The following is a 121,896-nucleotide window of genomic DNA, read 5'->3' on the forward strand; positions in this document are numbered from 1 at the left end:
AACTACACCACCCAACCTTCCTGCTGTATTCTTTCCATCTCTCTCCCCAGCAGATTAAACAATCGTAGGGACAATAAAAATGTATCAACTCCTGAATCTGGGAACCATTTGCTTTGTTTGATTAATCTATCCCAAATGGTAATGGTGCTTTTTGGGCCTGTATTTAATGTTTCAAAGTTCTTACATATTGATCTAGTATTTCTCATATTGCTGGCTAGAACACCAGAAATGATACGTCATATGCAGGTGATTATTATCTCATATCTTGCTCAAACCTTTAAGGCCATGATAGCTTTTCATGTAAAACATAGAAAATAGAAAACATAGAAAATAGGTGCAGGAGTAGGCCATTCGGCCCTTCAAGCCTGCACCACCATTCAGTATGATCATGGCTGATCATCCAACTAAGAACCCTGTACCAGCCTTCCCTCCATACCCCCTGATCCCTTTAGCCACAAGGGCCATTTCTAACTCCCTCTTAAATATAGCCAATGAACTGGTCTCAACTGTTTCCTGTGGCAGAGAATTCCACAGATTTATCACTCTCTGTGTGAAGAAGTTTTTCCTCATCTCGGTCCTAAAAAGCTTCCCCTTTATCTTCAAACTGTGACCCCTCGTTCTGGACTTCCCCAACATCGGGAACAATCTTCCTGCATCTAGCCTGTCCAATCCCTTTAGGATTTTATATGTTTCATTAAGATCCCCCCTCAATCTTCTAAATTCCAACGAGTATAAGCTCCAGTCTTTCATCATATGAAAGTCCTGCCATCCCAGGAATCAATCTGGTGAACCTTCTTTGTACTCCCTCTATGGCAAGGATGTCTTTCCTCAGATTAGGGGACCAAAACTGCACACAATACTCCAGGTGTGGTCTCACCAAGGCCTTGTACAACTGCAGTAGTACCTCCCTGCTCCTGTACTCGAATCCTCTTGCTATGAATGCCAGCATACCATTCGCCTTTTTCACCGCCTGCTGTACCTGCATGCCCACTTTCAATGACTGGCGTATAATGACACCCAGGTCTCGTTGCACCTCCCCTTTTCCTAATCGGCCACCATTCAGATAATAATCTGTTTTCCTGTTTTTGCCACTGAAGTGGATAACCTCACATTTATCCACATTAAATTGCATCTGCCATGAATTTGCCCACTCACCCAACCTATCCAAGTCACCCTGCATGCTCTTAGCATCCTCCTCACAGCTAACACTGCCGCCCAGCTTTGTGTCGTACTTCATTGAAACTTAGTGGTCTTTGCTTCTTCACTCTTTGAGCCTAGAAATTGCAGCACACACAAATAGATGGCAGATCTGACAGGCCTGCACATGCAGTCTCCTCCCAGTCTCCACCCAGCTAATAGGAGTCACCTGCCGCTTGTATCCAATTCATCACCTGCAGCCTATTTAAACCCAGCTGTCATCCGAAATCCTTGTTCGTAATCTGGGAAAAAGTCAACCGAATGTGGCAAGAAAGATGGGACAGGGAGGGGAAAGGGAGGCATTTATATCAAATACAAAAGAGTGTTGCAGTTACTAGGGTAGGTCATGGAAACAGAAGAAAGGAAATTGTGTGGACTAGGTTAAGGCTGGGGCATTGTGCATTAAACAAAACATTGAAAATGATAGGGAAACACCAGACAGGATTGTGTGAGGAATGTCAGGAAGAGGAGTCAGTAGAACATGTAGTTCTGAGTTGTAGGAAGTATGGGATACAGAGAGAGATGATGAGAAATAAATTAAGGGAGTTGGGGATGCAGGAATTCACATTAAAAGGGTTGCTGGGCATGGGTGAGACAGCACGTCCGGGTATTTTTAGCGTTTTTAAGGGGTACAGGGGTTTTTTATAGAATATGACGAATAAACAGGAATAGGATACTAGGATGGTCAAAGGTGGGAGGGTGAAGTGTAGGTTTGTATATATATATGTGTGTGTGTGTGTGTGTGTGTGTGTGTGCGCGCACGCGCGCACGCAATTAGGTGAAGGGATTTAGAATGTATGTTTAGTGCACATTCTGAAGCAGAGGGTGGCGGTAATGCACCATTAAGCTGGATGCCAACTGCCGTAAAACAAGATACAGACAGACAGACAGAAATCCTTGTTCACCCATCGAACCAGCCAGCCTCAGCCAACTGCTCCTAGTCTTCAGCTACCTCATTGCCTCTGAGTTTAGTAACTGTTCTCTCTTGTCTTGTGTCCCCTTGTGGCTTGTTATTTTGCAGTTCATTATTAAAGTTATCTGTCACTGCTAAATCATCTCTGTTGCTCCGCTTTTGGGTCGAATCTCCTCTGTATTTCCTGACAGGATAGGTGAACCCTCCATAGACCCAGTGATGTTTGCTTGTCTGTTGATATGAGTACACAATCCAGAAGCAGTAGGAAACCATTGACCACCTGCTCACCACTCTCAACCAACTCTCTGTCTCGATGCAGCAATCAGCCTCCTCCCTCTGAGTCCCAGATTCCGGTGCCGAACGCTCGGTGGACCCCCAGCCTGATGCTGCAATTTTCTGTTCCAGTGCATCTTACATTTCGAGTTCCAGTTACTGCTGCATTCCATGGACCGAGCCAAGTTTGCCTTCGCCATCACTCTCTTGACTGGGCGATCGTTGACCTGGGCTGCTGCTAACTGGGATAATAAAACAACCATTTGCAATAAAAAACTGAGGAATTCAGCGCTGAGATGCGCCAGGTTTTCGACCATCCGGGAAGTGGAAGGGGGAAGCAGATTGGATACTTTGCCCTCGTCAAGGCTTGCACACACTCGGTGCTGGACTACACCATGGAATTCAGGAGCCTAACAACAGAGTGCCGCAGTAATGCAGAAGTACTGCTGGCCTCTCAGAGTGCCTGAAAGACAAGCTGTCTAACTGGGAGATGCCCACCGACCTCAAAAGCCTCATGACTCTGGCCTCCAAACAGACAGGCGTCCCCATTTTTCCCTGTGGAGGTGCCAACAGTGAAGATCCTGACCGCCAGGGACCTGGTTCACTGCTGCTGGAGTGCTTGGACGAGGGCATGGAGGGACATCTTAGCTGGCAACAGGCCAACTGCGGGAGGTGCTCAGCCAGTCTACTCCAGCCTGTGGATCATGTCTGGCTGTCCACCTGAGTTCTGCCCCTCCACACCAACTCCCACAAGCTCTCACCCTACTTCATTAGCCCCTTCAAGATTACCTATCGGATCAATCCAGTCACTCCAGCTGCCACCATCCCTCAATATCACAGTTACCTTCCACATGTTCTGCCTGAAGCCTATTGTCCACAGACATTCAACCCACCTGAGCCTGCACCTCTGGAACTCTGGTACAAGGTGGTCCAGTGTACACAGTTCGCCAGTCAATGGATTCACATTGTTGTGGACAGGGTGTGCAGTACCTCATAGACAGGAGGAGAGATCTTGGGTGCCGTCCAGTTACATCTTAAATCCGTCACTCTTCGAGGAGTTCCATTGGATTTATCAGGATCTTCCTGTGCCATCAGGGCCAAGCCATGGAGTGGAGAGGTGTGTTGTCCTGTCAGGCCTGCACAGCTAACAGGAGTCATCTGTCATTTGTTTCCCACTCATCACCTGCAGCCTATTTAAACCTAGCTCTAGTCCAACAGTCCTGTGATCGTTCATTGAACCAGCCAGCCTCAACTAGTTGCTCCTATTCTTCAGTTACCTTATTGCCAGTGAGTTCAATATCTGGTCCTATCTGTTTTGTGCTAATTATTTTGTGGTTTATTATTAAAATTGGTGCTCACCACTAAATCGTCTCCGTTGTTCTGTTTTGGGGTCAAGAGTCTTCTACATTTCCTGACAGTCTCTATCGCACCCCCCCCCCCACCACCCACTATAAATCCCAGTTACACTGATGTTCATTTGCGTACAGGACTAAAGGAACAGTCATTTGGAGTGGGAGTAGAGATACCAGCATACAGTTTTATGTGGAGGGTGAGGGTGGGATTAGGATACCAATGCTGTGATGAATGGTTGATGGGGACGAAAGCAGGATGCCAGCAGAATGATACATGGTTTTGTTCGGGATTGGGAAGGGCAACAGATCAGAGTGAGAGGGTGCAGGTTTGTCAGAGCCTTGTGAAGGAGCTGTCAGAAACTGAGCAGTGCTGGACGTGGGGTGGTGGGACAGTAATATTGGTGTAGAGGGCAGCAGTCAGAATTCACATAATAAAATGATAAAATTGATCCACCTGACAGTGCACTAGGAGGACAAGATTGTCAATAGACCACAGTGACTCACGATAGTCACACCTGAGACAATGTGGTTTAAGTTCCCCTGCAATGCTATATGTTGTGGACAGCATATACACATTGTTGTATGTTGTATTGTTATGATATCGTCCCCTTCACCCTGACACTGAAACACTGAATGATATCCATCATGTTTTGCTCTGGGGGGTGGGGGTTAAGATAAACAGTTTTTGAATTTCTCTGTCTTCATTTGTTGTTCCAAACACCTAATTTTTTGCATCTTCTCTTGTGTTGAGATCAAAATGATTACAATGCATTGTATTCTAACTTATTCTTTCAATACAACCATGTAACTGCTTTCTATATTCATCCATCTCAGTCTTAAATGCTACTTGCAATCCACGGTTTTCAAAACTAGTTCTACCTCTGCTTAACTGTTTTTTTTTCCTGCTCGTCTCTTTTTCTCCCCCTCTAGTGCTGTTTTGTGCTAATGCTTCAGCTATTTATTTATTTATTTATTTATTTACATTTCATCAGTAGTATTTTTCAATATTAGAAGCCAAGGGGGAAATAATTTGACTTTTCTAATCCCTTACTGCAAAGCTGTGCCTGGTATCTATCTCAAAGAAAATCCAAAAACTGGTGAACAATATATGGCTATTTAATTTTAAAAGAGGTGACTGGATATTGAATAATTTTGGCCCTTCTGAAATATCTCATTTGCTAACTGACAACAGAAAGTAACAGGTGAAAAACAGTAAGGAAGATTACAGGAGATCAAGATTAAAGCCTCAGCAGACAACCACGTACCACAAAGAATTTGGTTTAATTAATAGCACATTTTACATAATGATTACACTGTAATTGCGCTGACTAGCCCGGTGTCATTAAATATATCCCTGCTCTTTTACAACACCCTCAGGCTAAAAATAATGAGTTACATTGAAAATCACCGGGCAACAGGTTTATAAATAACATTAAGCCTCTACAAGATTAGTACTTATAAATAATAAATATTTGCCTTTGTAATTGAACAAAAAATGATGGCATTCCTTCCACCTTCAATGGTAAATTGTCATTTTATACAGCTGAAAAGAAATTTTTCTCCTTCCTTGTAAGACGTGAATAATTTATTGCAGCTCCACACATCTCTATTTCAGACCCCATGCAGAGTCTAGATTGCATCTTTTACCTCTCAGCCTAACCATAACTAAACAGGGTTGATGAATGCCATGTAGCTTATCATAATGCATGCAGATTCTAAATATGATTCACTCCTGATCCTACAGAGTGTATGTGTGCAATGGTGAGTGAAGGAAAAATAACCTTTAGAAATTCTTCTTGCTGTCTGCACTGAGTGTGTTTAATGGCTGGGCTTGTCAATAGATTGAAATCGCTTGAAATGTATCAAAAACCAAGGGGGGAATATCAAGAGCGCCTGTCAGCAGCATTACGATAGCCATAGTTTGATGCAAATTATTTTTCGTGTTTCCGATCATCTTATGATCTAGAAATACATCAAGAGTTGACATGTAAATTTCGTGGTTTCTGCTTTCATTTCCAGCAGTAGTGATCAAATACAAGCTGGTCAACTGCAAAATATATGTATAAATAATTTTTGTTTCTAACATATTAACAGTCAAAATATCAGAATTTGTCATGACAGGTTAACATAATTTAAGTGCACCAGGTAGAAAAAACTACATTGTTCAATGCCAACAAGAAATTAATGACCATCCTGAAAGGAAAAAAATTTGCAAATAATTTCAGAAAAGATATTCACATAGTGATAGTGCTGATTTTCACAGTTTATTTAGTTTAATTCTTGCTGTTATCATTAACCTGTCTACAATTCAATAATACAGATTTTGCAATCAAAAATTACAGGAATATGGATGATCCCATTTAATGGATTTTTCTTGAAAAGGTAGAATTGAAGTCTAATATTCTTGCACTGATGTGTGTTACAGCCACTCTTTTATCAGCATAAGGGAGTCATAACTCATTGGCCGTGAATATACCAGCACAATCTTAAACATTCTTTCTGTCCCCTTTTTTTCTCATCTCCCTTCGGTGACTCAGCGGGTAAATGAACCCTTCTATTTTTTTAAATTTAATTTACAGGAGATGGGCATCATTTATAGGTGCACAATTTATTGACCATTCCCTAAATGCTGTTGAAAAGATAGTGCTTACAACCACAACAGTTCTTCTATTGAAATAGGGCATTTCAGCATTGTGGCTTAGTGACGATGAAGGAGTAGCAGGATGTTGCCCTGTCAAAGTAGCACGAGACTTGGAGGGCAACTTGGAGATGATAGTGTTTGATATGCCAGCTGTTCTCAACCCCTTTGGGCTGGAGATCACAAGTCTGGAGAGGACTGCTGAAGAATCAGTATGAGTTGCTGCGGTGTATGTTCTATATAGTACATACTGCGGTCAAGTTGAACCCATGCTGGCAAAAATGAATGTTTAAGATGGTGCAAGTGTGGCAGTCAATTAGGCCACTTTGTGCTGGATGATGTTGAGCTTCTTGGGGTCTGGAGTAACTACATGTATGTGGATAAGTTCCCATCATATTCCCGGCTTGTTCCCAGCACATTGGTCAAAAGGCTTTGGGCAATCAGAGCATAAGTGGCACCAGCAAAGGATAACCAGCCTCCAAAACAGAATATGTTTGGTCAATGGTGCCTCGCGAATGTTGATGTTGAGATCATAGTGATGCCAGGAGCATTGAATGTCATGGTCAACTGCTTGGACTCTATCCTATTGGAGACGATCATTGGCAGGCAATTATGTCACAAAAATCTTACCTGTCATTTATCAGCTCATGCCTGAATACTATCAAAGTCTTCCTGCATGTAGGCAAGGACAGTTACATTATCTGAGAAGTCACTAGTTCACCATAAAGTTCCAAAATTCAGTCTGATTTGTACTGGTAATTTGTAAGGCACCAACTTGACTGCTGCAGTTACTTTCATTATTCTTCATCCTAGCAGTCAAGAAAAAATTGGCACTCTCATGATACCCTCCTAAACTGAAAAGCCTGCCAGACCTTACTCTCCTGACTTCTATTTAAGTAACTATTTAGGTGAGATACCATAAGACACTATGTGCAAGAGGAACAATTAAGCAGCAAAGAGAGCCAATCCCTGTATTGTTTGAGGCGTTGCTTGGGAAAGAGATTAAGCTGAGTTTGAGATCAGCATGTTAGAGAGGAAAACACCAGGGCATTGGATCAGATGACAAGTAGGGGATAGAGCAGCAGCAGTTTTCCTTGTTATACAGTTAAGCAGCTTTGGCTGAATGAAGCCTCAACCACATCCTCAAATGCCTACTCTTCATCCCGACGAGCATTAAATGTATGATCTAGAACAGGAGATCACACCAAGAAGAAAATTTTCTGAAAAATAAAAGTACTCCTCTGATTGCCTGGCCGGTGGTCAATGTAGAACGTGCCTACATCAAATAGCACTCATATTCAGTTCCTGCATTATATTGATTTAGTTGGCATAAACTAAGATCTTTAATATTAGGATACTATAAAGCAATTTCTATTTTTATAATTGGCCTAAGCACTCCTGCAGTTCAGAGGAGAGAATATTTAGGCAGGACCCCCTTTTCTGGCCACTATCCAGTAATCCCTGCTGGAATTTGTGTTTCTTGATACGAAAACATAAAATTCAGCCTGTCATAGTCAAAAAGGCCACCCACATTCATTGTTCAGACTTGAACATGCCTATTTGGCTGAGGTTGCAGAGCTCTGACAAACATTGTGGAAATATACCTCAGTCACAAATTGAGGAGAGGACAGATAGAAAATCCAAAAACCTTTAAGATCTGAGAACATATTACTTACCACATTCAGGAAGTGAGTGAGCTGATATATTCCGAAAGTCAAAAAGGCTGGAAAGCAAATTTGTTTACTAACATATCATCTTCTATGCTTCATTTAATAGACTCAGTATAAAAAGGTTGGAAGTGTTATTGGAAAAGGTTTTACCTTGATGATATTTCCAGTGAAGCAATATAATGGACTCTAATTTCTGAACTGAAAGAATTATGTTGACATTTGATTTTCTTTATCCTTGCATTTTTTTCAAGAGCCATACATATGCTAATTCAAGCATTATATCTGAAAGTGTTTACATGAATGACACAAGTGCGGTGTAGGTAAAGGGCTGTGAGATGGTCTGTAAACAGAAAGGAATTGATTCTGGGCAAAAAGCAATGCTGTTAGTGACATAGACATTGAATGCTGAGAGCTGTGGTTTGCCTTCCCAATTGCAAGATTGTAATAGACAGGAGCACCACTACTGCAGAGTCAAAGAATGGTGGTCAGTATTCAATAAAATTGGATGTGGGGCTAGCGCTAAACATTATGAAAGCAATCATTGTAATTTTAATATTTCAAAATTTGTTTGAAAAGAACAAAGTACATATTGGTGTGCATTATAAAAGAAAAAGCTCCAGCTTCTTGCAGCTTTCAGTAGATAAGTGTGCATTGCCTAACCTAGTAACTACGTGTTCTGGGTGTACTGGGTTTGTTCTTGCATAAAGTGCTTGATTAGTCAGTCTCAGCAAAGCAGAATTAGGGTTAGTGGTTTTGCCTTAGTGTGCAGCACCTATGAGCTGGGAGGAGGAAAATTACCCAGTTTCCACTTCTAATTGTTATCCAGTGACACCTGCTGGAAAGTCTGTGTACATGTTCATCAGGTAAGGATCAATTTACCTAATAATCATTCCCAGAGTTAAATGGCCTGCCAGTGCACATTGTCAAGACAGGCAACAAGAATGGGTACTTTAGAATGTACCAAGTATGCATTTGGAGAAGGACATCCTGGTGTAAGTTACAATAGAAGGGGAGAAATATACAAAAAAGGTTAAACAAAACAAAAATCATACATCTATTCTGATTAAGGTTATGCCCTAAACACTTGCCAATTTTTCTCATTCAGCTACTGAGTGATCAGCTATGCATTCTGGCTATTTCAGTTTTAAATTTTCAGTTTTATCTTTATTTTATTTCAGGTTGTTATTCTAAATTGCTGGATGAGGTCAGTGCAAATTGTTTACCCAAAGGCTAAGATGTACCTACTGTTCTTGTGCAGGTTTGACCTCTGCTTCTTGACCTCATCTCTCTTTGTCCCTTTCTGACTCGTATAATTCACCGGATTATCTATAATCTTGTTATTGGACATAAATTTTACAAGCTGTTGAGAGTGCGGAAAATCAATACCCTTTAAATGCTGTTTGTGTGTGATTAACGGTTAATATCCTCACAAATTATTTAATATAATAAGGTCATTTGTCTTTTGCATGGGTTTGGTATCTAGCAAAGAATAATAGAATAATAAATGAGGACACTGGAAAAAGAGGAAATTTCAGATGCTTTCCTGGGTATGTTTTATTATCCTTATCAGTTTTACAGCCACAAAGCTACACTATGGTTATTTTATGCAAGTAATAAAATTAGGCTGAGATGGAATTAGCAGACTCAAAGCCCTTTATAGGTCAAGTCGGTGTTTTATGAGCCTGCGACTCCCCAGCACTATTGTCAGGAGGCTAGTTAGAGGGGTCTTTAAGCATGATTTAATATGTCCATGCTTCAGAAAATAGTTAAATAGCTAATTAAATGTAGGAGTTAATTTACATATTAATTGACCTTGCAGTAATATTTATATTGATACTTACACGAGAAGCCTTTTTGCCTTCATTGCCTTTCATCATAGTTAGTCTGAGCAAATATGGTGGAACTTTTTTTTGTTTAAACTAAAGTTTCTTTTTTTTATTGTCACCAGAGAGTTGTTGCAATCCCTGAGAATAGCATTGTACATCTGGCCCCAGGTTTTTCTATATTAACACCAGCTATTGTTTTAGAATAATAGGGAAACATTTAGTAGACCAGGAAGAGTTGCAGGAAGCTCTTGGATCTGCGCCTGTTTCAAAGCTGGTGTTAATTATGATAATCATCACGGCTCTTCTGTCAAGCAGTCCCCTGGGTATCTAGCTCCGTGACCACGTGGAGAAATTAGCATAACATTTTACCAACAGTTATGAGTCCAGACCATCAACCCACTCTGTTACAGCAGTCAGTGGCTGGCATATAAAAATAAAAGATTACAGTGATGTACGTAGTTGCTCAACAAATACAAGCTATTGGCAAAAGCAGCTGTGTCCAGGTAAATTCACAAGAGCCACATGATGTCGCTCTTCCATTTTAACACCTAATTTTTGTTTTGTAATTATTTAATTATTGGGCATCTGATTCAAAGCCTATTGTGAAAAATAATTTTCATGTCTACATTAGCTGTTATCAGCTTGTGAAAACTGGCATATTGCTGTTTGCACAATAGATACAAATGAGGGGTAAAGCTAGGTGATTGGGGGAGGGGGGAGGTGTGGGGGGCTGCGACATCTGTGCACTGACAATTATCCAGGGCTCCAAACCCCAGAACATGCTACAATTTCCAAATGAATGACTCTATAAATGGACACCTGTCATGCTTTGAATGTGAATCATCGTAGAGAAGATGAGAGCAAGTAGAGGAACAGTCACGGCTAGTTGGCTGCTGATGTGTCAAATACAATTGCTACTCAGGGTTCAGTGCTTCTGCCAAATATTAAAGTTATTTGTTCTTGTCAATAAACCCAAACTTTACGGTGACCCCATAGTTTTTATTATGCTACGTGTGCTTTAAGGTAGGTCTTTATTACTCAGAGTAGCTATGAATTTTTCCAGCTTTCTCTACAAAGTGTCATAATGTACTTTTTTTTAAAGACATAGTGTTTTACAGAACCAGTTAAATTAAGACAAAACTGAAAAACAGTTTGCTGAAATACTTTTATTGCAAACTTTAATGTATTAAAAAAATTAAGTTTATATTAACTTCTAAATCAAAAAAATACACCTTAAGGTGAAATGTTAAATCTAGGCCTGGCTGCCACTCTTCCACAGTTCTATTGAATGGAGGTCAGCTAATCTCTCAATATTCTTGTCAATATTCTTCCCTCAACTGACATGATCAAAAACTGATTAACTGGCCATTTATCTCATTATGGGATTATGCTGTGAGCAGAATGGCTGCCCGGTTGCCTCTACACCATCAGCGCTATATTCCAAAGTCGCTCATTGTAAGCGAAGTGGCTTAGAATGTATCCATCGCAGAGAGGAATCAATGACGATATGGTAGATTCTAGACACTGTTGGAACAAGTCTTAGTACCCTGCTCTTTCTGAACCAGAGGAAACAATATTCCCTGTCAAGTACGGATTGCTTCTTATTTTTATTTAGAGATACAGCCCGGTAACAGGACTTTCCAGCCCAACAAGCCACACCGCCCGATTACCCCCGTGTAACCAATTAACCTACTAACCCTTATGTCTTTGGAATGTGGGAGGAAACCAGAGCACCTGGAGGAATCCCACATGGTCACGGAGAATGTACAAACTCCTTACACGGAGTGGCGGAATTGAACCCGGGTCACTGGCTCTGCCCGAATGTCACGCCAACCACTATGGAACTGTGTCACCCGTGACTCTCATTTTCTTTAAGGTTGTGCAGCAAAGTGAATGCTGGTTACTCTACACCTTATAGTTCTTCTAAAGTTAATACTTCTTGAAACGTTAAGTGCAGTTCCCCAGTTTTCTGTGCACTTCTAGGCGCTGATTTATATTAGAGCACAATTCCAAAATTTTGGCCAACTTCTTGAACCTCGTCCATGTAATAATTCCAACTCTGGGCCGCATCACAGATAACCTTGTTTCCACACTCAACGACACACCATTCACCTTCTAATGTACATGACTGAATTGGCATTTACCAAACGTAACTTCTCTGTGTCGTGTACGTCACTTTCCATGACAAGAGTCTGAAGGCTACCCAACTATAAAGAAGTTCAAGCTGTGTCTTATCCTGCTATCAAATGACATTCATTTTCCAGCAGAATAGTATTTAGGAGCAAGAACCTCTTTAGATTTTTTTTACTCCTGTCTAGTCAGGGGCAATCACACCAGTTGTAGTGTTCCGACAGCTGCTGCAGAAGTTATGAACCAACGGAGCACAGTTGGAACTCATTCCTTCTGGTCCACATAGATTGATAGCATACAGTTCTACCTACTGTGTCAATAAGGAGTTTTAATAGTATAGTTCCGAAACAATGCTACCAGGCTTTTCTTACGCGAGAACTTATGACATATTTTATGTTGTTATCACTTGTGATTATGTGAGGATTACATGGATGACCAGTCAACCAAAACTCGTCACCCCCTTTGACTGAGTAATCTATTTATAATTTCTTTTGAAATGCTGTACCTTAATATTGTTTATTTAATTGCAAAAAAAATAATTTATTTTAAAGAAAATGTTACATGGCAGTAATGTTTTATTTGCCAGCTTTATGAGCTATGCAGTCTTATATTGAATATAAATACCTGATCCATCTTTGGAATATATCTTTTTTTCATTATTACTAAGTATTAGATGCATATTGTATAAATGAATAGTACATATGTTGATGTCTACATTATTGAAAATTCATCTGAGCGTTGTATCCTGTATGTACTAATGCTAACCTGCCTGAGTTTGTATTAATACCATGCTTTTCAATGTATTAGCAAGAGCCTCTGTTTCCAATCATTCAGATTAGAAACAGAGCAAAACTTTAACCTCTTAAATGCTCATCCTAAACTCAAAATAATACTCACATTTGCAACTGCTTTACATTTTAATGTTCCACAACAGCTAACCTATGCATTATGACAGAGATAACCAATTAATGACAATTTAGACTTCCATACCTGTTGAAATCATCAGTTTGCACAGAAAGGAGGGACTCATCTATTTAACAAGTGGAAGTTTCAAATACAATGGGAGTAGTTTTCAAAATCACTGCTGGAGTATTAACCGGACAGGTTGGAATACTCAACAGCAAAGGGAATTGGCCCCATTCCACATCAAGCTGGCAGCTTATTATGACTAACCCTATCCAACTGAGAAAACTGAAAATTACCCTCAAAGTGTACTGTGTAGTATAAAGATGTAGAAATTCGAATACACATCAAGCCAATGATGAAAATACCCTCATGTGTGAAGGTGTAGCTCACCCTCAGAATTTCCAGAGTTGCATAACAAAAGGTGTTGTTATCACTCCAAAAGAAAAAGCTTTTCCATTGCAGTCAAAGAATTGCATTTACAAATTGAAACTGTGCTAGTTAAAAATGTAATCGTAGCTAGATAAATCTATAATATTTCATTGTTTTGGCCGGTACTGTTATAGAGTAATATGTAAACTGATGTAAAATCAAGATTTTTCTGGCATAAGTTTCAGTGATTTTTTTGCCAAAGTTTAAAGTATTGCAAATGTGTGTTTTTGTGTTTTTAATATAGGTATATTTTACTTTCTGGCATTTCTCGAAGATAGCAACAAAGGTACAAAAGCAGGCAGACTTTAGATTGTCAGTCTATATTCAACCAAAATGCACTTATACCTTAATAAACATGTAATATTCTTATCAGTAAAACTTCAATTCCTGTAGTTCTCTTAACAGTTAGTCTGTTTATGTCTTCCTTATTGTTTTAGAAACATAATGGGTCAAAAGGAAAAGCTAATGAGTGTGATTGTTCAGCTCTTCTTTCCTCTCCAAATCACGGGATCTGGGCCGACACTTACGTGCCAGGCGGCACCGAATTAATTAGCTTGTTTATTTCGGCTTTTTTCTTTAAAGTGTGCTAGGTGCATTCCGGCTACCGCTGCAGCCCTGCATGCTTCGCGGATCGGTATGGGTCCGCAGCCTGGAGGTTGAGGACCACTGCTGTACAATACCATGCACGTGGAACCATTTTGAATGGAACTGCTAATGTAGAAGCCCAGACTGACAATCCACAGACTGAATTCAAACTCCACCATGGCAGCTATAAAAATTTTCAGTTAATAATCTGTAATTTGGAAAAATCCACTCAGACAACTCTGGGTATTGAGTACAAAAGCTACTGGATTGTTGTAGGATAGTTTCAAGAGCAATAAGAGTAATTTTCAACATTATTAATATTCAGTACCTACTTTTATTAAAGTGGAAATTTAAAGTTATAATATTATGTAATCTTAATTGTGTGTTTATTTTAGAGTGAAGAACTTTAATATTTTCTATCTCATACTCATAAGGAATGATGTTTCTAAATTTACATCCAGTTCTGTAATTACAATACTGGCTTAGTACTAAATTTTTTTTTAAATGGATAAAAATGTATGTATTCTACACATGAAATAAAATCTAGAAAATTCTGTAGCATAACAAAAATCTTGCACAATAGAACCTATGGTGGTAAGGTAATAATATAATTTATTTATGCAACTCAAAGCTTATTTTTCAAAACAATTGGAAAGAGGTTGTACTTATCAAATGAAGTATTAAAATCATTAATTTTGACATGTGGTAGAAACATAAATTAATTATTTTATATGTATGTGTTTTTCTAATTTGCATCCACTTTCCAAGTATATCCATTTGGCGGTAACAACGATATTAAAAACAAATTTGCATTTATGTGAAAGCATATCATAACATAAGACGAAACAACTTTCAGACATCTCAGAATCATGTGGGAAGTTAACCTAAGGTGTTTCCAAAGACATAGGAGCCGAATTAGGACATTTGGCTCATCAAGTCTGCTCTGACATTCCATCAAGGCTGATTTATTATTCCTCTCAATCTTATTATCCTGCCTTCTCCCCATAACCCTGATTAATCAAGAACCTATCAACCTCCACTTTAAATATAGCCAATGACTTGGCCTGCACCGCTGTCTGTGGCATTGAATTCCATGGACTCACCACCCTCTGGTTAAAGACATTTTTCCTCATCTCTGTTCTAAATTCATGTCCCTCTATTTTGAGGCTGTGCCCTCTGGTCCTAGACTCCCCCACTATAGGAAACATCCATTCCACATCCCATTATAGCTAGGCCTTTCAATATTCAATAGGTTTCAATGAGATCCCCTGTCATTCTTCTAAATTCCAACAAGTACAGATCCAGAGCCATCAAACGCCCCTTTCATTCCTGGAATCATACTCGTAAATCTCCTCTGGACCCTCTCCAATGCCAGAACATCTTTTCTTTGATAAAGGGCCCAAAACTGCTCACAATATTCCAAGTGCAAGTTTGACAAATGCCTTGTAAAGCTTCAGCATTACATCCTTGACTTTGTATCCTAGAAATGAAAGCTAACATTGCATTTTCTTTCCTTACAACTGACTCAACCTGCAAGTTAGCCTTTAGGGAATCCTGCACGAGAACTCCCAAGTACCTTTGCACTTCTAATTTTTCAATTTTCTAATTTTCTCCCAATTTAGGAAATAGTCCCTGCCTTTACTCCTTCTACCAAAGTGCATGACTATGCACTTCCCTACGCCATATTCCATCTGCCACTTCTTTGCCCAGTCTCCCCAGATAAGTCTTTCTGCAGACACCCTGCTTCCTCAACACTACCTGCCCCACCACCTATTTTCATATCATCTGCAAACTTGGCCACAAAGTCATCAATTCCTTTATCCAAATCACTGACATATAACGTGAAAAGTAACAGTCCCAACACTGACCTCTGCAGCACAACACCAGTCACCAGCAGCCAACCAGAAAATGCCATGGAATGCCATGGGCTCTAATCTTGTTAAGCAGCATCATGTGAGGAACCTTGTCAAAGGCCTTCTGAAAATCCAAGTAAACAACATCCCCTGACTCTCCTTCGTCTATCCGGCCTCTTATTTCCTCAAAGAGTTCCAACAGATTAGTCAGGCAAGATTTCCCCTTAAGGAAACAATGTTGACTTTGACCTATTTTGTCATGTGGCTCCAAGTACCCCAAAACCTCACCCTTAATAATAGACTCTAATATCTTTCCAACTACTGAAGTCAGGCTAGCTAACTGGCCTATAATATCCGTTCTTCTGCCTCCTTCCTTTCTTTGAAATATCTTTACTAATACCTCTTCAATCTCGTCAGCTACAGTACCTCTTTCAGAATCATGGAATGTAATCTGTCTGGTCCAGCTGACTTATCTACCTTCAGACTTTTCACTTTCCTAAGTACCTTCTCCTTAGTAATAGCATCCACACTCACATTTCTGGCATTCTGTTAGTGTATTCCACAGTGGAGATGGACACAAAATACTTATTCAGTTTGTCCTCCATTACTACTTCTCCAGCAGTCTGATATCCACTCTTGTCTCTCTTTTATTTTTTATATATCCAAAGACACTTTTGTATCCTCTTTTATATTAATGAGAAGCTTACCTTCATATTTCATCTTTCCTCTCTTTATAGCTTTTTTAGTTGCCTTCTGTTGGTTTTAAAAGCTTTTCAATCCTCTATCTTCCTGCTAATTTTTGCTCTATTATGTACCCTCCCTTGATGCGGTCTTTGACGTTCCCTGTCAGCCTCTTCATCTTTGGGATGTATCTTTTGTGCACCTTCCAAATTTTCTCCAGAAACAGCAACCTTACTGTTCTGCCATTATCCCTGCTAGTGTCCTCTTTCATTCAACTTTGGCCTGCTCCTCTCTCATGCCTCCCAGGAGGGGGGAGCGCGCACGGCCACTTCGGTGATGTTATCTGTCAAGTAGGGGACCGTGCACAATTCTGATTTGATAGAGACGGACATGAGAGTACAGAGGAACATCTGGAAAACTTCTGAAATGCCCTCTTCGCTGCCGCTGCTACTGTGTGGTAACCGGAATCTCTAGAGCTGAAGGCCCCGAAATCCTCGGCTTTGCATGTTTCAGCGACCAGGGCAAGGTCGAAGGCGCTCGGCAGATGATGGCGCTCGGGAGGCTGTATCAGAGAAGCTGGTCGGAAGCTCGAAGTTTTCAGACAGATGGACTCAGTGTCAGCTGTGGTCGGCTGCTTCCAAGGTATCAGCAAGTTGACGGTGCCTGGAGGTTTATGGCAGGGAGTTTTTCCCTTTTGCCGCCTGCTATCGGGGACTCAGGAGTCGATCGACTCGGGGACTCTTGAGACTTTTTTTTACTGTGCCCATGGTTTGTTCTTCATCAAATTATGGTATTGCTTTGCACTGCTGTAACTATATGTTATAATTATGTGGTTCTGTCAGTGTTAGTCTTTGGTTTGTCCCGTTTCCCGTGATACCACTCCAGAGAAACATTGTATCATTTCTTAATGCATGTATCATTTCTAAATGACAATAAAAGAGGACTGAGTGTTCTCATAATCTAATTCCCTTTACTCCACTGTAACGCTGATACATCTGATTTCAGCTTCTCCTTCTCAAACTGCAGGGTGAACTCTATCATATTACGACCACAACCTCCTAAGCTTCCTAATCAAATCTGGGTTATTATGTAACACCCAATCTGGAATTGCTCTTCCCTGGCTGGGCTCAAACACAAACTGTTCTAAAAAGACATCTCATATGATTTCTACAAATTCCTTCTCTTGTGAATCAGCACCAACCTGATTTTCCCAACCTACCTGCATATTGAAATCCCCATGATTTTACATGCTTTTTCTATCATCCATTGTAATTTGTACCCCACGTTATGGCTACCGTTCAGAGGTCTGTATATAATTCCCATCAGGGTCTTTTCATCCAGTTTCTTAACTCTACCCACGAGGACTCTATCTTCTGATCCTATGTCACCTCTTTCTAGGGTTTTGATTTCATTTTTTTTTTTACCAACAGAGCTATCCCACTCCCTCTGCTTACCTGCATGTCCTTTCGATGCAGTGTGTACCCTGGCATGTTAAGCTCCCAACTATGATCTTTCAGCCATAACTCAGTGATGCCTACAACATCACACCTGCCAATCTCTAACTACAAGATCATCTACCTCATTCTGTCTACTGTGTGCATTCAAATATAACACTTCCAGTCCTGTATGCATCACCCTTTTTGATTTTGGCCCCCTGTTACACTTTATCTCATCCCATTGACAGCAATTTTGCCTTGTCATTTGCCTGACCTTCCTCACAATCTCACTCTACACTGCATCTAATTGCCCCACCCTCAGCCCCATCACTCTGGTTCCCACCCTCCTGCCAATAATATTTTTAATAATTTATAAAGACTTTGATGAATACTTTTGAAAAGTCAGTCCCTATTGCTTACATAGGCAAATGGTATACTGTATTTGACAAGTAATTTGCTCATTGCAATATCTTACCAAAAGTTAATGATACAAAACATCTCTCTATTTCTTCCTATTGTTTAGGGAATGAAGTAATGACAGAGACAAATAGATCTCTTTTTGCTTTCCTTTTGTCTATTTTGTCTTTCTGAACAGGTAGTCAGGTTCCTATCTCCATAGCAACCCTAATATCACCCTATCATTGATATTCTCCTGTCTAATCTATCCCTCCACAACCTTCTCTACACCTTAAACTAACTTGGCTTTTCCTCTTTACCCACTCAGTCAGAGCGGCTTTGACCTGAAATGCTACCTCTGTCTTCCTTTGCTGAGTGTTTCCAGCATTTTCTGTTTTTATTTCATAATATAATCATATACCTCAACAATAGCACCTTTAATAATACAGGAGCCATTCATATATCCCTAAAATGTTGATGTAAATTAGTACTCAAGAATTTGCAAAATACTCAGTCTATGCCAACAGTGTAACCGTTTGAGGGAAAACAATACTTGTCTAGTTAAAAGGTCCTTATACTCCTCCCCTCCTAAATTTAAGAATAAATTGAACTATAGTGTTGACACAATTAAAAGGGAAATAAATTTAGTTAAGTGATGTTAAGATGTTATTTTTAAACAAGAAAAATATCTAATATACTTTAATTACAGATTCTTCTCATAAAAACATTCTGAGTATCACCTGCTGGATAGAGAATATCTGGCAGCACTTATTTATGGAAATCTTTGTGTGTGAAATTGTCCAATTAATAAGACTGGTACTATTGGTGTATAGAGAAAAACATGAAATCCCTACAAGAGGTTTTCCACACAAATGACTTGGTAACATTAATCTTTAACTAACTATTCTTGTTAACAAAAGACAAATACTGGAGATAATTAGAAACATCCTTTTGAGAATGTTCAGGAGCTATTAGGCTTTTTAATAACCTTTGGTTCCACTTTTGATGTTAACATTTGGAGTTGAACTATTCTTACTTTTCAGATTAATTTAGATTAATATTTTCTTCATTAAAATAAATACAGCAAATTATCCTGTTCTAACACTTCAAGGGTTTTATACTTAGAGGTTGTCATCACCAGTGACATTTAAATACCTTAAAAAGTATGAGGAAATATGATGCCAAACCAAAATCCACACTGCAAGATATTGCTGCAGTTGAAAATGTATCATTTGAAATCAATTAATTCCAACCATTACAAATAACAGCTCTTCTGGTTCACATTTGGTTAAATACATGACTCTCCATAAACACTTGATGAAGTCATTACAGTTACGGCTTTTAATGAGCTGGTCAGTCCTGAGAATTTCTAAGGGTAGTTGATGTGTGGACAGCCATCATGCCAAATATACTTTTATTTATTTATTTATTTATTTATTTATTTATTTTAGGAACTCCCTAATCAAATTAGCTCAATATTATTATAGTCTTTTGTAATCTTTGGGGTTCCTCCAATCTGAATTGGACACATGCACCCCAGACTGTGAAACTTTGAAAAATTGCTAAACTTAGTAAAGTAATGCCAATGCATTTTTTGAAATAGAATTGTAGGTTAGGAAGAAGAGTAGAGTAAAGGGACAGAGTACAGAGTAAGGAGTTGCAAAATTTTGAAATCCCTAGAGTGTATAAAAGTCCAAATATATTTAATTTCAAAATGGGATGTATGGAGGTGGAAGAGAATATATTTGGTATATATAATGCAGCATGTGAGCATTAAGTAAGATATACTCTGAAAAACATTGACCAGAGAAGTTTTTAAATAAATAAAGTAAGTAAGTGTTTGCTAAAGTGAGTTATTTGTAGCCTTTCACTTCAAGAACCTAGATCTCAGTTGACCTTAGACTAATAATATCTTGTAACTGCAATGCTTCTGGGAAATGATGTGGTTAAAGTCTATCAGTATGAGCAAACTTAGTCCAGTTCATGGTGATGTAGCTCAAATCTAGAGCTAAGTGGCTGAACAGAATCATTTTTGTATTTTGACGTATTTCTGGGCAACTTTAGCCACTTAGCTATAGCTTTGATCTGTACAGTTCACAACGAACTGTAGGAGTTGCCCATATTTGTTTGAAATTGAGAACATATTAAGCTTTACTCTGTTTCTAACTTCATTTTATTGGATTTAACAGAGGTTTAATTGATATATCTCAATAGCTGCAAATATATCTATTTTGATAATATTTTTATGCTGCAAACATAATTCCACTTCAGAAATTCAGAATGGTTTGTCTCTTCTCTTTTCAGTTGATTCTGAGAGTACAAAACTGCATTTCACTTAGCTAATTCACAGTTGTAAAAGTAGATGGTATTACAAGCAATTTAATCAAGCAGTATAGTTTTCATCCTCAGAAAACAGAGCTATTATACAAAGAATTACTAAAATATCATTAAGTGTAGAATTTCTTCACACTGTTAATATAATGTACATGTGCCCAGCATAATAATGCTTTGTAATGTATTTTGATTTCAAATTTAATTTTTTTGTTCCTATTTCTGACCGTATTTATCAGAGCTCTTTTTTGGAACATAAATGATTTAAACTGTATTAAAAAGCAACATGGAGCTTGTCGCAGCAAAACTGATGTTTTATCCATACCAAACATTCTTTTCAGGAATGGCATGGAATTTTAAGGAGTAACTTCTACTCCGGAACCAGGTATTATAGCCAAAAGCTACAGGGTATATCACCTGGGGCTATGATGAAGAGGATTTTCTTCAACCAAGGAATCGTTAACCTATGAAATTCTCTATCATAGAAGGTAAATGAAGCTAAATCATAAAATATATTCAAGAAGGAGTTGAATATAATTCTAATGGCTAAAAGGTCAAAGGATGTGGGGAGAAAACAGCACAGGATACAGAATTTAGAAGGACAATCATGATCATAGTGAATTGCGGCGCACAGACCAGCATTCATTGTCTATCCCCAAGTGCTGTTGAGAAGATGATGGCTCATCACCACCATTGACTGCCGCTGTCCTTCAGGTGCTTCCACAACGTTGTTAGAGAGAGAGTCCCAGACTTAGTCCTAGTAATGATGAAGGCAAGGTAAAATATTTCCTTGTCAGGATGGTGCTTGACTTGAAGGATAAAGAGTTGGTGCTCCCAAAAACTTGGCCATCCTGATAGAGAAGGTTGTGGGCTTGGAAAGTACTATTGCAGTCACTAAGATGAGTGAGTGCAATACATTTTGAAGGTAGTGTACACTGCAGCCATTGTGCGCAGGTGGTGAAGTTTTAGGAGTAGGTGTTCCCAACTTCCTGACAGTTGCTGGAGCTGCACTAATCCAAGCAAGTGAAGAGTATTCCTTCACAATATGGAATTGAACCACATATGAGTCAACTGAGCCAATATTCCAGCTGAGTTTCTGGTCAGTGCTGACCCCTCAGAATATTGATCACCCCACCATCTTTTGTTGGAGATGGTTATTGCCTGGCACTCCTGTGGTACAAATGTATAAAGTTATATTGAAGTATACTCAGTGGCCACTTTATTAGAGCATTCAGAGATGCTCTTCTGTACACCACTGTTGTGATACATGGTAATTTGAGTTACTGTTGCCTTCCTGTCAGCTTGAGCCAATCTGGGCATTCTCCTCTGACCTCTCTCATTAATAAGGTCTTTTTTGTGCACAGAACTGCTGTTGTCTGGATTTTTTTTTTTGTTTTCCACACCATTCTCTGTCAACTTTAGAAACTGATATGCACAGAAAAATCCCAGGACATCAGCAATTTCTGAGATACTCAAACCACCCTGTCTGGCACCAACAAACATTCCAGGGTCAAAGTCACATAGATCAAATATCTTCCCCATTCTGATGTTTGGTCTAAACAACAACTGAACCTCTTGACCATGTCTGCATGCTTTTATTCATTGAGTTGCTGCCGCATGATTGGCTGATTTGCATTAACAAGCAGGTGTACTGGTTTACCAAATCAAGTAGCCAATGACTGTATATCATTGCATCACTCACAAGTGATATCTTGATTAAAATAATGTTGTGGACTCTGTGTCTCTCCTGCATCTAACTTGCGCCCTACCCATAATCACACCAAAAAAAAAGCAACATCTACCTCATATAGACACTGTCATTTTAAGATAGAGCAATGATCCTAAGAAAAAAGGTGCCAAGTTGTAAGCTTCTCATCGTGATGACCCACATGTAATTTTCAGTCATGTAGCCCAATTCCTGTAATAGAAAATAGCTTGAAATGCTCGACAGTAATAATGTTAGCTTACTCAATTTTGGTTGTGAACCTTCATCAATCATTCTGCCATGAATCAGAAATGTGGTCAAAAGATCACAAGTCTTACCAATCCCCATTTACCGCAGGGAGACTCCTCTCTCCACCCTCCTCTCCTACTGTGCGCAGACAACTAGACTGTAATCTCACTAAATGATTCAATTTTAGTATCGCATATACTTAGCACATCACCAAATGATAATTTGGAACATCAGGGAGCAGTGGCAGACCACATATTATTACATGAAGCAAAGGAGCGAAGTGGTGACACTGACAAAACACTGTCACTGGAACCATCATCTGCAATGAACATCTTATCCACAATGTTAAAAGCTTTCTGGAGGAAAGAGCTCTATCATTCCATGCACGAGTCTCTGTATCCCTTTAATCACCATGCAATTCCTCTCCCTCTTAGAATGGCATTTACAATCTTTCCTTGTCAAATTTTAAAACAATTACTTTTTAAGTCACATTCTTGCCTGAAATTAAATTAGATAATTTTTACGGAATGTTGTCTTATTATTTTTTTAGATTATTTTCACCACTAATTTTCAACCTTAGCCAGTTTTTACCTTCATAACATCAGAGATTTTAAGACAATTTGAAATCAACTTACTGGGTCTGAATAAAGCATTTTCCCAGTCAGTAGATCTTGACTAAAGATCCTCTTTATTCTTTTGTTGTTTTCCTTCCAAGTTGACCATTAGTCCTGAACACGAAGGATAATGATATAAATGTCCACAATTCTAATGGCAGCTTACTCCCTGGCAAACTAGTGGGACAAATTTATTGTGACTGAAAATTAGGGTGTAGAGCAGTTTCTTTTACTGTTTTTATTCATGCTTGATTTGCATCTTCCCACTGCCCCCCCGTTTCACCCAACGTTCGAAACCTTCCCGCGTACCACAGGAAGAGGCTTCTCTCCGACCTGCTCTCCTGTTGTCTACGGACAACTGCACAGTAACTTAACCACACCATTTATCTTTTTCTGGCCCAAATCCTCTTCCTACAGCTGTTTATCTGAGTAAACCAATAAATTTTGCTCTACTGGGTCAAATTTAGGAAGTAATGGGGTAATTGAGACCACAAGACATAGGAGTATAATTAGGCCACTCAGACTATCAAGTCTGCTCCACCATTCCATCATGGCTGATTTATTATCCTTCACAACCCCATTCTCCTGCCTTCTCCCTATAGCCTTTGACACCCTGACTAACCAACAATCTATCCACCTCCTCCTTAAATATACATAAAGAATTGACCTGCACAGCTGTCTGTAGCAATGACTTCCACAGATTCACCACCCTCTGGCTAAAGAAATTCCCTCTCATCTCAGTTCTAAATGGACATCCCTCTATTCTGGCTGTACCCATTGGTCCTAGATTCACCCACTATAGGAAACATCCACTCTATTAAGGCTTTTCAATATTTAATAGGTTTCAATGAGATCCTCCCTCATTCTTCTAAACTCCAGCAAGTACGAGCCCAGAGCTATCAAATGCTTCTCATACGTTAACCCTTTCATTTCTGGAATCACTCTTGTGAACCTCCTCTGGACCTTTTCCGATGCCAGCACACCTTTTCTTAGATGAGGAGCCCAAAACTGCTTACAATACTCCAAGTGCGGTCTGACCAATGCCTTAAAAAGCCTCAACATCACTCTTTTGCTTTTAGATTCTGGTCCTCTTGAAAAGAATGCTGACATTGCATTTGCTTTCCTCACCACCGCCTCAGTCTGTAAGTTAACCTTAGGGAATCCTGCAGAAAGACTCCCAATTCCCTTTACATCTCTGGTTTTTGAATTTTCTCCCTGTATAGGAAATAGTCTATGCCTTTATTCCTTCTACCAAAGTGCATGACCATACACTTCCCTACACTGTATTCCGTCTGCCACCTTGTTGTCCAGTCTCCCAATCTATCCGAGTACTTCTGCAGACTCCCTGCTTCCTTAATACTACCCGTCCCTCCACCTACCTTTGTATCATCTGCAAACTTGGCCAAAATGCCATCAATTCCATCATCCAAATCGTTGTCATATAATGTGAGAAGAAGTGGTCCTAATACTGACTGCTACAGAACACCACTAGTCACCAGCAGGTTAAGCAAATGTTCAGATCATAACCAGAACACCTCAACCATAAGACTGGCCAGCTTCTTGAATTCTGTTTTAGACATTTTATTCATATTTCCCTCAGCTGCACACCCTGCTGCCTCCACCACTTACAACTTTGTTACCTTTATCCTATGTTGACTCCTTGTTGAGCAATCATTTCCGATCCATCTGTTCTTCTCTAAGACCTCATGCAATATTCTTTTCATGTCTGAACATAAACAGTAAATGATTTATTTAAACTCCTTATTCAACCACAAATAATCAGTGCCCGGATTTGTCCTGTGCACCCCTAATGTTGACGTCCACACACTTCAACAGCAATAGTCACCAGATAATGAGCAGCTGAACTCAAGCTGATTGTTCCCCTCACTCAGCCAAGTTCACTAAGGCCCATTGTAATGCCTAGACCAGCTGAGAACAGCTTATGTTCATTCAGTCCTCTCCCTCCCATGTATCAGAAACTGAATACACTTTTTCCCCTTCAGTTAGTTTTCTTTGTGCAATGTAGATTCAACCAAATATCCTTTGTACTATCATTACTCTTTCTCTATTCTGTAATGAAAATAAGCTTCAATAATCACATTGTAATCTGAAAATGTCAGCTCAGATGGACGACAATTAAGGCTCAAAATGGAATAGACCATTCTGAACATTAGAATGATGGAACTCTTTGTATTAGGGTAGTAAATGCTATATATTGCTCTGTTTATGGGGATCTAAATGAGACCAGCTTATTTTTCAAAGATTCATGACTTCTGTCTATTTTAAGTATCTTTTCATTGATGCCTTTAGTTTAAAATGCTAAAAAGTAAAAGTTTGGGTACTGATCAACATTATTTTGAATAACAGATGTTTGTTCTCTTATATACAAAGATATCTCCAGAGAGGATTAGTGCCTAGGGTCATGAATTGCTCAGATTCTGTCTAAACCATGTGCATTTAGCTAGCTGCTGGTGGCAAAGTGCTCCAGAATTATGGAGTGGCCAGAGCAGCAAAGATTACTGATGTTGATCACAGTCTGGTCCTTCTGGTGTGAATATGAATATCAGTTGTGGACAACGTCAGGCTCAGATTTGATAAGCTACTGGTCATACATCTTGTTGACATGTAGTGAAGTCCCACTCAAGAGGTATGAACACAAAAAAAATCTAGTCTGACATTCCAGGGCAGTCTGTAGATGCTGTTGCACTGTTAAAGGAGATGACATTTGGATGAGATATTAAACTGAGGTCCAGTCTGCTCCTTCAAGATCCCATGGTATTATTCTGAAATGTAGGAAAGGAGTTGTTCTCAGCAACCTAACCAATATTTATCCCTCACTCTATGCAACTCAATATTCCATTGCTATGAAAGGAGTTTGCTGTCTGTGAATTGGTTGTTATGCTTCCTACATTATTAGCATTGTTGACATTTCAAAAGTACTTCAGATAAGACCATGGAATGCCATCAACAGAGTGTGAGAGATGCTATGTAACTACAAGTCTTTGTGTCTTATTGTTTTGTGTAAAGTTGAGGTGTTGGAACATGATGGGTGTTGGTGCTATAGGAGTGCATCTGTGTGCAAGTTACAAGGAAGAAAATGTTTATCAACACAAGTAATGAGATGCTTTTACGTATACTAGCTCTATATAATTAAATGGGGACACATACCTGTAATCAATTTGGTACACAGCCCTTTCCTAATCAAATTCCAATCTAAATCCAGCCGAGATTGATGGGATAAATATCTTTTCTTTCTTGGATTAAAGAACCCAGTTTCACTCCAGTTCATAGCAGCTATTGAGCCAAATCACAAACCAATTAGTACCAATGGCTACCAATTAGTAATTTCACTCATTAATGCCTAGCTTGGCAAACATTTTGTGGGAGGGGGGCTTTTCAAGTATTGAACTTAAATGTATTGAGCTACCCCTAACTAGGAAATAATTGTTCTATTTAACACCAGGGATCTTTAATAAGGAAAACAACCCGTTTCCTAGAACTAACCTATGGAGCACTGGTATAAAATGAACCAAAATAATTCTTTTCCTTTGAGTGGTCACGGACATCTCAGGCTATTTGAGCTCCTACTGAACTATAAATTTATTTAATTCCGATGTTTTAATTACTGATGAGCACAAGATTCAACTTCATCCATATAGATCTACTTTTAAAGGAATGTAAATATCTTATTTGTTTTCTATTTTCTGACTACTGTGGGTGTAATTGTTTGATGTCAAATGTTTGGAAAAATAAAAATTTCATCAGACTGACAAAGCTTCTCTTTACTGTGGCTTCACTGTTCACTGCAGGCTGTTCTCTATTGAAACTGGCAGTTCGCATTTTAGCTCTGGACTGACTCTGTCATCCTGCCCAGAATGTTTCTGCCACTTTACATGAGAGCTCTTCGCTGAAAGACACATGTAGTTTGAATCATACAATCAATAGAACACTTAATGAACAATTAGGGAACAGCTGTAGGCCTGTCAAAGACCCATCTGCACACAAGTTGAGCAGCTTCACCCAGGACAGGGCCTAGAAAACAAAGTAAATTGCTGCAGGGCATTGGTGCGTAATACAAAAATAAGCTCCATAAAATGTTACTGTGGGATTCATTCATCCGCTGTAATAAAAATTTAAACAGGTGCAAGAAATTAGACAAATTCAGTTAAAGACTTTTATCAGCTTGTTCCTGGAAATAAAGGGATGAATTGATCATTATGATTTTTGTTTGTAATTTGATATCAAATAAAATGTTCTAGTTAACAAAAAGATAGCTTTCTTTTGAGGTTACTGCTGTTTACAGCAACAACAGTGGATTCACTTTATTCAGTAAATTAGAAGAGGGGACAAGAAAACTTGTATTTCCTTGCCAGTTATAAAAGCTTCACCCCAACTTTTGCTGAGGTAAGTGGCTTCCCTCGTGATGCAGCTCAATGATGCCTCAACCACCCCCCTCCCCACCCCCCAACTCTCTCAGCCATGTGCACTGTTTTTCTTTAAATGATATAAACAGTGAGCACTGACAGTCTTTTTATTTATTCATTCCTCAAGGTACAAGTGCTGCCTGCAAGGCCAATGTGTATTGCCTATTCTTCATTGCCCGTGTGAAGATGGTTGTAAACCACAGCAGTTCCTCTGGTGTAGTTACTCCATGCTGAAAGGTGGGAGTAACTGGAATGTCGAAGGAATGATAATGTATTTCCAAGCAAGGATAATGTGCAGTTTTGAAGAGAAGGTTTAAGTTGTGATGTGGCCCTACACCTGCTGCCCTTGAACTTCTCGATGATAAAAGTCATAGATTTGGGTGTGCGGCCGGAGTAACCGAGATGAGTAAATACAGTGCATTTGTAAATGCTGCACAACGTAATCACTGTGCACCGATGATGGAAGGAATGAGTGTTTAGGCAGGCACTAATTTAGCATGCTGCTTTGATCTGAATGGTATCAAGTTTGAGTGTTGGAGTTTTACTTAGGAAGCATGTGGATAGTATTCCATCATGCTCCCGCCTTGTGCCTTGTAGATCATCGAAAAGCTTAGGGATGTCAAGGGGAGAGTCACTCACTGTAAGATGCACAGCCACTGACATGATCTAAAAGTTACTCTACTTGAAATTCTGGTTGATGGGTGGGAATACAGAATCAGAAACAGGTTTAATAATACTGGCACATATTGTAAAATATGTTGTTTTGTAGTAGCAGTACATTGTAATTCATAATAAAAAAACTATAAATTACAATAATATAAATTACATAAGTAGCGCAATAAGAAAAAAATACTGAGATAATGTACATGGGTTCATTGTCCATTTAGAAATCTAATGGCGATGGTGAAGATGTTCCTAAAATGTTGAATGTTTTTTCTTCAGGCTCCTGTACCTCCTCCTTGATGGTAGCAATAAGTAGAGAGCATGTCCTGGGTGAAGGGGGTCCTTAATAACAGATGCTGCCCTTTTAAGTCATCATCTTTTGAATCTGCCCTTGAAGCTGAGAAAGCTAGTGCCCATGATAGAGCTGGCCAAATTTGCAACTTTCTGCAGATTTTTCAGATCCTGGGCAGTGACCCTTCCATCCCAGATGGTAATGCAACCAGTTAGAAGGCTCTCCACGGTACATCTGTAGAAATTTGAGAGAGTCTTTGCCTTTTCTTGCCTTGCGCCCTTAACTCCTGGTGGAGTTGTCGGGGTGCCATCATGACAAGCTTTGCACCGGTCTGTTCCTTCTGTCGCAGTTGTGTGCCAGAGCCTGGGTCACCGCAAATGTTTTTCCTGTCCATTCTTTAATGTTGCCCATCCATCTTCTCTGTCTACCTCTCCTTATTTTCCCCTCCGCAGTTCCTTGTAGAACGGTCTTTGCAAGACAACTGGATCTTGTTACGTGGCCGTACCATCTCAGCTTTCTTTTCTTCACCGTTGTGAGAAGGTCTTCATGGGAGCTAGTGTGGTGCTGGATGGTCTTACAGAACTGCTGGTTTGTGATGTGGTCCAAGTATGAGATGCCCAAGTGGTTGCGATAGCATCTCATATCCAATGCCTGTATCTTCCTCTGTAGCTCTGCTGTGAGGGTCAATGTCTCACACGCGTACAGGAAGATGGAGAATGCCAATGCACACAGGAGTCTGATCTTGTACTTCATGGTGATGTTGCTGTCCCTCCATATTGTCTTGAGTTTGGATAGTGCAGTCATTGTCTGTCCGGTTCTTGCCAGCACTTCTGGTCTTGATCCTTCATCACTGATGATTGCCCCCAGGTATTTGAACTGCTGCACTGCCTCAAGTTTCTGACCATGGACTGAGATGTCTGTTGTGATGGCACCGTTAGCATTTGCCATGAGCTTGGTTTTCTCAGCACTTATTTCCATTCCAGACTTTGTGGAGGCTCTGTCAAGATGGCTGACCAGGTTGGCCAGTTCGTCCTCTTTTCCTGCAAGTCCATCAATGTTGTCAGCAAATCTTAGGTTTGTGATGTTCCTCCCTCCGATGCTGACTGTACCCATGTGATCTTCAAGGGCAACACTCATGATCTGTTCCAGGAAGACGTTGAAGAGAGTGGGGGAGAGGAGGCAGCCCTGACGGACTCCTACAGAGGTGTGGAACCACACCCCGATGGTGTCCTGAGCGAGTACTGTACTGGTTGCCTTGACGTAAAGCTGATGGATTGTATGAATCAGTTTCTGCCCCATGTTGAATTTCTTCATGGTGGCCCATAAGGCATCATGCCAGACTCTATCAAATGCCTTCTTGAAGTCTATGAAGACGTGGTAGAACTCTCTCTGGTGCTGAAGGTGTTTCTCACAGAGGATGCGAAGTTTGAAAATCTGCTCAGTGGTGCTTCTGCCCTTACGGAAGCCTGCTTGTTCCTCAGCAATGATGTCTTCTGCCTGAGGTCTCAGTCTGTTCAAGATGATTCTGAGCATTACCTTGCTTACATGGCTGATTAAATTGATGGTACGGTAATTCTGGCAAAGTTGGAGATTGCCTTTCTTGGGAAGCACAATGATCAGCGACTGAGTCCAAGGTGTCGGCCATTCACCCGCCTGCCAGATCCTATTGCAGATGGTGGTAAGCATGTCCTTCGTGGCCTCTCCTCCATGCTTCAGCAGTTCAGCAGGGATGTTGTCAACTCCTGCTGACTTCCTGCACTTGAGTGATTGTATTGCAGCTTCAACTTCTTCATGCATGATTGGATAGTCATCCTCATTGGAAGATTCCTGCACATTCAGCACACTTGGATCCCCTTTGCTCTGGTAGTTGTACAGTTCTGAACAGTACTCTGTCCACCTTTCCATTATTTCCTTTTCTTCTGTGAGACTTTTGCCATTTTTGTCTTGGATGGTGTTTACTTTGGCTTGTTCTTCTTTGGTAAGATCTTTCACCAGTTGGAATGCCTTCTTTGTGTTATTGTTGGAGAGGCTGCCTTCAATGTCGGCACATTGTTCGGCTATCCATCTTTGCTTTGCTTCCTTCATTTCCCTCCTGATTTCCTTGTTGATTTTCCTGTATTTTGTTCTTCCCTCTGCTGTGTTTTTATCTTTCTTTAATTTCCTTCTTCTGTCATGTATATCCAGTATCTTGTTAGTGACCCATGGTTTAGATTTACGGTGGCTTTCCCCCAGAATCTTGCTTGCTGTTTCTGTCATCACTGTGTTAAAGTTATCTGTGGTGGTCTCCAGGTTTTCATCAAGGAGGAGTATTGGTGCAAACTTTCCCCCAGTTGCTGCCTGAAATTCTTCAGAGATGGTGGGGTCTTTCAGTTTTTCAAGGTCAAATCTCCGCTGGCTGTTTTTTGACTTGTTGATTCTCCTCAAGCGCACTCTGATGTTCATCATGACAGGGTCATGGTCACTGCCCACGTCTGCTCCTGGGAATGTTCTGGTCTTCGATCTGTTCACACCAGATTTGTGCCATTTTTGCACTGGGATAGAAACATAGAAACATAGAAAATAGGTGCAGGAGTAGGCCATTCAGCCCTTCAAGCCTGCACCGCCATTCATTATGATCATGGCTGATCATCCAACTCAGAACCCCGCCCCAGCCTTCCCTCCATACCCCCTGACCCCCGTAGCCACAAGGGCCATATCTAACTCCCTCTTAAATATAGCCAATGAACTGGCCTCAACTGTTTCCTGTGACAGAGAATTCCACAGATTCACCACTCTCTGTGTGAAGAAGTTTTTCCTAATCTCGGTCCTAAAAGGCTTCCCCTCTATCCTCAAACTGTGGCCCCTCGTTCTGGACGTAGTCAATCTGGTGATGTTGACCACTGGGGGCATGCCAGGTCCATCTTCAGGATGCTTGGTGCTCTCCAAGTGTGTTCGAAAGCACCATATTGTTATAATTCTGGCAGGCGTAGTCCCCTCTCATTGGAGGTGTCATTGCATGAGGGGCCGATGAGATCTCCCCAATCATCTTGTGCGTCTTTGCCCACCTTGGCATTCCAGTCACCCTGAATGATCAAAATATCTTTTTTGTCCACCTTGTCGATGACATCTTGTAGTTTCTTATAGAATTCTTTAGTGTGTTCATCGTCATAGTCTGTTGTTGGGGCGTAGACTTGTGCCACTGTGATGTTGAATGGCTTTACTCGCAGGCGGATGGTCATGAGCCTGCTTGACACTAGTTGGCATCCTAGGGCAGCGTTCTTGATGGATTTGTTGACGAGGAACCCAATGCCATTTTCATGGGGTATAGGGGGCTCTGGATAGAGGTAGTACCTTTGATGTCTGGCATCCTGCTCCCTACCAAACAGGGTGGACGAGCATCATCGGTCCTCATCCATCTCCTAAATCTCTCGCGAGGTGGCTCCAAGCGCCATACCCAGGTAAACCACTTCAGCTGGTGGGCTAAAACACATGAGGGGGTGGTGTTAACACGGCACCACTGGGCGAATGACTTCCATGATGATGTCACTGGCCGGGACGGAAAGGTTCTCAGATGAACTATAACGTCCACGTGTTCACGACCAAGGCAAGCCACCTAGTTGGAGGAAATCGGCTGTGGTCAAACCTGGAGAGGGATGGGCTCCGCCAGGTTTCAGATGCCCCAGACACGCCGCACGATGAGCACACCAAAAAGCAACTTCATAGCGGATTGGTCACAGCCCGGGTTACCAATGACCGTGCTATCCGTCTCGCACCAGGGCAGACGCGATAAATGTGCTACTGGTGATTCAACACAGAAGATCCATGGCAGAGAGAACATCTGTGGCAGAGAGAACATCACAATCGCTACATGGAATGTAAGAACGCTGAACCAAGCAGGGAAACTCAAGGAACTCACGCATGAGATGGAAAGATACAACTGGCACCTCCTCGGGCTCTGTGAAGCCAGATAGAAGAATGCCAAAGAGAAAATGAGTGTCTTTGGTGACATACTGAATCTCCTCAAACTCCTGATGAAATATAGCCATTATCATGCTTTCTTTGTAATTTCATCAATATGTTGGGCACAGGGTAGATCTTCAGAGATGTTGACACCCAGGAACTTGAAACTGCTCACCCTTTCCATTGCTGATCCCTCGATGAGGACTGGTGTGTATATCCTCAACTTCCACTTCCTGAAATCTGCAATCAGTTCTTTGGTCTTACTGACATTGAGTGCAAGGTTGTTGTTGTGACACCACTCAACCAGCTGATCGATCTCACTCCTGTTTGCCTCCTCATCACCATCTGAAATTCTGCCAACAACAGTTGTGTCATTAGCTAATTAGATTAGATTAGATTATGAGAACACTCAATCCTCTTTTTATTATCATTTAGAAATGCATACGTGCATTAAGAAACGATACAATGTTTCTCCAGAGTGATATCACAGAAAACAGGACAAACCAAAGACTAACACTGACAGAACCACATAATTATTACATATAGTTACAGCAGTGCAAAGCAATACCATAATTTGATGAAGAACAGACCATGGGCACAGTAAAAAAAAGTCTCAAAGTACCCGAGTCGATTGACTCCTGAGTCCCCGATAGCAGGCGGCAAAAGGGAGAAACTCCCTGCCATAAACCTCCAGGCACTGTCAACTTGCCGATGCCTTGGAAGCAGCCAACCACAGCTGACACTGAGTCCATCCGTCTGAAAACTTCGAGCTTCCAACCAGCCTCTCCGATACAGCCTCCCGAGCGCCATCCACTGCTGACAGCCTTCGACCTCTCCCTGGCCGCTGAAACACGCAAAGCCGAGAATTTCAGGGCTTTCAGCTCTGAAGATTCCAGTTACCACACAGTAGCAGCGACAGCGAAGCAGGCATTTCAGAAGTTTTCCAGATGTTCCTCCGTGCTCTCATGTCTGTCTCCATCAAATCAGAATTGTGCATGGTCCCCTACTTGACAGATAACAGACATCATCACCAAAATGGCCGCGCACACTGCCATCTTCTCCTCCCTCCTAATTTATAGAAGGTGCTGGAGCTGTGCCTACAGGTGTAGAGAAAGTAGAGCAGTGAGCTAAGCACACACCCTTGAGGTGTGCCAGTGTTGACTTTCAGCGAGGTGCTGATGTTACTTCCGACCTGCACTGACTGTGGTTTCCCAATGAGCAAGTCAAGGAGCAAGTTACAGAGGGAGGTATAGGGATCCAGGATTTGAAACTTGTTCATTAGTACTGAGGGTATGATGGTGTTGAACACGGAGCTGTAAACAATAAACAGCAGCCTGATGTAGGAATTTCTATTGTTGAAATGATCCAAGGCCAAGTAGAGAGCCAGTAAGATTGCATCTGCTGTAGACTTGTTGTGACAGTAGGCAAATTGCAGTGGGTCCAGGTCCTTGCTTAGACAGGAGTTGATTCTGCCATGACCAACCTCTCAAAGTATCTCATCACAGTAGATGCAACTGGGCAATATTCACTGAGGCAGCTCACCCTGTTCTTCCTGGGCATTAGTATGATTGTTGCCCTTTTGAAGTAGGTAGGGAAAACTATGACTGCAGCAGTAAGAGATTGAAGATGTCCTTGAACATTCTTGCCAGTTGGTTGGCACAGGTTTTCAGATCCCTACCAGGTACATCACCAGGGCCTGGCTTTGCAAGGGTTTACCCTCATGAAAGATGTGCTGACATCAGTCTCTGAGACAGAGATTTCAGGGTCGCCAGATGCTGCAGGGATTCACACTGGTGTAGTTTTATTCTCCCTTTCAAAGCGTGCATAAAAGGCATTTAGCTCATCTGGGAATAGAGCCTCGTAGCCATTCATAATGTTAGGTTTCACCTTGTAGGAAGTAAAAACCCTGCCAGTGCATCCAATTCCGTCCCTAACCTCAAATGTTTTTTTTTCATTCTTAAAATAGCCTTGTGTAGGTCATACCTGGATTTCTTGTATATGGATCACTGGTCTTGAATGCCACAGATCTAGCCCTTAGCAGACTATGAATCTCCTGGTTCATCTGTGGCTTTTGGTTTGGGTGTGGCCATTATGCTGTCAAAGGCACACACTCATCTTCAGGTCTTGATGAAGCCGGTGACAACTGTGATGTGTTCATTCAGATTTGAAGATGACTCCCTGAATATTGTCAATCCACCAACTCACAGCAGTCCTGTAAGTTCTCCTCCACCTCCTCTGACCATACCTTCTTGGTCCTCACCACAGGTGCTGTGGGCTTTAGTCTCTGCCTATACGACAGGACTAGAAGTACAGTCAGGTAATTGGACTTTCCAAAGAGCCGGCATAAGATGGTGTTGTAAACGTATTTGGTGGTAGTATAACAGTGGTCAAGCGTGTTGGGTGTTCTGGTTCCATAGGTGATATGTAGGTCGTAGTTGTCAGAAACTTTTTAAAGGTGGTCTTGATGCAGTGGTGATAATGGATTTCAATGCCAAGGGAAGTTGGCATTGAAATTTTATCTTATTGGAGGTAGTTAGTGCCTGGTACTCTTGTGTAGAACAAATGGTCCTTACCACTTACCATTCCTTGCCTGAACGTTGTCTCAGTCTGGCTATGTGCAGGCATGGAGTGATTCATTTGCTGAGGAGTATTGAATGGACTTAAACACCATCAATCATCAGTAAGTGGCTCCTTATCCTTGAATAAAAGGAAGATCATTTATGAAGCAGTTGAAGATGGCTGGGTTTAGGCACTGAATGAAGAACAACTTCAGTGATGTTCTGGGATTAGATTGACTGCTTTCCATCAACAAGCAACCACTTGTCTTCCTTTTAATGCCAATTGCTGCACCATACCTTTATGTTACACTCTGTGAAATGCTGCCATGATGTCAAGGGCAGGCACTCTCACTTATATCTGAATTTAGCTATATGGTCTACCTTTGATCCAGGACTGTGACAAGATCCAGAACTGAATAGTCCAAGTAAAATCCATGTTGGATGTAGATAAAAAGGTTGTTGGAGAGTAAGTATTGGTTGATAGCATTGTCTGCCAAGGGAGTCTCATTACTTTGCTCTGGAGCTTCCTCAGTAAATCTGCTCATCTCTAAACCCCACTTTTCCACTTCTCTGTAAAAACTACCTTTTGAATTAAGCATTTATTCATTTGCCCCAATAAGAGGATCATACTCAAGTTTTCTTTCAGTGCTTGGAAGCATGTTTTGAATCTCAGTTGCCCAAATTAAGCACAATTAACTGGAACTGGATATAGAGTTCAAATGCTCAAGGTGTGGTCTGATCAGAAATGAACATGGTGTTCCAAGTGTGCTCTCTGCTGATTGATTGCAGTGTATTCTGATTTATATTATAAAATCATAGTTCACCATTCTGTTGGCTTTGGTGATTCTTGCACTACTTTGAATCCCATGTCTTCAACTTCACTCTATAATACTCAGTACAGCTTATAGATTATATTTACTCTCCATTGATCCTAATGCAGAAATCTGAATTTTTTACTGTATGAAATTCCAATTCCTAATATACACTCACATAATTCTGGGTTGACTGCTTCCAATTTGACTGTTCCTTTGAATTTTATATCCGCTCATTGGGGAAACATTGAGTTTCTGAAACCAAATTAATTGTGAATGAGCACTGCCCCTGCTTTGCTTCCAGGTATTTTCATCTCTTGTTTTCCACCCATCATCTAATTTCTTACCCAAATCTAAGTGCTTCCCCAAATACCCAGCTTTCAACTTAAATAATATTGGTATACAATTTTACCTAAAGTTTTTGCAAAACTAAGTATGCAATTTGTAATGGTTTCTGACAGCTGATTTGAGTTAAAAACTGAAAATGCTGGAAACATCCAACAGACCAGGCAGAAACTGTGACAAGAGAAATAGTTAATGTTTCAGGCCTGAGCTGCTTCATCATGAGTTCTGATGAAGGTTCTGGGCCTGAAATGTTTACTGGTTCCCATGACAGAAATGCTGTCTAATCTGTTGCCTGCTTCCAGCATTTTCTGTTTTTATTTCACCTGCACTTTATAGAAGGGGGGAGGGGAGGAATGTCAGAGGGGGGCTTTTAAGAAAATACACAGAGTAGTGGATGTGTAGAACGCACTGTCAGGGTGGTGGTAGAGGCAAGTAAATTAAGGAATTTAGATGGGCCAATGAATGAAAGAAAAAAGTGGTGGGCTATGGGGAAGAGAAGGGTTAGGATCATCTTGGAGTAGGTTAAATGATCGCCAAAGCATTGTGAGCTGAAGAGCCTGTATTGTTCTATGTTAAGTTGTTTGAATTTCATTTATAGTTGATTTGCCATTTCCTCAGTCAACTGGTCAGTGGAATCTTTCTCTTTGTCAACTACAATAACTGGTGCTTATAACAAAAATTGAGATCTTGGTTTACATTTGTAAAAATTTGTAGGAGGACTGGTTAGTTATCTTACTCTACTACTTCCATTTATCCATTAGTTGTGTTGGATCATTTTCTTGGAACATCAATTCTGTTTCTCTCTCTACTGCTGCTGCCTGATTTGATGAGTATTCCCAGCCCCTTGCTTTTATTAGCACACCTATCATGGATTGTGCTGAGATTTCAACTGCCTGTCAACAGTTGTCTTCAATATACTGGGAAATTAAAGTGAAAAGAATCAAACTAGGATTTCCTTTTGATTGCTATTATGAAAGCTTATGTACACGAGTGTATGCACATTTGGTGAGGGTAGGATTTTGCTTTACCCCGAGATTCAAAATCTAGACAACACTCACTGCCTTGGGTTACACACAATAAACAACTATTTGGATGAATCACTGGGGGCTATCAGCATCTGTGGAACAGTACATCAGCAAGAGTCATGGGGGAGATATTCTTTGATGATAGCACAAACAGACTATAATAAATCAGTAGCCCCTTCTACACACTGCCTTATTTTATTTTCCAGTGACTGCAACAGAAAACAGAACCAAGCAGGTGTATAATAGGCTGATAATTTACTATCATTAAAGAATATTTTCATCCTTAGTGCCTTCAGGTAAATTGATAGAACTGGTAAAAAAAAACTATATCGGAAGCTCACCTTGAAACAGTACCTAATATTTATTCTATGATTACAATAGGATTTTAGTAATCATATATTTAAAATTTCTATTCTGGACCGATGTTAATATTTAAATTTCTCAACATAGCTTGGCCTCTCCCATTCACATTTTGTCCCTCATAAATTGGGTGTATTTTATTGTTCTTACTTAAAGACTTGCATTTCCAGATTGTAAATTATAAATGATTACATCCATGCTGAAAATGGTTGCAAGTTGCCTTCAGCAAATTAATACAATGATTAGAACAAAATGTTTGAACATATCAAAAGATGAAATTGTATATGCGCAGCTGTCTACACACAAAACGTAATCCTTCTTGCTTTTAATATAAACCATTCATGCTCAACAAGATTGGATTAAAACATTAAGTTGATGGTGCTTTGCTCACTGTGATTATCAATTGAGCTGATTCATGATCACAATTACAACTGACTGCCAGTGAGTTACCACAATGTTTATTGCAACTCTAAAACAAACTATTAATTGCTTGTGTGCTAAATGTGGACAGAGGCAAGGAATTCTTCTGTTCGCTGTTACTCTGTGGTATAATTGAGGCTGAAATGAACCTTTACAGAGACATGAAGCCTGTCTTTATCAAGAAGTGTTATTAGCCAATTAAACAAGTTTTTCCATTCATTCACTTGTTGAGATCTGGGCATTGCTGCTATCGTCATCCCTAATTGCTCTTGGGAAGGTGGTGAGGCGCTGCCTTCCATGGGGATCTGCAGTACTTCTAGCAGAAGCTCGTGGAAGTACTTCTAGCCACTTGATTTAGTTGATAAAGAATGACAGATTTTTAGCTATTAAGGAAATCAAGGACCTAACAGGAGAATAACCTACACCTGACTTTTTTTTTTATTTTCTTATGTTGTCTTTTGTGTAAGTTGGAGGAACATGCAGGTAGTGGTGTTTCCATGTGGCCAAAACACTCACCCTTGTTGGTGACAGATATTTGATAGTTTGGATGACATATTTTACTGGATTTTGTAAATAGTATACTGCATCCATTGTGCATTATTGGCAGAGGCATAAAATATTCAGGTTGGTAGCTAAGATGCTATACAAGCAGTTATCAAATTTGAGCAACACACATAAAAGTTGCTGGTGAACGCAGAAGGCCAGGCAGCATCTCTAGGCAGAGGTGCAGTCGATGTTTTGGGCCGAGACCCTTCGTCAAGACTAACTGAAGGAAGAGTTAGTAAGAGATTTGAGAGGGGGAGGGGGAGGGGGAGATCCAAAATGATAGGAGAAGACAAGAGGGGGAGGAATGGAGCCAAGAGCTGGACAGGTGATTGGCAAAAGGGATATGAGAGGATCATGGGACAGGAGGCCCAGGGAGAAGGAAAAGGGGGAGGGGGGAGAAAAACCCAGAGGATGGGCAAGGGGTATAGTGAGAAAGACAGAGGGAGAAAAAGGAGAGAGAAAGAATATGTGTATATAAATAAATAACGGATGGGGTACGAGGGGGAGGTGGGGCATTAGCGGAAGTTTGAGAAGTCAATGTTCATGCCATCAGGTTGGAGGCTACACAGACGGAATATAAGGTGTTGTTCCTCCAACCTGAGTGTGGCTTCATCTTTACAGTAGAGGAGGCCGTGGATAGACATTATCAGAATGGGAATGGGATGTGGAAATAAAATGTGTGGCCACTGGGAGATCCTGCTTTCTCTGGTGGACAAAGCATACGTGTTCAGCAAAATGATCTCTCAGTCTGCGGCGGGTCTTGCTAATATATAGAAGGCCACATCAGGAGCACCGGACGCAGTATATCATCCCAGCCGACTCACAGGTGAAGTGTCACCTCACCTGGAAGGGCTGTCTGGGGCCCTGAATGGTGGTAAGGGAGGAAGCGTAAGGGTATGTGTAGCACTTGTTCTGCTTACAAGGATAAGTGCCAAGAGGGAGATCAGTGGGGAGGGATGGGGGGAACAAATGGACAAGGGAGTCGCGTAGGGAGCGATCCCTGCGGAAAGCGGGGGGGGGAGGGAAAGATGTGCTAAGTGGTGGGATCCCGTTGGAGGTGGCGGAAGTTATGGAGAATAATATGTTGGACCCAGAGGCTGGTGGGGTGGTAGGTGAGGACCAGGGGAACTCTATTTCTAGTGGGGTGGCGGGAGCATGGAGTGAGAGCAGATGTGCGTGAAATGCAGGAGATGCGTTTGAGGCAGAGTTGATGGTGGAAGAAGGGAAGCCCCTTTCTTTAAAAAAGGCAGATATCTCCCTCGTCCTGGAATGAAAAGCCTCATCCTGAGAGCAGATGCGACGGAGGAATTGCGAGAAGGGGATGGCATTTTTGCAAGAGATGGTGAGAAGAGGAATAGTCCAGATAGCTGTGAGAGTCAGTAGGCTTATAGTAGCCATCAGTAGATAAGCTGTCTCCAGAGATAGAGACAGAAAGATCTAAAGAGGAGGGAGGTGTCGGAAATGGACCAGTTAAACTTGAGGGCAGGGTGAAAGTTGGAGGCAAAGTTAATGAAATCAACAAGCTCAGCACGTGTGCAGGAAGCAGCGCCAATGCAGTCGTCGATGTAGTGAAGGAAAAGTGGGGGACAGATACCAGAATAGGTTTGGAACATAGATTGTTCCACAAAGCCAACAAAAAGGCAGGCATAACTAGGACCCATATGGGTGCCCATAGCTACACCTTTAGTTTGGAGGAAGTGGGAGGAGCTAAAGGAGGAATTATTAAGAGTAAGGACTAATTCCGCTAGACGGAGCAGAGCGGTGGTAGAGGGGAACTGATTAGGTCTGGAATCCAAAAAGAAGCGGAGAGCTTTGAGACCTTCCTGATGGGGGATGGAAGTATATAGGGACTGGACATCCATGGTGAAAATAAAGCGGTGGGGGCCAGGGAACTTAAACTCATCCAGGACGAGGGAGATGTCCTCCTTTTTTAAAGAAAGGGGCTTCCCTTCCTCTACCATCAACTCTGCTCTCAAATGCATCTCCCCCATTTCATGCACATCTGCTCTCACTCCATCCTCCCGCCACCCCACTAGGAATAGGGTTCCCCTGGTCCTCACCTACCACCCCACCGGCCTCCAGGCCCAACATATTATTCTCCGTAACTTCCGCCACCTCCAACGGGATCCCACCACTAAGCACATCTTTCCCTCCCCCCCCCCACTTTCCAAGGGGATCGCACCCTATGCGACTCCCTTATCCATTCATCCCCTCCCATCCCTCCCCACTGATCTCCCTCCTGGCACTTACCCTTGTAAGCGGAACAATTGCTACACATGCCCTTACACTTCCTCCCTTACCACCATTCAGGGTCCCAGACAGTCCTTCCAGGTGGGGCGACACTTCTCCTGTGAGTCGGCTGGGGAGATATACTGCGTCTAGTGCTCCCGATGTGGCCTTTTATATATTAGTGAGAACCGCCGCAGACTGGGAGACCGCTTTGCTGAACACCTACGCTCTGTCCGCCAGAGAAAGCAGGATCTCCCAGTGGCCACACATTTTATTTCCACATCCCATTCCCATTCTGACATGTCTATCCACGGCCTCCTCTACTGTAAAGATGAAGCCGCACACAGGTTGGAGGAACAACACCTTATATTCCGTCTGCGAAGCCTCCAACCTGATGGCATGAACACTGACTTCTCAAACTTCCGCTAATGCCCCACCTCCCCCTCGTACCCCATCTGTTACTTATTTTTATGCACACATTCTTTCTCTCTCTCCTTTTTCTCCCTCTGTCCTTCTCACTATACCCCTTGCCCATCCTCTGGGCTTTTCTCCCCCTCTTCCCCTTTTCCTTCTCCCTGGGCCTCCTGTCCCATGATCCTCTCATATCCTTTTTGCCTATCACCTGTCCAGCTCTTGGCTCCATCCCTCCCCCTCCTGTCTTCTCCTATCATTTTGGATCTCCCCCTCCCCCTCCAACTTTCAAATCTCTTACTCACTCTTCCTTCAGTTAGTCCTGATGAAGGGTCTCGGCCTGAAACGTCGACTGTACCTCTTCCTAGAGATGCTGCCTGGCCTGCTGCGTTCACCAGCAACTTTGATGTGTGTTGCTTGAATTTCCAGCATTTGCAGAATTCCTCATGTTTGAGTTATCAGATTTGAATATTTTTGTACATCATAGATAATATTTAATTCAGGTGTCTCACAGAGTCCTGATGAAGCATCTTGGTCCGAAACGGCAGCTGCTTATTCCCATCCATAGATACTGCCTGACCTGCTGAGCTCCTCCAGCACATTGTGTGTATTGCTCTGAATTTCCAGCATCTGCAGTATATCTTGTGTCACAAACTATTAATCCTTTCTCACAAATGCAGATTAAGAGACACTGCATTACCACCATGTTCTACTTCTCTTTCAGTTTTCCAGCATTGTGATTTTCCTGATTCTACATAAAATCATCTCACACGAAACATAGTTGAATAAATGAACTTGTAATGAAACAAATTAGCTTGAAGTTCAGAGGTGACTATGTAATGACCACAATTGAAACATGTCTCCTCATTTCTACCTATTTCACTGGTACCCAAGACCTGCTGAAGATGTGGCATGTAATCAAGTATAATCACAGTTTTGCATATTATTATGGGAAAACCAAGAGATTGGATTACTGATTTACTGAACATCTCTGTCCTGTCACTAAACATAATTGTATACTCCTACACAAATTGCACACTATGTTACTTCTTTCAATTAAGATTTCTTATTAGTATCATATTTTGGATAGTGTGGGAAGTTCGAGAGATGATTTTTGGTGATTGAGAACCATTTTAGACAGATAGAAATAAATATGAAGTTGCAACTTTGCAGCTCCTGTAAGTGCAAGCTTTGTGTTCTGAGGTAGCACTGGAAAATGCACTGGAGTGCCAGCCACAACCCTCATATAAAATCTACTTATTTTGGTAACATTTCCTTCTTGGCACCATAATCAATTGTCAAGTTTGAGTATTTGCAAAAGCAGTTTATAGGTACTGATAAACATAAAGCCATCCTGTGTTGTGTTTTATTTAGTTCAAAACACAAGAAATATATCTTTCTGGATCTGCAGTGAAAAACTGTATTTAGCAGATGATCTCATAAGCTCATGTGAATTTAAATCTCTGCATATGATTTCATTCAGCCCAGACAGGACCTTGTTCCTCTGCAACATGCTACGAGATATACCTAGAACATTATTGAACTTTGTAAATAAAGAAAGCTCCAAATTTGTACCCAATCATTGCTCCAGAATCCAGTCTTAGATGATACAGTGCTAAAATTAATTGTAACAACCCCCTTATCCCATGCAACAAAGATGGAAAAATTCTGCAGGGTTCCCTCTCCTGACTGTTTCTTGATTTGTTGCACTGGAATAAATCAATGGAGTTGCCAGTTCTTAAAGTCATCAGAGCTGCTGAATTCCTTGATCCCTACCACCCCCACCCTCCTGCTGTCATTACTTAAATCAATGTTACTGACTTGCCAATACCGCTCCCTCACCAAGTCCCTGATGATCTGTAGCTAGACCTCTACAAGTGAGTGCCCTAGGTACATTTGAAGTGTATTTCTTACCCTCAAAGTCTGATAACTGTCTCTTAATCCAATAAATGACTCAGGTGGTTTCAAAAACAATTATTGTTGACAGCACTAATATCACGGAGACATAATAATTGTGGCTTCCAAAAATTAGTCATCTTATGACTCTTCTAAATTACCCAGTAACTAATTTGATCAGTGATTCTTTAAAACAGACAAATCCAATTTACTTTTCATCTTCTCTCTGTTACTTGCTTTCTTTTAATTTTTATAACCAATTATTCAAAAACATATTGGAGACTGTTGAAGGAAAGAAAATTTTTAAGTTTAAAGTTTAAATCGACTGAAAAACTTTACATTCCAACTTAAATCATTGCCATTGAGTAATCTCTGTTGGGAAATGCATGTAGATGATTAGGTTTGATTCTTCTTCCCCAGGGAACAGCTGGCCAGCACTCTTTATGTAAACTCATGCATGACAACCTTGGGTAAAGCAGCTAAAGACTCAGATATCCTTGGAAGGGGAAAAATTATTCTTTTTTGTGAAAAAAACTTTGTTTTATTCAGTCAAACTTACACTAAAAACTATTTCCATTGTATTTTTGAGGTATCTATTATGAGCTTTTTAAGCCAAATGACTGAAGTTATGCAGCCTCCAGTACCACGTGCCCACAATGTAAGCCACCAATTCTTTCCCAAGGCTGCTCATTTCCGTAGGAAAAAAATCTTTACAAATTAGACACAGTAAATTGGTCTGATAATAGTTCAAAACTGATATCTGAATAGTGTCACTTTATAGATCTCTTTGTAACTAGGAATTTACTCCACAGAATATATTAGATTTGTAAGGTCTGAATGTCATTGACATTATTGGCAGCTGTGTTAACTGTGAAAGGAGTGTGCTGTGTATGCCATAGTTATTAAATTTCTCCAGAGACCATGACTCATTTAATCAAATATTCATACCTCTCTGTAAATACACACTGAACAGTATATCCCCTCAGAAAAAAGCACCCTTTCATGTTAAAAACTGAAACAAAAAATCCTCAGAAAATATGATCGTGTTTTTGCAATTACAATGCTAGTAAAACTCTCCGCTGCCATTTCCAAAAAGGACATAACTGAACCCCTCTGACCGATTACAAAATGTTCATGGTCATACAATTAAATTAAAAATTATTCTTTCATTGCTTCATACCAACCATTTCTAATCTGTTACCAAGAGGCCTGCAATGAATTGTCCTTCTGTTCCCTTGTTTATCATCAATTCAATAGGCTCTCAAATGCAGATGAAGAAAGTTAGGCCGTTGACCCATTACTACAAGAATTTGTATTTAGCATGACAACAAACTATTGCCTACACTGCCAACAGGACACAATCTTAAAAACATATTTTACTGTGGGGTGTTTCCCATAGTTGCTTAGCAAACAACTACAAGATGAAATACCAGAGAGCTTTCACACATATTTCTCCACATAATATTTCTGAGATAAAATGCATTCTCCTAATAATTATAAGATCTGTTCTTAGCAAATTGTTTTTGATTGCAAATAAACACACTTCTTTGGTGAGTTACTTAATAAAATGGATCTTCAGCCAGCATTGAATTAGTTGGTTGTACATGACAGTAGTTGGTCCTCTCAGAACTCCATTTGAAAGTAGAAGCTCAGCGAGCAGACCTGTTGTGGGTTGCTCTACATGGTGAATAGTGAAAATTTACATGCAATTGGCCAGATGATGAAGTGAGAAATGGACTGTAACACATTCTTCAATTCCCCACCTTCCACCCCTCAAGCTAGGTAAACAGTCCAGGTTGTTCAGAGTCTTGAATTGAATGGTGAGAATGAGAAATGATCTTGATCAGATACTCAAATATGGTCATCATTACATTTGGCACTATAATCCACAAGAACAGATCTAAGGGAAGAGACCATCTTTCTATGCCCACTGTGGGAGTGCTTAATGGAGCAGAAATTTATCCTGTATATAATTGATGGTACACTTAGCACTGCTTCAAAAAGCAAAGTAGAGGGAATTTCATATCTAAATCCTACTGTAAATTAACTAGGATCATTTGCTTATGACACTGAGCTTGTAAAATGGTAGGTGCCCCATTCCTTATAGTGACTTCCCGAGCCTAAAAATAAGAACTGATTATCCCCTCAAAACGTAATACAATGGATTCTGGTTAATTGGGTCACATCAGGACCAGTACAGTTTGGCCCAGTTAAATGGTTACCCCAATTAGCCAAAGTTTCATGGAAATAGTTAAAAAGGTATAAAAAACACAAATGGAGTAACGAGTTATGTATTTAAATGAAATACTGAACAAATTAGAGAACTATCGATACTAAAACAGTACAATAAAACTGCATGTTAGTTCATAATAGTTATCAATGGAGTAATTCATCCAGTGTGCACTGTTGTGTTCTTTTGGTTGACTGTAAATGAACAAAATCAGCGCAGGCACCTAGTGCAGATAATAGACTGCCTTCATACAGTTCTTTTGATTATTGCATCCTCCAAATCTTCATTTTCATTGTAACATTCAAGATGATTGTCAATATATTCAAATTTTTCATTGTTTCTACCTTCTTTAAGTTCATTTTCATTTTCACTCATGGCCATTTCTGGCATCCTCAAGCCTGAATACTTGAAACTGCAGAGAGCAAAACAATTTTTAATTGTCTTACCACTTATATCTCGCTAAATATCAGCAACAAAAAAAATTGCTGGTTTTTGAACACAAACACACAAAATAATGCTATTTTAAAAAATGCTCTCTAAAAGCACAGTGTAGTATCTAATAACCATGCAAGTGCATGCGATTGACACTAGGTGGAAACTGTTTAGCAACAGTCCCTAATTAAGCAGTATGGTGACCCAAATAAATGAAGGGAATCCTGGCTATTTTCCTGATTTGCTTCTGTTCTTCAAGAGTTGTTTCAAATAAATGGTTGTCCCGATTAGCTGATGTATAATAATGTGCATACTTATTTCATAAATCTATTGTAAATAGCATCACTATAATTTTGATAAATTTATAGCTTTTATATTTTTAAATAATTATCTTACAATTATTTCCCACCAGTCAAAAATTTCCATATTGGCTCCAATCCTTACTTTTGAAATATTATGTAATATCTTGTTTCATTGAATTCTTCACATTAACTTATAACCTCTGGAAACAATATTTTCAATGGGTGGAAGCGAAGTGGAGATTGAGCAAACTTCCTTCATAGTGTAGTGTCATAATAAGTTCTGATTCCTTGGTATGAAGTTATTTTGTTGATTTTGTTGAACAGACCAAGGAGAAAGCTAAGGGCAATATTGTAATTGCCAATAAAATCCTGCAAAGAAACTAGTGATATCCTACCTAGCCTTAGCACCCACCATTGGTTACTGCTGAAAAATTGAGAATGATGGACATTAAATGGCAAATTGACCTAGTGTGTGGAGAATATTTTATCCCACAGTTAAATCTAGACTTGCACTTCGGAAAGACCCTTTTAAAAACACAAATCCATAGAATGATACCAGCAGAATATACTGATAAAATTCACTCTTTTACATCTAATGACCATACCTCACAACAATGTTAAACTTGTTAATATGTTAATATGTTCTATTATCACTCAATTGAATAAACTCCAATCAAAAATATGAAAATAATCTGCAAAACAAGTTTAAGTCTACAGCTAATCAGGCATCTACATAATATAATTTCTTAAACTTGATTTAGGTTAGTTAGGGCATAGCTGCCACTGACATATTAACCAATTAACCTGATCATTAACCAATAATAATAATGCACAATTTGCATCTTCTACATACTGTACAAGTTCAAGTTTAATTGTCAATCAACCATACATGTCTACAGCTAAACAAAACAGTGTTACTTCAAGGCCAAGGTGCAAAACACATAACATAGAGTCACACACAGCATCACTACCTAGAAAGTATCAGTGTCATAAATCTAAATAATGATCAAATGTCATGCATACTTAGAAAAACGCACTTAATAACAAATCTTAAATTTAAAAAAAAACAAATTTGCAGCTCTTTACCAAATTGATGTATGAGAAATATACTTTCCACCTTCAACTTTGGAAATTACATTCTCCAAAGTGATCAGTGACATTCCACGTCAGAATGACAATCAACAACATGCATTTCTATTGAATTCTTAATGTACTAACCACTGCTTTATAGAGATACAGAAATAACAAGCACCAAAAAGTGGGAGCAATTTTAAGGGACGAAACAGCAATCAAGGAGGAGGTTCGGGAGTCTGAAAAGAAAGAAAGAAAGAAAGAGAGAGAGAGGGAGAGAGAGTGGGGAGGGAGAGGGGGAGGGGAGGGAGAGGGAGGGGGGAGGGGAGGGAGAGGGAGAGAGGGGGAGGGGAGGGGGAGAGAGAGGGGGAGGGGAGAGGGAGAGGGAGAGAGAGAGGGGGAAGGGAGAGGGAGAGAGGGGGGGAAGGGAGAGGGAGAGAGAGGGGGGAGGGGAGGGGAGGGAGAGGGAGAGAGAGGGGGGAGGGGAGGGGAGGGAGAGGGAGAGAGAGGGGGGAGGGGGAGGGACAAACAAAATGGTTTAGGACCAGCTTCTTCCCCACCACCATCAGATTTCTGAATGGGCAATGAACCCATGTATACTACCTCACTATTTTGTTTTACTTTTTTGCTCTCTATTTGCACTACAAATTTAATTTACGCACACATATATACTCACACTCACTCAAAGATCTACAGACAGACACACACACACACAGACTACACATATGTATATATACGGTACACACACATTTACACATACAGTACTATGCAAACGTCTTAGGCAAGGGGGGAGCACTGTGGGAGGGGTATGGGGCAGGTGGCAGAGAGTGCCAGGGGCAGGGAGTAGTGCAGGTGTAGACACACCCAGCCCTGAGACCACCAGGTACAATTGATTCCATACAGTTGGTTTATTGATAATTACAGAATCTGTGGTACGTATATATAAATATTATATATCATACAAATATTTCTTATTGTAGTTTTTAAAAATCTATTGCAATGTAAATAAAATAAAATAATTCAGAATAAGAAAAGCAGAAGCAGTTAGCTCCAATTGCGTCTAATAAGATGGTGCGACACTGTTTGCCTCAACTCTCAAATAAGAACACTTTCAGTGCTACATTAAACGTGCTCTCATAGGTTACCATCTACTTTAACAGACTAAGGCCTGATTCCTGTCCCAGTTTAGAACACAAATGTTACAACACTGGACAGTCCATTTGGCCCAAGATGTTGTGCCAATCTTGTTGCCAGGTTGTACCAAATGTCCTCCTCCTATTAACATCTAAATCCCTTCATCCATACTACTTCTTTCCCTTTATATTCAAGTGTGCATCCAAAAGCTTCTTAAACTCCACCAAACTACCCAATTCCACCACTGCTATGGGAACACATTCCAGTCACTTACCACTCTCTGCATTTATATATTAAAAAACTTGCCCATTATGATGCCTTTAAACTTACCCCTCCAATCTCAAAAGCATGTCCTCTGGTGTTTTCAACAAATGGCAGAAGTCACAGCACCAATCCTTGCAGAGCACCACTGATCGTGGACCCCCAACCAGAATAACAGACTTCTACCCCTACTTTGTCTTCCATAGGCAAGCCAGTTCTGAATCCATACTTGTGACTTACCCTAGATCTCATGCACCTTTATCTTCTGAATCAACCTACCGTGGAACTTTGTCAAATGCCTTACTAAAATCCATGTGAATAACTTAACTGCTTTTCCCTCATCAAGCACCTTTGAAACCTCCTCAAACAACTCAAATCAAGTTTGTAGGATATGATCTGCCCTGCACAAAGCCACGCTGACTGTCCCTGACCAGGCCATGTCTTTCCAAATGAGCCTAAATCCTATCTCTTAGTATCCTCCCCATAGTTTCCTCACCACTGGCATGAGGCTCACAGGCCTTTAATTACCTGAATTATCCCCATTTCTCTTCTTGAACAAAGACACAACATTGTTACTCTCCAGTCCTCTGGGATATTGCCTGTTGCTAATCAGGACACAAAGATTCACATGAAAGCCCAGCAATCTCCTCCCTTGATTCTTTTGATTTTCTAGGATATATACCATCAGGTCCTGGGGTCTTATCCACCTTAATGCTTTTCATAAGACCCAACACTACCTTCTTAATCTCAAGATGTCTCAGCACATTAGAATGCTCCATTCTGTTTTCACAGTCCTCCAATTTCTTCCCCTTGGTAAATATTGACACAAAGTACTCATTTACTACTTCAGCCACTTGCTCTAAGCACATATTCCTTACTTTCTCCTTGAGTAGACCTACCCTCTCCTTGCTATCCACTTTTACTTAATACATATGAAACACCTTGGGATTCTCTTTGGTCCTGTTTGTTACGGACTATTTGTGGCCTCTTTTGGCCTTCATAATGACCTGCTTGAGCACCTTTCCTGTCGTCCTTATATTCCACAAGGACCAGTCTGATTTTGGCTTCCTAAAATCTTATGCATACTTCCTTTTCATCCCTGCCTAAATTTAGGACCTCTTAAGTCATCAAAGGTTCCCTTATCCTACCACCCTTGTCCCTACTCCTTACTGGAACATTCAGATCCAGAACTCTGGTCAGCTGGTCTTTAAACAGCTCCCACATTTCAGACATCACTTCCCTGACAGCACCTAGTCACAATTAATCCTCCCTTAGCTTCTACCTTACCCTGTTGTAATTTACCCTCTCCCAATTTTGTACCTTCCTGCATAATCGTAAATTTACCATGTGCTCTTCAACTTGATTTAGAAAAATAGCACATTACTAAAATCAGTTTACTCTTAATTGATAGAAACAAGTTCCCTCAATAGCCAGAGTCCTCTCAATTTTCTTGCCTGTCATTACTCCTGTCACTCTACCAACTCCTGCTTTGTGGCAATTGTTACCACTGCCTCAATGGCAGATTCACCTGCTGTCCCATCAAACTGTAAAATCCTTCTCATACTCCATAGAAAACCAGTAGTCCTGAACTAACTGTGGTACATAAATTCCACCCTGTTCCCTGGTTCATGAACCATACATTGAATACCTGAAAAGGAGTCACATTTGGCCAAGATTAAGCAATTGCTGTGCATATAAAGAATATCTAAACAGTGCACGTGTCCTTGAGACTGAAGAGAACCATGTTATTAGTCTGTCAACACTAAAGTTATAAGTATCCTGCTCAGGTTGATATGGCATACAGTGCAAATTGTTAAATTAGGAGAAAGGGTAAACTGGGGAAATGCAATACTTACATGTTAAGGTATTGTCACCCCTGCCTGTCATTACTTAACAATCACTCCTTGGTCAGATAACTAAAACAGCAGTTTACATTTACATAGCAATATTAATATATCAAGGCAGTTAAATTTCAAATCTCTGAAATGAGATGTTGAAATATGCAACCTTTGTTTTTTGGGGAAGTGGTCAAATCTGTATGAAAAAAACTGAGCATGAATGCAAGTATACCTTGCATCTGCAGTGCACTGTGGCTGCAGTATATACAAACTATTGAATGCATTACAATAATTTAACTTGGATTACTTTGGCAACAACACTCTCTGCAACCTCAATCATGAAACAGGATAACCACAATAACTTTGCAGACTGTCCTGTTTTAGAAATATACATATTTCCCTCCTTTTAACTTAAATTCTGTCATGATTATGTACTAAGAAATAGGAAAGCCAAGAGATGCTATCCAATTGCAAAGACTATTGCTAGTTATTCTGTGTGTCCATCATTTTCTTTTTTTCATTATGATGATACTCCTTTCTTGGTAGTTTTTACACTTTATTCTGCATAGTTATTGTTTTACCTTATTCTAGCTCAATGCACTGTGTAATGATTTGATTTGTATAAACAGTAACCAAATCAAGCTATTTAGTGTACACATGACAATAAACTATGCAGAGGGTGACAGAAATTAGGAAATTTTACAAATGACAAGCGTCAATTATTTACTTTAAATCAGAAACTGGTTTTTGATACTAACTGTATCGAGAAATAAAAGGGAGATAAATAATTTAGGTTTCCAGTCATGATTTCATAGAAACGTAGAAATAAACTATGCAGAGGGTGACAGAAATTAGGAAATTTTACAAATGACAAGCGTCAATTATTTACTTTAAATCAGAAACTGGTTTTTGATACTAACTGTATCGAGAAATAAAAGGGAGATAAATAATTTAGGTTTCCAGTCATGATTTCATAGAAACGTAGAAAGATAGAAAACCTACAGCACAATACAGGCCCTTCAGCCCACAAAGTTGTGCCGAACATGTCCCTACTTTAGAAATTACTAGGCTTACCCATAGCCCTCTATTTTTCTAAGCTCCATGTACCTATCCAAAAGTCTCTCAAAAGACCCTATCATATCTGCCTCCACCACCGTTTCTGGCAGGCCATTCCACGCACTCACCACTCTCTGAGTAAAAAACTTACCCCTGACATCTCCTCTGTACCCTCTCCCGAGCACCTTAAACCTGTGTCCTCTTGTGGCAACCATTTCAGCCCTGGGAAAAAGCCTCTGACTATCCACACGATCAATGCCTCTCATCATTTTATACACCTCTATCAGGTCACCTCTCATCCTCCGTCACTCCAAGGAGAAAAGGCCGAGTTCACTCAACCTGTTTTCATAAGGCATGCTCCCCAATCCAGGCAACATCCTTGTAAATCTCCTCTGCACCCTTTCTATAGCTTCCACATCCTTCCTGTAGCGAAGCAACCAGAACTGAGTACAGTATTCCAAGTGGGGTCTGACCAGGGTCCTATATAGCTGCAACATTACCTCTCTAAATTCAATTCCACGATTAATGAAGGCCAATATACCGTATGCCTTCTTAACCACAGAGTCAATCTGCGCAGCTGCTTTGAGCGTCCTATGGACTCGGACCCCAAGATCCCTCTGATCCTCCACACTGCCAAGAGTCTTACCATTAATACTATATTCTGCTATCATTTTTGACCAACCAAAATGAACCACTTCACACTTATCTTTCACGTCCATACCAGCAAGGTCAAGGAGGAGACTATATAAATATAAAGGGAGCTTGTTCAGAGTGAGGCAGGATAACTGGAGAAATTTTTGCTAGTGTATGATCACTGATTTATATATTAAACCATCACAATATTTCCAAGATCATTCTTTTGTTAATCTCAAATGTCGATGATTTAACTTAGTGAGGCAAAGAAAATAAAGATGCATGAAGAAAACCATAGAAAAATGTTCAGCTGTAAAAAAAACTAGTATTTAAATTATTTTATTTATAGTAAATTACAAAAAAGACACAAGTTTACATTTTTATACAGTGAAATATATACTTTTGCAGATGTTTCACAGATTATCCATCAATGTTAGTAGGCACCCATAGTTTCTGCCAGCAATGGCAGGAAACCCCATTGTAGTTACTGTGAAATTCTGTTACAACAAAACAAATTCTTCATTACTCAACCTTTCTGCTTTCCTCCTCCGAGTCCCAGAGTCCTGTGTTATTGATTCAGTTTTCAGCGTACAGTGTTTATTAACTTCATAATCTTTAGCATGACCCTCTGAAAAAGTAAATAGTGGATATTTCTCCTTAGAAGGAGAGCTGAAAACCTAAAAATTAAATAGAAAGTAAATACCTTTCAGATTTTCATTTAAATTTTTAAACTGATTCATTCTTACAAAAAAATCTTATCACTTTTTATTTCAATATTCAGTTCTCACTCATTCCTCTATGTTTTGGCACCGACACCAAATCTGTCATTTTCTGTGTATGACGCTAGCCAGGGAGTATCATCAGATTTTTATACCTACCTATATCTAATCCTTTTCCAACACAAATTTTTGCACATGCACTTTCCAGTACATTTCAGAGATTAACCGCACGCATTAACAATTAATTAACAATACAGAACAGGAAATCTTGCTAAAGTTCCCTTTCATGCAACAAGCCAATTTTAAAAAACTTAGACAACAGGAATTCTGCAGATGCAGCCTCCGGGTCCAACATATTATTCTCCGTAACTTCCGCCACCTCCAACGGGATCCCACCACTAAGCACATCTTTCCCTCCCCCCCCTCTGCATTCCGCAGGGATCGCTCCCTATGCAACTCCTTTGTCCATTCGTTCCCCCCATCCCTCCCCACTGATCTCCGTCCTGGCACTTATCGGTGTAAGCAGAACAAGTGCTACACATGCCCTTACACTTCCTCCCTTACCACCATTCAGGGCCCCAAACAGTCCTTCCAGGTGAGGCAACACTTCACCTGTGAGTCGACTGGGGTGATATACTGCGTCCGGTGCTCCCGATGTGGCCTTTTATATATTGGCGAGACCCGACGCAGACTGGGAGACCGCTTTGCTGAACATCTACGCTCTGTCCGCCAGAGAAAGCAGGATCTCCCAGTGGCCACACATTTTAATTCCACATCCCATTCCCATTCTGACATGTCTATCCACGGCCTCCTCTACTGTAAAGATGAAGCCACACTCAGGTTGGAGGAACAACACCTTATATTCCGTCTGGGTAGCCTCCAACCTGATGGCATGAACATCGACTTCTCTAACTTCCGCTAAGGCCCCACCTCCCCCTCGTACCCCATCTGTTACTTATTTTTATGCACACATTCTTTCTCTCACTCTCCTTTTTCTCCCTCTGTCCCTCTGAATATACCTCTTGCCCATCCTCTGGGTCACCTCCCCCCCTTGTCTTTCTTCCCGGACCTCCTGTCCCATGATCCTCTCGTATCCCCTTTTGCCTATCACCTGTCCAGCTCTTGGCTCTATCCCTCCCCCTCCTGTCTTCTCCTATCATTTTGGATCTCCCCCTCCCCCTCCAACTTTCAAATCCCTTACTCACTCTTCCTTCAGTTAGTCCTGACGAAGGGTCTCGGCCTGAAACGTCGACTGCACCTCTTCCTACAGATGCTGCCTGGCCTGCTGCGTTCACCAGCAACTTTAAAAAACTTAGCACTGATCCAGCTAATATTAGTAAATTCAATATAGAACAATGACGAAATTGGGGACGTTCAAGGTTTGTGTAAGTCCATATTACATCAGAGAGCATTATTACCAACAGAACTATTGGGGAGACCAACGATTACATTTTAACAATCTACCAAACAGAAATTTCAAACAAGTCCCTGATGAATGTTGAAAGATAAAACTGCATAAATATGAAACTATACACATGTTCTACAACAGCACTGGCAAAACTATAAATGAAAAGATTCACAATTAGTTTCAGTTATTTATTTAATATGCCTAAGTTGTTTTAAAATTTCAATGGGCAGGATCATACTATTTGCTAGTCAGCAGTTTCGAAGAGAACTACAAGCAGTGCATGGGAAAGTGCTTTCCTGATGTCTGAGCTTGTGTACTGCAGTGCAGAAATCAGGAATGTGGTCACTCAATCTACATTTACTTTCTCCAATGCAGACACAACCTTGGCATAAACAGCCAACTCAACAAACTAAACTGGAAGACGTGCAAGGGCTTTGTTGCTTCATTTCTTTGGGTTCTCAGATGATAGGAAGGGACATAACAAAATAGCAGATGTTGCACTTCATGCACATGGGAATGTGCCAAGAAAATGAGAGTGGGTGGTAAAGATGTTAAAGTGGGACAGTGAAGCAAAGAAGGTATGGTCCCTTCAAGCTGGTCAAGAGAGGGGAGGAGAAGATATGTCAAGTAGTGAATACTCATTGATGGAGGCAGGAGATATAGAAGTTGAGGACATCAGAGATGTCACAATGGATATAGGAAAGATCTCATTGAGAGGGAAAAGAAAAGAGAAGACTGAAGGAAGATCTTTGTGGAGAAGGTAGAACTGGACTGCACAAGATTGTGCGTCTGAAGCTGCAGGTTGTGGAGGGTATGTCACCCAAGAAAATGAGATCAATGAAGATTGAGTAGTATGCATTACAAAGAGTATCTGAGCATCAGTTACTAATGTGATGACTATATTTAAACAAAGGACAGGTTTATATCTGTTAAATCAATAATTTTTAACATTTAAAATGGTTAATTCTATTTTTTATGCAGAAAAGAATTTAAGATAAATTAAATTTCCTTACAGTTAAGCACATTTTCATGCACTAATAGAATAATTTCCCCCCAATTCAAACCAACTTTAGTGTGCGCCATGAATGAAATAATCTATCAGAACTGCACACAATGTAAAGCTTCATTTAAGTCAGAGTATAATGAAAGTGATTTGCCAAGCTTAGATTTATTTTACTTTCAATATTGCCACCTGCTGGTCACAATATTTGACAGCTGTTTGAAAAATACAATGTCAAATGAATGAACAATGCTAATAGGAAAATTGAACCCCGGACTTCTCATTAGCAGGAATGTTTTGTAAAATTATAGATGCAGTCTTCACAAAACTGCTTTCAAAATATCACTGATGATTATGATACACAAAAATAACTGAATTTGGTGTGGTAATTATGTTTAAGGTGATAAAAGGAATTGACAAAGTTGACCTGGCAATTTGCTCATTGTGTTTCAGGATTCAAATTCCAGGGGTAACAAGAACAGGTAGGTTATGAAAAAGGGAAATGAGGCAGAAATTTTATTCCAAATAGGTAATAGAAGTGTATAATAAATCAGAGAAGTCTCTTGAAGCGAGTAATATAAACATTCCCCAGAACAGATTTTCTCGAGAAGGAAGGACTAAGGGCCATGTTGAGAAGATGGTTAGGTCAATTAAAAATATGACAGGCTTGGTAGCTTCCTGGCTTTTGTTGTTAAGAATTCATATGAAACTGAAAAAACAATGAGGTATTTCAACTCCTCCTCTTTTACTTCTAGCTTCTAACCAAAAGGATAGTTTGCCATCATCTTTTTCAAATCTACAAGTAAAATATGTGCACTTGACAAGTACATTTCTTATTCCTCCATCATTAACCAATAAAGTGTGAAAAGCTGCAGTTCAACTAACCCGAAAATTCCCGTGTACAATTACCACAATTTTCATTAAGCACAATATGAAAGAACAAATCTATAAAATAAAGTACTATTCTTACACATCAGTGTGGGAATCTTGGATTATTTTGCCACTCCCTGGAATCAATGCTGCAAATCTCAATTAATTCAGATCTTCCAAGAATGTATGGTTAATGCTATACCAAGTTATACCCTTATTAATCGGCTCTATCAGATGATTATTTACTTCTTCTAATAGATTTTAAGTAGTACAGAGAAATAGTGAAGAAAGAAATTACCCAGTGACTTATCCCAGCCTACTCCATCAATAATTCTACCACTCACCTTTGTTACTTCATCAATTATGTGTTCAAAATAATATTTGTTGGATGAATAAAGTCCTATTGTGCAGCTAGGATCCATTTTACCAAATGACATTTTTTTTGGAGATGGACAGTGATAGGACTGAAAATACAACAAAAATTGCAGAATTAGCCCCTCAGCAAAAAGCACGGACAACTCCACAGGTTTACTAATCCTGATAAATACAATTCAAATCAAATCGAGTTGAGTTTAGTGTCATATGCACAAGTACGGTGAGGTAGAGGTACAATGAAAAATTTGCTTGCAGCAGTATTACACTTAGCACACTTCAACTGGGGAAAACACAGTACTTATAATAATTCTAATTATACTATCAATTCTGAAATTGTCTCATATGATCAAATAAAATTGTAATGCATGATTATTAATGGAAGATAAAAGAATAGAGCAGAATTAGTTGGATGTATTTGCCTAGAAATTGGAACATGTGGCACAGATTTTTTTGTTATGTCATATAAAACTGATGAAACCCAGAGTAAGTCAACTAACTGATAATTTCCAGGTGAAACTGCACCCACAGTAAAACTATACTGACCTTTCTGGATAAAATTCATGCCATCAGATATAACATTTTCCTTACATTAAACACATTTTGAAAAGACATCAATTGCAAAGCAGTCAGAATGCAGGTGCTTTGAAAGGCAGCTGCCCAATCTGTGTTTCTCCAATGTAGAGGAGAGGACGTTATGAAATCCAATGCAGTATTCTAGCCTGGAGGAAGTGTAACTGCTTCAGCTGGAAAGACTTTTTAGATGCCTGGATGGTGAGTAAGAAAGAGGCAAAAGGGCATCCATTGCCTGTCTGCAGGGCAGCAAGCATCTGTGGTCTCCTGCCAATGCAAGCATGGGGAACAGCATCTCATCTTCTACCATTTCTGAGTTTCATGACAATTTTTGGTATTTTATCTGTGTTATCACTTTTTAAACTGTTACCATTAATCCATCAGCCACAAGAATCTAATAGAGTCCAGTTCATCATTAACAAGACTTTTTGTTTTAGATTATGTTACTAACTGAATTTAAACGTCATATTGGAATTTGAACTTGCATTTTAATGTTGTTAGTGCAAGTTTATGAATCACTAAATCAAATTACTAAACTACTGTCTTGCCACATAATTTTGTAATACTTTTGAGGACACAACTATGTACAACATAGTTGTAACACACCAAAAATGAGAAATTCTATTTCTATTAAAAATGATAATTGACTTTACGTGTAATTTAAGTGTTACATAGTCAAGTTGCTAAGAATGAAATTCCCATTTATTTTACCAATGGTATGGATGCTATAATTAGTTTATATGTACAGTTTTGAAGTATCTGTTAACTCTTGATGCACAAATATTTTTGTGAAATTTGAAATTCAATAATATAGTCTTAATTTAGTTGTAGTTCCATTGAATTTTAAAGTTGAAATATATTCCAGGTGTCTTCAAGTAACACAAATTTACTAAAAAAATAAAGGGATAAAGCAAAAGTTTAACAGCTCCTTCAGAATCTATTACTAATAAATCTTGATTAAGACAGAAATGTGTTCATCTTAGTGTAAAGTGTCCCGTAGTACAAGACTAAGTAATTCTAATTTACAGTCCGAATGAGAAAAACAAAGTAAGTATTTTACAGATGCAAACTTCACCTCAAGTGGAAAATCCTTCATGCTGACATCCACGAATGATTGGCAGTAATGAGGATCCATGTAAATTAAACTGTCATCTTGAAGGACAAAAAGAAAGAAAATAGATTCTCAATATCCTAATCAGACATCTTCTTACAGTCCCGTTTCTTCAACATGTAAAATAATGCTCAATATATCACGTTTATTGAGTGAAGTCTTCAGACAAGACTGCATTCTGAACACACACATTTTAAACAATTTTTCTTTAACATAGCATTTTGATGTTATTTAAGATGTTGGAAAACTTGATCAAAAATTAAAAAGCAGCCAGCAATGGACACCTATTTGTTCTATGCAATGTGAAAGAAAATATGTTCATATGGTGAAAAGATCACGTACAGGGATTTCAAGTAGCGAGAGCTATCTCAGATAGTAAATGTAAAAAGAAGAGTGACTCAATTAGTATTAAAGATAACAGACAGTAATTATGTTAGGACTGAAAGCAGCAATACTCCATTTCAAAAGCAGTAGGATGTGCAGCTACACTAGAGTGGAAGGGTGAATCTGGAATGATGTGGATCTATGCACCAGATTAAGTGCAAAGAATTTGGTACAAACTAAAATACACTGTGTGTGTGTGTGTGTGTGTGTGTGTGTATATATATATATATATCTATATATATATATATATATATATATATCTCCTCATTACTGCCAATCAGAAAGAAGGAAGTCTATGGATTACAGTTAGATTATAATTCCATTAAAAAACATACCAAGATGTCTGTAATGGAATGCTGTGGACTGGCACAGTCCAGGCTGCAGGAGCACAGGCTGAGGGATGCAGTCAATGCTAAGGCTCTATCAGCAACAGCCACAGTCTTGGCTCCTTTCACTACTGCTCAGAGGGGTTGATTTATACAGGGTAGCCCCCTTCCCCCACAAATAATGAAAGGGTTAGCACCTCGGGAAATCATGCGAGTGGCAATTGTATTACGTTTGTTTGTGTTTGCTTTCTTTAAATGTTTACGTTACTCAATGCAGCGACCATGAATGTTAAAAAAATACTGTTTCTTCCTTTGTATACACTTTTTAATTGTGAATATAATCTATTTTTGAAATAATGAAAAATCTCTGTCACACAAAGGTCTGTACTTGTAAGTACTCTTCTACAAAGGGAAGGTAATGCGACAACATCCAACTGACAGGGACACCGCAGTAGTGCAGACAGGCCTATCTTCTGCTACACCTGGGGCGTGTAGAAACTTAATACAGAGTGACATTTGCTGCCCTCATATTTTTGGTCCATACATTGCCTGATATAGCTACAGACGTGATGGTCACCAGGATGGGGCAATGTTGGGTACACATTTGGCCCCTTTCTTGGGGGAACTTGTGCACTGTGACCCACTTGGGCTCCCAGATAAACTGGTCCAGATCCTGGGTGATTCCAAGGCAAAGGAGCCGGGAACAAGCCAAACCTGCACCCTGAGAGTGTATCACACCCAACAAAACACTATATCCACCAACCCAATTTTTGTTTCACCATCCCACTCCACCCCAGCCAATTCTTGCTACATGCATCAGCTCTTCTAAACCAGATCACCAGCATTTTCAGGTAGTCAGGCCTGACACTGAAGGGGACATTAGATCAGTTGGGCCAGTTACCAAAGAGTATAACCTCGCTCCTCCGGCAGTTGATTCTGACCCGATGCCAACTCAAACTGTGAACTGACTCTGGTCCAAGCAGAAGATGGCGACATCATCCATGCACAGAGAGGTGTTGGCTTGTGTGTCTCCTCTGTCTGGCAATGCCATTCCTCTTATGCTCTTCCTGATGGATTTGGCAAAGGATTCTATGCAACACAAAAACAAGCCAGAGAAGGGTGGACAATCCTGCCTGACTCCAGACTTTATGGGGAAACTCTCTGTACCCTACCTATTAATTTGGACTGTACTACAGATATCTGTGCAGAACAGTTGGATCCAATTTCTGATTCTATTCCCAAAATTTATTTGGAGAGAGCGGACATCCATCATGTATGTGAATGATATTCTGTTGAAGACCTTCTCCTGACCAAACAGGCATTTACCTCTCTGTCCTGCATGTAGGTAAAGGTATCACTAATCAGCACAAGGCTGTCAACGATTTTCCTGCCTGACACAGCACAGGTTTTGTCTGGTGGATCTCCTGTCCAAGAGCAAATTTGACATAGTTAGCAAAGGCCCTCAAAAAAAATCTTAAAAGTACACACTCAACAGTGAAATGGGTCTCCAATTCCTGATGACATCATTCTCGCCCTTGTGTTTGTTGATGAGGAAGTGACGCCCTTCTTCTTGGAGTCTGACATGCTGCCATTCAGAAGCATAGCATCATTCCTTCCTAGCAGATCCAGTCCAAGAAGTCTCACGGAGCAAAGTACAACACTGCCAACAAGCCATTCCTTTTGGGAGCTTTACTCATGCCAAGAGAAAAGATGGAGCCCCTTTCCTCTCCAATCCTGATGGAGGGTCTCAGCCCAAAACACTGACTGCGTATTCCCCTCAATAGATGCTGCCTAACCTGCTGACTTCCTCCAGCATTTTGTGTGTGTTACTCAAGACTTACAACATCTGTAGAGTCTTGTGTCCATGAAAACAGAGGAAATGAAATTAATTTGTAAGGTACAATCAGGGAAAAAGAATATAAAGCAAAAGACAATATTGGAATAAGAATTGGTCTATGAAAGACAAAATTTCATATAGAGGAGGAAGACATGGGTCCAGTTCTTAATGAAAATTTTATACTGTGTTTACAAGAGCAGGATAATATCAATGTTGTAATTTAGGAGAAAGTAAGAGGACTATTGTATGGGATAAATATAATATATTTCAAAATTTAGCCTCTTTCAAAGAGAATAAATTACCAGCACCAGTTGAAATATAAACATTGTTGAAGGAAGCAAAGGAAGATTTTGCAGAAGCTCCGAACCATCATTTTTCAATCCTTCCTGCCAACAGAAGTGCCAGAGAAATGGAAGACCATTAACACTGTACCAATGTTTAGAAAGGAAGGATAAATTGAGAAGATGGTTAGTTTAACTTAAAATGTAAACAAATTATTGGAATCAATTTAGAAGGACTGTATTAAGACAGAATAAGGAATGATTACTCAAAACAAGGTCATGTCTGACTAACTTATTATATATTTTAAGGAAAAAACAAAGGGTTGATGAGAGCACAGAGTTTGTAGTGTACATGGATTTCAACAAGGCTACTGACAAGTGATCATGAAGTAGGCCAGTCAAAAGAGTAAAATTTCCTGGGATCAAAGGAACAGTGCCAATCTGGACTGAAATTTAGTTCAATGGTAGAAAGCAGAAGGTAATGATTGTTAGTTGTTTGTGAGACTAGAATGCTCTAAACCATGACGTTCCAAAATAGTCCCTTGGTTTATTTACTTATATAAAAGTGGCTTAGACATACTTGGCAGGAAAAAGAAGTTTGAAGATAAAAAAGATGGAGGAAAACTTTCAATCTGAGGATACAGATGATTTGGATAGTGAAGCAGATAAGTGGTAAGCAGAATTTAATCAGTCAAAGTCATTTAAGAAGTAAAGGAAAAGAGGAATAATTCCATAAATGGAAGAATAGAGAAATGCAGCAGAACAGATGTCCACAGATCCTTAAGTTGTCAACAGTTTAAAAAAGGTAAACAAAATATGCAGAAAGGTTATGAAGGAACTGTACATATGCACATTAAGTCACAGTTTGAGAATTGTGTACAGTTCCATAGGAAATGTACAATTGCCCTGGAAAAGATGCTGCCAGAACCAGAAAAACAGATATGAAACATTGGATGGGCTAGAGTTGTTTTCTTTGGAATAGAGCTGAGGGAGAGGCAAATGCATAAAATTATGGAAGCATCCATTTCCCATCATTCGGAGGAACCTTCATTAAATGATATGTCCTCACCTCACACATGACTTTCATAGATGGAAGGGGAAAAAGTGGTGGGAGGAAGAGAAAAGGTTCTTGACATAATTATCAGATATGTTTGTAGACTATATATTATTGTTTAAATAACAGTTGTGTACTACTGTACTCTGCTCCCCACCCCACCCCCCCCGGGTGTACATCTCTTATCTGATGAATCAGGATTTGCAAGAGATGGTGACGATAGAGATTGGAACACTGGCTGACAAAGACAATTCAGAATGACTCCCATCCAAAATTTCCAAATCAGCCAGCTCTCCCAACATTTGTACATTCAGTTAGTAAAGAATTCCTTACAAGAGTTGACCGCATTAATATTGGTGTCTTGCCTTAATTTGACCTACATTGCCACAAGGTATTTAAAAACACACATGTGGCTTTGATTTCAAAGCTGGAAATTACTAAATTTATTGAGTTCAATGTCACTATTGACCATAAGTTTGAACATTCCGCCCATGGGTTCCCATGCTTTCAAATTATGAGCAGAAGTTTTTATCTCTCTCTTTTAACTCGTGCCTTGTTCTGCTAATTCAACTGTTGGAATTGCTATTCACAAAAAAAAAGTCTGATTAGTATAATCTTTCTTATCCAGTTTTATATCATTCTATTAAAGTTTTCTTTGAGGAATTCCAGAGATCTTGATTCTCATTGGTGTCTCAACCAAAAATTGCTATTCATATGCAACTTCCAACAACGTATTGTGGACAGCCCTTTGACCACAAGGGAATACAGGCAAACTCATCCTCTTTTCAGGAAATATAGAGGTACCTGTAGTTCACTTTCAAGCTGAGTTTCCTGTTTTGCTGTCAATTGACAGCGTGGACTTTTCCCCCTTCAAACGAAGGGCCAAGTTTAGCGTCTGTACTGCAGGTAATTCATAAGTCCTCCTAACCTGTATAATTCAGTTATAATCTGAAGTTAATACCATGGGGAAAACACTGAAACAAGAAAACTAAGGAATACATCTTTGTGAGTTTCCTTAGCTACACATGAAGGGGCTGAGTCATTTAAAATCAATGTTCCCATTAACTAATGCAACTCAGTCTGCTGGTACTATCAAGATCATAATGAGGCAAAGGCATTGGGAACAATTCTTTCCAAATACAAAATGTTCAGACAGGACAGACCAGGAAATGCAAAATACAAGTGGAGATCTAAGCGCAAGAATTTTAGATTACTGTGATTTTAGTGTGTTAAACCATACAAAATTATGCAATAAATATTAATCCTTTATCCACAAGCATTTCAAATATTTTCCTATTCTCATTTTCCCAATTTTTAATAAAAATTATTTTCACTTTTGCCGACTGTAACTCATTTGGAACACAATTCAGAAAGTTCCAGGTTCAAGTCCCATTTTAGAGCTGTACAAAGGTTTACTTCATTGTATGCTGTATATCAATGATTTAGATGATGGAATAGATGGCTTTGTTGCCAAGTTTGCAGACAATACAAAGATTGGTGGAGGGGCAGGTAGTGCTAAGGAAACAGGTAGGCTGCAGAAGGATCTAGGAGAATAGTCAAGGAAGTGGCAAATGAAATACAATGTTGGGAAATGCATGGTCATACACTTTGGTAGTAGAAATAAACGTGCAGACCTTTTCTAAACGGGGAGAAAATCCAAGAATCTAAGTTGCGAAAGGACTTGGGAGTCCTCGTGCAGAACATTCTAAAGATTAACTTGCAGGTTGAGTCAGTGGTGAGGAAGGTAAATGCCATGTTAGCATTCATTTCAAGAGGTCTAGAGTACAAGAGCAAGGATGTGATGCTGAAGCTTTATAAGGCACTGGTGAGGCCTCAAGTACAGGTGTTCCCTGCTTTTCGAACGTTCGCTTTACGAAACCTCACTGTTACGAAAGACCTATATTAGTTACCTGTTATCGCTAACAGAAGGTGTTTTCACTGTTACGAAAAAAGGCAGTGCGCGTCCCGAGCAGCCGCTCCTCCCCCGGATTCGGAACTGCATTCTAGCCGGCATTGCTTAAACACGTGCCTGTGAGCAGCTGTTTGCAAGACGAGTTCTATGGTATCAGAAAAGCCTGAAAGAGCTCGTAAGGGTATTATATTTGGCGTAAAACTAGACATAATTAAGCGTTTCGATTGTGGTGAACGAAGTAAGGACAAGCAACACACATCAAAGTTGCTGGTGAACGCAGCAGGCCAGGCAGCATCTCTAGGAAGAGGTGCAGTCGACGTTTCAGGCCGAGACCCTTCGTCAGGACCCTTGACGAAGGACGTCCTGACGAAGGGTCTCGGCCTGAAACATCGACTGCACCTCTTCCTAGAGATGCTGCCTGGCCTGCTGCATTCACCAGCAACTTTGATGTGTGTTGCTTGAATTTCCAGCATCTGCAGAATTCCTGTTGTTTGAAGTAAGGACAAAGTGAGTTTGGCTTGTGGAAGTTCACGAAGATGATGTTGAAGAGGTTTTGGCATCCCATGACCAATAACTGATAGATGAAGAGCTGATGCAATTGGAAGAGAAAAGGATAACAATCGAAACCGAATGCAGTAGCTAACAGACTGAAAGTGAAGTCGTCCAGGAACTGAATGTGAAGCAACTGCGTGAGATTTTCGCTGCAATGATAAAGTACGACTTTAATTTTGAAAGGGTACATCGGTTTAGGGCATATTTGCAAGATGGTTTGAGTGCTTGCAAAGAACTGTATGATAGAAAAATGCACGAGGCTAAATAAGCAGTCAAGCAAGCCTTCCACATCAGCCACAGCAGACGACGAACCTCGACCTTCGACATCGAGACAGGCAGACATAGAAGATGACCTGCCTCCCTGATGGAAACAGACGATGATAAGATGACACCCCAGTGTTCCACCACCCCAACCCCCGGGCCACGAACCGATACATTGCCGCGGAGAATGCAGCGGTAGCCAGGTCGTGGAGAATGCAGCGGTAGCCAGGACACACCCGGCATATCTTTAAGAAAAAAGCCGAAATAAACAAGCTAATTAATTAGGTGCCGCCCGGCACGTAAATATCAGCCCAGATCAGAGGCAACGCAATCAGCAATCGGCTCTGATCTGGGCTGACATTTACATGCCGGGCGGCACCTAATTAATTAGCTTGTTTATTTTGGCTTTTTTCTTAAAGATGTGCCGGGTGCATCCTGGCTACCGCTGTATTCTTCGCAGATCGGTATCGGTTCGCTGCCCGGAGGGTGGGGGCCACTGCACCACCCCAACCTCCAACAACTCAGCCTAACACATCATCATCAGTGTGCTCGGCGCTGTCTTCCCAATTCCCGTAAGTGATACTACACTGTACATACATTATTTCCACTTTATATAGGCTATGTATTTTTATGCATTATTTGGTATGATTTGGCAGCTTCATAGCTTAAAGGTTACTGGAGAGAGTGTTTCTGCCGAGAGCACTTACGTGAGATTTTTGCCAAGAGCACTTGCGCTGTGTTTATACCGAGAGCACTTGCGTGGGATTTTCGCTACGGAGGACAGTGCAGCAATGATTGTAGAGAAGTATTTCTACTTTATATAGGCTGTGTATTTATCATATTATTCCTGCTTTTACTATATGTTATTCTTATTTTAGGTTTTATGTGTTATTTGGCATGATTTAGTAGGTTATTTTTGGGTCTGCGAACGCTCACAAATTTTTCCCACATAAATAAATGGTAATTGCTTCTTCACTTTATGACATTCCGGCTGATGAACCATTTCATAGGAACGCTCTACCTTCGGATGGCGGGAGAAATCTGTATTGTGAACAGTTTTGGGCCCCTGATCTTAGAAAAGATGTGCTGGCATTGGAGAGGGTCCAGAGGAAGTTCACAAGGATGATTCCAGGAATAAAAGGGTTATCATACAAGTTTCCATCAAACTCAATATATAAGTTTGCTGATGACACCATAATTGTAGGCCGTATCTCGGGTAGTGATGAGTTTGAGTACAGAGAGGAAATTAAGAACCTGGTGGCATGGTGCGAAGACAATAACCTATCCCTCAACATCAGCAAGACGAAGGAATTGGTTGTTGACTTCAGAAGGACTAGCAGACCGCACGACCCAATTTACATTGGTGGTGCGCAAGTGGAACAGGTCAAAGGCTTTAAGTTCCTCAGGGTCAATATCACAAATGACCTGACTTCGTCCAACCAAGCAGAGTTCACTGCCGAGAAGGCCCAACAGCACCTTTACTTCCTGAGAAAACTAAAGAAATTTGGCCTGTCCCATAAAACGCTCACTAATTTTTATAGATGCACCGTAGAAAGCATTCTTCTAGGGTGCATCACAACCTGGCATGGAAGTTATGATTATGAAGACACGTAGTCCTCTTTTATTGACATTTAGTATTGCATGCATTAAGAAATTATATATTATTTCCTCCGGTGTGATATCACAAAACACAGGACAGACCAAGACTGAAAAAACTGACAAAACCACATAATTATAACATATAGTTACAACAGTACAACAATACCATAACTTGATGAAGAAGTCCATGAGCACAGTAAAGTTCAAAGTTTCTCAAATGTCCCACATCTCACGCAGACGGGAGAAGGAAGAAAAATTCTCCCTGCCATGCTGACCACAATCCAACTCTGAGTCATCCGAAAACTTCGAGCTCTGATCAGCTCTCTGACACAGAGTACTGAGCGCCATCTCTGTCCGAACGATTCGACCTCCTTCTCAGTCGCCAAAAGCAGGCAAGGCCGGAGACTTTGAGGCCTACCCTCCGAAAGATCCCCGACCACACAGTAACGACAGCAGCGAACGGGCGTTTCAGAAATTTCTCCAGATGTTCCTCTGTGCTTTCACGTCCATTCTCCAATAAATCAGAATTGTCCACGGCCCCTATTTAACAGATACGATATCACTTTTCACCAGAGGGCTGCGCACACGCAGGCGTGCCGCCATCTTCTCCTCCCGCCAGTTGTCCTGTCCAAGACCAAAAGAAGCTGCAGAAGATCGTGAACACGGCGCAGCACATCACACAAACCAATCTTCCGTCCGTGGACTCACTTTACACCGCACGCTGTTGGAGCAGTGCTGCCAGGATAATCAAGGACACGACCCACCCAGCCAACACACTTTTCGTCCCTCTTCCCTCCGGGAGAAGGTTCAGGAGCTTGAAGACTCGTACGGCCAGATTTGGGAACAGCTTCTTTCCAACTGTGATAAGACTGCTGAACAGATCCTGACCCGGATCTGGGCCGTACCCTCCAAATATCCAGACCTGCCTCTCGTTTTTTTTGCACTACCTTACTTCTCATTTTTCTATTTTCTATTTATGATTTATAATTTAAATTTTTAATATTTACTAATTTTAACTATTTTTAATATTTTAATATTTAATATTTGTAATCCAGGGAGTGTGAAGCGCAGAATCAAATATCGCTATGATGATTGTACAATTGTTTGTTATCAATTGTTTGGCAACAATATGGCTCTGGGCCTGTACTTCCTGGAATTTAGGAGGGTGAAGGGGGATCTCACTAAAACCTTTCGAATGTTGAAAGGCTAGATGTGATGTTGGAAGGATGTTTCCCATGGTGGGCACGTCTAGGACAAGAGGGCACAGCCTCAGGATAGAGGGACATCCATTTAAAACAGAGATATGGAGACATTTCTTTAGTCAGAGGGTGGTGAATTTGTGAAATTTATTACCATAGGCAGCTGTGGAGGCCAGGTCGTTGAATGTACTTACAGCAGGGCTTGATAGGTTTTTGACTGGACACAGCATCAAGTTACAGGGAGAAGGCCAAGGAGTGGGGTTGAGGAGGGAAAAAAAAAGGATCAGCTATGATTGAATAGCGGAGCAGACTCGTTGGGCTAGATGGCCTAATTCTGCTCCTATGTCTTAAGGTCTTATACCAATCTTCCAGTTTAATACTGTACTGAAAGATACAAATGACTGAATACAGATACAGTCATACAGGTGTTTTTTTTAATAGATCTTGCACTGGAGGCCTTTTCCTCTTCTTAAATAAATATTAAATATTGCACAGATTATTTTTAAGAGAAGGTTATTTTTATGTTCTGGTCAAAATTTCCTTTTATTAGTAACTCCAAACTATAAAATATGTAGCTTGTAGGAGTTTGTGTAAAAAGGTTGTCAGGTTTCCTTATAAAACAGATACACTCCAATGGCTGTAAAGCACATTGGAAAACTCTGTAAAGGACTTAAAGCAAGCTAAATAAACACATTTATCCGCCAAAATTTCCTACTTTAGATCTTGATGTAATCAACTGATAAAAGAACACACACCTGTAAGTAGTAGCAGGAGTATGCATTACATTTTATCATTTCTTCCAACAAGAAAAAAACTATCACCACTTTAGTTCACTGTATTAAAATAAAGTTTTAAAAAAATTTTCCTGTGAATAGAATTAATTGCCGTCATATTTTGTGAAGTCAAATTTAAGGATAAGGAACTTTTACTGTGATCAAGCCACTCAATGCATTTGTTGTACTACTATTCAATTACATGAGAAAATGGCAGATATGCAAGATATAGTTAACATGATAGAGATTTTTTTGGCCAATGTCATTCTAATACTTCCACCACTGACAACATCTTAATATATTGCAGCTTGCAACCAAATAAGAGCAAAATGTGAAATGTATAATTACATTGCTGCTTAATTTCAGGGGGAAAAAAAAGTTCCACATCAATTACAAAATACACAAACCTTGAAATCCCACAAAGTAGAAAGACTGCTTTGGCTTCCCACCAATAATTCCGACACAGAACTCAAGACTTAAGATCCCCTATTTATAGAAAAGGAGAACTGTGTGAGAACTTGCATGGTTTTTATTCAATTCTACAAAACATACTTTTTCTAAATTGAGAAATAATTGAAAAACAGTGTGCGACCCTTCCCAGTGATTTTAACTTCTGTGTAAACAATATCTGAGGTTAAAAACTAGAAAAAACTGTTAAACTGGTAATGGGGACACAGATATCAGGTTGTGCAGGTTGTGTGTAACCAGTGATCTTTTCCTGTATATTTTAATTTTTATTTTCATTAACCACACTATTGATGGTGCATTGCCTGAGAAGACAATAAGTTGCAAAGAAATTAAGGTGTAATGAAACAAATTTCTCTTCTGAACATCATTATTCTATAGTATTGTAAATACTAAATGCCATCCATTATCAGTGATACCTGTTCTGTCTTATTCTAAATGAAAGGTAAATATACAAACATCACCATGGCCGAATCTGATCATACCCTCACCTGATGCTTTTATGCAACTGTGGCCAATACTCTCACTCTGAAAGATCTTACCAAAATTAGAAACATGGGACTTTGAATCTGCAAGGTTGATTAACACCCTGAGAAATTCTGCTTCCCATTGAACCAGAAAGATGGCTTGATTTTAAAATGAAAACAGGGATTTTATATTTACAAAAATTCAAACAAAAGCATTTAATTTATCACAAACAGGTATTTAATTGGCTATTAACATTGCCCTTCATTTAAGTCTCTACAAATAGGTAGAAACAGTTTGTTTAAATGACTTAACAGCCTTGACTCTGAAAACATATAAAGTATTTATTACCTGCCCTGCAAAGCATGCTTAGTTGGCAGTCTTTTCATATGTTAAGTGAAGTACAATAAAAACTTATCATGCGGATAAATTCAAGGCTATAGTTGTGGGTAATTTGTTGCATGGTTTAGGAGGCTTTGAACACAGCCCCAAAACAACATTCCATTATAACATCATTCAATGATGCTGCAATGATTTAGAAAATGCTATAACTAATTTCACTGAGCATGCAAATAAGCATAAATATTTAGTCTGTAGAGCAGAGTGGAATACTGGTAGACCTGCTGCTCACTGTACCAGAGACAGGGTTCAATCCTGACCTCCAGTTTGCATATCCTCCCTATTATCACATGTGTTTCCTCCGGGTGCTCTAGTTTAAAGCACAAGACATAGATTAGACATTCAGATCATTGAGTTTACTCCACCATTCCATCATGGCTGATTTATTATCCCACTCAACCCCATTCTCCTGCCTTCTCCCCATAACCTTTGATACCCGAACCAATCAAGAACCAATCAACCTCCAGCTTAAGTATATTCAGTGACTTGGCCTCCACAGCCGCCTGTGATAATAAGTTCCACATATTCACTACCCTCTGGCTAAAGAAATTCCTCCTCATCTCTGTTCTAAATGGATGTCCCTCAATTCTGAGACTCTAGTCCTAGATTCACCCACCATAGGAAACATCCTCTCCACAAGGCCTTAATTTGATATTTGATAGGTTTCAATGAGATCCCCTCTCATTCTTCTAAACCAGAGTTCAGGCTTACAGTCATCAAATGCTCCTCATACACTAACCCTTTCATTCCCAGAATCATTCTCATGTACCTCCTCTGGATCCTCTCCAATGCCAGTACATCTTTTTCTTAGATAATGGGCTCAAAACTGCTCACAATATTCCAAGTACAGTCTGACTAATGCTTTATAAGTCCTCTGCATTACATCCTTGCTCTCAAGTTCTAGTCCTCTCAAAATGAATGCTAACATTGCATTTGCTTTCCTTACCACTGATTCAACCTGCAAATTAACCTCTTTGCAGCTTTATTTTAATTTTTCTCCCCATTCAGAAAATAGTCTACAATTTTATTCCTTCTACCAAAGTTTATGACCATGCACATCCCTGCACTGTATTCCATCTACCACTTCTTTGCCCATTATCTCGATCTGTCCAAGTCCTTCTGCATACTCCCCACTTCCTCAGCACTACCTGGCTCCTCCACCAATCTTTGTATTGTCTGCTAATTTGGCCACAAAGCCATTAATTCCATGATCCAAATCACTGACATATAATATGAAAAGAAGCGGCCCTAACGCAGACCCATGCAAAACACCAGTAGTCACCAGCAGTCTCCAGAAAAGGCCACTTTTATTCCAACTCTTTGCCTGCTGCCAAACGTCCAATCTTTTATTCATGCTAGTATCTTTCCCATAATACCACGTGCTCTTATCCATTGTTTCACTTTCTACACATACGCATTCAAAAGCATTATTAGTCACCTTGAACTTTTGGACTCCTTAGCAACTCATCTCCACATTAAAAAAATGCTTCCTATGACACAATTGAAGTTAATGCATTTGCAGTTAAGTTTCAAGATCGCCACCCAAATGCACACAGTTTACTTGAATGGCAAAAATAGTCATCAACTTTTGCAACAATGGAGAACATCACAACCAGAGTAAATCTCGATTTCAATGGAGTTACAACTTGGCAGAATAATTAACAGCAGGAAGCTGCTTGATTTTACTGCCCCCTCTTTGGCTATGGATAAGCCTTATTGAAACCACAGCTCCAGTAAATACCAAATTAGTAAAAATTGTGTGTCTAACTAACTCCCTTAGTAATATAATATTACCCTGTACATTGTGAAAGGATTTGAAATTAGAATGAGAACAAAAAAAAAGTTATAACCTAGCACCAAAGAATTGTGTGGATACTATAGAATGACATTCTATTGACACTACCTTTAGAATCTCTTTGCATTCAGGGTTGACCTTCTCTCCTCCGAGTCTCACCGGTATTAGGATAAGAACAGCATTCCTGTCTGATGAACCTGGTATTCCACATTCAACAGTTTGTAAGTGTTTCTCCTTTACATCAGCAATATAAACTGAAAAAGAGTGTAACACTTTAATCACAGTTTGTTCTCCCAAAATTTCTAATCTGCTCTTTCATTTCCCTGCATCCCTAAACTAAGTTGAATTCAAAAATCAAGGCAACATATCCTATTACCTGTACTCTGTATTTTTTTGTTTTTCTGTCAAGCTGGAATCCAAAGCTTTGTGCCCACATTCTGTTTAATATGGTGTTCACTCAGATTCCTCATAAAATAGAATATAAAACATAGAGCAGCACAACACAGTCCCGGCCTTTCAGGCCACAATGTTGAGCCGACCTTTTAATCTTTTCTAAAGATCAATCTAATGCACATAGCGCTCCATTTTTCTTACATCTATTTTCCTAACTAAGAGACTCTTTAATGTCCCAAATGTATCTGCCTCTACCACCACCCCGGCAACATATTCCACACACCCATCGCTCTCTGTGTGAAAGTCCTATCTCTGATATTTCCCCCTAATCACCTTAAAATTATACTCTCTCACATTAGCCATTTCTGCTCTGGGAAAAAGATGCTGGCCGTCCATTTTACCTTTGCCCCTTATCTTCTACACCTCTATCAAGTCACCTCTCATCCTCCTTCACTACAAAAAGAAAAGCCCTAGCTCACTCAACCTTTAATCCTAAAATATGCTCTCTAATCCAGGAAGCATCCTGGTACATCTCCTCTCCACCCCTTCTGAAGCTTTCACATCCTTTCTATAATGAGGGGTCCATAACTTAACACAATATTCCAAGTGTGGTCCAACCAGTTTTATAGAGCTGCAATATTAGCTCGTAACTGTTGGACTCAATCCCCCAACTAATGAAGACCATATGCTTACTAATTTCAGATATGGTTTTAATCTTTGAATTCTCTTCATATTACTTATTCTTCTAAATATAGACTAATTAAAAATACAAACAGCATAATGTTCTTATCTATTAGCATAACTTGCTTATACAATGCAGTTCAATTTGTCTTAAGAAGATACCAGCTACTGAATATATATGATATTTCACCATTTCTCACACCAACCATCTTCTAGCTTCATGCAAGGTCTCCAATTTTAATGACAGCCAGGCCAAAAAATTTGACTGCACAACCCAATGCTGCACAGATGGCAATTGTATTACAAGGGAGTTTGAAGAAACATTGGCTGTATTTCTGAGTGATAAATTCCAATCATTAAAACTGCAGTATTCTTGGGGAAGAAAAACCTGTGTATCCTAGTGTGGTTTCTCTAGTGTCCAGCTCATCCAAATGATGTCAATAGTAGTGTAGTGCCCAAGATTATTATCTAGAGATACTTTTGACATGCACAGGAGAATCATCTCATATAAGTGCTGAAAATTCTAAAAGGAGAATGTAAATTCATATATAAATGAACCTCCCTGCAAACTAAACCTGAACTACAGCAATCCAACTGGGATAACTGTAATCATACCACCAGATGGCTTCAGATGGTTCCCCTTCGAGTGTTAGTACCCAGAATAATAACAATAAATTCTGCAAATAAAAATAAGCAAATCAATGCTCAACAGATAAGAAATAAAGAACACTACTTGGCAGAAAAGAAAGCACCCAACAACATGATCAACCTTGGCTTGGTCACAAGTAATTCTCTCACTCACATAGCACAAACTAGCACTCATGTCATGTGACATCAACGATCAGGCACATATTCATATGTTTCCTGCACACCTCTCACTCCTTTTACCAACAATAAAAGGGCTAATGGATTTCTAAGTTCCAATTTCAAACTAAAGTTAGATTTGTTCTCAAGTTCAGATTGAGATTTGACTCATTTCACGTGGGGCATTTATATGCAGCAGAATTAAATTTTCATCCCTTTTAGGATGAATTTAAACCAAGACTCAGAGGATAAGTCTTATCTCTTATATATTACATAAATGACATGAACATCATAGTAACCTCTGTACAGTGATGTTATTTTTGAGGCCCTGCATGGGTCGGGTCAACCATGAATGTTGCGTTCGAGCAGTCTACATGATACACAAGCCAGAACAGTACAATATGGAGGGCAAGGTATTGCCCATGTAGCAGGCTCCCCCTCTCCACACTACTGATGAATCCAAAGGAACAGCAGAGATCAAAACAGTTCGGCTCGCAGGAGTTGTCAGTCAGCTTTGAACTCAATGTTGGACTACCTTAGGGACTTCAGCTCCAGACTTTTCCTTGAGGTTTACTCCCAAAGCCTTGCCCATGAGTGGGAAGAGCTGCAGGAGAGCAGAGGTTTGAGAGCAGAGTTTTCCTTCTTGTAGATGAGCTGCTAACTACGGCTGATAAGCCCCATCTGCCTAAAGCAACTGGTTTTAAGGTGCCAGTAACCAATCTTTACCCCTTCTCCAGTCAGTAAAAACAGTTCCACCAGGCTTAGTAGCTAAGCCACACACGAAGGCCAGGAGCTGGACTTAGTTGGCAGAGGCTATTTGAGATGCATGCCATTGGGAGCATTTAATAGGTAGTGGGAGCTTATCCCCACTACCATTACCAGCTACAGGTCGACCTTCACTAATCCAACTATCTGTAATCTGGTTCCTTCGATAATCCGGCACTGATTATGCTTAATGTGATCCTTCTGTAATTCGGCATTTTCACTAATCCGGCACTCCTCAGGTCCCAATGGTGCTGGATTAGTGAAGGTCGACCTATAATAACAATCTTAACGAACCACTGCAATGTTATAGAATTAATTAAAATAGCTTCAGAAAATATGTAGACCATCTCAATTCATTCTTATCAAATAAGCAAAATAGGTAACTTTAAAGTGAATAAAAATATATTCCTTAATGTTTATGAAGAGACCAACACAAGTGCAATCAATCACCGAAAAAAATATATGTGGAGCATTAGGCAGTGTAATCTGTGAATTGGGCCTCTGATCCATTTACTTAACAGAAACAAATAAATAAATAAATGGTTTGGGCTGAATATAAATTGCAAATTTGACTCAAACACATCCTCCAGTCACCTGGTAGGACAGATTAAAATCAGGGCTGTCGCCTTTCTTATGACCTTTATATGTCTGAGATAACATTTTGAAGCACACACTCGTTGCCCATCATTTTGAGATGGAGATATTGTGTATAAATTTATTAACCTACAGGTAAATACATAAAACAGCTGTCCTTTTGTGAAATGTGTTATTACATCTGTACACTGGTGCTCACTGTCTCATTAGAAACACTTCAAAATCATTGTTCTATCTAAAATATTAGGTCATCTTTTTCTTCCTAATTCAGATGCTGCTTGATTTGTTGTATAATTCATGCAATTTCTGTATCTATATCAAATGAAGGTGGAAGTTGTGATTTACTAAAACAATGACACTGTTTATACAAGGATAAATATGTCATCGTAACCACCTTGATTTTTGTAATAAATTTAGAACATGGACAAAAGGGATTAAAATTATGCTCCTTTAGAACACAAAAGAATTGATTTTTAGGAAATCAAACAGGAGTTATGTTGAATAACGTTAAATGCTGCCTTGTATTATCTATTTCAGATGACTGGCAGAACTGGGCAAAGTTCCCAGTCAGCTTACCTCATTTCCATATTATGGCACTCACCCGTACAGTCCTGAGCAACATAAACTGTTATTCCTTGCAGCTCGGGCTCCACTGCATCTTCCACTGCTCTCCTAACAAAATGAATTTAAATAGGTTTAGACATTCACCATTGAATTGATGTTAATCAAATTGGTCTGAGTGTATTTTAAAAAAAAATCAAACAACCATTTCTTTATCGAGGAAAATCTTTGGGCCAACCTATCCGTATTCAGCACCTTTTTGAACAACTTTTTTTAAAATTTAAAACTTCCTGTTTTTTAGTTCTTAAAATTAACACCATTAGTAAGTAAAATGGCCATTCATGTTCTCTAAGTCAACACGTGCACTCCTGGTTACATCATGGCTACCAATGCCCAACCAGCTTCAGCTACTTCTTAACTGACTATCCGTAAGTCAGAATGGCAGATGACATCGTCTTTAGTTCCCTTTGCAATTTCTTAGATAAATAAACAATCCAAACTTGCATATAGCAAAGCCTGAATAACAGGCAGGCTTGTATTACAGAAATGATGCAAAGGTTATTCAACATTTAGAGCCAAACATTGCTCACTTTCAAAATAAAAGAAGCAAATCGTTTATTCCTGAAAGTTAACAATATTTTCATCACCAAATCCCAGTACTGACATCCTAAAGAACACCTTGATACTCACAAAAATGCCTGGATGTTCTGTATCATGTAACACATCTTGACTCCTCAAAGCTATTCCACTACTTATTAGACACAACAGAAGAATATGATAGAACACTCTCCATTGCATGCATGAAGACATACCTAACTATCAAGAAGCTTAGTACCATCCAGGACAAGGTAGCCTACTTGATTGGCATCAGTCCTCCAAGTATACAGTTGGTTCTGGATAACTGAGTGGTAACAAATGTCACATTAAGAACTATTAAATGGTAAGCTGCTTTTACGTTATTATTACAAAATAAAACAAGATGGCTAACAACTATCATCACTTCACCAGTGCCAATAAATGCTGGGCCTAATATAAATGACCACATTACAAGATGTCAGAGATTTATGCATTATTCCCAATATCAAACAGGGAACTAGTTTAGCAATGCCTTCTTTTTCTCAGAATGAGCTTCTCTGAGTGAGCTCATCAATTTAAAGGCAAATTAGGAAATGCAAAATAAAAACACCCAAAAAGATTCCCAGGATAGTAGACTATCTAGTCAACATGGCTTTAAGACCACAGTAATAAACTATATTGTGATGATCTAGAACCTCAATTCCCTAAGACACTAAGAAATTCACATTAAAGGATTTCTGTTAAACCTTGTTTCTATAAAATCATTAAAAAACTTAAGTGTAGCAAGTTCACTTTAAGATGTCCAGTGTCAATAAAACACATCAACTTTTTAATATTGATAAACCTTGCCCAAAGGGAGATACATCTTTCTTCAATTCATTGTCCGCAATATCATTAATGAAGAAGAATCTACCTCCCTGGGTGGCAGGGTGGAGAGACGTCTCTACCAAAGGCGGTGTAAGCTCTCCTTCCCTGCTAGCCTGCAGGTCACTGTTTGACAAGGTGTAGCACCTGCTTACCCCCCTGAACAGGGTCACATGAAGCCATGGGAGCAGGAGGTGGATGGACTTATGAGCAACTGGTACATTTCACAAGTCCTGGAATTGCAACCACTGACGCCAAGCAGACAATCTGTGAAGAGTATTGATAATGGCTGGGGTCACCTGTCTTGTAAAGACACTGCCCAGAAGAAGGCAATGGCAAACCACTTTTGTAGAAAAATTTGCCAAGAATAATCACAGTCTTGAAACCTTGATTGCCAACATCTACAAGTACTTCTTAAAATAATTTTCATTCAGATCAATAGGATCAGAATCTTAGAACAATTCAAACACATCTAAACCATGAAAAATATCAGGTTTCCTCAAGGGATACCCTCCTCAATAGAGGTCATGCTCCAACCCATTCAATTCATTTTACATGATATCTAGAAACCCTGAATATGGTAAAACTATGGAAACAGACTTGCTAGCTTTGGAAATGAAGATCAACACCAGAACTAGCTGCTTCTCATGCCAAGCTATCGCAGTACAGTTACAATGCTGGTATTTCTTGATAGTGTGGAAAATTGCCCAGGTATGTAGTATTCACAAAAAGCAGCTATCCAATATGACAAATTACAGTAAAAATCCAATAGTACAGCAGCCTTAAAACTTTCATAGTAAAAGTGGCAGATTTTCCAGACCACTAGATGCTGATGCTAGTAATAATCCAACTTGTACTTCACTCTCTCTTTTTAAGATGTTATAGATTTTCAGTAAACCAGCTGATTTTAAAAGCGGTATGGGAAATTGGGGGGGGGGGGGGCGGAAGGAGCATGATTGCTGTTTAAAAGGAGTGTCGGAAATTGGAGACTCTAATGAATTTAAAATAAATGTGAAAAGCAGGTGGAGTTCCTATGAGGTTAAAAGGAGCATAGGCAACAGGAGGAACCCACAAATTTAAAAGGAGAGTGGGAAACAGTGTCCAAAATATCAGGATTTCTGAACAAAGGATGGCATACAAAGTGAGGTGAGGAGATGCCACAGTAGCATAGTAGTTAGCATGATGCTATTACAGCTTGGGGCATCAGAGTTCAATTCCAGCATACTCTGTAAAATAGTTCTTCCCATGTGGACATAGGTTCCTCCATGTGCTCTAGTTACTTCCCACAGTCCAAAGATGTACCAGTCAGTAATTGGTCATTATAAACTGTCCTGTGATTAAGCTAAAGGTAAATAGGTGGGTTGCTGGATGGCACAGCTCGAAGGGCTGGAAGGGCCCGATTCGCACTGTATCTCTCAATAAATAAAATAAACAACAGGTAGTTTCTGACTGTGTTCAGAATCAAGAGGAGCAGGTAAAACTGTGTTAATAGCCATGAAATGGAAAACACTCGAGTGGCTTGAATCACACCCTTGATAAAGACAGGTGATTGCGGTTGTTGGAAGTCATTCATCCTAACCCCACAACGCCATTACAGTAGTTCCTCAGTACAGGAACTGAACAATGATCAGCAGCTTTATCAGTGACTGTCTTTTTATCATAAGATCCCAAGTGGAGATCTTCAATCTATTTGCAACGCCTCAGTAAATGAGGCAGTCCATGCCAATGTGCAGCAAGACCCAGACAACTTTCAGGTGAGTTAGTAAGTGACAGGTAATATTCATAATACAAAAGAGGCTAATCATTTAACCTTCGACATCCAATGGTATAAATATTGACAAACTCCTCACAATCCTAGGAGAAACTCAAGCAAACTGTAAAAATCGTTAATTTATGTTTTTTTTCTTGTGAATGCTACTAATATGATGCTATGTACCCGTGATACTGCTGCATGGAAGTTTTTCATTGTACCTTTAAATACATGTACTTGTGCTTATAACAATAAACTCCGCTTTGACTTTGATTAATATTGCAGCTGAAAGAGCAGGTCAAAGTCTGGGTATCCTGCAAAAAAAATGACTCATTGTCTGACATTCCCAAACCTTTCCACCATCCACAAGGCTCAAATCTATATCCGAATGACTATAGGTCCAACAGCTCTTAGGAAGCTTGGCATCATTCACAACCAAGTGGCTCACTTAATTGGTATTCCTTCTATTATAGTAAATATTCATTCCTATTATTGGTGAAGTTGGCAGCAACATGTACCATTACTTGCCCAGCTACTTCTGCAGCACCTCCCACATCCATGAGCTCTACTACCAAATGACAGGAGTAGTAGGTGTATGGAAATACCACCAGCTGCAGGACCCATCCGAGTCACACATTCAATTTTGGGAACGTATCACTGGTCTTTCATCATAACTGGGTCAAAATCCTGGCCTATAATGCAGGATTCCAGTGGTTCAAGAAGGTGCCTCACCATGACCTTCCAAAAAGGAATTAGGACGGGCAATGAATACTAGCTTTGTCAGTGACACCCAGGTACCAAAATATGAATAAAGAAATATGTTCTCAAAAAGACTATTAAAGAAAATATAACATCCATACTGTATCACAGGAGTCCTTGGCCCACAACCTCTCAGATCAATGGAAGAACATCCAAGAAGGCATAGAGTACTTCTACAATTGCATAGCATCTTAAACCACCCATTCACTGACCCTATAAGCATCATCTACAAGAGTCTGCAGATCATGCACAGGCCTCTTTAATTACCTTTAAATGGAGTGGAAGCAAGTCATACACAATTGATTGTCTATGAAGATGACAAATAACTTGTTCTTTTAAAATTAAGTTAGCTAAATTTACCAAAACTGGTCTTTCTCACTTCACATTATCAAGTTTGGACAGGGGAGGGTTGCAAAAGGAAAAACAAAGAGGTAAAAAGGGTGTAGGGATATGGGGTGGAACCAAGATGAGATGGAAGGAAGAGTAGCAAAGAAAAAAAAAAGTTTCATTTAATGAGGATTAAAAGTATGAAACAAGATATTTTTTGTTTCTGTAATTGGATTACCCATCACACCTCAATCAGGCGGGAAAGAAACTAAAGGCTCTAATAGAACAGGTAACAATTTTTAGTGGGAACAGAAATATTTAAAAACTGAAGCAGAAAACACATCCACTGTTAAGAATGGCCAATTATTCACAATTACTGTGGCCCATTTTTACAGCAAAGGTTGTGGGCTTGATAACATCTTTGCTCTACTGGCAAAGACCTGCACATCATAATTAAATGCCCCTTCATCCCAAGCAAGCTGTTCCAATACAGCTTTGATGCTGGTATCCAGCCAACAATTTGGCAAGTTGCCCTGGTACATCTTACCACACAAAAAAATCCCACGATAAATCTAGCTTGACCAATTATCACTCTCTCCTTAATCAAAATATTATACCATTAAGCAACACCTATTTACCAATAATCTGCTGAATCACTTGTTCTAGAAATCAATGATGTGGGCAAAAATATATGTTAAGAATGAAGGAAGTGAGAGTACAGTAGATGCCTTCATGATCAAACCTGCATTCAACTAAGCCTTAGTATAAATAATGTCACCAGGCTTTGAAAAAAAAACCCTATAGCAGATGGAGTCATACCACACACAAGTTCATTACAGTAATTAGAAGATAATCACTGCTGCCTGAGAATATCTGCACAGATATTCCTCAAGGCAGCATCCTTTGCGCTTCGACTGTTTCATTTACATTTTCCTAGCACTGTAAATTCAGGCTATATTTGATCACAAATAATTCTACAGTGCTGAGCTTCATTTACCCAATCCATTCATGACGAACCAGCACAGCCAGCGTACTTTTGTTATCATTTTTTCATATGACAAATAAGCCAATTGGCCCATCAAGTCAATATTAATTCTCAAAGCAATCTTATCAATTTCATTCTCCCGCATTTCCTTCTCTTCTATTGCCTCTCATCTGCCATTAATTCCTCCAAATTCTCCTACCATGAACCCACACAAGGGGTAATTTAAATAGCAAATTAACCCATCAGTCAATCCAATTTCTCCATGAAACCACAACCCCTAGGATGAAGTCTACGTGGTCCCAGGTAGAATATGTACACCCTGCACAGACACCGCCAGGTGGCAGGATAGAACCCAGGTCACTGGAGTAGAGATATCAGTACTACCTGTTGCACCATTAATACAAACAACCCCTCCAATTATAGTCTTATTTACGGAAGTACAGTGAAAAACTTGCATTGCATATCATTCATTTGGATCAATTAATTACAACATTGCATTGAGGTAGCGCAAGAGAATATAATGAGGAAGTTTTAGATACAGAGTAAGTGCCATGTAGGTAGACAATAGGGCACAAAGTCATAAGGATGTAGATTATGAGGTCAAGCGTCCATCTTATCATACTATGAGCTGATCAATCATCCTATAACAGCAGAATGGAAGCTGTGGTGGGTGCTTTTAAGCTTTTGTGTCATCTTCTGCCTGATGGGAAGGAGGAAAAGAGAGAATATCCAGGGTGAATAGGATTTTTGATTATGCAGGCTGCTTTATCAGGACAGTGAGAAATATAGACAGTCATGGAAGGGAGTCTGGTTTCAATGATGCGCTGAACTGTGTCCACAACTCTCTGTAGTTTCCTGCAGTCACAGACAGAATAGCTTCCATGTTAAGCAATAATGCATCTGATTGGTGCATCAATAAAAATTGGTGATGGTCAGACGGGACAAGCCAAATTTCCTAGGAGGTTCTCATGAACATTTTTGGCTGTGGTATCAATATCGTTGGATTCGCACAGGCCACTGGTGATGTTCACTCTTAAGAACTCAAAACTCCCAAGCTTCTTGGCTTCAGAACCATTGATCTAAGCAGGAGCATGTACACCATCCCACTTTCTGAAGTCAATGAACAGCCCTTTTCTTTTGCTGACATAGGAGGAAAGGTTGTTGTTATGACACCATGTAACGAGGCTCTTTATCTACTTCCTGTGTTCTCACTCATTATTTGAAACATAGCTTACTATCAGAATCAGAATCAGGTTTATTATCACCGGCGTGTGTCATGAAATTTGTTAACTTAGCAGCAGCAGTTCAATGCAATACATAACATAGCAGAAGAAAAAATAATAAATCAATTACAGTATATGAATATTGAATAGATTAAAAATAGTTCAAAAAACAGAAATTATATTAAAAAAGTGAGGTAGTGTTCAATGTCCATTTAGGAATCAGATGGCAGAGGGGAAGAAGCTGTTCCTGAATCGTTGAGTGTGTGTCTTCAGGCTTCTGTTCCTCCTGCCTGAAGGTAACAGTGAGAAAAGGGCATGCCCTGGATGCTGGAGGTCCTTAATAATGGACACTGCCTTTCTGAGACACTGCTCCCTAAAGATGTCCTGAGTGGCATCATCTGCAAACATACAGATGGAGCTAGAGCAGAATCTGGCCACGTAGATGTAAGAGTACAGGGATTAGAGCAGAGGGCTGAGAATGCAGCCTTGTGGGACACCAATGTTGAGGATGATTGTGGCGGAGGTATTGCAGACTGTCTTTACTGATCATCTGCGCTCTCATTGTTGGTCAGGAAGCCAAGGCAGAGGAAGGAGTTGGGTCCTAGGACAAGAGTGTCAGTTGGCTTGGAATTATAGTACTAAAGGCAGAGCTGAAGCCAATAAACAAAAATCTGTCCAGATGCTCCAGACGTGAATGTAGGGCAAGTGAAACGGTGTCCACCATAGGACTGTTTTGGCAGTAGGTGAATTGCAGTGGGTCAAGGTTGTCTGGGAGGCTGAAGTTGATGCATACCATGAAGCATTTCATGAATGGATGTCAGAGCAACTGGGCAGTAGTCATGAAGGCATATTACCTTGTTTTTCTGAGGTAATGGATGAAAGTGAGGCAAGGTGGCACTAGGAAACTATAGCGACGTGTTGCAGAAAACTTGTAAAACTTCTAAATATGCTTCTTTTGAACTACTCTCAATGCAATCTGCAGTCTGTAATTTTCTTCAAGTAACACACTTTTGAACTGTCTTAACAAACTTGCCATTTCACAATCTACTGAAGAACTCAACGGACTTGATTCTCAGGCATGCTTTAAGCGGACAAAGGTAAACTGACACAGGCAACAGAGAGGACGGAGTTGAGGACTCCAAGCCAGGCTAAATGAAGGGGCATAAAACTTTCTCTAACCAGCAACTTGTTAGAAAATGTACAGTCGCTGGAGAACAAGATTGAAGACCTAAGGGCAAGATTTCTGTATTGGAGGGAAATGAGGTATTGCTGCATTCTCTGTTTCACGGAGACATGGCTCACTCCAGAAATGCTGGATACATCGGTAAGGCCCAAGGGCTTCTTGATATTCTCCATGGACTAGACTGCTGATTCAGAGAAGGCAAAATGTGGCATCTGTGTTTCAAGATAAGCTCTTTGTGGTGCTCAGACACAGCGGTCTTGTCACACTCTTGTTCCTCTAATCTGGAACATCTAATGATTAAGCATTGACCATTCTATTTCCCAAGAGAGTTCTCCTCCGTGATCATGATTGCAGTTCACTTACTACCAAAAGCTGCTGTTATGCAGGCACTTGATTTACTGAGTGTTGCCATCAGCAAACAAGGAACAGCCTATCTCAACACCTTCCTAATCATTATCAGGAACTTAAATCATCATCAACATATCATTTGCAACATCGGGGGTCCAATATACACAAACACTGCTATATGATTAGAAATGCCTACTGTTTCATGCCTTGACCGCATTTCAGGAAATCTGATTACTTGGTTGTCCTCCTAACCGCATACAGCCAGAGGCTAAAGAGCAAGGCTCCAGAGGTAAGGATGACAAAGAGGTGGTCGCAGGAGTCAGAAAAGCATCTACAGGATTGCTTCGATTCGGTGGACAGGGCTGTGTTCAAGGACTCAGAGGATCTGAACCAATACACCATAGACTTTTTAATAAACTGTCATAGATGAGTGTGTCCCCACAATATCATTCAGATCATCCCCACAATCTCATTCATAGTCTTTCCCAACCATCTGTGTGCTTAGCCTCACAGTCACAAGTATAAAGCGAGTAGAGCAGGGGGCTAAGCACAGCTCCAATGCTCCATTTAAATTTGCTGACAACACCACTGTCATTGCTGACTCAAAGGTGGTAACAAATCAACATATAGAAGGGAAATTGAAAATCTGGCCAGAAGAACAAGACCAAGTCAGCAAGTTAACAATGAAGGACTATGAGCCAGATCTCATTGGGGGAAATCGGAGGTGCAGAGGATCAGCAACTTTAAATCCTTGGTGTTATTATTTCAAAGTGTCTGTCCTGGGTCCAGCACGTAAGTGACATTACAAAGAAAGCACAGCTTCCCCTCTATTTTCTTAGGAGTTTGAAAGATTCTGCATGTCAGCTAAAACTTTGACAAACTTCTATAGATGTGTATTGGGAGGATATTGAACGGTTGATCATGGCCTGGTATGGAAACACCAATGCCCTCCAATGAAAAAGACTACAAAAAGTAGCGGATACGGCCCAGTCCATCATGAGCAAAGCCCACCCCATCACTGAGCACATCTACATGGAGTACTGTTGCAGGAAAGCAGAATCCATCATCAAGGACCATCCCCCTCCCTACCACCCAGGCCATGCTCTTTCTCGTTGCTGCCATCAGGAAGACGATACAGGAACTTCAGGACCCACACCACCAGGTTCAGGAATAATTATTAGCACTCAACCATCAGCCTCTTGAACCAGAGGGGATAACTTCACTCAACTTCATTTGCCCCATCAATGAACTGTTCCCACAACTGAAGGACTCTTCTAATCTTTGAGATTTTCTTATTCCTTATTATTTCTCTTTCCTCTTGTGTATTTGCACACTTTTTGTCTTTTACACATTGATGGTTTGGCTGTCCTTTTGGGACTGGCCTTAAAAAATGTTAAAAAATGTCTGTCGTCACCCCACTAGCTGATCTGTAGAGGATCTAAGAAAACAGTCAGGGAAACCACCCTGGCCAGATGCTTTCTATGGGTTCACTCTCTGGAAGATTGATCATATGTGACTGTGGGTTCAGGTACATTAGAGGCTATCAGGGTAGGTGATGATATTCTAATCCTCTTCTGTTCAAAACATGTGTTAAGCTCATTGGGAACGGATGCATTGTCAGCGAGGCTGTCCAACTTTGTTTTGTAGCCCATTATGGCATGTGAGACTTGATACAAGTTACTGGGTCTCAACTTTGGACTGGTACTGTCTCATGGCATTCTAATACCAGATTATCTCAAGATGATCACACGTAAAGATGCAGTATCTCTCTGGACCATAAGGGCACATTCATTTCCAAATACTCCAACTTCAACCATTCATGTTGAGATATGCACATAATGCATATTCACAAGCTTTGCAGGCCAATTACAGCTGGGTTGATATGAGAATGAGCAGGATAGCTAGAAAAGCATGGTGATACACTTGTGCAGCAGTTAGCACACACTTCCAGGTCCCAGGAGTGGACTGCATGAAGCTTGCATGATGTCCTTATGTTTCCTGGCCCTTCCAAATATATGCTGAAAGATTAACTGATTATTGTAAAGTACCCCTTATTGTAGCTAACTGACAAAGGCAGCACATGGACATACCAGGGAGAATAAACTAGAGGGCTCTGACGAAACGACATAATATGGAACCGATAGGATAGTTCTGTTGACTCCCTTTGGAGCCGGTGAACTAAATAACCCTATTCCACATGGTACTAAGTAAGCGGCAACCCAGAAGATAGTTCAGCCAATTGGTAATCCTAACATTGGACACATATCCATCTGCTTGTAACACATATTCAGATTTATTGCGATAACTTTCCAAATTAGTTTAACAGTAGCTCCCAGTTCTGCAACTTCTTTCATAAGTAAAATAGCCACACCATGGCAGTTCTTGTGTTTCCCTTGTTAGTTCCTCTTGAAGCAATATCCAATACTATAGGAAGAATAGACCCACATTTAAACTAAAGTTAGAACTTATATAATTATTACAGTAAAGTTGTTTCATAAATAAAACAATGTTAAAAAGGGAATAAAATGCACGATAAAAAATGAATTCAAAGCAGTCTCTATTGTGCAAGAACAAATACACATTTGAACCCAATTACATTCAGCTGCTGCAGGAGAAAGATCACAAGCAGGAAATGAAACCTTCATCATCTGGCATGGCACATGCCAACTCTCTTAGTCACAATTTATCTGGCCAACTAGATGAGGTGAAAAAATTTACCCAAAATACCAAGAATACAAAAACATTTGGTTAATATTTGATTCTTTTGTTTTTAAGCCTCATCACAATAGTTCCTCTGAAATTTTGTCCTCGATTAAAACCAGATATTTCATTTACAAGTTCTTTGCCTCCTTTCCAAAGCCTTAATGTATAAAAACCAAGGCTGATTATGCAATTGGGTATCTGAACTTAGTATGTTAAAATTCTTTTGACCTTCTTGTTTCTCATCTTCATTTCTCTACCTAGTAGCTGTCCTGCATTGAGTTTCCATAAACAGCCTGCAATGTCCACTCACCTTAGGATATGTGCAACTAAAGCTGGGCCATACCAATCTCCAGCTCGCTTGTCAGAGTTTTCACCCAACTCTATCAGTTTATGTATTCCAAATATTGCCTCTGGACTGTCGCCTAACCAAGTGATTATAGTTCTGTGCAACTTTTCATCCTCATTTGTTGTGCTGACTGGATTTAGAGATCGCTTTTCATTACTTGGCAAGTCCAGTTGTTCACTCATGTCCTGTAGTGATTTTTCTAAAGGTGGCAGGAAGGTAAAACCTGATTCATCAGTCTCTGATGTGTTGGATTTGAATAACTCAGATTCTAACGGAACCATCTGTGGTACGTCTGCCCATACCCAATCTGGAAAGAAAAATAACCAACTGATTAGATTTATTTTTAAATGAAGATATTGAGGGTTGCTAGAGAGAAATATTCAGCCTCTCCCATTAGCATAGCAGGGCAAATATTTGATATAGAACAGTCATCATTTCCTGAGTTAGCTAATCCTTATCTAGTGACTGTTGATTCAGTGCATCTCAAAAAGAAGTTACCCTGTGTTTCCCAGTTCTCACTGCTGATTAATGATTTTCAAGCACAAGTATGCCAAGCATTGGAAATGCAACAAAACTAGGCCATTCTTGACCTTCCTGCCAGAAATCAGATTACAACTACAGAACAGCTGTAAAGGAGAAAATATGTTATCTGTATCACAAGATATACTTACAACAGCAATAATTTAAAGCTAGAATCAGAATTTATGGTTTGCAGTTCAATAGATTAGTGATACTTGACTTACCTTCTTTTCACATTGAATTGTCTCTGGTTATTTCTTAACCTGAAAGTTTTGGATTCTTTCTCGGGCATGATGCCTTGTTCCTTCTGGTACTTCAAACAACTGGCCAGTTTATGCAGCCATACCTCATCAAGTTGACATACTATTGTCCCATAGACATGCATTTTCAGTTGACTCATTAGATGGTGATTAGCAATTAATTCCCTTCCATGTTGTCATCCCATCACCACTGCAGTTCAATTCAACCAACATGGCACAAATAATGAACAAGCCAGAAATATTGTTGGTACATCTGCTCCCATGTAGACAGTGAGCATTTTAATACATTACTAAAACAACATTGCAAAATCTACTGCTGATGATCATCGAAACAAACTCACCTCGACCAAGAAAATGGAGCAGAAGACTTTGTGCTAACAACATTTGACCAGACCTCAGTGTGCAGCCCCAGCCACAATCTGTTGTGAGAGTGCATCCTTTTAACTGTGGGAACTCACGACGGTATGTTAGCCAAATCCTAGTGATGAAGTCCTTACGGAACTGATGCACATTATCTGAAATCAGTTCAGTGTTTGTTACTGTATCTGTGCAGCCTGATGCACTCTCATCCTTTCCTGGAAAATGGAAAGCAACAGAACATAAACAAACTCAATCCCTTTAAAATTTAGTGACAGTAACCTGACTAATAAAACCTGAAAAGATCATTTGTTCTGCTCTGTGGAGAACAGTCAAGAATCACTCATTACAACAATGACTATATTTCAAAAGTGCTTATTAATTATAAAGTGCTTTGGAATGTGACAGTCATGTTGGCCATTATTAAAGTGCAAGTATACTTTCTGAATGAGCATGGTTGAACACTAAGGACACTAGAAACCAAAAAGGAGAGAAACACTATTTATTCAACACTGCAAATACAGTAACATGTTTTGACAGTTGAAGAATCACTTTTGGAGTGTGGTCACATTGCTCAAAAAAATGGCACCTCCAATAATACAAAATTTCTTCAATACAGTACACAATGAAGAATTTTAAGAGAGAAAATCAATGCTAGTATAATAGTTTTATATAATATGAAATTTATAAAATGTTAATAATGCATGAGCTTAATTGGAAGGAGGGACCACTTTTGTCTGACAGAAAAAAGTAACACCAGTAATTTCAAATTTTATGGACATTGATCTCACACTAAACTTGCTGTTCACAACTCTGTCGTAATCTTAGTTGGAAATATGATGATGAATTATAAAGTTTCTTAGAGTCAATGCATGAAAAGGTTAACAATAGTTTTTTCCCCTCCAGCAAAGTTGACAGATCCATCAATCCTGTTCCAATTCCTACACTTCTATGTCCACTCCCCTTCTTCCAGGCAGAGCAAGAACAAGCTCCCAGCTTTCCTCCCCACTTTCTATGCCACTGGCCTTCACACTCAACCAATCCTCCTCTGTAATTTTCAACACCTTCAACAAGATTTCAGCATCAAACACAATTTTGCCCATCTTCCTCCCCTCCACCCCCCCCACCGCCAACCAAAGCAACTATTGCATTCCAGACTTCCTGATTTGCTCTTCTACCTCTACTAACTACTCTTCTCATGGCACTTTCCTGTGCAAATACAGAAGATATAACACTTCCTTTTCTACCTCCAAACTATCTTTCTTGGTGAAGCAGCAATTCACTTGAACTCCTTCCAATAAGGTGACTGCTTTGCGGAATAACTATTCAATCAGTAGGAGTAACTGAAATTTAATCACTCATTACTAATTCACTGTCCTGTTCTAGTATTCTTGCCTTTGGCAGCCTGGTGTTCCAAGAAGCCCAACATATACTTGAATTTTTCACCAATACACAATACAGCCTTCAGAACTCAATACTGAATTCAACAATTTTGGATAACTTATTTCCTGGTTGTATCAGAACTTATGGTTTCCTAATGGAATGCCTCTGCAAAACCAAATATATCTACTTGATCCTTTTATCAATATGTTTGTTATATTATTGCAATGTTTACTCACCTCTCATCCTTCAATTACAGGGTTTTCCTACCTCGTTTTCCTTTCTGCCAGTAGTGCTCAAACATCAAATATGCTTGAGTAGTAAGTTCCCAACTATATCCCTCAGAAGCCCCTTTCTCAAACAATCTGGATAATTATTTTTGTCATTACTCTGCCCTATTGACTTCCCTTTCTCTTTGCTTTCCTAAATGCCACTTCAGTTGAACACCTAACTTCCATCTCCACCTAAACTTCTCCTCCTAATTAAATCCTCATGTTTCCATTTCCCTGACAAATAGGTTTAAATCCTCCACAACAGCACTAGCAAATCAAGTGACCCAGTTCCACTAAAATGGAATCCATCTGATTTGCTGAGATTCAACCTCATTCAGGGAAAGCTCCTATTCCTCAGAAATCTAAATCCCTCCCTCCTACATTCATTCTTTTCAACCATTCACCTGTTCTATCTTCGCCTTTCTATACTCATGAATACATGGCACATGTTTTAAGTAAGGAGTAAGGAGATTTATTATCTTTACAGTCCTGCTTTCTAACCTCTGGTTGCAGAATATCAACACACTAATTACCTTTATAGTTCTGTTTCTTTATGCGGACCCTACCTGCCTACACTGGCTCCACAGAATCTCTTTTCTTATCCCATCTTTCTTTCTACATGGATCACAACTGTATCTACACTTCCCAATAAAATATTCTTACCTTGGTTAGTGATACTTCCTTCAGGCCTCATACTTGCAACTGCAGAGAATGCTATCTATACCTAGAGCTAAACTGTCTCCTACTACCACTAGACTATTTTTCACTCCTCCAATGCAAAGCCCCCTCCCATATAACATATCGACAATTTGCTCATCCTCCATTCAGTGTCTGATCTCATCCACACGGACTGTAATAATCCTCTACGTTATGGACAAGTGCAAGGACAGACGCCTGAAACCCTAACCTCTGGATTCTCATACCTACCTCCCACATCCTCCTTTACCTTTTGATCAAATGCACAGTACTTAATATAAGATGTGTGACTACCTCCTAGAACAAAATTTCCTCCTCCCTGATGCACCACAACGTCTATAACTTGGATTCTAGCTCAGACTAGGAACTTAAGTTTCTTGATCTGTGAAAACTTACTGGAAACATGGTACACAAGGATGCCAATAGTTTCCATTAACCCCCATTGTGGCACCATATTAGATTGAGGAGAATGATAAGGCAATAATTAACCAAATTGGAATATGGAAGGCATTTCCCACCTTCTCAAATTGAAGGCTGATGTGCAACTGAACAAGAACAGGGAAGGGTAAAGTCAGGCAGTCCGGTAGTTTAGGGGACTGGATAGTCAGGGGGACAGAAAGGAGATGCTGTGGCCGCAAAAGATTCACCAGGATAATGTGTTGCCTCCGGGGTACTAGAATAACTGCACTGTAATGCAGAATATTCTCAAGGGGGAGAATTTACCCGAGGTTATTGAAGGACTCAAGAGACAAGATTGCTGGAACCTTGATCAGTATCTTCATGTCCTCTCTAGCCACAGGCAATGTCCTGGAGGACTACTGAGTTGCTAATGTTGTATCTCTATTTAAAAGAGGAACAAGGGAAAATCCTGGGAACTATAGACTGGTGAGTCTCACGTCTGTTGTAGGGAAATCGCTGGAGAAAATTCTTAGGGTTAGGATATGAGCATTTGGAAACCCATGGGCTAATTAGGGAGAGCCAGCACAGCTCTGTGCAGGGCAGGTCATGTCTTTCCAACTTGATCGAGTTTTTTGACAAGCTGATGAGAGAGATTGATGAGGGTAGGGCAGTGGATGTTGTCTACATGCAGTTTAGTAAGATGTTTGACAAAGTCCCTCATGGGAGGCTGATTTGGAAGATTAAGGTGCACGGGATTCACAGCAAATTAGCAGTTTAGATCAGAATTGGCTTGCACATAGAACTCAGAGGGTAGTGGTTAAAGAGATTTATTCGAGCTGAGGGCTTTGTAACTAGTGGTGTTCTGCAGGGATCAGCGCTGGGACCCCTACTGTTTGTGATGTCTATAAATGACCTGAATGTAAATGTAAATGAATGGGGTAGTAAGTTTGTGGATGATACCAAGATTGGGGAAGTTGTGGATAGTGTAGAAGACTGCAAAGAATACAGTGCATTATAGAACAGTTGCAGATATGGCTGAGAAACGGCAGATGGAGTTTAACCCAGATAAATATAAGGTAGGGTAGGGCAAATGCAAGGAGACAGTACATTGTTTCAGTTTTGCTGGACAGAGAGATCTTGGGATCCAAGTTCATGGCTCCTTCAAAGTGGCTACACAGGTCGATAAGGTGGTTAAGAAGGCTTATGGAATGTTTCCTTTTATTAGTCGAGGCACTGAGTTCAAAAGTCAAGAGATTATGTCACAACTTTTAAAAACTCCAGTGAAGCCACATCTTGAGTATTGCATACAGTTCTGGTCTCCCGACTAAAGGAAGGATGTTGAGGCTTTGGAGAGGGTGCAGAAGAGGTTTACCAGGATACTCCCTGGTTTAGAGGGTATGTGCTATCATGAGAGGCTGGATAATCGTGGGTTGTTTTCTCTGGGACCCTGAAGGTTGAGGCTTCTAAGATTATGGAAGGCATAGGTAGAGTAGACAGGGAGCATCTGTTTCCAAGGGTTGAAATGTCTAATACCAGAGGGCATGTTTTGAAGGTGAGAAGAGGTAGGTTCATGAGGAATGTGAAGGGTAAGTTTTTTTTGACTCGGAGGGTCATGGATGCCTGGTATGGTGGTACAGGCAAATATATTAGAGGCTTTTAAGAGACGTTTGGATAGGTACATGAACATAAGGAAGGAGGAGGGATATGGACATTGTGCAAGTAGGAGGGATTAGTGCTTGGGTGTTTTTGAATTGCTTTTTAGCTGGTTCCGCACAATATTGTTGGCCAAATGGCTTGTTCCTTTGCTGTAATGTTCTGTGTTCTATTTTCTATATTAAGAACACTGTGGCTACCGTGCAACTAATTCTAGAGTACATCTTCACCACATCAGCTGGAAGCATCCAATCACTTCTTGATAATATATCCATCCTGCTATCTATTTCACATCAAACTCATGCTATTTCTTGCACAACCCTTGCATTAAAAGCTGGCTTGTTGAATGCCAGGCTCAAGGGAAAAAGGGGTTAAACGATATTTGGTTTCATTGCCCCACCTCAAAATTTTTCTTGCAGTCTTTGTCCTCAAATTCATCAGCTTTCCCTTGAACTCAATATTTCTCCTTATTCAAATGTTTTTTCCTTGTTGACACTAGTTGCAAGTCTAAAATTTTCTCTATTTGTCATGCTGTAATACCTAGCCTCAACCCATATTGCCTTAAAATTAACTTTTCCTTAAATCCTGTGTTGTCCATTTACTTTTTGTTTGGCTAAACTCCACAAACAACCAAACTGTCTTCCAACGCTCACCATCTAGGTTAATACATGAAGAATGTTAATTTGGGTGAATTATTTACAAGTGACATTGTAGCTTTATGAAAGTCAGTACTTTCAGGAAAGCAGACAGCAATTTGAAATGCTAGATCAAACTACAAAAATTCCTTAGATTTTCAGCATCAGTGACTTTTATCCCTGTCACTTAAATTACTGAGATTCCAACTTTCCTACTTGAACATTCAACAGTACAGCTGAGGAAAAGCCCAGCACTGTTTTTTTTTAAAGCTAAAGCACCCAATGAAAAGCAAGCAACACACATCAAAGTTACTGGTGAACGCAGCAGGCCAGGCAGCATCTCTAGGAAGAGGCACAGTCGACGTTTCAGGATGAGACCCTTCGTCAGAAGGTTAGTCCTGACGAAGGGTCTCGGCCTGAAACGTCGATTGTACCTCTTCCTAGAGATGCTGCCTGGCCTGCTGCATTCACCAGCAACTTTGATGTGTGTTGCTTGAATTTCCAGCATCTGCAGAATTCCTGTTGTTTGCAATGAAAAGCAATTTTGAATTTAGTTATACACCTTTACATATAAAATTCTCACCCAGCTCTCCCCATAAATTACTAATGGGTAAAACACCTTATCCTTGTTACCTGGATATCAGAAGAGATAATGTAATTATGAGTAGTAGCCACAGGGTAGTGCTGTGGATAATTGCTGCAATTTATTTCCTACAGTGTCACTCAGTGGCTAGAAATGGATACTACAACAATTTACTCTGAATGAAATGTTGGTGGAACACGCAAAAAAAGCTGGAGGAACTCAGTAGGTCATGCAACATCTATAGAGGGAAATGGACATTCAATATTCCAGACAGAAACCCTTCTTCAGAACTGGAAAGATAGAGGGCAGAAGCCCAAACAAAAGGATGGGGGTGGGGGAAGATAGAAAGGTGGGGAGGGGAAAAAAGGAATGATGTGAGAAGCTGGGAGGTGATAAATGAAGAGCCAAAGGACTGAAGGAAGAATTGAATACGAAAGGACAGGAGATCAGGGAATAAAAGGAAGGACATGGAAACAAAATGGAGGAAGGTGTAGGTGGTGGGCAGGTTGTGGGTAGGGGAGCAGGAGAGGAAAGAAAAGGGGTAAAGGGGCTAAAGGCATAAAGGAAAACAAAGGGAGGCAGGTGGGAAAATAGAGGGGAGTAGTTGGTTACCAGAAGATAGAGAAATTGATGTTGATGTCACCAGGTTGCAGACAACCAAGTTGGAATATGAGGTGTTGCTCCACCCATCCGAGTATGACCTCAAAATAGCAGTAGATGAAGTGCAGACAGACATGTCAGTATGGGAATGGGAAGTGAAATTAAAATAGCTGGCTACCAGAAGAGTCTGATTGTTATGGCGAAGGCTCAACAAAGCAATCCCCCAAACTGTGTTGGGTCTCAGTGATACACACAAAGCCGCAATCAATGACCCTGTGAAATGCTGCCTCACCTGGAATGACTGTTTGGGGCCCTGTATGATGAGGGAGGAGGTCTAGGGGCAGGAATAACAATTAACATGGTTGCAGGGATAAGTGCCTGGAAGGGAATCAGTGGGGAGGGATGAGTAGACAAGGGAATCATGAAGACTCTGTGGAAAGTGAAGAGGAGAGGGGAGGGGAAGTTGTGCTTAGTGGTGGGATCCTGTTGGAGATGATGGAAGTTGTGGAGAATGGAATGTCAAATGCAGAGCTGGGTGATGGGTTGAGGACAAGGTGAACCCTATCCTTGTTGTGTCAGGGGATAGGGAAATGGCGGCAATGCAGGTGAGAGCTTCACTGACAACAGTATAGAGGAAACCCCATTTTCTGAAAGAAGTCATCTCAGTTGTCTCAGAATGAAATGTCTCATTATGAGAACAGATGCAGTGGAGATAGGTGAACTGAGAGAAGGGAATAACATCTTTGCAAGTGACAGGGTTGGAAGAGGTTAGTCAGTGAGTTTGTAAAAGATGTCAGTGGCTACGTGGAACCGTCTGGAGATGGAGACAGACAAATCAAGCAAGGGGAGAGCAGTGTCAAAAAATGGACCAAGTGAATTTAAGGGCAAGGTGGAAGTTAGAAGTGAAGTTGATGAAATTAATGAGCTCTGCATGGGTTCAGGAAGTAGCAGCAATGTAGTGGTGAAAAAGTTGAATCAGAATCAGGTTTATTATCGCTTACAGATATTGTGAAATTTGTTGTTTTACAGGAGCGATACAGTGAAATATATAAAATAATATTACAGGTTATAATAAGAAATAAATAGTGCAAAAAATGAGCAAAATGGTGAGATAGTCTTCATGGGTTCATGGATCATTCCGAAATCTGATGGCGAATTGGTGAGCGTTACTGAAGTAGGATCTGGAACATGTATTGTTCCACATAGCCAGTGAAAAAGCAGGCATAGCCAAGGCCCATGGGAGTGTCCACAGCTACACCTTTGATCTGGAGAAAGAGGGAGGAGCCAAAAGTGAAATTGTTAAAAGGTGAGCACCAGCTCTGCCAGACAGAGAAGGGTGGTGGTGTAGGTGACCTTGTCAGGGCAGTTATTATGAAAGAAGTGGAGGGCCTTGAGGCTTTCCTAAAGGGTGCTGGAAGTGAACAGGAACTGGACATTCATGATGAAAATGAGGCAGTCAGGGCTAGGGAGCAGAAAGCTGTTGAATTGGTGGAAAGCATAGTAAGTGCACAGACATTGACATCAAGTGACAAATAAAGTATACTGCATTGCTTTAAAGTCACCTTGGGTATTAAAGACAAGTTTTTAAGCACTCAAATGCATCATTGCTCACTGTTTAATTCAGCCAGGTTGAAATGATTTTAAGAAGAAGCACTGATCTGTTATCAAGAAATAACAGATGCAGAATATAAATCTCAAAGGAAAAAAAACTGCATTTAAATGACACTTTGCTTTCAATTTTATTCCTAGGCTACTGTTAAACAATACTTTCAAAGTTTCAGGCTAAGATTTATCAGTATTTAATATGATGGTACCCTAGCATAAAAACTGGATTAAATAAGTTCTACTTATGGCGTGAAAGATTGCAATGGTGTTCCATACCAAACTTTCATCAAGTTCAAAAAGATTCAGAACAGTCAACCAAAATGAGAAGTTTGCTAAATCGCTCTGCCATAAGTCATTCAGTTAACTACGTAAATAGAAAGATTCAAGGACTTCAGGTTATAACGAAATATTGGTGATGAAATTCATACCATTTTCAGTACACCACCGCAGGCTTTGGGGGTCTGAGGGAAGGAATACTTGAAGACAAACACATTGGAAAAGCATATTTGAAGACCAACACATCAAACCTAGCACAAAGCTCATGTTCAAGTGAACAAGAGTGATCCCCACCTTCCTGTAAATTTCTCACACTTGGCTCCCACTACAGCAGCTGCCTTCCTGTAAACTTCTTAGAAAGCAAATCTATAATAACCACCTCAAAGCAATGGACAGGTACCACCAATACTCCCCAAAATCTTTCAATTGACAGACAGGTTAAACAAAATAACATCAGCAACCTCTTCCAGATCACCATCCCTAGAACTAAGGGCATAATTATACTCAGTTGGTTCTAATGGGCAAGCTGTGTAATTCACATGTTATACACTGGACTCTCAAATTAGGGATTAATTTTCAAGCTCTATTATGGAAGAAGCTGGATTGCTATATGGACAGAGGAAACAATTCAAATATATTCTCAAAACCTTGAAAAAGTATAATATCCCTGGCCTGTAACTACTCAAAATGCCGGAACAGCTTTCAGGACAACATTGAGAACCCCAAGTCCATTAATCAGGAGCACAAAGAGATCCAGTGTGCTATTTACATCTCTCCAGAATTGCCCAATCAGCCATCACTTCTTGCTGCATTTGTGGCAGAGACTGCAGATCCAACATTTGTCACATCAGCCAACTTGAAACTTAAGAGAAATGAAGTGGAAGCCAGACTTTCATTATCTCTCGTGACTGTCCAAGACAAAAATCCAGAATGCACTCAGGTATTAATTCTAGGAAGTTGATAAAGAAAATTATAAAATTGATTAAAAACAGAAGTGAAGGAACTCAGTGAACGACAATGGGGAAAAAAAATTATTGATCAAAACTTTAGGCAGAGCTTGGTTCTCAATATTAATGCTAGTAATGTCCCTTTTCACTTTCAAGGGGATGGTCATTGTGCTAAGCATTTCCAGAATTTTCTGTTTCATGTTATCCTGTTGTATTCAAATCCAGCCCCAGAATTAAAAGAATGTGTAACCCACATTATCTTTGTTACTCTCCCTATTAGACATTCTAAGTGGAAAAAAAAGTCAAGTATTTGAAGTAAATCAACAGCAAGCCTTTATACTTACCCTCTGACTTGAAATGATAGCATTTTCCCAGCAAAAAGACAGGCGAGTTTCTACTAAACTTTGTTTTGGTTCTCACAATCCACCCTTAAGGGATAAAAGACAGAAGGGTATTATTCACAAGCAATAGTACATAGCCCTAAATGGGACATTTCCAGAGATTTTTTTAAAAAGGCTGTACTGACAAAGTACAGAAGCCCATTGTTTCAGTTTAAAAAAAAACTGGCAAAAAACCCATGTAGTCAGCATCCAAGATTTCATTAATACTATTCAAGAGGAGGGAGTGGGGAAGAAGTTGGTGCATGGGTGCAGTGAACTGATTTTTCTACTGAGATATACAGATCATTTCTTGTGTTAGCACCATCAGCTTTTTAAGATGTCATTAACTTGAATTAGCTATCGCAAAGCAACTGACTTGAATCACTTGTGTTTACCAAGCAAATATCTGCCAGTTATTCCCAATGGCTGCTAGTAACTGTGCTACATAGCATGCAATTCAATCACACACCAATTACTACTTTGGTTTATGCAGTCAGTTGATTCTTGCAGAAAATGACAGTTAATTTCAGGTTTAGTTTGACGGAGGCTTGGGAAGAAAAGAACTTTCATCACAAGTCATTCTACACAGTTCCTCCTAAAAAGTATGCACATTTGGTAATCTGATGTGTTCCAGACTGTGCTTTGGGATGAATTGCTTTGCTTAAAATTTTGATTCTGAATGTTTACTGACACCTTACTTTAATTGAAAGCCACCAAAAACTTGTATGGATGCTTTAAGATTTAAAACTGAAATATGGTTCATATGGGAGTATATTTTTTAAATGTAAACATTCAAAATCATGCATTTCCTAACACATTGAAATATGACATCTTACAACCTCAGAATGATCACTGTTTTATGGCAAGTCCTCACTTGATACGTGGAGGACCATCACTAGATAGCCAAATGAAACATTCTCTATGCTTCAGGACTATTTTGAATGGACTAATTGGAAGATGTTTAAGGAGGCTGCCACAAAAGAAGACGACACAGACTTCAAGGAATATGCCTCATCTGTCATTGGTGTGTAAAGGACATTGATACTTCAAGGATGGTCATCTTATGGTCCAACCTGAAACCTGGGCTGAATGTTGAGATGCAACCTACTGAAAACCTGAGACACTGCCTTCAAGTGTGGAGACAGAACAGCTCTTAGAATAGCCATAAGAAATCTCATCTTAGGTATCAAAAGGGCAAAGAACTGCCTACGCTCAAAATATTCAGAAACACCTCTCCTATAATGACCCCCAGCGTACATGGCTGGCATCAAGGGTATTACTGACTACACAAGGCAAAATGGTGTCAACCGTACCGGTGACTCCTCCCTTCCTGATGCTCTAAGCAACTTTCAAGCATGCTTCGAGGCTTGCAACACAATGCCAGCCACAAAAGCTACCCCTCTTCCAGATGAGCAGCCACTATCTGTAACAGCAGAAAATGTGAAAAGAACCCTGCAGAGAGTCAACCCTCGTAAGGCCGCTGGCTCATGTTTTACCGTTTCCCATTCTCATCAGGGAGGAGGCTACATAGCATTCACGCCAGGACCACAAGATTCAAAAACAGTTACTTTCCCCAAGCAGCAAGGCTGATCAACATCTCCACCCTCTAACCCACCCCCTACACCCCCAACTGTCCCTACTTCATCATTTTCTGTAAGTTATCTTACGTACAGTCACTCCTGTGCCTAGCATCACTTTATGGACATACAATCAATGTGTATAAGCTATCTTACACACTTACAGTATATTTATTGTGTTGTTATTATTATTATTATGTTCTTTAACTTATTGTGTTTTCTTTGGTGTTGTACCTGATCCGGAATAACTATTATTTTGTTTTCCTTTACAATTATGTATAGGAAATGGCATTAAACAATCTTGAATCTTGAACAAACTGCAGAGATTAGGAGAGATATGTTCCAGAAAGAAGATAGGGCAAGGATGGCAAGGTAAGGGAATTTTGAATGACAAGAGAGCTGGTGGATTTATTCAAAAATAAAAAGGAAGAAATGTAAGGTTTAGAAAGCTAAAGGCAAACAGAGCCCTTGAAGATTACAAAGAAGTTACAAAAGAACTCAAGAAGGAAACTAGAAGAGCCAGAACGGGCCATGAAAATTCTTTTTGGTGACTAGGATTAAAGAAAATTCCAAGGCATTCTATGCATACATCAAGAGCAACAGGATAACTAGGGAGAGGGTAGGACCACACAGTGACAAAGAAGGGAACATGTGCTTGACGCCAGAGGATGTTGGCGAGTTTTAAATGAGTAATTTGCATTGGTACTTACCAAGAAGCACATGAATGATAGGGAGATCAGTATGCAGCGTGCTAATATGTTAGAGCATTCTGAGAAAAAGAAAGAGGTTGTATTGGGTTTCTTGAAGAACAGAGGATGAGTCCCAAGGGGGCCTGATGGGATACACCCCAGATTATTGAGAGAGGATTTCTGGGGCCTTGACCAAGACCTTCATGTCCTCTCTAGCCACAATTGAGGTCCTGGAGTACTGAGGAGCAGCTAATATAGCTCCATCATTCAAGAAGGGAAATGGCAACAATCCTGGAAACTATTGACTTGTGTGACAAAAGACCAAGTTATCAGAAGATTGATGCCGATAAGAGAGATAAGAGAGAGACAAATGGGGGAAACATTCAAAATGCTAATAAGAGAGAGACGAGAGAGATTAACGAAAAGAGACACAGTTCCGAGTATTGTCAGACCAGTTGCTTTGTACCTGAACTGTTTGAAGTTTGATGGACAGGCGATACCCCAGCAGGGGATAAAAGGAACAGGTTCGCTAAGGCAAGCGACGCACCACGACACCATGAGATAACGAGATCCTGGAAGTGCGGTGTGCCCCCCCCCTACAAGTTGGTGGGAGTTTTGGAGGTCTGGTCACAGGACCGACCATAGACGCACAGGGGGAAAAGGTACGATCGGCAGGAACCTGGTGTGTGTGTCCGCCCTTGCCTGGGTGCCCGGTTCATCACAGAAGAACGATCGTATCCAGAACGGAGGAGTCAGAGTCGGTGACCTCCGAAGACATTACAAAGGGCTCGCCCGAAAGCTAACTGCGAGGAATATCAAAGGTCTGTTTGAATCCGATTTGAATATCATCATTCGCTCTCTCTCTCTCTCCCCAACGGCACAACAGCAATTACTGCGAACTGAACTAAACTGAACTGAACTCTGCGTCACTTGAGATTGATCATTTTACCCCTAGACTATGATAGAGCTTGATTGATCCTATTATCCTAGTTCTGTGTACATGTGTGTTTTACCATTGCTAACCTGTTGCATTTATATCCTTACGATTAGAGTACTGTGTTACTTATTTCTTTAATAAAACTTTCTTAGTTCCAGTAATCCAGACTCCAACAAAGTGGTCCATTTCTGCTGGTTTGGCAACTCAGTTACGGGGTACGTAACACTTGTGAGTCTCACTTCAGTGGTAGGAAAGCTATTGAAGAGAATTCTTAAAGAAAGAATTCATAAGCACCTGCAAAAACATAGGGATACTCAGCATAGCTTTGAGCAGAGCAAGATGTGACTTACTGAAAACTGAGTTTTTCAAGATGATGAAAATAGATTTGGGAATGTTCTCTATAGATTTTAGTGAGGCATTTGACAAGGTCCTTTATGGTAGGTTCATCAAGATTAAGATGCATGGGATCCACAATCACTTGGTTGTTTAGATTCAGAATTGGCTTACCCATAGAAGACAAAGGGTAATGGTTGATCGTACGTATCCTGGCAGGAGTTCTATGAAGAGACGTATTCCATATTGGGACCCCTGATGTTTGAGATATATATAAATAACTTGGATAAAAATGTACATGGGTGAGTTAGTAAGTTCACAAATGATACAAAGATTGATGGCATTGTGGATAGTATAGAAGATCGCCAAAGGATAGAGCAGATTATAGATCAGTTGCAGATATCGGCAGACAAATGGCATACAGAGTTTAATCTGGCCAAGTGTGAGGTCTTGCACTATGTGAGTTCAAATATAAAGGTGCAATACAAGATCCTTAACAGTATTGATATACAGAGGCCCATGTCCAGGATCATTGAAAGTGACTGCACAGGTTAAAGAATGCATATGACATGCATGCTTTTATTAACTGAGGCACTGAGTCAGAAAGCTAGGAACCATCTCTGGAATATTGCATTGAATTTTAGTCAATACATTTTAAGACAGAAGAGCATACAGAGTTCAAGATGCTGCTTGCATTCGAGGCATATGCTTTAAGGAGAGTTTGGACAAACATAGGTTGCTTTCTGTAGAGCAACAGAGGCTGTGAAAAGGCCTGATAAATGTTTTAATATTATGAGAAGCATAGAGATTAAATAGCAATATCTTTTTCCCAAGGTCAAGATGTGTAATACTGGAGGGCTTGAATTTAAGATAATCGGGGTAAATGGTAGGGCATTAAAGAATGCTTTAGAACAGAGGGATCGAGGAATAATGGTGCATAGTTCCCTGAAGATGGAATCTCATGTGGATAGGGTGGTGAAGAAAGCTTTTGGTTTGCTGCCCTTTATTAATCAGAGCATTGAGAATAGGAGTTGGGATGTAATGCTGAATTTGTATAAGGCATTAGTAAGGCCAAATCTGGAGTATTGTGTACAGTTCTAGTCACCGAATTATAGGAAGGATGTCAATAAAATTGAGAGAGTACAGAGGAAGTTTACTAAAATGTTGCCTGGGTTTTATCTCCTAAGTTACAGAGAAAGGTTGAACAAGTTGGGTCTTTATTCTTTGGAGCGTAGAAGGTTGAGGGGAGACTTGATAGAATTGTTTAAAATTATGAGGGGGATTGATAGAGTTGACATGGTTAGACTTTTTCCATTGAGAGTGGAGAAGATTCAAACAAGAGGGCATGGGTTGAGAATTAGAGGACAAAAGTTTACGGGTAACACGAGGGGGAACTTCTTTACTCAGAGAGTGGTAGCTGTGTGGAATGAGCTTCCAGCAGAAGTGGTTGAGGCAGGTTCTATGTTGTCGTTTAAAGTTAAATTGGATACATATATGGACAGGAAAGGAATGGAGGGTTATGGGCTGAGTGCAGGTCGGTGGGAATAGGATAGGGTAAGAGTTCGGCAAGGACTAGAAGGGCCAAGATGGCCTGTTTCCGTGCTGTAATTGTTATATGGTTATATATGGGGTAGGTTCAAAGGAGATGGGTGAGGCAAGTTTTTTTTTAAAAAACAGGGAGTGGTGAGTGCCTGGAATGCTCTGCCAGGGTTGCTGGTGGAGGCAAATAAGATAGAGGTATTTAAGAGGTTGTTGGACAGGCACTTGAAGGTGCAGAGAATAAAGGAACATGAATATGGTGTACAGAAGGGACTAGTCAAGTTAGACATTCAGTTGCTAGTTTCATCTGTTTGGCACAATATTGTGGGTCAAGGGGCCTGTTCCTGTGCTATACTATTCGATGTTCTAAATCCAAACAGATGAAAAGAATGTATGCCCATCTTTTTAAATTTGGCCACTAATTTTATCTAGAACTAGCCATTAGGTTTTCCCACAACAGAAGTTAACTGGCTTGTATTTGTTGGGTTTATCCCATTTCTCCTTTAAAATTTAAAAAAAAGCAAAAAGTGATTTTTGAAGTAATTGAATAACGTTTGGAGAGTATTCACTTATAAATATGGTAGTAATAAGATTCAACAAACAATACAAAACAAGTAAATTACAGATAGTGAACTTACTGGGTTGATAGCCAGCAACATATGCCAGAATCCCACCACAGCAGTTCTAATTATAAAAAAGTTATTAGGCAATGGTGATGATAAAACTACCAGATTGTCCCAAATCTCAAATTGGTTTACTTAATTTCACACAGGGTATTTCAGGGAAGGAAGTCTGCCTGCCTAACCCATAAGAGGCCCCATACTCAGCAATGTTGTTGGCCCTTTACTGTCAATTAAAGATGGATAATAAATTCTGATTTTGCCAGTAATGGCCATGCCTCAGAAAATAAATGTTTAAAGAAATTTAAAAGTGTTGGTGGCAAGCATTGGTTCAATTCTGATAACCAAATTTCTAGGAAACTCCATCACTATTTTCTCAATAATGCATGCAAAGTTAGTATAATCACTCAGGCAGTTATGAACTTTTTTTCACTGTTTCTTTCAAATGTGAAATCTGACAAAAATATTGTAGTCAGTCAGTACTGTATTATGATCTGGTCTTGAAGGAAGTTTAAAGTCATTACATTTAACCCAAGAAAAAGTTTATTAACACTAAGCCAGCACTGTCATGAGAGGGAAAGGACACATCAAAAAGGGGAGAGCACCCCCTGTGGGCATCCCCCTCAACAATAAGTACTCCATTTTGAGTACTGCTGGGGGTGGAGGGCAAACTACCTGGGGGCAGCGACAGTGGCCGTGCCTCTGGTACTGAGTCTGGCCCAGTGCTCAGAAGGGTAGGGAACTGAAGATAATGGCAGCAATAATAGGGGACTCTATAGTCAGGGAGATAGATAGCCGATTCTGTGGACGCGAAAAGGAAATATGGATGATAGTTTGCCTTGCAGGTCCCAGGGTCTGAGATGTTTCTGGACATGTCCACAATATCCTGAAAAGGGAGGGTGAGCAGCCAGAAATTGTGGTATATATTGGTACCAATGACATTGGAAGAAAAAGGGAGGAGGTCCTTAAAAAAATAATACAAGGAGTTAAGCTGAGAAGCAAGACCTCAAAGGTAGTAATCTTGGGATTGCTACCTGTGCCGTGCAGCAGTGAGGACAGAAATAGAATGAAGTGGCAGATAAATGTGTGGCTGATGAATTAGAGCATGGGGCAGGGAGCAGGGATTCAGATTTCTGGATAATTGCGATCTCTTCTGGGGAAACTGGGACCTGTACAAAAAGGATGGGTTGCACTTGAATCCAAGGGGAACAAATATTCTTGCAGGCAGATTTACAAGTGCAGTTGGGAGTGGTTTAAACTCATATAGTGGGGGATGGGGACCAGTATGATAGAGCTGAAGATGAGCCAGCAGGTTGACAAGTAGATGATGGGTGTAACATGAATATAAGTGAGGAGAAGCCAATGACTGAGTACAAATGCAGACAGAGCAAAGAGTTAAATTGTACCACAGAGGCAAAATTCAAAAAGGTGAAGAAGCAGGACTGAAAGTACTCTATTTAAATGCGTGTAGCATTTGGAATAAGATGGACAAACTCGTGGTGCAATCAGAGATTAGTCAGTTTGACATTGTGGGTATCACCGAGTCGTAGCTGAAAGGATGCCATAGTTGGGAGCATAACATCAAAGGATATACCTTGTATCAAAAGGACAGGCAGGAAGGCATAGGCAATGGTGTGGTTCTGATGGTTGGAGATGGAACTACATCTTTAGAAAGAAATGACATAGGGTCATAGAATGTTGAATCTGTGTAGGTGGAATTAAGAGACTACAAGGGTAAAAAAAAAAATCCTTATGGGAGTCATATATAGGTCTCCAAATAGTAGCCAAGATGTGGGGTTGATATTATGAAGGGAGCCAGAAAAAGCATTAAATAAGTGTAATGACACAATTGTAATGGGGCATTTCAATATGCAAGGGGATTGGAAAAATCAGGTTGGTGTTGGATCGCAAGAGAGGGAGTTTGTTGAATGCCTACAAGATGGCTTTTTAGAGCAGCTTGTGCTTGAGTCTACTTGGGCAAAAGCTATCTTAGATTGGGTGCTGTGTAATAACCCAGATCTTATTCAGGAGCTTAACGTAAAGGAACCCTTAGGAGACAGTGATCATAATATGATTGAATTCATACCACATTGAGAGGGAGAAGCACAAGTCACATGTATCAGTATCGTAATGGAATAAAGGGAATTACAGAGGCATGAGAGGGGAGCTTACCCAGGTGGATTGGTGGAGGATACTGGCGGGGATGATGGCAGAGCAGAGATGGCTGAAGTTTCTGGGAATAGTTCACAAAGCAGGGGATAGATATGTCCCACAGAGAAAGAAGTTCTCAAATGGCAGGAGTAGGCAACTGTGGCTGACAAAGGAAGTTAAGGACTGCATAAAAGCCAAGGAAATGGCATATAAGGTAGTAAAAGTGAGTGGTAAATTGGATGATTGAGAAGCTTTTAAAATCCAACAAAAGACAACTAAAAAGTTTTAAGAAGGGAAAAGATGAAATATGAGGGCAGACTAACCAATAATATAAAGCAGGATACTAAAAAGTTTTTTTCAGTTATATAAAGAGTAAAAGGGAGGCAAGAGTTGATATTGGACCACTGGAAAATGATGCTGCTGAGGTAGTAATGGGGGACAAAGAAATGGCAAATGAACTTAATGGGTACTTTGCATCTGTCTTCACTGTGGAAGACACTAGCAATGTGCCAGAGGTCCATGAGTGTCAGGGAGCAAGAGTGAGTGCCATTACTATCACAAAGGAAAAAGTGCTAGGCAAATCAAAAGTCTTACAATGGATAAGTCACCTGGACCAGATGGACTACATCCCAAAATCCTCAGAAAGGTTGCTGAAGAGATAACGGATGCATTGGTCATGACCTTTCAAAAATCACTCGATTCTGGCAAGGTCCCAGAGGACTGGAAGATTGCCAATGTCACTCCACTATTTAAGAAGGGAGGACAGCAAAAGAAAGGAAATTATAGGCCAGTTAGCCTAACCTCAAGGCCGGCTGGTGGCGTAGTGGCATCAGCGCTGGACTGCGGAGCGGAGGTTCTGAAGTTCAAACCCAGCCAGCTCCCCCGGCATGCTTTCCATCCGTGTGGGGTTAAGAGCTGGTGATCTCTGAAGAAAAAACTCACCCGGCAGAAGGCAATGGCAAACCACTGCTGTAACTTGCCTCGTACACGAATTCCATCTATGTCAGAACGGTGTGGGAGGAAGTCGTCTGCTACCCGGAAAAATTCCGGATGCTAGCTACATTATTATTAGCCCAACTTCAGTGGTTGGGAAAGTATTGGAGTCTATTGTTAAGGATGAGGTTTCGAGGTACTTGGAGACTAATGATAAAATGTCAAAGTCAGCGTGGTTTCTATAAAGGGAAATCTTGCCTGACAAATCCGTTAAAGTTCTTTGAGAAAGAATCAAGTAGGGTGGACAAAGTAGAGGCAGTGGATGTCATTTACTCAGAAGCCATTTAATAAGGTACAAAACAAGGCAGCTTAACAACATAAAATCCTATGGTGTTACAGGAAAGATACTGGCATGGATAACGGAATGGCTGACAGGCAAGAGGAAGCGAGTTGAAATAAAAAGGAACTTTTCTGGTTGGCTGCCAGTGACTAGTGGTGTCCCTCAGGGGTCAGTATTGGGACCGCTGCTTTTCACATTGTTTGTCAATGATTTGGATAATGGAATTGATGGCTTTTGTGGCCAAGTTTGTGGATGATACGAAGACAGTTGGAGGGGTAGGTAATGCTGAGAAAGCAATGCGATTGCAGCAGGACTTAGACAATTTGGAAGAATGGACAAAAAAGTGGCAGATAGAATATGGTGTTGGGAAATGTATGATAATGCATTTTTGTAAAAGGAACAATAGTGCGGATTATTATCTAAATGGGGAGAAGATTCAAACATCAGTGCTGCGGAGGGAATTAGGAGTCCTCATGCAAGACTCCCAAAATGTTATTTCACAGATTGAGTCTGTGGTAAGGAAGGCAAATGCAATGCTGCCACTTATTTCAAAGGGAATAGAATATAAAAGCAAGGAGATAATGGTCACTATTATAATCTGCACATGGATATGTTCTGCATTGAGTCACTGAGTTTCTAAATCTTTAGTTATAGTAATAAAGTCAAGACCTGGCTGGAGGCGTACTGGCATCAGCTTCAGACTTCGGGATGAAAGGTCCCGAGTTCGAATTCAGCTCCAGCTGGCTCCCCTGCACGCTTTCCGTCGTGCTGGGTTACGAGCTGGTGATCTCTTTGGAAACTCACCCGGCAGAAGACAATGGCAAAACCACTGCTGTGACTTGCCTCGTATGTGGTTCCCCACTACGTCAGAAAGGCGTGGAGGGAGATCGTCCGCTAACCAGAGAAACTCCGGATGCGACGTACCTTTCCTTTCAAGAAACTAGTCAGGCCACACTTGGACTATTGTCAACAGTTTTGGGCCCCATATCTCAGAAAGGATGTGTTGTCATTGGAAAGAGTCCAGAGGAGGTTCATGAGAATGATTCCAGGAATAAAGAGCCCGTACTCACTGGAATTTAGAAAAATGTGGGAGGATCTCATTGAAACCTACCGAATGTTCAAAGGATTAGGTAGGGTGGATGTGGAGAGGATGTTTCCTGTGGTGGGGGCATCCAGAACTAAAGGGCACAGCCTCAAAGTTGAGGGGGGACCCTTTAGAACAGAGGTAAGAAGCAATCTTTTTAACTAGACAGTAGTAAATCTGTGGAATGCTCTGTCACAAACTGCGGTGGAGGCCAAGTCCGTGCATATATCTAAGGCGGAAGTTGATCATTTCCTGATCGGTCAGGGCATCAAAAGATATGGCGAGAAGGCCGGTGTTGGGGTTGAGTGGGATCCAGGATCAGCCATGATAGAATGGCAGAGCAGATTTGATGGGCTGAATGGCCCAATTCTGCTCCCATGTCTTATGGTCCAAATCTGTAGTTTCTTATAATATCCCATGTCATTGCTGATTTCATGAAGATGTCTAATTACGGTGGAATTTGATTTAATTCGATTTTTCCAGGCAAACCAGCCTATACGTGGTTAGCTGATTCACCAGAGACAATACAGCCAACTCTATAAAAGTTGCTGGTGAATGCAGCAGGCCAGGCAGCATCTCTAGGAAGAGGTGCAGTCGACATTTCAGGCCGAGACCCTTCGTCAGGACTAACTGAAGGAAGAGTGAGTAAGGGAAGGGTCTCGGCCTGAAACATCAACTGCACCTCTTCCTAGAGATGCTGCCTGGCCTGCTGCATTCACCAGCAACTTTTATGTGTGTTGCTTGAATTTCCAGCATCTGCAGAATTCCTGTTGTTTGCGTTTTTAAATTCACTACAGCCAACTCTATCTGTTTTTACTGGATGATTTCCCAAAGGCATCATTGGACCAGGATCAGAAGGGGAAACCCTAGCTAATGTTTCCTTTCCAAAGCCAAGAGGTATTGAGACAAACAGTACTATCGACTACTACCCAGTTTAGAACATCAAATGGCACAGATCTGGGCTTAAACTCAATGCCACATGGAGTTTTTTGCTCCGACACTGCATCAAAAGTATTTATTGGAGCTGGCCTACAGACTTCAAGATAAACAAGAGAAAATCTGTAGATGCTGGTAATCCAAGCAACACACACAAAATGCTGAAGAAACTCAGTAGGCCAGGCAGCAAACATGGAAAGAGTACAGTCAACATTTCCGGCCAAGCCCCTTCAGCAGGGCTGGAGAAAAAGAGATGAGGAGTCAAGAGTAAGAAGTTGGGGGAAGGGGAGGAAGAAATACAAGGTGATAAGTGAAACCAGGAGAGGAGAGGGGTGAAGTAAAGAACTGGGAAGACGATTGGTGGGGGAAAAAAAGGGGCTGGAGAAGGGGGAATCTGATAGGAGAGGACCGAAGGCCACCGAAGAAAGGGAAGGGGAGGAGCACCAGAGAAGGGTGATGGCAGGTAAGGAGACAAGGTGAAAGGGGGAAAGGGGAATGGGAAATGGTGAGGGGGGGAGCATTACCAGAAGTTTGAGAAATCAATGTTCATGCCATCAGGTTGGAGGCTACCCAGACAGAATACATGGTGTTGCCATGGACTGACATGTTGGAATGGGAATGGATGTGGAATTAAAATGGGCGTTTTGAAATTAAACCATCTTACTTTACTTTAAATCCCCTATTGTCCACACTGAATTATTTGCAAGAATCACCTACCATACTTCACATTGTGCCATGCGGACATAAATTTTGTCTTCAGTTTATCCACTTCATCAGGTTCACTATCTTTCATTTTCAGCCTTCAACAGAGATTGCCATCTCAGCTTTCTTTACTTTGATGTATGAAAACTTGATTCTGGGATGCAGCATATTTCAAACAGAGCAGAAAAAAAGAAAAAATTATGATTAGCTATTTCATATTTAAAATGATATAGGATCTCCTTCAATTTAAAACACATCCTTTGCTCATACTCATCTTCAATGGCTGAATGAGTAAAAAAACAAGTGTATGTGAAAACGTGCCACTAAGATCAGAAAGACTGCTCATCTATCCACACCAACATCCAGCTGGAACAACTCTAGTGTAAGTTATTTTGCCTATTTTTTTCCTAACATAAACACGGTACCAATGCAGTGAAATCTGTTACAACAATGAACCTACCCAAATAAAAAATGCAGCAATACCATGCTAATTATCCAACCCACACACAAGCAGCTACTGTACTTGCCATCATTCCAGAGAGATGCTGGGCAGATTGGAATCCCTCAGTAAATGCAAAATCAACAACTTTCCATTGCCATTCCATTAGAAAGTGAATTTCCCAGCCTTTGCGCTGGCAGAAGTTTTCTCTTAAAAATCCAGGCTCTACCAAGAATTGTTGGTGCACCTGGATGGCCTCACAAGACACTGGGAAGGAAAAGGATCTTAAGTTTAATCTTGAACTCAGGCCTGCAGGAGTAGGGTAAGGAAGAGTGCAGTCATTGAAAACTGTACTGATATCAATTTCATATCATTGATGTCCAGGACAATCCCACATCAAAGTGAAATCATAATTTTAATCTGCTCCTATTTAATATGTGCATCAATCTCAATGGAATTTTGATCAAAATGGAGACAATGTCCCACTACAATGTCATGGTGTTTGAAAATGTTACCTTTAATCAACAAGAAACATCTTTAAAGGTAAAATGCAATATCATGAACTTCCAGTGGATGAACCATTGGATAAAAGATCATCCCAGATGGTATTCATTAACAAGCAAATCAACTGAGACAGTAGCATATACAAAACTGTATATTTAGAAAGCAGCAGGGATTGGCCTGCTTCACCATTCATTATAATGGTTGATCATTTACTTCAGTTTCCTGTTCCCTCTTTCTCCCTTTGTGCATTGAGAAATATATCTACTTAATTCTTGAATATATTTAATGATATAACCTCCACTCTTTGTGGCATAGAACTCACGGGCTCGTCAGTCTATGAATGAAGAAATTTCTTCTGATCTTTGTTCCATTTGCACACCCTTTTGTCCAGAATCTCTGACCCATGGTTGATGACTTTCCAATCATCAGAAATATTTTTCTTGTTCCTGGTTTGTTGAGTTTTGTCAGAATTTTTCAGGCTTCTATAAAATCCCCTTTCTTTCTTCCATTATTTATTGAATATAGGCCAACCTGATTTAATCTCTGCTCATACTCCTGCTATCCCAGAAGTCAGTCTACTAAATCTTTGCCATACTCCTCACATGCAAAGAACATCCTTTTTCATATGAGGAGATCAAAACTGCAGCTCAGTCTCAATAAAGGGCCAGTGCAGTCACATAAAGATATCTTGCTCCTCTACACAAATCTCCTTAGAAGAGGAAAACATACCATCTACCTTCCAAAATGCTCCACCTTAATCCTCAGTCTGGATATCCAAATCTTAACTTTTTCTGACCTATTATTCAGATGATAATCGGTCTATTTCAGTGTTTAACCACACTTTTAACTGCATTAAATCGCATCTGCCTTTTATTTGGTCCTCACCCAACTTGCCCCTTCCTCACAGTTCACTTTGTACCCTCCCCAGCTTTTATGCAATTTGCAGACTTGGAGATGTCAGTTCCTTCATTTAAAAAAGTGATATATATGACGATTAGTTGGAGCTCAAAGCATCCTTGAGCATCCCACTACTCACTGTCTGTTTCTTGGAAGAAAGAAACTTTTATTCCTCATCTGCTTCCTGCTTGTCAACCAATTATCAATCTACTACCCCATTTAATACATTAAGCTCTTATTTAGTACTTTAACATTGACTCTCCTCTATCTTTCTCCTAATTATGTCCACAAGTAGATTTGTTTCATATTCTTTCCCTTTCATAAATACATTCTGAATATGCCCATTCCTTCAATGCTTGATATGTGTTCTGTTATTAATCTTTTATAATGGACTCTAGCATCTCCCCACCACTGCTGCTGAACATAATGATCAGCTTTCCCCTCCTCCTTTATTTTTCAATAGAGGGGTTATATTTGCCACTCCGTAATCTGCAGGAGCCACCCTGGAGTCTCAAGAATTTTGCAAGATGACTACCAATGCATCCTCCACTTCCAACCCCACTACTTTTTGTACTCTGGGATGCAAATACCAGGCCATAGGGATTTGACAGCATTTAGCTACAGTGCTCTTCTTGAAACAATGTCTTACCTAATACTGATGAACACCACCATTTGTGATTTTCTTAAATTGGAAAAGAGACAAAGAAACATTACTGTTGAAAACATATTTTCAAATAAAGTTTTGAAACCTATTGAAAAGGATATATGCATTCTGTCCTCTTTTCCACGAATTTTCTCCTGAACTGTATCCATCATATATCTAAGCACAGCTAGTACTACATCATCAATATCCATGACTGTCAGCTAGACCAATTAGAATTACTTTCAATTTGCCTTTTCCTGTGTGGTGATACAAAATAGCTGCTTTGTGGTTTCTAGCTAAAGTGGCTTTCAAATCACTACAAAAGAGTTGGGGAAAATTAACTTGTATGCAGATACTACGAAATTGTGTTGTTTTTCCAGTTGTAGTGTAGTTCCTTAGATTTACTCATTCACACAATTTACATTAAAATATAATACATTTAGCCCAAATTTAATGCAAGGTTAAATGCCAACTGCAAGAATTTTCTAACCAATCTGGAGACAAAGCTAACTACTTTGAAAGTAGTTAAGTTGTCATGAAAATCCAGTGATTATCACAATTATTCCCATTTTGCAAACAAAATAAGTAAACCAATCCACTTAACTTGATCAACACACACAAAATGCTGGAGCAACTCAGCAGGCCGGGCAGCATCTATGGAAGAGTACAGTTGACATTTCAGGCTGAAACCCTTCGGCAGTACTGGAGAAAAGAAGCTAAGGAGTAGATTTAAAAGGTGGGGGGAGTTGAAAGCAGAAGAAGGTGGATGAAGTAAAGAGCTGGGAAGTCGATGGTGATAAATACAGAAGACCATGGAAGAAAGAAATAGGTGGAGTAGCACAGGAGGGAGGCGATGGGCAGGGAAGGAGATAAGGTGAGAGAGGGGAAAAGGGGATGGAAATGATGAAGGAGTGGGAGGATGGGGGCCATTACCGGAAGTTTGAGAAATCAATATTCATGCCATCAGGCTGGAGGCTATCCAAACAGAATATAAGGTGTTGTTCCTCCAACCTAAGTATGGCCTCATCACAACAGTGGAGGAGGCCAGGGATAGACATTTGGAATAGGAATGAGAAGTGGAATTAAAACAAGTGGCCACTGGGCGATAACGCTTTTTTTGGTGGACGGAGCATAGGTGTTCAGCGAAGCAGTCACCCAATCTATGTCAGGTCTCACCAATATACAGGTGCTCACACCAGGAGCACCGGATACTGTAGGTAGCCCCAAGAGACACACAAGTGAAGAGGCACCTCACCTGGAAGGACTGTTTGGGGCCCTGAATGGTAGTGAGGGAGGAGATGTAGGGGCAGGTGTAGCACTTGTTCCACTTGCAAGGATAAGTGCCAGGAGGGAGATCGGTGGGGAGGGATGAAATGACAAGGGAGTCACGTAGAGAGTGATCCCTGCGGAAAGCAGAATGTGAGGGGGGGGTAGGGAGGAAGAGGGAAAGACGTGCTTCATGGTGGGAGATGGCAGAAGTTTCGGAGAATTATGTGCTGGATGCAGAGGCTGGTGGGATGGTAGGTGAGGACAAGAGAAACCCTGTCCCTTGTAGGGAGGCGGGAGGATGGGGTAAGGGCAGATGTGTATGAAATGGAAGAGATGCGGTTGAGGGCAGCATTGATGGTGGAGGAAGGGTAGCCCCTTTCTTTGAAAAAGTCATCTCCTTCATTCTAGAATGAAAACCCTCATCTTGCGAGCAGATGCAGTGGAGACAGAGGAACTGAGAGAAAGAGATGGTGTTTTTACAAGTAACAAGGTGGGAAGAGGTATAGACCAGGTAGCTGTAGGAGTCAGTGGGTTTATAATAGACATTAGTGGCTAAGCTGTCTCCAGCAATAGAGACAGTGAGATTGAGAAAGGGGAGGGAGGTGTTGGAAATGGACCAGGTAAATTTGAGGGCAGGGTGGAAGTTGGAGGCAAAGTGGATGAAGTCGATGAATTCAGTACGAGTGCAGGAAACAGCACCAATGCAGTCGTTGGTGTAGCGTAGGATAAGCGCAGGATGGTCACCAGTGTAGGCTTGGATCATAGACTGTTCCATGTAGCCAACAAACAGGCAGGCATAGCTGGGACTCATGCATGTGCCCATGGCTACACCATTTAGTGTGTGTTGCTCGGATTTCAGCATTTGCAGATTTTCCCTTACTTATGATTGGATTTCCACTTAACTTGATATTTCCCATAATTTAAGTCTATACATCAACCTTGCAATACCAAATCTTCTATCAAGGATTATGAGCTGATCATTCCATTTGAGCAACAGGTTTTGCAGAGGGATATTTACACTGTTATTATGTTGACAATCCATTACTACACACCAAAATTCAGTTAGGAGCTCTGCTCTATGGTCCTCAATTAATGCCAAGTAGTGCACATAGAGGCCACAATTTAGTGGTAAATGGCAGATGGATATCCAACTCTACAATCCAGCCCATTATTGTAATGCTAACTTAAACAGCAGTGAAAAATTCAGAAGTTCTATTTTAAAATGAAAACTACTTAAAACAATAAACTTGACTCAGTTTTCTTTTGCTCCTATTTTCATTTAAACATCTATTTTCTTTCTAACATTTAATCACATTCTATTACTGTCAGAATTATATTACCCATCAGAATATTTCTCTGAGAAATATTTATCATTTGCTCATTCTCAGAAAATGTGTCACTTACAGCCAGAAGTTTACTTCCTCTTCGGAGCTTCAAATACAAAAGAATCATTTTAGGGCAAAGTACAAATTATTTAATTGTGTATTTACTAATAAATGAAGTACAACCTGACAATAATTCCAGAAGCAAAAGCTGCATTGTGTTAAATCAAAAAATTCATTCAAAGCTCAACTTCTGGTTTAATTTAGTAATCAAAATATATTAAACCAAGATCAACAAACATTGGGATGATAGGTATACAGGATCTGGTACAAAGTAGGACATGACAGAGCTTGGATAACCTCATGTTTATGAAGAGTACAAGAGAAAAGTCCAAGAAGGCACTGGAATAATCAAAACAGATTAGTAGACCAGGGATGCTGACATTCACAGATGTGCTGTAACAAAGGCAAAGCTGAACTATTTTAAAGAAGTGAAAAACGGAAGCATTAGTCAAACTGAAAATATGATATCACATTCAATTTGGAATGAGGAGCAAGAATTTAAGCAAATGTTGATCTCTGCATATTTAGAACAGTAACATCCAGTAGTCCAGGCACGCTAAGTGGCATCCAAAGTTCTCTTGACTTTGGGAGCTGTGTATCGATGATATAACATCCTCAAATGCTCATTTCCCAATTCCTACATCACTCATTCTGCAGTGTTTTTGAATAAAATTAATAAAAGTTGTGTGGTTCTTGTCAAGTTCTGCAGTGATATTTTATCTTATCGACTAGGCTGGTTCAAAATCTATACTTGATGTCAGAAAAGATCATGAGTAAACTCATCTACAGTGAGCCCTCCTTATTGTACATTCAGTGAAATGAGGTACCATAGCATTAGAACAAGAACAGTTAGGACAAGAAACAGTTTCTTACCCTAGGCTGTTAAGACAACTGAACTCCCTGCCACCATCCAAGTCTCATCACATATGAAACTCAGTAGTTTACAGTAGTTACTCATTTACTTTTAAACTTGATTATATAAGCACCTCATTATTTGTGGTAATATTACTTTATGTACTATGCTTGTGAGATATATATACTGAGTTGTGCACTTTGGTCCTGAGAATGTTGTCTCCTTTGGCAGTATATACGTGTACATATGAACGACAATAAACTTGAACTTGAAAAACCATGGTCACTTTGAGTAAAGTGAGGAAGAATGATTCTCCTTACAAATTAGCTCACATATAAACAAATGTTTCTCTAATGGTTTAAAATATATTTTTATTGGTCACTGACTCTGAAAACAATTGCACCACCAGCCAACCTACCAAAAGATCCAGAAAGATTTTATCACCTGAGTAAGTTTACATGTTTTCATCAAGTGGACAAGACAGTAAATATGCAGGATTACCTGAAAGCAAATGGAGCAAGTATTACTCTCATTATAACTCCAGCTTTCTAGGTAAAAATTGTTGCACTGACTGTTGAATTATCAACACTTACAAATTCGCATTGAAGTTCCAAGTCAATACAATTATTCTGACTCATTTTTCCAGGAGCTCTAAAACAAAGAACTGTTGTTTCCTTCCCAAATGATAAATGTTTTATAACTTATTCTGTCTTATATGTTTCAATCTGAGCATTATCCTGCAGATTGTCTTTGTTCCTTGTCACTCAGCAACTTTACTAAAGCAAGACAATTCCTCGTGGCTTTAAATATGAAACATACCACAAAATAACTAAATAGAAGCAAGAGGAATTGCAAATAGCAGAATAGTTAATAAACTCATACAGGAGAACTGGCTGGAAGTTTATTTACTGACCCCTGTTTAGTTCCAGCGAATAATAAACAGATAAAACATTTGTAAGGCTTTTGAACAATTGAATTGTGGCTTAAAACAATAAAGATTATTATATATTGTATCCTTATTTTCATGATTTATATCACAAACTGTTATATATAATTTGTTAGCCATTATGCTTACATATCATTTATGGAGGTCATGGCAATTTGAATTACTTTCTGTACTGGCCTAATATATTAACCCACGATAACTAAACTAATTGAGAGGAATTCTAGTACCAATGTTCTCATGGTATTTCTGTACATTTTGTTAGGATCTAATAACAGAAGACAACCTATCAACTAACATTAACTTAAACTAACTTTTTGAAACAAAAAGCTGGTTGTGATTTTGTGAATTCCAATATTAGTGAATATTATAAACATCAGGATCTTTTGACAGAACTCTGATATTTATAAATACTCGGAGAAATTATAAAATAAATTTAAATATTGATCACATTCCCCACAGTTTTTTTGCTGAACTGCTAAATTTATACAGAAAACCACAATATTCCTAGACAACAGTAAAATTTAAATATTGCTAGCTAAGGCATATTAAATATGTATTCAAGAAAAATTAAGTATTCGAGAAAAAACAAGCGATAACAGCACATGAATTTAATACCGTGATCTGGTTAATTGGGCCATTGGTTATGTGGGCCATTGGCTAATCGAAGCAGTTGGTTATCTGGGACAACTCTTAAAGAACAAACACTAATTGAGAAAATAGCTGGGATTCTATTCTTTTATTTGGGACACTACTCTGCTTAAATGGGGCAGGAGACTGGTGCCAAACAGTTTATAACTAGCATTAGTCATGTACACTTATGTGGCCATTAGACAGTAAACCGGGCTTAGAGGAAAGTTTTTAAATTGCATCAGTTGTGTGTGCTTGTGTTATGTTATCTATTTGGGCTGACAGACACTGAATCAAAAAGCAGTGATTTTTAATAACTTGCATCTTGGATTAAGACACTGCTTCATGTTGGAAGACAATGAAAGCAGTCTATTATCTGCACTAGGTATCTGCATTGATTTTATTCATTTACAGTCAATCAAAAGAACACAGCAGTGTAAAATGGGTGAATGTATTACTCACTGAAATAGTGGTTTATCTTTTTTTAAATACCTTCTTAACTATTTTCATGAAGCTTTGGCTAACTGGTGCAGCTGCATAATTGGGCTAAAATGTACTAGTCCCAAGGTGGGCAAATTAACTACTGTATTCTGGAACTTCTTTTCCCAACAATCATTTCTTAAAACAAAATCATTTGTTCTGGCAAGATGGTGCCAGTGACCAACTGCGACATCTTGTAGACAGCTTACAAAACAACTATTCTTCTTATAAATATACTTCTTCAGAACTACAATCATTTGCAGCCTGTAAGAACGCATTTTTGAACCGACTAAACAATCTGCTGTTTCTGTGACCTCCTGGGTGATTTGCAGTGGAAGACCGCGGAAACTGCAAATACACCATTGCTGGGGGTGTATGCTGCATCAATTCCTAAAGGCAGAACACAAGCCATGGTCGGCTCCATTACTCCATTGGGCGAGATTAAAACTATCGAGGACTAGAGCAGAAGATGGACAGATGCTCAGCATTGTCTGCCTGCATTTGACCAGTCTCCCCTTGCTGCTGTTAGCAGGTGGAACGTGTAGGAGACTTGTGTCCCAAGCTGCCGGGTCTGGGTGCAGCTGTTGCCCTGCAACCATCGTGCTACTGGGTGGGCTTCACTCACCTCAGTACTGAACACACTCTATGGATTCACTTGACAACACTGCAATTCACATTCCTTGTGTTTCTGTTTTACTTCTCATTTTTTTGCTACTTGGGCAATTTGATTGAGGAACTTCAGCACTGACTGACTCTGCAGTTGCAACCTGCAACCATTGGCAAAGCACTGAACTGATTCTGTGGCTGTGGACTCACTTTAGGGGACTCTGTGGTTTAATGCTATTTGTTTGCACGATTTCTTTCTTTTTCACGCATTGGAGGTTAGATGGCCCTGTGTGTGGTTTTTATTTACACAGGTTATATTGTGATTCTTGGCTTTGCATCTGCCTGCAACAAGACAAATCTCAAGATTGTACATTGTATACATACTTCGATAATAAATACAGTACTTTGTTTTTAATGGTTACAGTTAACAGAAGCATCTCTTACTTTAGAATCTTCCAGCAAAATGTGATAATAAATCTTTTAAAAAGAGTTTTGTTTCATTTCACAAGCTTGCATTAAGATAACAAGAGATCTTCAACTGCCACTTTAAGTATTATCTGCACATTGCACTGCTGAACCAAGATCATCCAAATTGTAATAGGTAGACAATGATTGTATTTGTGCATGCTCAAAGTCCAAGATCAAGGAAATTATCAATACTTTCCCTGAAAATAAGTGAGTATGAATCTTACACTCAACACCCATAAGGAAAGGCTCCTAATCAACCTGTCCCTTATATAATATACTGCCCCCAAAATTAAGATTCACAGCTAGAACCAAGAAAATATTGAACATTCATCAAAGTTGCTGGTGAACACAGCAGGCCAAGCAGCATCTGTAGGAAGAGGTGCAGTCGACGTTTCAGGCCGAGACCCTTCGTCAGGACTAACTGAAGGAAGAGTGAGTAAGGGATTTGAAACTTGGAGGAGGAGGGGGAGATCCAAAATGATAGGAGAAGACAGGAGGGGGAGGGATGGAGCCAAGAGCTGGACAGGTGATAGGCAAAAGGGGATACGAGAGGATCATGGGACAGGAGGTCCGGGAAGAAAGACAAGGGGGGGGGGGGGACCCAGAGGATGGGCAAGAGGTATATTCAGAGGGACAGAGGGAGAAAAAGGAGAGTGAGAGAAAGAATGTGTGCATAAAAATGAGTAACAGATGGGGTACGAGGGGGAGGTGAGGCCTTAGCGGAAGTTAGAGAAGTCGATGTTCATGCCATCAGGTTGGAGGCTACCCAGACGGAATATAAGGTGTTGTTCCTCCAACCTGAGTGTGGCTTCATCTTTACAGTAGAGGAGGCCGTGAATAGACATGTCAGAATGGGAATGGGATGTGGAATTAAAATGTGTGGCCACTGGGATATCCTGCTTTCTCTGGCGGACAGAGCGTAGATGTTCAGCAAAGCGGTCTCCCAGTCTGCGTCAGGTCTCGCCAATATATAAAAGGCCACATCGGGAGCACCGGACGCAGTATATCACCCCAGTCGACTCACAGGTGAAGTGTTGCCTCACCTGGAAGGACTGTTTGGGGCCCTGAATGGTGGTAAGGGAGGAAGTGTAAGGGCATGTGTAGCACTTGTTCCGCTTACATGGATAAGTGCCAGGAGGGAGATCAGTGGGGAGGGATGGGCAGGGACGAATGGACAAGGGAGTTGTGTAGGGAGCGATCCCTGCGGAATGCAGAGAGAGGCGGGGAGGGAAAGATGTGCTTAGTGGTGGGATCCCGTTGGAGGTGGCGGAAGTTACGGAGAATAATATGTTGGACCCGGAGGCTGGTGGGGTGGTAGGTGAGGACCAGGGGAACCCTATTCCTAGTGGGGAAATATTGAACACTTCCCATTTCTTGGGAAACACCACTAGATGAAGCAGACACGGGCATCTTTGATGTGCCAGCACAGTCTTTGTTTGATTGAAGAAAAGGGTTTATGAATACTGTATTGTAAACTCAGGACTGAGCTTAGAACCTGCAATCTACAGACTGGCAGTGAAATGCTTATTCTTTTTCTATACAATTCTGAAATATCCACTGATTACTACAAGCTTTTCAAGGCACTGGAAAATAAAATAATGCTGTTTCTGCAAAATCCTCTCGTCATTACAAGGACAATGAAATCTGTTTACTCTCCCAGGCCAAAATCTCCAAGACTGAGGTTCTAGTTATACTCAACTGCTTTGGCCAGACCATGTCATTTGCATGCCAAACATCAGACATTATGAGTTCTTTCAATGGGAGAAAGAGCTTAAAAAGAAAAGACTCAAGGATCAACTCAAAGCATCCTTGAAGAAATACAACATCCTCAGTCCCCAGACACTACCTATGAAATATATATATACATACACACACACTTCATAATATCTCTGATTTGTAAAAATTGGTCTTTGATGTTATAATTTAGGATTATTTTAATGCAGGTAACATTAACTAAAAAAAAAGCTTATGCAGTTTTTTTTTAATACAGCTAACATTAACTTAGGCTGGCTGGTGGCGCAGTGACATCAGCACTGGACTCTGGAACCTTCATTCCAGAACTCGAATCCAGTTGGGCTGCTCCTGGACATGCTTTCCATTCATGCCGGGTTGAGTGTCGAGCTCGCAACTCGGCCTCTTAAAAAAAAATTGCACTGTGAGAAGGACGTGGGGGACCACTCACAGAATCTTTCCTCCAAGACAACCACTTGAAAAAGTGGTCACCAAGGCTCTGGCAGAGTATGGCACACACAAAAAAAATTAACTTTGTAAGTAAGATATCAAGAGGCTGTTATAATCTTACCTGTAATTCCTCTGCAATAATTGAATGAACACTTACAAGGGTAAATCCAATTTTATCTGAATGTACTATAAAGCTGACACAACTGCAAGGAACACTCATTTTATCTACACAATTTACATGAATATGATCTTTTGCAATTTACAGACTAAAGACATAAGAAATCAAATTGCTTTTTCATCAGAACTGTAGGACCATATTTGCCATCATGGTGGGACACAGAAACATTAGACTGATTTACAAGTTCAAGCCCTCCCCCAATACTCGTAATATTGTACATACGAAAGAACCAAAATTAAATTAATAACCATACCCATAGTTAAATTGAAAAGCCAAGATACTAGGATTTGGACTTAAGGCTCTAGTTCATAAATCCCGTGTTCAATTCAAGAACAATTATGATTGTGAAATGATCTGGCCATCAACAGCAAGGCTGACAACCTGAATATTATTGCTAAATGAAATAGAGATTTATTTTATGGGAATGCTCATTTCCTGTACAATTCTTTACCTTTGCACCATATCTGCTAGGCTGAGGAAATGTGGGAACGATATTTTCAAGCTACAACAACTGAAAGTTATTTATACTTCTCCCTTTTTGTGAATGTCAGGCACTGTTCGCACCTGGGTATCTACATAATATCATCATAAGGGTAGCTAGGGAACAAATTGTGCTATCTTCTAACCCATTAAAAGTGCACAAAGGAGATTGAGAAATTATAGAATGTCAAGAAACCAAATGGATTGACACAACTGTCAACATTTGATTAAAAAAACTTAGGAAAATCATTTTAAAACAGTGACGTAATTAAAAAGGTAATTGGTGACATGATGTCGATTTTTTAAAAACTTGAAATCAGAAGACCTTCCGTTTTGGCATAAAAAATCATTCTGCACTGAGATATTATGATTCTTTTAAAACAATAGCAATGACAAAAACCTAGCTTAACGTCGTGCCCTTCTTTTCCGGTCCTGTCAATAACTTAAGCTTATACCGTTTTTGTTGGTTCTGTCGGTAAAATAATAGCGGCCGATTAAAAGGTTTTTAATTGTCAGTGTTGGAAATGTTAAAAAAAAGACCTTTCGCCACCCAGTTTACTTTTCAAACAATTCTTCATTCTAAAGAGTTGCAAAAATCGAAGGAACAACCGGATTCGACTGAATTCAAAATCAGAGGTTAACAAAAGGCATCAATCGGATCGTTTAGAAATAGAAAATGTCATCAGAAGCGATGCAGTTGCCAGGGTGAGCAAAACGACGTAACTAAATACTTGCTGCACTTGGACTACAGGAGATACCTGCATCAACAAGAACAACCGTTAAACAGAAAAAACCATCTCAGCAGGTCAGGCAGCATCAGTGGAGGCAGAAGATGTCTGACCGCCAGCAGTTTGTTTGGTGCCAGATCCCCAACACCTGCTGGTTCTCGTGTAACAGCTTCACACACTCTCTCACCCGGCGATTCCCCTTGCTTCACAAATTATGTTACGGTTTATTCATTTAGAAGTTTGTACCTGTACCAAAATCAGCTGGCTGTCGCTTCCGGGCGCACGCTCCTCCCCTACAATGGCGCCGCCGGGATTGGCGGAAGGGCAAAGCACGCGCAGCGGGGTGTCACGTGACCGCCCGGTTACTGGCGGCTGAAGGAGCGGACCGTCTGTCCCAAGACACCGCACGGATGCGAGCTATAGATTACAGTTCAAGTGATGACATAAAAGGGATTAGCAATTTACCATATTGAAATTAAAGAGTTTTATATAAATTGCTCAGATTGCGAATAAAAATAAAACAGATTACAC

General features: G+C 40.1%; 1 protein-coding gene across 4 annotated transcripts; it reads right to left on the reverse strand.

Annotated features, from left to right (window-relative positions):
- Positions 1-52,394: 52,394 nt before the first annotated feature.
- atg4c (autophagy related 4C, cysteine peptidase) lies at positions 52,395-121,674 on the reverse strand. Of its 4 annotated transcripts, none has more exons than XM_072273911.1 (11): positions 121,612-121,674; positions 108,697-108,835; positions 96,805-96,888; positions 87,399-87,632; positions 86,243-86,585; positions 75,255-75,325; positions 71,525-71,670; positions 68,700-68,778; positions 58,079-58,155; positions 56,403-56,522; positions 52,395-52,738 (listed from the first exon to the last, which is right to left on the reverse strand). In XM_072273911.1, exons 2-11 carry the CDS (start codon positions 108,770-108,772, stop codon positions 52,562-52,564), a joined length of 1,407 nt encoding a protein of 468 aa, XP_072130012.1. In that variant the 5' UTR covers positions 108,773-108,835; positions 121,612-121,674; the 3' UTR covers positions 52,395-52,561. The 4 variants fall into 4 exon arrangements, with proteins under 4 accessions (XP_072130012.1, XP_072130014.1, XP_072130013.1 ...); XM_072273913.1 differs by having other exon boundaries at positions 121,618-121,640; XM_072273912.1 differs by lacking the exon at positions 121,612-121,674 and adding an exon at positions 121,396-121,582.
- Between the last annotated feature and the right edge of the window lie 222 nt (positions 121,675-121,896).

The sequence above is a fragment of the Mobula birostris genome, chromosome 12, assembly GCF_030028105.1.
Source record: "Mobula birostris isolate sMobBir1 chromosome 12, sMobBir1.hap1, whole genome shotgun sequence".
Taxonomy (NCBI): Eukaryota; Metazoa; Chordata; class Chondrichthyes; order Myliobatiformes; family Myliobatidae; genus Mobula; species Mobula birostris.

Coding starts and splice junctions, on each gene's coding strand:
- atg4c (XM_072273911.1), bottom strand. CDS start 108,772: ATGAAAGATAGTGAACCTGATGAAGTGGATAAACTGAAGACAAAATTT. Junction 87,633..96,804: donor CTATCATTTCAAGTCAGAGG/GTAAGTATAAAG, acceptor TCCATTTTCCAG/GAAAGGATGAGAGTGCATCA. Junction 68,779..71,524: donor AATGCAAAGAGATTCTAAAG/GTAGTGTCAATA, acceptor TTCTATAAATAG/GGGATCTTAAGTCTTGAGTT.